The sequence below is a fragment of the Oncorhynchus nerka genome, linkage group LG11, assembly GCF_034236695.1.
Source record: "Oncorhynchus nerka isolate Pitt River linkage group LG11, Oner_Uvic_2.0, whole genome shotgun sequence".
Classification (NCBI taxonomy): Eukaryota; Metazoa; Chordata; class Actinopteri; order Salmoniformes; family Salmonidae; genus Oncorhynchus; species Oncorhynchus nerka.
The window spans coordinates 13,252,173-13,396,351 of record NC_088406.1 but is presented as its reverse complement, the minus strand read 5'-3'; the positions used below and the strand labels follow the sequence as shown (position 1 = coordinate 13,396,351).

At 44.9% G+C, this 144,179-nt stretch overlaps 5 protein-coding genes and 1 long non-coding RNA gene across 7 annotated transcripts in view; 4 read left to right on the top strand and 2 right to left on the bottom strand.

Moving 5' to 3' along the window:
- LOC115127119 (serpin peptidase inhibitor, clade I (neuroserpin), member 1) overlaps window positions 1-75 on the top strand; it is a 79,708-nt gene extending 79,633 nt beyond the window's left edge. The window contains exon 9 of the mRNA XM_065024238.1: window positions 1-75. This exon is cut by the window's left edge and continues 755 nt beyond it. The gene's annotated coding sequence lies outside the window, so the exon portion shown is untranslated.
- Window positions 76-2,970: 2,895 nt separating this feature from the next.
- Window positions 2,971-18,802, top strand: LOC115127109 (uncharacterized). Its single transcript, XM_065024237.1, has 8 exons — window positions 2,971-3,204; window positions 7,090-7,219; window positions 7,771-7,864; window positions 7,968-8,095; window positions 8,285-8,427; window positions 9,342-9,539; window positions 10,780-10,941; window positions 18,495-18,802. Exons 1-7 carry the CDS (start codon window positions 3,194-3,196, stop codon window positions 10,895-10,897), a joined length of 822 nt encoding a protein of 273 aa, XP_064880309.1. The 5' UTR covers window positions 2,971-3,193; the 3' UTR covers window positions 10,898-10,941; window positions 18,495-18,802.
- Window positions 18,803-24,985: 6,183 nt separating this feature from the next.
- Window positions 24,986-105,194, bottom strand: LOC115127108 (Golgi integral membrane protein 4-like). The gene is made up of 17 exons (XM_065024975.1): window positions 104,481-105,194; window positions 89,411-89,424; window positions 89,246-89,253; window positions 86,357-86,396; window positions 84,484-84,537; window positions 84,242-84,392; window positions 84,004-84,086; window positions 81,813-81,896; window positions 74,120-74,338; window positions 73,632-73,952; window positions 72,658-72,938; window positions 72,438-72,514; window positions 72,194-72,258; window positions 69,870-70,028; window positions 69,638-69,700; window positions 69,484-69,558; window positions 24,986-25,634 (listed from the first exon to the last, which is right to left on the bottom strand). The coding sequence occupies exons 1-17, from the start codon at window positions 104,665-104,667 to the stop codon at window positions 25,497-25,499; spliced, it is 2,019 nt and encodes a 672-aa protein (XP_064881047.1). The 5' UTR covers window positions 104,668-105,194; the 3' UTR covers window positions 24,986-25,496.
- A 455-nt stretch (window positions 105,195-105,649) lies between these two features.
- Window positions 105,650-107,604, top strand: LOC135573945 (uncharacterized). Its single transcript, XR_010465021.1, has 6 exons — window positions 105,650-106,100; window positions 106,392-106,462; window positions 106,550-106,724; window positions 106,815-106,876; window positions 106,959-107,406; window positions 107,485-107,604. It is a non-coding gene; the product is annotated as an uncharacterized LOC135573945 (long non-coding RNA).
- Window positions 107,605-107,945: 341 nt separating this feature from the next.
- LOC135573944 (putative nuclease HARBI1) lies at window positions 107,946-109,398 on the top strand. Its single transcript, XM_065024236.1, has 3 exons — window positions 107,946-108,164; window positions 108,445-108,556; window positions 108,651-109,398. Exons 1-3 carry the CDS (start codon window positions 108,096-108,098, stop codon window positions 108,830-108,832), a joined length of 363 nt encoding a protein of 120 aa, XP_064880308.1. The 5' UTR covers window positions 107,946-108,095; the 3' UTR covers window positions 108,833-109,398.
- A 5,985-nt stretch (window positions 109,399-115,383) lies between these two features.
- LOC115127114 (lysosomal amino acid transporter 1 homolog) lies at window positions 115,384-135,915 on the bottom strand. 2 transcript variants are annotated; one of them, XM_029656753.2, is made up of 8 exons: window positions 134,270-135,915; window positions 133,492-133,857; window positions 132,941-133,070; window positions 130,434-130,521; window positions 118,392-118,501; window positions 118,178-118,273; window positions 117,445-117,630; window positions 115,384-117,308 (listed from the first exon to the last, which is right to left on the bottom strand). In XM_029656753.2, the coding sequence occupies exons 2-8, from the start codon at window positions 133,689-133,691 to the stop codon at window positions 117,192-117,194; spliced, it is 927 nt and encodes a 308-aa protein (XP_029512613.1). In that variant the 5' UTR covers window positions 133,692-133,857; window positions 134,270-135,915; the 3' UTR covers window positions 115,384-117,191. The 2 variants fall into 2 exon arrangements, with proteins under 2 accessions (XP_029512613.1, XP_064880307.1); XM_065024235.1 differs by lacking the exon at window positions 134,270-135,915 and having other exon boundaries at window positions 133,414-133,569.
- Between the last annotated feature and the right edge of the window lie 8,264 nt (window positions 135,916-144,179).

The window sequence follows — 144,179 nt, the reverse complement described above, 5'->3', positions numbered from 1 at the left end:
GGCGTGCAGGTGGATTTGGAGACCAGCTATATTCACTCTTTTACTCAAATAAATAGCAATGTGTTCCAGTTACAATTGTCTGATGTCTTTTTGTATATAATTGCATTGAATTGTATTTCGTAAAACTACTTTACATGAAGTACCTGTTATACCAGTGTAGTAACGCTGTACATACAACAGTATTAGTAATAGTAATTACATCATTTCTAATGATCTTCTGAGGTAAATGGCCATATAACAGAGTATTGTCAAGTTAAGACTGGAAATGACCTTGACAAGCCCTCTGGATACATCACTATACCTCATTGAAATACCACAGTAGCAAGAACAGAGTCGGCCTAGGCCAAATCTGAGCAATATTATTTTTGGCCAGGATAGGGCCATCATTTGGCATGGAGAGGGAGAGAGATCTGATCACAGAAGTAGTCAAGGGCACAGTGGAGGACAGACAAGACTAGGGAATGAGGCTGCATCTCAGAGGCCAAACTCGTCTCCTCCCCCTCATTGCAGATGATGGAAAGGGAGCTGAAGGCAGAATAACCATATCATTACAGAACAATGTAGTGCTCCTAATACAGGACTAGTAATACAGGACTAGTAAAGGTCTGTTAATACAGGACTAGTAAAGGTCTGTTAATACAGGACTAGTATAGGTCTATTAATACAGGACTAGTAATACAGGACTAGTAATACAGGACTAGTAAAGGTCTGTTAATACAGGACTAGTAAAGGTCTGTTAATACAGGACTAGTAATACAGGACTAGTAAAGGTCTGTTAATACAGGACTAGTAAAGGTCTGTTAATACAGGACTAGTAAAGGTCTGTTAATACAGGACTAGTAAAGGTCTGTTAATACAGGACTAGTAAAGGTCTGTTAATACAGGACTAGTATAGGTATGTTAATACAGGACTAGTAAAGGTATGTTAATACAGGACTAGTAAAGGCCTGTTAATACAGGACTAGTAAAGGTCTGTTAATACAGGACTAGTAAAGGTCTGTTAATACAGGACTAGTAAAGGTCTGTTAATACAGGACTAGTAAAGGTCTGTTAATACAGGACTAGTAAAGGTCTGTTAATACAGGACTAGTATAGGTCTGTTAATACAGGACTAGTAAAGGTCTGTTAATACAGGACTAGTAAAGGCCTGTTAATACAGGACTAGTATAGGTCTGTTAATACAGGACTAGTAAAGGTATGTTAATACAGGACTAGTAAAGGTCTGCTAATACAGGACTAGTATAGGTCTGTTAATACAGGACTAGTAAAGGCCTGTTAATACAGGACTAGTATAGGTCTGTTAATACAGGACTAGTAAAGGCCTGTTAATACAGGACTAGTAAAGGTCTGTTAATACAGGACTAGTAAAGGTCTGTTAATACAGGACTAGTAAAGGTCTGTTAATACAGGACTAGTATAGGTCTATTAATACAGGACTAGTAAAGGTCTGTTAATACAGGACTAGTAAAGGTCTGTTAATACAGGACTAGTAAAGGCCTGTTAATACAGGACTAATAAAGGTCTGTTAATACAGGACTAGTAAAGGCCTGTTAATACAGGACTAGTAAAGGTCTGTTAATACAGGACTAGTAAAGGCCTGTTAATACAGGACTAGTAATACAGGACTAGTAAAGGTCTGTTAATACAGGACTAGTAAAGGTCTGTTAATATAGGACTAGTAAAGGTCTGTTAATACAGGACTAGTAAAGGCCTGTTAATACAGGACTAGTAAAGGCCTGTTAATACAGGACTAGTAAAGGTCTGTTAATACAGGACTAGTAAAGGCCTGTTAATACAGGACTAGTAATACAGGACTAGTAAAGGTCTGTTAATACAGGACTAGTAAAGGCCTGTTAATACAGGACTAGTATAGGTCTATTAATACAGGACTAGTAAAGGTCTGTTAATACAGGACTAGTAAAGGTCTGTTAATACAGGACTAGTAAAGGTCTGTTAATACAGGACTAGTAAAGGTCCAGTGCACTACTTTTGTGCTTTAAAAAAATCTGTTTATTTCAGGGGATGCTGCATCCCGCTATGGGCATCACCCTTAGAACCTCTACATCCCGCTATGGGCACACTGACGTACCTGACACCCCCTGCCTAGAGGAGGGGTTTATAGACTATCGACATTCACTATTGAGAGGTCAATGTCAGAGATGGCATAGCCAGTCTGTTCAGTCACAGGGTATCAGCGAGTGGGATACGAAACACCTTTCTTCCCAAATATCTTTTCATTTGGTATTCAGGTCCAAGAATGTGCACCACCCGGCAGCACGTACGGTGCCAGGGGATGATTGATCAGCATGCGCATGACCCAGCAGTTAATTGAATCGAAGGTTGTTGGAGGTCTTGCACCAGAACGAACGATGGAAAAACGTCATTCGCTTCACGCACAGAGACTGATTTCCTTTGCGCTCAAACTGAATAGTGTTTTGGGGAATGTAACATTAATCTCTCACTCTCTTACAGTGTATTTTATGGTATATTTCTCCTACAAAACAAAACAGCTAATTCCTGTATTCAAAGGATGCAATAACACGAAATAAGAATGATCACCTTTGTGTCTAAAATAAATCAATAACATTCTTGTTTATTTATTGAAGTAATGCTACTCAATCAAAACATGACTACGTGCCAACCCCTACGCCGAGTCACAACAAAGCGATAAGAGATTCCTGCAGTAATTGTACAGATCCCCCCAAAAATGTATTTATTTGAGTGTTAAGGGCTCCAGTTAAGTGTTAAGGTTACTCTCCATGGTAACTAGTGTAGGAAAGCTAACTGAGAATGTCCTGGTGAAATACATAACAGTCCGAATGCTTTTAACCTTGATGTATTTGATCATTTCTACCGCTGCTAGCCTGGCCTAGTCGATTCGTCTCTATGTACTGGAATCTAAATGACCCCTGTTCACTTCCCCCCTGCCTGTGAGACACGGAGATAACTATGGCACAACCTGCACGGGACTCACCGCGTTGCCAAGCAATGTGCACCTGCCCCGGTTGACCTGCCTCAGCCCGCTACACGAGTGCTACACGGAAGCTAGTCTCTGTGTGCATCCAGACACCGGAGCAGTCGTTACCTCGGGTCTAACAGGGCATTTCGCTCCCATGGGAAACCGCAGGGTTGTACGACTCCGCTCCGTTCATTACGCGCTAAAGGCCAAGGAAATTTGGTATAACTTTGGGAGATGTCAGAAAGGTAGGTAAAAGAGGTCATTTAATAGCTTTGTGATGTCATCCTTCATTGAGCAGTGCTTCAAGTTGGAAAACGTTTACAAATGTACGCTTAACAAGCCAAATGCATTATTTGGTTATTTGGTATGATTTTGAATTCTTCAGAATGTCATTAGCCTAGGCTGCATTATTTATGCCCATGGTTATTTTTCCATGCAACAAGCTTGTAGGTTATATAGTCTAGACAATGTGTATATGATAAAATAAAAATCTCACAATTATTAGTACTTTACACGAAAACAGACGATAATAATTATGAAGACATTACTATCCAGGTTCCTTTTATGCAGCTATTATTAACTAATGACACCTGGTCGGGTATCCGCTGTTATGGCGACGGCTCTAATCCGGTGCGCAAAGCAGAGTTCACGGTAACCGAAACCTGACCGCTGCGTGTCAGGGTTTCAGCAATGTGGATGGACGTGAGGAGTTCCATTTCTACAAGCGCCCTTGAAGAATGGGCGACAGAAACAGACAGACCGAGGCTTTAGGCCTATGATTTAAAAAAAACATAGGCCTGAAGAGAAGAATATGTTATGTTTATTATGTTTAGGATGATTTTAATTTGACCTTACATTATTTATTTATTTACATTACATTACATTTACATTTAAGTCATTTAGCAGACGCTCTTATCCAGAGCGACTTACAAATTGGTGCATTCACCTTATGACCTCCAGTGGAACAGTAGTGCATCTAAATCTTTTCAGGGGGAGGGGGGGTGAGAGGGATTACTTTATCCTATCCTAGGTATTCCTTAAAGAGGTGGGGTTTCAGGTGTCTCCGGAAGGTGGTGATTGACTCCGCTGTCCTGGCGTCGTGAGGGAGTTTGTTCCACCATTGGGGGGCCAGAGCAGCGAACAGTTTTGACTGGGCTGAGCGGGAACTGTACTTCCTCAGTGGTAGGGAGGCGAGCAGGCCAGAGGTGGATGAACGCAGTGCCCTTGTTTGGGTGTAGGGCCTGATCAGAGCCTGGAGGTACTGAGGTGCCGTTCCCCTCACAGCTCCGTGAGGCAAGCACCATGGTCTTGTAGCGGATGCGAGCTTCAACTGGAAGCCAGTGGAGGGAGCGGAGGAGCGGGGTGACGTGAGAGAACTTGGGAAGGTTGAACACCAGACGGGCTGCGGCGTTCTGGATGAGTTGTAGGGGTTTAATGGCACAGGCAGGGAGCCCAGCCAACAGCGAGTTGCAGTAATCCAGACGGGAGATGACAAGTGCCTGGATTAGGACCTGCGCCGCTTCCTGTGTGAGGCAGGGTCGTACTCTGCGGATGTTGTAGAGCATGAACCTACAGGAACGGGCCACCGCCTTGATGTTAGTTGAGAACGACAGGGTGTTGTCCAGGATCACGCCAAGGTTCTTAGCGCTCTGGGAGGAGGACACAATGGAGTTGTCAACCGTGATGGCGAGATCATGGAACGGGCAGTCCTTCCCCGGGAGGAAGAGCAGCTCCGTCTTGCCGAGGTTCAGCTTGAGGTGGTGATCCGTCATCCACACGGATATGTCTGCCAGACATGCAGAGATGCGATTCGCCACCTGGTCATCAGAAGGGGGAAAGGAGAAGATTAATTGTGTGTCGTCTGCATAGCAATGAAAAATTTACATTTTTCCTTTTGGCTGTGAAGCTGTTTATTTTCCCTCTCTCTTTCTCTCCCGTCTCTCTGTTTTCACACTCCTCCTACCCTCTCCCCCCTTTCCCTCCCTTTCCCTTCTCACTTTCATCCCACTCAATTCTTCCTACATCTTTCACCCTCAAACTCCCTCGTTGTCCCTCTCTCCCAGTTCCTCAGATGTGTTGTTGTCCCTCTCTCCCAGTTCCTCAGGTGTGTTGTTGTCCCTCTCTCCCAGTTCCTCAGGTGTGTTGTTGTCCCTCTCTCCCAGTTCCTCAGGTGTGTTGTTGTCCCCCTCTCCCAGTTCCTCAGGTGTGTTGTTCTCCCTCTCCCAGTTCCTCAGGTGTGTTGTTGTCCCCCTCTCCCAGTTCCTCAGGTGTGTTGTTGTCCCTCTCTCCCAGTTCCTCAGGTGTGTTGTTGTCCCTCTCTCCCAGTTCCTCAGGTGTGTTGTTGTCCCTCTCTCCCAGTTCCTCAGGTGTGTTGTTGTCCCCCTCTCCCAGTTCCTCAGGTGTGTGATTGTCCCTCTCCCAGTTCCTCAGGTGTGTTGTTGTCCCTCTCCCAGTTCCTCAGGTGTGTTGTTGTCCCCCTCTCCCAGTTCCTCAGGTGTGTTGTTGTCCCTCTCTCCCAGTTCCTCAGGTGTGTTGTTGTCCCTCTCTCTCAGTTCCTCAGGTGTGTTGTTGTCCCTCTCTCTCAGTTCCTCAGGTGTGTTGTTGTCCTTCTCTCCCAGTTCCTCAGGTGTGTTGTTGTCCCTCTCTCCCAGTTCCTCAGATGTGTTGTTGTCCCCCTCTCCCAGTTCCTCAGGTGTGTTGTTGTCCCCCTCTCCCAGTGCCTCAGGTGTGTTGTTGTCCCCCTCTCCCAGTTCCTCAGGTGTGTTGTTGTCCCTCTCTCCCAGTTCCTCAGGTGTGTTGTTGTCCCTCTCTCCCAGTTCCTCAGGTGTGTTGTTGTCCCTCTCCCAGTTCCTCAGGTGTGTTGTTGTCCCTCTCTCCCAGTTCCTCAGGTGTGTTGTTGTCCCTCTCCCAGTTCCTCAGATGTGTTGTTGTCCCCCTCTCCCAGTTCCTCAGGTGTGTGATTGTCCCTCTCTCTCAGTTCCTCAGGTGTGTTGTTGTCCCTCTCTCCCAGTTCCTCAGGTGTGTTGTTGGCCCTCTCTCCCAGTTCCTCAGGTGTGTTGTTGTCCCTCTCTCCCAGTTCCTCAGGTGTGTTGTTGTCCCCCTCTCACAGTTCCTCAGGTGTGTTGTTGTCCCCCTCTCCCAGTTCCTCAGGTGTGTTGTTGTCCCCCTCTCCCAGTTCCTCAGATGTGTTGTTGTCCCTCTCTCCCAGTTCCTCAGGTGTGTTGTTGTCCCCCTCTCCCAGTTCCTCGGGTGTGTTGTTGTCCCTCTCTCCCAGTTCCTCAGGTGTGTTGTTGTCCCTCTCTCCCAGTTCCTCAGGTGTGTTGTTGTCCCCCTCTCCCAGTTCCTCAGGTGTGTTGTTGTCCCCCTCTCCCAGTTCCTCAGATGTGTTGTTGTCCCCCTCTCCCAGTTTCTCAGGTGTGTTGTTGTCCCTCTCTCCCAGTTCCTCAGATGTGTTGTTGTCCCTCTCTCCCAGTTTCTCAGGTGTGTTGTTGTCCCCCTCTCCCAGTTCCTCAGGTGTGTTGTTGTCCCTCTCTCCCAGTTCCTCAGGTGTGTTGTTGTCCCTCTCTCCCAGTTCCTCAGATGTGTTGTTGTCCCTCTCTCCCAGTTTCTCAGGTGTGTTGTTGTCCCTCTCTCCCAGTTCCTCAGATGTGTTGTTGTCCCTCTCTCCCAGTTCCTCAGGTGTGTTGTTGTCCCTCTCCCAGTTCCTCAGGTGTGTTGTTGTCCCTCTCTCCCAGTTCCTCAGGTGTGTTGTTGTCCCTCTCTCCCAGTTCCTCAGGTGTGTTGTTGTCCCTCTCTCCCAGTTCCTCAGATGTGTTGTTGTCCCCCTCTCCCAGTTTCTCAGGTGTGTTGTTGTCCCTCTCTCCCAGTTCCTCAGATGTGTTGTTGTCCCTCTCTCCCAGTTCCTCAGGTGTGTTGTTGTCCCTCTCTCCCAGTTCCTCAGGTGTGTTGTTGTCCCTCTCTCCCAGTTCCTCAGATGTGTTGTTGTCCCTCTCTCCCAGTTCCTCAGGTGTGTTGTTGTCCCTCTCTCCCAGTTCCTCAGGTGTGTTGTTGTCCCTCTCTCCCAGTTCCTCAGATGTGTTGTTGTCCCTCTCTCCCAGTTCCTCAGGTGTGTTGTTGTCCCCCTCTCCCAGTTCCTCAGGTGTGAACACAAGCAGTGGCAGTTTTCCCAAATCCCACTCCTCCCAGTATTCTGATATCAGCGTCACACACACACCCCTCTCCGTGGACCAGAGTCCAGATTCCGGAATCGTCAAAACTCCTGTGAGTGTCACACTTTACGTCACATTCTCACCCTCCAGTCCTCCGCCCTTGCTCTTGTACCCTCCTATCTTCTGACACCCCATTACAAAGCTCCTCCCCCCACAACATGCCCCTCTCATCCTGCAACAGTATGCCTGGTCCAATACTGTCTGTTCTGAAAACAGCCTCAACCCCCTAGCCTTTCCATTTCAAACCTAGGCGCAGCCATCACTGTATTGCTCACACCTATCCAGTTCCTGGCTGCCAACACAGAGGGGTCAGGGCTCGTTTAGAATGCTATAGATGAATCACAGGCTCCAAGCCTGGCTCTGATGTCAGGGGTCACCAAGCATGGGTCTAGTCCCCCACGTGGCTAGGCTGGGGGGTGTTATGGTCACAGTCGAAGCCCAGGTGTGGAGGCAGAGACAGGGATGAGGGTCACAGAGCACCCTCAATCAAGGCTCTCATATTCAGATCCCAGTCTGCAAAACAATGCTTAAAACCCCTTGCTCTTCGTCCTCCTTCTCCTCTTATTCATCTCTCCTTCTCCTCTCTCTCCTCTCGTTTCTCAGCTGCCGTCCAGCCGGTTCAGGTTCGTGTCGTGGCAGCGGCTTGAGGAGAGTGATGTCAAAGGAGACCAGCTCTCCTGTCCCAGGGTCAGAGAAGGTCAGAGAGGTCACCACCTTGGCAACCTTTGACTTTTTAATAATTTTATTTTGCTCTCATCTCAGTTCTCATAAGTAACTGCTGTCATCATTATATCAACCAGGGCCGTCAGTGGAGGACCTCTTTCTGAGAAAGGATGACACCCCCTTGGAAAGGGGGAGGAGGAAGAGGAGAGAGGAAGAAGGGCAGAGGTGGGAGGAGAGGCTTCAAGAGAACTGGGAGAATTGTGTGGTGAGTTACAACTCAGAGACATACTGTACTATGTGTATAACAAGCATGTGTGTGAGTGCCTGTGTGTGCATGTGTGTGCATGTGTATGTTGTGTGTGTGCGTGTGTGTGTGTGCATGTGTGTGCATGTGTATGTTGTGTGTGTGTGTGTGTGTGTGTGTAACCTCTCCCTGTATTCCTGGTATTCCCAGGAGCTGAACCTGTCCTATCAGGACTTGGGAGATCCGTTCCAGCAGGAAAACTTCAGTCGGATCCTGAGGAGGCTGATCCGAGTGGAGAGACTGCAGCTGATCAATAACTCCCTCACAGACCTGAGTTCTATATGCCTGCCAAGGTACTACACTACCCACAATGCCCATCTATAAGCCTGCCATTATACTACACTACATACAAAGCATCAATATACGCTTGCAAATTACTACACTAGCCACAATACAAATCTTCACTTCATATAGTGACAACCATAGTAATGTCCTCTTTCCTCTACACAGTAAAAATAAAAGTGTGAATTGAACTCCTATATAGTTGAATTCAACACAGTTTCAGATAACATTTGGTCCCAGTCCACATGGTGTTAAAGTTACACTACAGGTAGTAGCACACTTTCAGAGTTAATTTGACTCAAAATGGTGTTAAAATTCACACATAAATGTCTTAATAATGTTTAACACTGGTTTAGTTACACTCTCCAATGTTATTTAATCACTGAATTGAATTGAATTTACAACGGCAATGACTGCATTATTTTACGATTTAATTCCGACACTAAGAGCTCATTGACTCCTCATAATGTTGAAAACACTCCTCCTGGGTTAAAATAAGTCAACACTCATTTTTTACACCCTGTCACACTCTGACCATTATTTTGCATTGTTTGTTTCTATGTTTTGTTTGGTCAGGGTGTGATATGATTGGGCATTCTATGTTGTATGTATAGTTTGTCTATTTCTATGTGTTTTGGCCTGATATGGTTCTCAATCAGAGGCAGGTGTTTGTCGTTGTCTCTGATTGGGAACCATATTTAGGTATCCTGTTTTGTATTGTGGTTGGTGGGTTATTGTCTATGTGATGTTGCATGTCAGCACTCAGATTTGGTAGCGGTCACGGTCGTTTGGTTATTTTGTTTGTTTGTTTGTTTAGTGTACTTTGTGTTTTTTCGTCTTTCATTAAAAAGATGTATTCACATCACGCTGCGCTTTGGTCTCCTCAATACGACGATCGTGACACACACCCTTTTTTACTGTGTAGGTGCCGAAGCCTGAATCTGCATCGTAACCACCTGACCTGTATACGTCAGCTGCCAAAGCTCCCGGCCCTGGAGAACCTGTGTCTTTCTGAGAACAGCATCTCCACACTGAGGGGGCTGGGGGCTCTGGGAACCAGCCCACTCCACTCCCTCACACTCAGATCTAACCCTGTCAACTACATACAGGACTACCGTGCACGGTGAGGGGGAATAGAGGGAGGGAGAGGAGGTGGGTGGGAGGGAGAGAGGAGGTGGGGGAGGGAGGGATAGGGAGGAGGTGGGAGGGAGAGGAGGTGGGGGGAGAGGAGGTGGGGGATAGAGGGATAGGAAGGAGGTGAGGGGGATAGAGGGAGAGAGAGAGGAGGTGAAGAGGGATAGAGGGAGAGAGAGGAGGTGGGGGGATAGAGGGAGAGAGAGGAGGTGGAAGGGATAGAGGGAGAGAGAGGAGGTGGAAGGGATAGAGGGAGAGAGAGGAGGTGGGAGGGAGAGAAGGTGAGGGGATAGAGGGAGGGATAGGAGGTGGGGAGGATAGAGGGAGAGAGCGGAGGTGGGAGGGAGAGAGCGGAGGTGGGAGGGAGAGAGAGGAGGTGGGAGGGGGAGAGAGGAGGTGGGAGGGAGAGAGGGAGAGAGGAGGTGGGGGATAGAGGGATAGGGAGGAGGTGGGAGGGATAGGGAGGAGGTGGGAGGGAGAGAGGTGGGGGATAGAGGGATAGGGAGGAGGTGGGAGGGATAGGGAGGAGGTGAGGGGGATAGAGGGAGAGAGAGGAGGTGAGAGGGAGAGAGGAGGTGGGGGATAGAGGGAGAGAGAGGAGGTGGGGGATAGAGGGAGAGAGAGGAGGTGGGGGATAGAGGGAGAGAGAGGAGGTGGGGGATAGAGGGAGAGAGGAGGTGAGGGGGATAGAGGGGGAGAGAGGAGGTGAGGGGGATAGAGGGAGAGAGAGGGAGAGAGAGGAGGTGGGGGGGGATAGAGGGAGAGAGAGGAGGTGGAAGGGATAGAGGGAGAGAGAGGAGGTGGGAGTGAGGGATAGGAGGTGGGGAGGATAGAGGGAGAGAGGAGGTGGGAGGGAGGGAGGGAGAGAGGAGGTGGGGGATAGAGGGATAGGAAGGAGGTGGGAGGGGTAGGGAGGAGGTGAGGGGGATAGAGGGAGAGAGAGGAGGTGGGAGGGAGAGAGGAGGTGGGGGAGAGAGAGGAGGTGGGGGATAGAGGGATAGGGAGGTGGTGGGAGGGATAGGGAGGAGGTGGGAGGGATAGGGAGGGGGTGAGGGGGATAGGGGAGAGAGGAGGTGAGGGGGATAGAGGAGGTGAGGGAGAGAGAGGAGGTGGGGGGGATAGAGGGATAGAGGAGGTGAGGGATAGAGAGTAGGTGAGGAGATTATAGAATGTCAAGAATGATTTATATTTTTTTGTCTCAACCCTTTGTTGCCCTCTCCTCTCTGCAGTGTGTTCTCTTGTTTGCCAAAACTAAGAGTTCTGGATGGAATCCCCAAGCTGCCAGAAGATTCCATGCCCCCTGGACTCCAACTCCCAGCAGCCACCAGGATGTGTAACGTTCTGTGACATCAAACTAAGGGGCTTTAGAAATTCCATAAATAATAATCAAAGTAATTCCATAAATAATACACTGACAACATTTTAGTAGGCCTACTAATACTGTATATTGTGTATATTTTATGACTGAATATAGACAATGTTTTTATACTGTTAAGAGTTGTTTTTACTTGTACCGGGTTATGTGACTGGGCTGTTAGGCATTTGGCTGATCTAGGAAGACACTGAGGCTCATGTTGGAACTTGGCTTTGAGGGAGGGGGGGGACCGGAGAGATAGATTCTATCAGGCAGCTACATGACACTGTCCTACTGACACAGAGAACAGTGGGGTCAGCAGTCAGCCTCCTCGAGCCTCACAACACATCCAACTGGATGTACAACACAGGCATCACAGACATCCCTCTGACCCTCCATATCCCTCTCTCCTTCCCTCCCTCCATCTCTCTCTCCATCTCCCTCTCTCCTTCCCTCCCTCCATCTCGTTCCCACTTTCCATCTCCCTCCCTCCCTCTCTCTCCCTCTCTCCTTCCCTCCCTCCATCTCTTTCCCACTTTCCATCTCTCTCTCTCCCTCCCTCCATCTCCTTCTCCCTCCCTCCATCTCCCTCCCTCCATCACCCTCCATCCGTCTTGGCTTCTCTTTTTCTCTTTTCGACAGTACTCCTCTTATGGTGACTGTTTAATGACCTCTGTGACTCGAGAGACAGGATACGCACGTTAACGGGTCACATTCAGAATGTCCCATCCTGTCTGTCAACAGCAGTTCATTCATTCATATCCAGTAGCGTCTGTATTATTTTTTTAATAATGGTGTTGATATCACTTCCCTGTGGTTCTGGACTCAAACAGACTCCTGCTCTCACGCACGCTCTTGATTGGTCCGCTTGGACCGTCCCCCTTCCTCCTCCTCCTCTTCGTAGTTCCCTTCCTCGTTGATCTCTCCTTCCTTTCTGCGTTCTCCCTCTTTTCCTGCTGGGACCTCCTGGTCTTTCACTTCCTCCTGCAGCAGAACAAACACATTCACCAGGTGGGTAAGACCATAGACAATCAGAAACCTACAGCATATTTACATGGTAGTGGTAGTGTCTCTACCTGACACTACCATACCCCCCTCCCCATTCTCTGTCTTTACCACACACACACACACACACACACACACACACACACACACACACACACACCTCATTAGGTAGACAAGTGTTGTTTCCCCTGTGATCCACTTAATTACCCAATAGGTCCTCTAGAACACTGAGTGTCCATTACCTTGGTCTCTCTGGACAACAACTCTAGAGCACTGAGTGTCCATTACCTTGGTCTCTCTGGACAACAACTCTAGAGCACTGAGTGTCCATTACCTTGGTCTCTCTGGACAACAACTCTAGAGCACTGAGTGTCCATTACCTTGGTCTCTCCGGACAACAACTCTAGAGCACTGAGTGTCCATGACCTTGGTCTCTCCGGACAACAACTCTAGAGCACTGAGTGTCCATTACCTTGGTCTCTCCGGACAACAACTCTAGAGCACTGAGTGTCCATTACCTTGATCTCTCCGGACAACAACTCTAGAGCACTGAGTGTCCTTTACCTTGTTCTCTCCAGACAGCAACTCTAGAGCACTGAGTGTCCATTACCTTGGTCTCTCCGGACAACAACTCTAGAGCACTGAGTGTCCATTACCTTGGTCTCTCCAGACAACAACTCTAGAGCACTGAGTGTCCATTACCTTGGTCTCTCCAGACAACAACTCTAGAACACTGAGTGTCCATTACCTTGTTCTCTTTGGACAACAACTCTAGAGCACTGAGTGTCCTTTACCTTGTTCTCTCCAGACAGCAACTCTAGAGCACTGAGTGTCCATAACCTTGGTCTCTCTGGACAACAACTCTAGAGCACTGAGTGTCCATTACCTTGGTCTCTCCAGAAAACAACTCTAGAGCACTGAGTGTCCATTACCTTGGTCTCTCCAGACAACAACTCTAGAGCACTGAGTGTCCATTACCTTGGTCTCTCTGGACAACAACTCTAGAGCACTGAGTGTCCATTACCTTGTTCTCTCTGGACAACAACTCTAGAACACTGAGTGTCCATTACCTTGTTCTCTCTGGACAACAACTCTAGAACACTGAGTGTCCATTAACTTGTTCTCTCTAGACAACAACTCTAGAACACTGAGTATCCTTTACCTTGTTCTCTCTGGACAACAACTCTAGAGCACTGAGTGTCCATTACCTTGGTCTCTCTGGACAACAACTCTAGACCACTGAGTGTCCTTTACCTTGGTCTCTCTGGACAACAACTCTAGAACACTGAGTGTCCTTTACCTTGTTCTCTCTGGACAACAACTCTAGAACACTGAGTGTCCTTTACCTTGGTCTCTCTGGACAACAACTCTAGAACACTGAGTGTCCATTACCTTGTTCTCTCTGGACAAATCAAATCAAATCAAATTGTATTTGTCACATACACATGGTTAGCAGATGTTAATGCGAGTGTAGCGAAATGCTTGTGCTTCTAGTTCCGACAATGCAGTGATAACCAACAAGTAATCTAACTAACAATTCCAAAACTACTGTCTTATACACAGTGTAAGGGGATAAGGAATATGTACATAAGGATATATGAATGAGTGATGGTACAGAGCAGCATACAGTAGATGGTATCGAGTACAGTATATACATATGAGATGAGTATGTAGACAAAGTAAACAAAGTGGCATAGTTAAAGTGGCTAGTGACATAAGAATGCAGTCGATGATCTAGAGTACAGTATATACATATGCATATGAGATGAATAATGTAGGGTAAGTAACATTATATAAGGTAGCATTGTTTAAAGTGGCTAGTGATATATTTACATCATTTCCCATCAATTCCCATTATTAAAGTGGCTGGAGTTGGGTCAGTGTCAATGACAGTGTGTTGGCAGCAGCCACTCAATGTTAGTGATTGCTGTTTAACAGTCTGATGGCCTTGAGATAGAAGCTGTTTTTCAGTCTCTCGGTCCCAGCTTTGATGCACCTGTACTGACCTCGCCTTCTGGATGATAGCGGGGTGAACAGGCAGTGGTTCGGGTGGTTGATGTCCTTGATGATCTTTATGGCCTTCCTGTAACATCGGGTGGTGTAGGTGTCCTGGAGGGCAGGTAGTTTGCCCCGGTGATGCTTTGTGCAGACCTCACTACCCTCTGGAGAGCCTTACGGTTGAGGGCGGAGCAGTTGCCGTACCAGGCGGTGATACAGCCCGCCAGGATGCTCTCGATTGTGCATCTGTAGAAGTTTGTGAGTGCTTTTGGTGACAAGCCAAATTTCTTCAGCCTCCTGAGGTTGAAGAGGCGCTGCTGCGCCTTCTTCACGACGCTGTCAGTGTGAGTGGACCAATTCAGTTTGTCTGTGATGTGTATGCCGAGGAACTTAAAACTTGCTACCCTCTCCACTACTGATCCATCGATGTGGATAGGGGGGTGTTCCCTCTGCTGTTTCCTGAAGTCCACAATCATCTCCTTAGTTTTGTTGACGTTGAGTGTGAGGTTATTTTCCTGACACCACACTCCAAGGGCCCTCACCTCCTCCCTGTAGGCCGTCTCGTCGTTGTTGGTAATCAAGCCTACCACTGTTGTGTCGTCCGCAAACTTGATGATTGAGTTGGAGGCGTGCATGGCCACGCAGTCGTGGGTGAACAGGGAGTACAGGAGAGGGCTCAGAACGCACCCTTGTGGGGCCCCCGTGTTGAGGATCAGCGGGAGGAGATGTTGTTGCCTACCCTCACCACCTGTGGGCGGCCCGTCAGGAAGTCCAGTACCCAGTTGCACAGGGCGGGGTCGAGACCCAGGGTCTCGAGCTTGATGACGAGCTTGGAGGGTACTATGGTATTGAATGCCGAGCTGTAGTCGATGAACAGCATTCTCACATAGGTATTCCTCTTGTCCAGGTGGGTTAGGGCAGTGTGCAGTGTGGTTGAGATTGCATCGTCTGTGGACCTATTTGGGCGGTAAGCAAATTGGAGTGGGTCTAGGGTGTCAGGTAGGGTGGAGGTGATATGGTCCTTGACTAGTCTCTCAAAGCACTTCATGATGACGGAAGTGAGTGCTACGGGCGGTAGTCGTTTAGCTCAGTTACCTTAGCTTTCTTGGGAACAGGAACAATGGTGGCCCTCTTGAAGCATGTGGGAACAGCAGACTGGTATAGGGATTGATTGAATATGTCCGTAAACACACCGGCCAGCTGGTCTGCGCATGCTCTGAGGGCGCGGCTGGGGATGCCGTCTGGGCCTGCAGCCTTGCGAGGGTTAACACGTTTAAATGTCTTACTCACCTCGGCTGCAGTGAAGGAGAGACCGCATGTTTTCGTTGCAGGCCGTGTCAGTGGCACTGTATTGTCCTCAAAGCGGGCAAAAAGTGATTTAGTCTGCCTGGGAGCAAGACATCCTGGTCCGTGACTGGGCTGGGTTTCTTCTTGTAGTCCGTGATTGACTGTAGACCCTGCCACATGCCTCTTGTGTCTGAGCCATTGAATTGAGATTCCACTTTGTCTCTGTACTGACGCTTAGCTTGTTTAATAGCCTTGCGGAGGGAATAGCTGCATTGTTTATATTCGGACATATTACCAGACACCTTGCCCTGATTAAAAGCAGTGGTTCGCGCTTTCAGTTTCACGCGAATGCTGCCATCAATCCACGGTTTCTGGTTTGGGAATGTTTTTATCGTTGCTATGGGAACGACATCTTCGACGCACGTTCTAATGAACTCGCACACCGAATCAGCGTATTCGTCAATATTTCCATCTGACGCAATACTGAAACATGTCCCAGTCCACGTGATGGAAGCAGTCTTGGAGTGTGGAGTCAGCTTGGTCTGACCAGCGTTGGACAGACCTCAGCGTGGGAGCCTCTTGTTTTAGTTTCTGCCTGTAGGCAGGGATCAGCAAAATGGAGTCGTGGTCAGCTTTTCCGAAAGGGGGCGGGGCAGGGCCTTATATGCGTCGCGGAAGTTAGAGTAACAATGATCCAAGGTTTTACCACCCCTGGTTGCGCAATCGATATGCTGGTAAAATTTAGGGAGTCTTGTTTTCAGATTAGCTTTGTTAAAATCCCCAGCTACAATGAATGCAGCCTCCGGATAAATGGTTTCCAGTTTGCAAAGAGTTAAATAAAGTTCGTTCAGAGCCATCGATGTGTCTGCTTGGGGGGGATATATACGGCTGTGATTATAATCGAGGAGAATTCTCTTGGAAGATAATGCGGTCTACATTTGATTGTGAGGAATTCTAAATCAGGTGAACAGAAGGATTTGAGTTCCTGTATGTTTCCTTCATCACACCATGTCTCGTTAGTCATGAGGCATACGCCCCCGCCACTCTTCTTACCAGAAAGATGTTTGTTTCTGTCGGCGCGATGCGTGGAGAAACCCGTTGGCTGCACCGCCTCGGATAGCGTCTTCCCAGTAAGCCATGTTTCTGTGAAGCAGAGAACGTTGCAGTCTCTGATGTCCCTCTGGAATGCTACCCTTGCTCGGATTTCGTCAACCTTGTTGTCAAGAGACTGGACATTGGCAAGAAGAATGCTGGGGAGTGGTGCGCGATGTGCCCTTTTTCGGAGTCTGACCAGAACACCGCCTCGTTTCCCTCTTTTTCGGAGTCGTTTCCTTGGGTCGCTGCATGCGATCCATTCCGTTGTCCTGTTTGTAAGGCAGAACACCGGATCCGCGTCGCGGAAAACATATTCTTGGTCGTACTGATGGTGAGTTGGCGCTGATCTTATATTCAGTAGTTCTTCTCGACTGTATGTAATGAAACCTAAGATGACCTGGGGTACTAATGTAAGAAATAACACGTAAAAAAACAAAAAACTGCATAGTTTCCTAGGAACGCGAAGCGAGGCGGCCATCTCAGTCGGCGCCGGAAGAACACCAAGGCTGCATGATGGTACTTGCAATACTATTAGTAATACTACATAGTTGGGACATTCCTTTTGGGCTGAATACTATTAGTAATACTACATAGTTGGGACATTCCTTTGGAGCTGAATACTATTAGTAATACTACATAGTTGGGACATTCCTTTGGGGCTGAATACTATTAGTAATACTACATAGTTGGGACATTCCTTTGGAGCTGAATACTATTAGTAATACTACATAGTTGGGACATTCCTTTGGGGCTGAATACTATTAGTAATACTACATAGTTGGGACATTCCTTTGGGGCTGAATACTATTAGTAATACTACATAGTTGGGACATTCCTTTGGGGCTGAATACTAAATTGAGGTGTATGTTTAAGTCAAACCTTCATTTAAATCATGCATCTTTGTCAAAATAAAAATAAACTTGGGGCCGCTAGGGGCACAATGTGCGACTGACGTGTTTTCCGTTTGCTCCCACAATATTCTTAAAGTTTATGTGAATTTTGCAGCAAAACCGTATTTATTTTCTAATATTAGTTTGGTGATCCCTTTCCGTAAAAGGTGGTTAGAGCGTTGGACTAGTAACCGGAAGGTTGCAAGTTCAAACCCCCGAGCTGACAAGGTACACATTTGTTGTTCTGCCCCTGAACAGGCAGTTAACCCAGTGTTCCTAGGCCGTCATTGAAAATAAGAATTTGTTCTTAACTGACTTGCCTAGTTAAATAAAGGTAAAATAAAAAACCAAGAACACTTTGCTTTCGAATGTCAGCATGGCCAAAAACATGACTTAGAGAAAACCCGGCCTACAAGATCTACTCTCATCACCGCCCTCTCCTGAGTCTGAGGGCCCAGAGACTCACACTTTACCCGGGGGTGCGGCCTGGCCTGGCGGCGCTGAAATGAACATTCTCGAGGCCATCAAACTACTACGCTCTGAGATAGTTCAAATGAACGGAGGAAGTTGCTACGATTGAGGCCTGAATACAGGAGGTTTCTGATACTTTAAAAGCAGATCTAACCATCCTGCGGAACGATACGGTGCCAATAATCACATCACTCAACACAACATCAGAGGTGCACACTACGACGATTGCAGCACTGGAGACCCCTGCTAGTGACTCCGACTTAACTACCTCCCTGGAGGCTGACGTGAAACGCCTGGCTGCAGACCTGAAATAGGTACAGGAGAGTTGTGATCATAGATCAGCAACTGTTGCTGTGGAACAGTGGATAGTAAGTTCCCCACCTGTGGTACAACTATGTTTAGTTATAACGTACTTTATAACGTACTAGTCTTGTATAGTTGGGGGAGTTGGCGAACTCACTCAGACTTATTTGATGTGGTCTAATGTTTTGATCATCTAGTGTGCTTGGCCTTACAAGCATTCAGTCATTTTAATGTCAGTGTATTAAGGGTTTACTTAACTCCTTGGTTTCCAGGCTGTCATTCACCTATTCAGTTTGTTTACATAGTGTCTCAAATATGTTTGGTTATTTGTTTACTGCATCAGTTTGTACCGACCCAGTAAACAGTAAATGTTCCCGAGGCTACACGTTTTTGGGGGGTCTTCAATTCAATGTTAAAGGTTTTGAACATAATTTATTCCCAGCAAACTTTCAACGTTGCACATACATCGTTTTTTGGTCTTGGCTATTGTGACGACCCTGTCTGCCATATTCTTTCTCTTTGCTCTTGTTTTCCTTATTAGGATCTCGGCGGGCGGAGCTGTGAGGGTCGTCAGCGACATGGGACACACCTGGGCCCGGGTGTGTCCCGGGATAAATACACCTCTTCCCCATTCATTGAGGAGACTCTCTCCATGCAGACACACTGATAGATTTTGGTTATGGCATTTTTGTGGCTGTTTTGTTTGTTTGCGTTGGCACCTTTCAACACCTCTCATTATCACATTTATGCACGCAACCACTCACTTACACTGCTGGTTACTGACTACACACACCATTGTCAATTGTATATAGTTTACTTTAGTTAATAAATATATTTTGTTATTCCTTATCTCCACTTTGTCTCCCTTTTTGTTACTTCGAGCCGGTCCGTGACAGCTAGAAGTTGTCTTATCTTCCAACTAGACAATTATTATTTATATATATATATATATTATCATCTTACTACGATTCGCTTACTTCCAATTAGGTTTTTGGTTGAGAGCCTTGATACATGTGATTTATTTTCTCTCTCAATGCCTGTTATAAGAATGGGAATATAATTATATACATCTGCAAGTGGTGCTTTCGTCATTTTGAGCACACGGGATTCATTGTTTATTTTTTTTCTCTCTTTTTGCTGCTTGATCCACTAACACAAAACATGACTTTAAAGAGCGGGACTGTGGGTTTGCATTTAACACCTCACTCTCACAGACTGTTTTCTAGTCCTCTTGTTTTGGTTTGTATTTATGCTCCCAATTGGGATGACACAAGTTTAATTTCTACCTTTTTATCTGCTATACCCAATTTAGATTCCCATTTGTTGATTTTAGGCAGGGGGGGGGGGGTTTAACTGTACAATGTCCCCAGTTCTTGACAAGTCCTCACAAAGAACTACAGGCCCATCTAAATGTGCCCTACCTATTCAATCTTTCCTTCAGAAATATGCTATGTTTGAGGCCTGGCGTTTCCTACCCCCTACAAATAGACAGTATTCCTTTTATTCTCATGTTCATCAAACATACTCCCGCATTGATTACTTCTTTTTGAGTAAAAAACACTTCTGCCTAACCTTCGGTGGTGTACTTATGAGAGTATTGTTATCTCTGACCAATCACCGTTAATGCTTGAACTAGAGGTTCCCCAGCGACCTCCTATGTGTTATCAATGGCACCTTAACCCCATTTTACTCTCAGATAAGGAGTTTGTCAATTCCATTTATTCTGAAATCACCTTATTCCTGGAAACTAATTCAACACCAGGTATGTCCTGCTCTACCATATGGGAGTCTCTCAAAGCATACCTACGTGGGCAAATTATTTCTTATACAGCCAACAAAAACAAAGCTCTCTCTCAGCGGCTTCGAGACCTGAGCGAGTCCATAGCCGCATTGGATGAGAAGTATGCTACAGATCCTTCCTCTGATCTACATAAAGAGCGCCAACTACCAAATAACAACTACTTGATGAGCTCTCTACCAGACAAGCTGAACAGTTACTCTTGCGAGCTCGGTACAGAGTGTATGAACAAGGCGACAAGGCCAGTAAACTCCTTGCACATCAGATCCGTAAATCTGAGGCCTCACGTTTAATCGCACAAATAAGGACCCTGTCTGGTGCCACAATAGTTCTGCATGAAGAGATCAAGGATCAATTCAAACAATCTCACTCTGCGCTGTACACCTCTGAATCTCCTCAAGAACCTTTGCTGATTGATTCATTCTTTAATGGTCTGAATATGCCTTCAATTGATACAGACTCCCATGACTGTCTAGAAGAAGAATTGACACCTGAGGAGATTGCATCAGCAGTGTCTGCAATGAAAACTGGTAAATCACCGGGTCCAGATGGATTTCCAACCTAATTCTAAAGGATGTGCCTTAATACATCAAAGCTACCGCCTAGATTTTTACCAGGCTTCAATTTCATTACTATGAAAGAAAAACAAAGACCCCTGGAATGTGGATCCTATCGCCCAATCTCGCTTTTAAACTGTGATTACAAAATCCTAGCCAAGTTCTTAGCCATCCGTATGGAAGGCTTGCTCAACCAAGTAATACACTCTGACCAGACTGGCTTTGTGAGAAATAAGCATTCGTTTTCTTCAATATTAGACACCTTATGAATATACTGTAGTCCCCAGTGTCGGGGGACCCGGAGGTGGTGGACTCGCTTGATGAGGAAAAAGCTTTTGACCATGTTGAGTGGGACTACCTAACAGCTGCCCTTTATAAATTTGGCTTTGGCCCCAGATTCATTGCGTGGATAAAGATTTGTTATTTTTCTCCCATGGCTTTGGTACAGACTAACATTTTGTCCTAATTTTTAGACATACTATTGGGCTGCACATTTCAGAGCCCTTCTGTACTGGCTGCAGACTGATCCTACTGGCCCTAGACCACTCTGGGTCCAGATGGAGTCTGAATGCAGACTGATCCTACTGGCCCTAGACCACTCTGGGTCCAGATGGAGTCTGAATGCAGACTGATCCTACTGGCCCTAGACCACTCTGGGTCCAGATGGAGTCTGAATGCAGACTGATCCTACTGGCCCTAGACCACTCTGGGTCCAGATGGAGTCTGAATGCAGACTGATCCTACTGGCCCTAGACCACTCTGGGTCCAGATGGAGTCTGAATGCAGACTGATCCTACTGGCCCTAGACCACTCTGGGTCCAGATGGAGTCTGAATCATGTGAACCTGCTGCACTGTCTTCTGTGTTGTGCTCGTCTCTCCCAGTGTCCCTAGGCAAAATGTGTGTTGGAAAGCAGTCTCTTAAAATGTGGAATCAGATTAGTTTAGCCTTTAACCTCCCAGGCTTTTCTCTATCAGGCCCAATCAAATCAGAACATTTTATTTCCTTCATCTTTAAATGATAGGGATTTTGGCATCTGGTACTCACTGGGCCTCTCTTCACTTGCCCAATTATTCTTTGATGAAACATTTGCCTCTTTTGCTCAGCTACAGGAAAAGTTCAAGCTTCCCCAATCCCACTTCTTCCGCTCTCTACAGACTAGGAACTTTGTCAGAGCTAGCACACCTGCATTTCCCCATAGGCCTGCGAGTGCAGCTATAGAGAGCTTCTTTGAGCTAAACAACTTTCCTAGGGGGACGCAATTGCAGACGTATATTCAATCATTGATGACTTACCGAACCCTTCTTTGGTGCCTTTAAAGACTCGATGGGAAAAGGATTTTGGGGGAGGATCTTGGGGAAGACGCCTGGGACTCTGTGCTGCACAGGGTGCACTCGTCCTCTTTTAGCACTAGACACAGCCTCATTCAATTCAAGGTGGTTCACCGTATCCACTGGTCGGGGGCCAAACTTGGAAGAATATTCTCTGATTTTGATCCTACCTGTGTCAGATGTAAAGTGGAACCAGCCACACTGTTGCATATGTTTTGGGGCTGTCATAAACTGTCAGGTTTCTGGGAATTAATATTTAAATGTTTCTCTGATATATATGACACTGTTATAGATCCGTCTCCCCTTACAGACCTTTTTGGAGTACTGCCCATGGGTACCCCCCTATCAAGAATCCAGTCGGACACTGTTGCTTATACAACTCTTTTAGCTAGACGGCTAATACTAGAGGACTGGAAGATGGCAGCACCCCCATCTTTATTGGGTGGGAGATGTGTGTTGCTCTCTGAAACTAGATACACGTGGGAACCCCAAACTGTTTTATCAGGCTTGGTTCCGGTACCACTTTAAACAGTCCATCCTCTGATGTCATCCATATTAAAACAATAATACAATCTGTATGACTCCCCTGTGACTTAGTGGTTGGATGAGCATTTCTTTGTGGGGTTTTTTTGGGGGGGGATTAAGGTTGATGATGTGCCTATTGATTCATAATGAATGTGCCTTGCGGGTGCCTTGTTCATCTTGCCCTGCCAGAGACTAAAATGCTAAAATGTGAGGTTGTTTTGCCCTGTTTTTTACATTTTGTTTGCACTTACATACCATTTTAAAGCATTGTCAACTTTATTTTTGGTACAGTGGATGGTCGGTCTGTGGCCATGACTGTCTATGAGTGTGGTTGCATTTCTCCACCCTTATCCCTTATCTGTTTACAGGAACAATGGTGAGGTGTCCTCTCTGTCCCTGTACTACAGATTGCCCTTTAACCTCTGTAGCCTTTTGCCAGGTGTGTTGAACACCTTCTTTATAGCTATTCTTTTTTACATGTATTTTTTCTAGTTGAGTATATTATTTCAATTGTTTTGTGTTGTCTTATGTGTGTAAAACTGAATAAACTGTTTTTTTTTATTGTTATGTTTTTTAAATAGAGCGGGGGAGGATATGTATTCGTCTCTCAAGTTAGGATTTGGCCTCTGGCAATAGCAGAGAAATTTAAATGATTCATACCTAGTTATTCAACCATGAAATAATGGAAGCCATCCAATAGGAGAGAACAGCCTCCATGACTTCAGATGACAGGCCTTAGCATCACTGAACACTCCTGCATGACTGTATGGTGTGTGTGTGTGTGTGTGTGTGTGTGTGTGTGTACGTGGTGTCAGCCTGCTATTAGCACAGTAATGAGTCACCTCTGAAAATGTTCCCACTCCTCTAACATCCCAGAACCCCCCTGGGGAACACAGGAGTGTGACACCACAGAGGAAGAGGAGACATGGATGATGAGATTAGCTTGGGCCTTGGGGTAAAGGTGGGAGAGAGGTGAAATGTGTGTTTCAAGTATTTTCCTCTTCCTTTTCTCTCTCGCTCTCACTTCTCTTATTTAATGTGGTTCTCTTCAGAGCAGTTTGATTTCCTGTGAGATGGACCGTATCATTTCCCCTCTCTGTAGCTGCTCAGCACGACTCAACATGTTTACTCACTATGTTTATTCCTCAGACACCATCCTCTAGGACAGCGTGTTTTAGTCCCGTACCCCTTCAAACATTCAACCTTCAGCTGCATACCAGGGTCAGCCCACTCAAATGTTGTTTCTTCTTCATCATTGTAAGCCTGCCAAACACTATATGATACATTTATTAAAGAACGAGTGTGAGGTTTTTGTCACAACCCAGCTCATGGGAAGAGCTCTTAAAGGACCAGAGCACAAATAATAATCAATCATTTTGCTCTTTATGTAACCATCTTACATATAAAACCTTATTTGTTCATCAAAACTTGTGAATAACTCACTGCAGGTTATTGAGAAGGGTGTGCTTGAAAGGATGCACATAACTTTGCAATGTTGGGTTGTATTGGAGCGAGTCTCAGTCTTAAATCATTTTCCAAACAGTCTGTGCCTGTATTTAGTTTTCATGCTAGTGAGGGCCGAGAATCCACTCTCCACGTAGGTACGTAGTTGCAAAGGGCATCAGTGTCTTAACAGCGTTATTAGCAGTACTCCCAGCAGGGCTGGTATTAGCAGTACTCCCAGCAGGGCTGGTATTAGCAGTACTCCCAGCAGGGCTGGTATTAGCAGTTCTCCCAGCAGGGCTGGTATTAGCAGTACTCCCAGCAGGGCTGGTATTAGCAGTTCTCCCAGCAGGGCTGGTATTAGCAGTACTCCCAGCAGGGCTGGTATTAGCAGTACTCCCAGCAGGGCTGGTGGTGTTAGCAGTTCTCCAGCAGGGCTGGTATTACTCCCAGCAGGGCTGGTGTTAGCAGTACTCCCAGCAGGGCTGGTGTTAGCAGTACTCCCAGCAGGGCTGGTGTTAGCAGTACTCCCAGCAGGGCTGGTATTAGCAGTACTCCCAGCAGGGCTGGTATTAGCAGTACTCCCAGCAGGGCTGGTATTAGCAGTACTCCCAGCAGGGCTGGTATGGGTTTCTATGGACGCGGGCCTTACTTTTTTTAAAAACCATTTTCGAGCAAACAGAATGAGCAGCAGCTACGTTTGGCTACATATGGACCGTTAGCGGAATTCCCGCGAGAGAGTAACAGTTAATGTGTTTGGATAAAAGTTAATGTGATTGGATAACAGTTAATGTGATTGGATAACAGTTAATGTGATTGGATAACAGTTAATGTGATTGGATAACAGTTAATGTGATTGAAGGTTAATGATTTGACTAGGTTACCGGTATATGACATTGTGTTGATATTTCTCTCTACACTAGATGGTTAAAAAAAAAATAGGGCAGGAAACCGAGGCTACTCAGGTGAGAAAACCTCACCCAAATGTACAATCCCATTGGAAAATATAAAATGGATCGTTTGAATATGTGAAAAAATAAATCAAATGTATTTGGCGTATCCCCCGACGGCGTTGAACGTAACCCAGTTTGAGAATACCTGGTCTAGGAGACGCCTTGATGCATATTCAACCACATTATCTTTTTCTTGTTACCAAATAAACATCGAGGCAGGTGGATGTATTTCTATACATTGTACAATTAGTGCTAACGGATAGGGGTGAAAGGTCAAGTGGATATTTGTGATTTAGATCCATGTCAACAGTCCGGGGTTCAAACTAAGATGATCAGAGAAACTATGAAAGGACTTTGTGATTTACTGGCAATGCTTAGCCAGTAACGTAGACAAGCAATGTAGACAAGCAAACAGAAGAATGAAGATGTTTTTTTGTTGTTTTTTTACTATTATTGGCATCAATGATCGTGTAGGTTTCTCCTGCAGTAATGACAATTACTTTCATAGAGCTTTGAGAACGTTGGAAAAAACATTTTCAACTCCACCCATAACGATCATCATATCTATAATAAATAAACAGAAGATTGGAAAGCAGGTCCTACTAAACATACATTGAGAGGAATTTGCTGTAAAAAAACGAAACAGTAAATACAACTGTGATAAAAACTAAAGCCTGACAGTCAAATAGACAAACCTCCAATCTGGGCACAAACAAATAGCATACAGTAACATGACCTTCTCATGTCTGTCTGATGTCACTGGATGGACTGACAGACTTATAGATTGTATTCCCAGTTCCAGTACAATAATTATGTTCAGAAGTTCATCAGTTCCAGTCCAACACAGAATGGAATGCCAAGTGGGTGACTTAGAGAGATCTGATTGGCTCCCAGTGATGGGGAAAGGCACTCTCATTGGTCAATGTCTCTATTCATCTCACATCTCCCTTCGATTGGGCCGCTTGTCCTGTCCAACCCCCACCTCTTCCTCGTAGTTCTCTTCCTCGTTGAGCTCTTCTTCCTTTCTGTGTTCTCCCTCTTTTCCTGCTGGGACCTCCTGGTCTTTCACTTCCTCCTGCAGCCGAACAAACACATTCACCAGGTGGGTAAGACCATAGACAGGATGTGGAGTGGAGCAATGTTCTAGACTAACTCTAGGACCTGCCACCGACCTAACACTCTAGAGCAGCCTGATACATAACTCTAGGACCTGCCACTGACCTAACACTCTAGAGCAGCCTGATACATATACATAACTCTAGGACCTGCCACTGACCTAACAGTCTAGAGCAGCCTGATACATAACTCTAGGACCTGCCACCGACCTAACAGTCTAGAGCAGCCTGATACATAACTCTAGGATCTGCCACTGACCTAACACTCTAGAGCAGCCTGATACATACATAACTCTAGGACCTAACACCTCACTCTAGAGCAGCCTGATACATATACATAACTCTAGGACCTGCCACCGACCTAACACTCTAGAGCAGCCTGATACATATACATAACTCTAGGACCTGCCACTGACCTAACAGTCTAGAGCAGCCTGATACATAACTCTAGGACCTGCCACTGACCTAACACTCTTCAGCAGCCTGATACATATACATAACTCTAGGACCTGCCACCGACCTAACACTCTAGAGCAGCCTGATACATATACATAACTCTAGGACCTGCCACTGACCTAACACTCTAGAGCAGCCTGATACATAACTCTAGGATCTGCCACCGACCTAACAGTCTAGAGCAGCCAGATACATCTACATAACTCTAGGACCTGCCACCGACCTAACACTCTAGAGCAGCCTGATACATATACATAACTCTAGGACCTGCCACTGACCTAACACTCTAGAGCAGCCTGATACATATACATAACTCTAGGACCTGCCACTGACCTAACAGTCTAGAGCAGCCTGATACATAACTCTAGGACCTGCCACTGACCTAACACTCTAGAGCAGCCTGATACATAACTCTAGGACCTGCCACTGACCTAACACTCTAGAGCAGCCTGATACATATACATAACTCTAGGACCTGCCACTGACCTAACACTCTAGAGCAGCCTGATACATAACTCTAGGACCTGCCACTGACCTAACACTCTAGAGCAGCCTGATACATAACTCTAGGACCTGCCACCGACCTAACAGTCTAGAGCAGCCTGATACATATACATAACTCTAGGACCTGCCACCGACCTAACACTCTAGAGCAGCCTGATACATATACATAACTCTAGGACCTGCCACTGACCTAACACTCTAGAGCAGCCTGATACATATACATAACTCTAGGACCTGCCACTGACCTAACACTCTAGAGCAGCCTGATACATAACTCTAGGACCTGCCACTGACCTAACACTCTAGAGCAGCCTGATACATAATAACTCTAGGACCTGCCACTGACCTAACAGTCTAGAGCAGCCTGATACATATACATAACTCTAGGACCTGCCACTGACCTAACACTCTAGAGCAGCCTGATACATATACATAACTCTAGGACCTGCCACTGACCTAACACTCTAGAGCAGCCTGATACATAACTCTAGGACCTGCCACTGACCTAACACTCTAGAGCAGCCTGATACATAACTCTAGGACCTGCCACCGACCTAACACTCTAGAGCAGCCTGATACATATACATAACTCTAGGACCTGCCACTGACCTAACACTCTAGAGCAGCCTGATACATATACATAACTCTAGGACCTGCCACTGACCTAACACTCTAGAGCAGCCTGATACATATACATAACTCTAGGACCTGCCACTGACCTAACACTCTAGAGCAGCCTGATACATAACATAACTCTAGGACCTGCCACTGACCTAACACTCTAGAGCAGCCTGATACATATACATAACTCTAGGACCTGCCACTGACCTAACAGTCTAGAGCAGCCTGATACATATACTAACTCTAGGACCTGCCACTGACCTAACCTCTAGAGCAGCCTGACATAACTCTAGACCTGCCACTGACCTAACAGCCTGATACATATACATAACTCTAGGACCTGCCACTGACCTAACACTCTAGAGCAGCCTGATACATATACATAACTCTAGGACCTGCCACTGACCTAACACTCTAGAGCAGCCTGATACATATACATAACTCTAGGACCTGCCACTGACCTAACACTCTAGAGCAGCCTGATACATATACATAACTCTAGGACCTGCCACCGACCTAACACTCTAGAGCAGCCTGATACATAACATAACTCTAGGACCTGCCACCGACCTAACACTCTAGAGCAGCCTGATACATAACTACCTGCCACTACCTAACACTCTAGAGAGCCTGATACATAACAGGACCTGCCACCTAACACTCTAGAGCAGCCTGATACATAACTCTAGGACCTGCCACTGACCTAACACTCTAGAGCAGCCTGATACATAACTCTAGGACCTGCCACTGACCTAACACTCTAGAGCAGCCTGATACATAACTCTAGGACCTGCCACCGACCTAACACTCTAGAGCAGCCTGATACATAACTCTAGGACCTGCCACTGACCTAACACTCTAGAGCAGCCTGATACATAACTCTAGGACCTGCCACCGACCTAACACTCTAGAGCAGCCTGATACATATACATAACTCTAGGACCTGCCACTGACCTAACACTCTAGAGCAGCCTGATACATATACATAACTCTAGGACCTGCCACTGACCTAACAGTCTAGAGCAGCCTGATACATAACTCTAGGACCTGCCACTGACCTAACACTCTAGAGCAGCCTGATACATATACATAACTCTAGGACCTGCCACCGACCTAACACTCTAGAGCAGCCTGATACATATACATAACTAGGACCTGCCACCGACCTAACAGTCTAGAGCAGCCTGATACATATACATAACTCTAGGACCTGCCACTGACCTAACACTCTAGAGCAGCCTGATACATAACTCTAGGACCTGCCACTGACCTAACACTCTAGAGCAGCCTGATACATATACATAACTCTAGGACCTGCCACTGACCTAACACTCTAGAGCAGCCTGATACATATACATAACTCTAGGACCTGCCACTGACCTAACAGTCTAGAGCAGCCTGATACATATACATAACTCTAGGACCTGCCACTGACCTAACAGTCTAGAGCAGCCTGATACATAACTCTAGGATCTGCCACTGACCTAACACTCTAGAGCAGCCTGATACATATACATAACTCTAGGACCTGCCACTGACCTAACACTCTAGAGCAGCCTGATACATAACATAACTCTAGGACCTGCCACTGACCAACAGTCTAGAGCAGCCTGATACATAACTCTAGGACACCGACCTAACAGTCTAGAGCAGCCTGATACATAACTATACATAACTCTAGGAGCCTGCCACCTGACCCTAACACTCTAGAGCAGCCTGATACATAACTAACTCTAGGACCTGCCACTGACCTAACACTCTAGAGCAGCCTGATACATATACATAACTCTAGGACCTGCCACTGACCTAACAGTCTAGAGCAGCCTGATACATAACTCTAGGACCTGCCACTGACCTAACAGAGCAGCCTCTAGAGCAGCCTGATACATAACATCTAACTCTAGGACCTGCCACTGACCTAACACTCTAGAGCAGCCTGATACATAACTCTAGGACCTGCCACTGACCTAACACTCTAGAGCAGCCTGATACATATACATAACTCTAGGACCTGCCACCGACCTAACACTCTAGAGCAGCCTGATACATAACTCTAGGACCTGCCACTGACCTAACACTCTAGAGCAGCCTGATACATAACATAACTCTAGGACCTGCCACTGACCTAACACTCTAGAGCAGCCTGATACATAACTCTCTAGGACCTGCCACTGACCTAACACTCTAGAGCAGCCTGATACATATACATAACTCTAGGACCTGCCACTGACCTAACAGTCTAGAGCAGCCTGATACATAACTCTAGGACCTGCCACCGACCTAACACTCTAGAGCAGCCTGATACATAACTCTAGGACCTGCCACCGACCTAACACTCTAGAGCCTGATACATAACTCTGATACACCTAACACTCTAGAGCAGCCTGATACTAACTCTAGGACCTGCCACTGACCTAACACTCTAGAGCAGCCTGATACATATACATAACTCTAGGACCTGCCACTGACCTAACACTCTAGAGCAGCCTGATACATAACTCTAGGACCTGCCACTGACCTAACACTCTAGAGCAGCCTGATACATATACATAACTCTAGGACCTGCCACTGACCTAACACTCTAGAGCAGCCTGATACATATACATAACTCTAGGACCTGCCACTGACCTAACACTCTAGAGCAGCCTGATACATATACATAACTCTAGGACCTGCCACTGACCTAACACTCTAGAGCAGCCTGATACATATACATAACTCTAGGACCTGCCACCGACCTAACACTCTAGAGCAGCCTGATACATAACTCTAGGACCTGCCACCGACCTAACACTCTAGAGCAGCCTGATACATAACTCTAGGACCTGCCACTGACCTAACACTCTAGAGCAGCCTGATACATATACATAACTCTAGGACCTGCCACTGACCTAACACTCTAGAGCAGCCTGATACATATACATAACTCTAGGACCTGCCACTGACCTAACACTCTAGCTCTAGGACCTGCCACTGACCTAACACTCTAGAGCAGCCTGATACATATACATAACTCTAGGACCTGCCACCGACCTAACACTGTCTAGAGCAGCCTGATACATAACTCTAGGACCTGCCACTGACCTAACACTCTAGAGCAGCCTGATACATAACTCTAGGACCTGCCACTGACCTAACACTCTAGAGCAGCCTGATACATATACATAACTCTAGGACCTGCCACTGACCTAACACTCTAGAGCAGCCTGATACATATACATAACTCTAGGACCTGCCACTGACCTAACACTCTAGAGCAGCCTGATACATATACATAACTCTAGGACCTGCCACCTGACCTAACACTCTAACTCTAGGACCTGCCACTGACCTAACACTCTAGCAGCCTGATACATATACATAACTCTAGGACCTGCCACTGACCTAACACTCTAGAGCAGCCTGATACATATACATAACTCTAGGACCTGCCACTGACCTAACACTCTAGAGCAGCCTGATACATAACTCTAGGACCTGCCACTGACCTAACACTCTAGAGCAGCCTGATACATATACATAACTCTAGGACCTGCCACTGACCTAACAGTCTAGAGCAGCCTGATACATATACATAACTCTAGGACCTGCCACCGACCTAACACTCTAGAGCAGCCTGATACATATACATAACTCTAGGACCTGCCACTGACCTAACACTCTAGAGCAGCCTGATACATAACTCTAGGACCTGCCACTGACCTAACACTCTAGAGCAGCCTGATACATAACTCTAGGACCTGCCACTGACCTAACACTCTAGAGCAGCCTGATACATAACTCTAGGACCTGCCACCGACCTAACTCTAGGCAGCCTGATACATAACTCTAGGACCTGACCTAACACTCTAGAGCAGCCTGATACATATACATAACTCTAGGACCTGCCACTGACCTAACACTCTAGAGCAGCCTGATACATATACATAACTCTAGGACCTGCCACTGACCTAACACTCTAGAGCAGCCTGAACATAACTCTAGGACCTGCCACTGACCTAACACTCTAGAGCAGCCTGATACATAACATAACTCTAGGACCTGCCACTGACCTAACACTCTAGAGCAGCCTGATACATAACATAACTCTAGGACCTGCCACCGACCTAACACTCTAGAGCAGCCTGATACATAACTCTAGGACCTGCCACTGACCTAACACTCTAGAGCAGCCTGATACATATACATAACTCTAGGACCTGCCACTGACCTAACACTCTAGAGCAGCCTGATACATATACATAACTCTAGGACCTGCCACTGACCTAACACTCTAGAGCAGCCTGATACATATACATAACTCTAGGACCTGCCACTGACCTAACAGTCTAGAGCAGCCTGATACATAACTCTAGGACCTGCCACTGACCTAACACTCTAGAGCAGCCTGATACATATACATAACTCTAGGACCTGCCACCGACCTAACACTCTAGAGCAGCCTGATACATAACTCTAGGACCTGCCACTGACCTAACACTCTAGAGCAGCCTGATACATAACTCTAGGACCTGCCACTGACCTAACACTCTAGAGCAGCCTGATACATATACATAACTCTAGGACCTGCCACTGACCTAACAGTCTAGAGCAGCCTGATACATATACATAACTCTAGGACCTGCCACCGACCTAACACTCTAGAGCAGCCTGATACATAACTCTAGGACCTGCCACACCTAACACTCTAGAGCAGCCTGATACATAACTCTAGGACCTGCCACCGACCTAACACTCTAGAGCAGCCTGATACATATCTACCTGCCACCGACCTAACACTCTAGAGCAGCCTGCCACTCTAGGACCTAACACCTAGAGCAGCCTGATACATATACATAACTCTAGGACCTGCCACTGACCTAACACTCTAGAGCAGCCTGATACATATACATAACTCTAGGACCTGCCACTGACCTAACACTCTAGAGCAGCCTGATACATAACTCTAGGACCTGCCACTGACCTAACACTCTAGAGCAGCCTGATACATATACATAACTCTAGGACCTGCCACTGACCTAACACTCTAGAGCAGCCTGATACATATACATAACTCTAGGACCTGCCACTGACCTAACACTCTAGAGCAGCCTGATACATATACATAACTCTAGGACCTGCCACTGACCTAACACTCTAGAGCAGCCTGATACATATACATAACTCTAGGACCTGCCACTGACCTAACAGTCTAGAGCAGCCTGATACATAACATAACTCTAGGACCTGCCACTGACCTAACACTCTAGAGCAGCCTGATACATATACATAACTCTAGGACCTGCCACCGACCTGAGCAGCCTGATACATAACTCTAGACCTAACAACACTCTAGAGCAGCCTGATACATAACTCTAGGATCTGCCACCAACCTAACAGTCTAGAGCAGCCTGATACATAACTCTAGGACCTGCCACTGACCTAACACTCTAGAGCAGCCTGATACATAACTCTAGGACCTGCCACTGACCTAACACTCTAGAGCAGCCTGATACATAACTCTAGGACCTGCCACTGACCTAACACTCTAGAGCAGCCTGATACATAACTCTAGGACCTGCCACTGACCTAACACTCTAGAGCAGCCTGATACATATACATAACTCTAGGACCTGCCACTGACCTAACACTCTAGAGCAGCCTGATACATATACATAACTCTAGGACCTGCCACCGACCTAACACTCTAGAGCAGCCTGATACATATACATAACTCTAGGACCTGCCACTGACCTAACACTCTAGAGCAGCCTGATACATAACTCTAGGACCTGCCACTGACCTAACACTCTAGAGCAGCCTGATACATATACATAACTCTAGGACCTGCCACTGACCTAACACTCTAGAGCAGCCTGATACATATACATAACTCTAGGACCTGCCACTGACCTAACACTCTAGAGCAGCCTGATACATAACTCTAGGACCTGCCACTGACCTAACACTCTAGAGCAGCCTGATACATATACATAACTCTAGGACCTGCCACCGACCTAACACTCTAGAGCAGCATAACTCTAGGACCTGCCACCGACCTAACACTCTAGAGCAGCCTGATACATAACTCTAGGACCTGCCACTGACCTAACACTCTAGAGCAGCCTGATACATAACTCTAGGACCTGCCACCGACCTAACAGTCTAGAGCAGCCTGATACATAACTCTAGGACCTGCCACCGACCTAACAGTCTAGAGCAGCCTGATACATAACTCTAGGACCTGCCACTGACCTAACACTCTAGAGCAGCCTGATACATATACATAACTCTAGGACCTGCCACTGACCTAACACTCTAGAGCAGCCTGATACATATACATAACTCTAGGACCTGCCACCGACCTAACACTCTAGAGCAGCCTGATACATAACTCTAGGACCTGCCACTGACCTAACACTCTAGAGCAGCCTGATACATATACATAACTCTAGGACCTGCCACTGACCTAACACTCTAGAGCAGCCTGATACATATACATAACTCTAGGACCTGCCACTGACCTAACAGTCTAGAGCAGCCTGATACATAACTCTAGGACCTGCCACTGACCTAACACTCTAGAGCAGCCTGATACATATACATAACTCTAGGACCTGCCACTGACCTAACAGTCTAGAGCAGCCTGATACATATACTAACTCTAGGACCTGCCACTGACCTAACACTCTAGAGCAGCCTGATACATATACATAACTCTAGGACCTGCCACTGACCTAACACTCTAGAGCAGCCTGATACATATACATAACTCTAGGACCTGCCACTGACCTAACAGTCTAGAGCAGCCTGATACATAACTCTAGGACCTGCCACTGACCTAACACTCTAGAGCAGCCTGATACATATACATAACTCTAGGACCTGCCACTGACCTAACACTCTAGAGCAGCCTGATACATATACATAACTCTAGGACCTGCCACTGACCTAACACTCTAGAGCAGCCTGATACATAACTCTAGGACCTGCCACCGACCTAACACTCTAGAGCAGCCTGATACATAACTCTAGGACCTGCCACTGACCTAACACTCTAGAGCAGCCTGATACATAACTCTAGGACCTGCCACTGACCTAACACTCTAGAGCAGCCTGATACATATACATAACTCTAGGACCTGCCACTGACCTAACACTCTAGAGCAGCCTGATACATAACTCTAGGACCTGCCACTGACCTAACACTCTAGAGCAGCCTGATACATAACTCTAGGATCTGCCACCAACCTAACAGTCTAGAGCAGCCTGATACATAACTCTAGGACCTGCCACTGACCTAACACTCTAGAGCAGCCTGATACATAACTCTAGGACCTGCCACCGACCTAACACTCTAGAGCAGCCTGATACATATACATAACTCTAGGACCTGCCACTGACCTAACACTCTAGAGCAGCCTGATACATATACATAACTCTAGGACCTGCCACTGACCTAACACTCTAGAGCAGCCTGATACATATACATAACTCTAGGACCTGCCACTGACCTACAGTCTAGAGCAGCCTGATACATAACTCTAGGACCTGCCACTGACCTAACACTCTAGAGCAGCCTGATACATATACATAACTCTAGGACCTGCCACTGACCTAACAGTCTAGAGCAGCCTGATACATATACATAACTCTAGGACCTGCCACTGACCTAACACTCTAGAGCAGCCTGATACATATACATAACTCTAGGACCTGCCACTGACCTAACACTCTAGAGCAGCCTGATACATATACATAACTCTAGGACCTGCCACTGACCTAACACTCTAGAGCAGCCTGATACATATACATAACTCTAGGACCTGCCACTGACCTAACACTCTAGAGCAGCCTGATACATAACTCTAGGACCTGCCACCGACCTAACACTCTAGGACCTGCCACCGACCTAACACTCTAGAGCAGCCTGATACATAACTCTAGGACCTGCCACTGACCTAACACTCTAGAGCAGCCTGATACATAACATAACTCTAGGACCTGCCACCGACCTAACACTCTAGAGCAGCCTGATACATAACTCTAGGACCTGCCACTGACCTAACACTCTAGAGCAGCCTGATACATATACATAACTCTAGGACCTGCCACTGACCTAACACTCTAGAGCAGCCTGATACATATACATAACTCTAGGACCTGCCACCTAACACTCTAGACCTAACACTCTAGAGCAGCCTGATACATAACTCTAGGACCTGCCACTGACCTAACACTCTAGAGCAGCCTGATACATATATAACTCTAGGACCTGCCACTGACCTAACACTCTAGAGCAGCCTGATACATAACATAACTCTAGGACCTGCCACTGACCTAACACTCTAGAGCAGCCTGATACATAACTCTAGGACCTGCCACTGACCTAACACTCTAGAGCAGCCTGATACATATACATAACTCTAGGACCTGCCACTGACCTAACACTCTAGAGCAGCCTGATACATATACATAACTCTAGGACCTGCCACCGGAGCAGCCTGATACATAACTCTAGGACCTGCCACTGACCTAACACTCTAGAGCAGCCTGATACATAACTCTAGGACCTGCCACTGACCTAACACTCTAGAGCAGCCTGATACATATACATAACTCTAGGACCTGCCACTGACCTAACAGACTAGAGCAGCCTGATACATAACTCTAGGACCTGCCACTGACCTAACACTCTAGAGCAGCCTGATACATATACATAACTCTAGGACCTGCCACTGACCTAACACTCTAGAGCAGCCTGATACATATACATAACTCTAGGACCTGCCACTGACCTAACACTCTAGAGCAGCCTGATACATATACATAACTCTAGGACCTGCCACTGACCTAACACTCTAGAGCAGCCTGATACATATACATAACTCTAGGACCTGCCACTGACCTAACACTCTAGAGCAGCCTGATACATAACTCTAGGACCTGCCACTGACCTAACACTCTAGAGCAGCCTGATACATAACATAACTAGGACCTGCCACCGACCTAACACTCTAGAGCAGCCTGATACATAACTAACACTCTAGAGCAGCCTGATACATAACTCTAGGACCTGCCACTGACCTAACACTCTAGAGCAGCCTGATACATATACATAACTCTAGGACCTGCCACTGACCTAACACTCTAGAGCAGCCTGATACATACATAACTCTAGGACCTGCCACTGACCTAACACTCTAGAGCAGCCTGATACATATACATAACTCTAGGACCTGCCACCGACCTAACACTCTAGAGCAGCCTGATACATAACTCTAGGACCTGCCACTGACCTAACTCTAGGACCTGCCACCTGACCCTAACACTCTAGAGCAGCCTGATACATATACATAACTCTAGGACCTGCCACTGACCTAACACTCTAGAGCAGCCTGATACATATACATAACTCTAGGACCTGCCACTGACCTAACACTCTAGAGCAGCCTGATACATATACATAACTCTAGGACCTGCCACTGACCTAACACTCTAGAGCAGCCTGATACATAACTCTAGGACCTGCCACTGACCTAACACTCTAGAGCAGCCTGATACATATACATAACTCTAGGACCTGCCACCGACCTAACAGTCTAGAGCAGCCTGATACATAACTCTAGGACCTGCCACTGACCTAACACTCTAGAGCAGCCTGATACATATACATAACTCTAGGACCTGCCACTGACCTAACACTCTAGAGCAGCCTGATACATATACATAACTCTAGGACCTGCCACTGACCTAACACTCTAGAGCAGCCTGATACATATACATAACTCTAGGACCTGCCACTGACCTAACACTCTAGAGCAGCCTGATACATATACATAACTCTAGGACCTGCCACTGACCTAACACTCTAGAGCAGCCTGATACATAACTCTAGGACCTGCCACTGACCTAACACTCTAGAGCAGCCTGATACATATACATAACTCTAGGACCTGCCACTGACCTAACACTCTAGAGCAGCCTGATACATATACATAACTCTAGGACCTGCCACTGACCTAACACTCTAGAGCAGCCTGATACATATACATAACTCTAGGACCTGCCACTGACCTAACACTCTAGAGCAGCCTGATACATATACATAACTCTAGGACCTGCCACTGACCTAACACTCTAGAGCAGCCTGATACATATACATAACTCTAGGACCTGCCACCGACCTAACAGTCTAGAGCAGCCAGATACATAACTCTAGGACCTGCCACCGACCTAACAGTCTAGAGCAGCCTGATACATAACTCTAGGACCTGCCACTGACCTAACACTCTAGAGCAGCCTGATACATAACTCTAGGACCTGCCACCGACCTAACACTCTAGAGCAGCCTGATACATAACTCTAGGACCTGCCACTGACCTAACACTCTAGAGCAGCCTGATACATAACTCTAGGACCTGCCACCGACCTAACAGTCTAGAGCAGCCTGATACATAACTCTAGGACCTGCCACTGACCTAACACTCTAGAGCAGCCTGATACATAACTCTAGGACCTGCCACTGACCTAACACTCTAGAGCAGCCTGATACATATACATAACTCTAGGACCTGCCACTGACCTAACACTCTAGAGCAGCCTGATACATATACATAACTCTAGGACCTGCCACTGACCTAACACTCTAGAGCAGCCTGATACATAACATAACTCTAGGACCTGCCACTGACCTAACACTCTAGAGCAGCCTGATACATATAACTCTAGGACCTGCCACTCTAGGACCTAACACTCTAGAGCAGCCTGATACATAACTCTAGGACCTGCCACTACCTAACACTCTAGAGCAGCCTGATACATATACATAACTCTAGGACCTGCCACTGACCTAACACTCTAGAGCAGCCTGATACATATACATAACTCTAGGACCTGCCACTGACCTAACACTCTAGAGCAGCCTGATACATAACTCTAGGACCTGCCACCGACCTAACACTCTAGAGCAGCAGATACATATACATAACTCTAGGACCTGCCACTGACCTAACACTCTAGAGCAGCCTGATACATAACTCTAGGACCTGCCACTGACCTAACACTCTAGAGCAGCCTGATACATAACTCTAGGACCTGCCACTGACCTAACACTCTAGAGCAGCCTGATACATATACATAACTCTAGGACCTGCCACTGACCTAACACTCTAGAGCAGCCTGATACATAACTCTAGGACCTGCCACTGACCTAACACTCTAGAGCAGCCTGATACATAACTCTAGGACCTGCCACCGACCTAACACTCTAGAGCAGCCTGATACATATACATAACTCTAGGACCTGCCACTGACCTAACACTCTAGAGCAGCCTGATACATATACATAACTCTAGGACCTGCCACACCTAACAGAGAGCAGCCTGATACATAACTCTAGGACCTGCCACTGACCTAACACTCTAGAGCAGCCTGATACATAACATAACTCTAGGACCTGCCACTGACCTAACACTCTAGAGCAGCCTGATACATATACATAACTCTAGGACCTGCCACTGACCTAACACTCTAGAGCAGCCTGATACATATACATAACTCTAGGACCTGCCACCGACCTAACACTCTAGAGCAGCCTGATACATATACATAACTCTAGGACCTGCCACTGACCTAACACTCTAGAGCAGCCTGATACATAACTCTAGGACCTGCCACTGACCTAACACTCTAGAGCAGCCTGATACATAACTCTAGGACCTGCCACCGACCTAACACTCTAGACAGCTAACAGGACCTCTAGAGCAGCCTGATACATAACTCTAGGACCTGCCACTGACCTAACACTCTAGAGCAGCCTGATACATATACATAACTCTAGGACCTGCCACTGACCTAACACTCTAGAGCAGCCTGATACATATACATAACTCTAGGACCTGCCACTGACCTAACACTCTAGAGCAGCCTGATACATATACATAACTCTAGGACCTGCCACCGACCTAACACTCTAGAGCAGCCTGATACATAACTCTAGGACCTGCCACTGACCTAACACTCTAGAGCAGCCTGATACATATACTCTAGGACCTGCCACACCTAACACTCTAGAGCAGCCTGATACATAACTCTAGGACCTGCCACTGACCTAACACTCTAGAGCAGCCTGATACATAACTCTAGGACCTGCCACTGACCTAACACTCTAGAGCAGCCTGATACATAACTCTAGGACCTGCCACCGACCTAACACTCTAGAGCAGCCTGATACATATACATAACTCTAGGACCTGCCACTGACCTAACACTCTAGAGCAGCCTGATACATATACATAACTCTAGGACCTGCCACTGACCTAACACTCTAGAGCAGCCTGATACATATACATAACTCTAGGACCTGCCACCGACCTAACACTCTAACAGTCTAGAGCAGCCTGATACATATACATAACTCTAGGACCTGCCACTGACCTAACACTCTAGAGCAGCCTGATACATAACTCTAGGACCTGCCACCGACCTAACACTCTAGAGCAGCCTGATACATATACATAACTCTAGGACCTGCCACTGACCTAACACTCTAGAGCAGCCTGATACATATACATAACTCTAGGACCTGCCACTGACCTAACACTCTAGAGCAGCCTGATACATATACATAACTCTAGGACCTGCCACTGACCTAACACTCTAGAGCAGCCTGATACATATACATAACTCTAGGACCTGCCACTGACCTAACACTCTAGAGCAGCCTGATACATAACTCTAGGACCTGCCACTGACCTAACACTCTAGAGCAGCCTGATACATATACATAACTCTAGGACCTGCCACTGACCTAACACTCTAGAGCAGCCTGATACATAACTCTAGGACCTGCCACTGACCTAACACTCTAGAGCAGCCTGATACATATACATAACTCTAGGACCTGCCACTGACCTAACACTCTAGAGCAGCCTGATACACATAACTCTAGGACCTGCCACCGACCTAACAGTCTAGAGCAGCCTGATACATATACTCTAGGACCTGCCACTGACCTAACACTCTAGAGCAGCCTGATACATATACATAACTCTAGGACCTGCCACTGACCTAACACTCTAGAGCAGCCTGATACATATACATAACTCTAGGACCTGCCACTGACCTAACAGTCTAGAGCAGCCTGATACATATACATAACTCTAGGACCTGCCACCGACCTAACACTCTAGAGCAGCCTGATACATATACATAACTCTAGGACCTGCCACTGACCTAACACTCTAGAGCAGCCTGATACATATACATAACTCTAGGACCTGCCACCGACCTAACACTCTAGAGCAGCCAGGACCTGCCACACCTAACACTCTAGAGCAGCCTGATACATAACTCTAGGACCTGCCATAACACTCTAGAGCAGCCTGATAACTAACTAGGACCTGCCACTGACCTAACACTCTAGAGCAGCCTGATACATAACTCTAGGACCTGCCACTGACCTAACACTCTAGAGCAGCCTGATACATAAACATAACTCTAGGACCTGCCACTGACCTAACACTCTAGAGCAGCCTGATACATAACTCTAGGATCTGCCACCAACCTAACAGTCTAGAGCAGCCTGATACATAACTCTAGGACCTGCCACTGACCTAACACTCTAGAGCAGCCTGATACATAACTCTAGGATCTGCCACCGACCTAACAGTCTAGAGCAGCCTGATACATAACTCTAGGACCTGCCACTGACCTAACACTCTAGAGCAGCCTGATACATAACTCTAGGACCTGCCACCGACCTAACACTCTAGAGCAGCCTGATACATATACATAACTCTAGGACCTGCCACTGACCTAACACTCTAGAGCAGCCTGATACATATACATAACTCTAGGACCTGCCACTGACCTAACACTCTAGAGCAGCCTGATACATATACATAACTCTAGGACCTGCCACCAACCTAACACTCTAGAGCAGCCTGATACATAACTCTAGGACCTGCCACTGACCTAACACTCTAGAGCAGCCTGATACATATACATAACTCTAGGACCTGCCACTGACCTAACACTCTAGAGCAGCCTGATACATATACATAACTCTAGGACCTGCCACTGACCTAACACTCTAGAGCAGCCTGATACATATACATAACTCTAGGACCTGCCACTGACCTAACACTCTAGAGCAGCCTGATACATAACTCTAGGACCTGCCACTGACCTAACACTCTAGAGCAGCCTGATACATATACATAACTCTAGGACCTGCCACTGACCTAACACTCTAGAGCAGCCTGATACATATACATAACTCTAGGACCTGCCACTGACCTAACACTCTAGAGCAGCCTGATACATATACATAACTCTAGGACCTGCCACTGACCTAACACTCTAGAGCAGCCTGATACATATACATAACTCTAGGACCTGCCACTGACCTAACACTCTAGAGCAGCCTGATACATAACTCTAGGACCTGCCACTGACCTAACACTCTAGAGCAGCCTGATACATAACTCTCTAGGACCTGCCACCGACCTAACACTCTAGAGCAGCATATACTCTAGACCTGCAGCCTGATACATAACTCTAGGACCTGCCACCGACCTAACACTCTAGAGCAGCATAACTCTAGGACCTGCCACCGACCTAACACTCTAGAGCAGCCTGATACATAACTCTAGGACCTGCCACTGACCTAACACTCTAGAGCAGCCTGATACATAACTCTAGGACCTGCCACCGACCTAACACTCTAGAGCAGCCTGATACATAACTCTAGGACCTGCCACTGACCTAACACTCTAGAGCAGCCTGATACATATACATAACTCTAGGACCTGCCACTGACCTAACACTCTAGAGCAGCCTGATACATATACATAACTCTAGGACCTGCCACTGACCTAACACTCTAGAGCAGCCTGATACATAACTAACTCTAGGACCTGCCACTGACCTAACACTCTAGAGCAGCCTGATACATAACTCTAGGACCTGCCACTGACCTAACACTCTAGAGCAGCCTGATACATATACATAACTCTAGGACCTGCCACTGACCTAACAGTCTAGAGCAGCCTGATACATATACATAACTCTAGGACCTGCCACCGACCTAACACTCTAGAGCAGCCTGACCTGCCACTGACCTACATAGAGCAGCCTGATACATAACTCTAGGACCTGCCACTGACCTAACACTCTAGAGCAGCCTGATACATAACTCTAGGACCTGCCACTGACCTAACACTCTAGAGCAGCCTGATACATATACATAACTCTAGGACCTGCCACTGACCTAACACTCTAGAGCAGCCTGATACATAACTAACTCTAGGACCTGCCACTGACCTAACACTCTAGAGCAGCCTGATACATAACTCTAGGACCTGCCACTGACCTAACACTCTAGAGCAGCCTGATACATAACTCTAGGATGCCACATACCTAACACTCTAAGCAGCCTGATACATATACATACTCTAGGACCTGCCACTGACCTAACACTCTAGAGCAGCCTGATACATATACATAACTCTAGGACCTGCCACTGACCTAACACTCTAGAGCAGCCTGATACATAACTCTAGGACCTGCCACTGACCTAACACTCTAGAGCAGCCTGATACATAACTCTAGGACCTGCCACCGACCTAACACTCTAGAGCAGCCTGATACATAACTCTAGGACCTGCCACTGACCTAACACTCTAGAGCAGCCTGATACATAACTCTAGGACCTGCCACCGACCTAACACTCTAGAGCAGCCTGATACATATACATAACTCTAGGACCTGCCACTGACCTAACACTCTAGAGCAGCCTGATACATATACATAACTCTAGGACCTGCCACTGACCTAACACTCTAGAGCAGCCTGATACATATACATAACTCTAGGACCTGCCACTGACCTAACACTCTAGAGCAGCCTGATACATATACATAACTCTAGGACCTGCCACTGACCTAACACTCTAGAGCAGCCTGATACATAACTCTAGGACCTGCCACTGACCTAACACTCTAGAGCAGCCTGATACATATACATAACTCTAGGACCTGCCACCGACCTAACAGTCTAGAGCAGCCTGATACATAACTCTAGGACCTGCCACTGACCTAACACTCTAGAGCAGCCTGATACATATACATAACTCTAGGACCTGCCACTGACCTAACACTCTAGAGCAGCCTGATACATATACATAACTCTAGGACCTGCCACTGACCTAACACTCTAGAGCAGCCTGATACATATACATAACTCTAGGACCTGCCACCGACCTAACACTCTAGAGCAGCCTGATACATATACATAACTCTAGGACCTGCCACTGACCTAACACTCTAGAGCAGCCTGATACATATACATAACTCTAGGACCTGCCACTGACCTAACACTCTAGAGCAGCCTGATACATATACATAACTCTAGGACCTGCCACCGACCTAACAGTCTAGAGCAGCCAGATACATAACTCTAGGACCTGCCACCGACCTAACAGTCTAGAGCAGCCTGATACATAACTAACTCTAGGCACATAACTGCCACCGACCTAACACTCTAGAGCAGCCTGATACATAACTACTAACTCTAGGACCTGCCACTGACCTAACACTCTAGAGCAGCCTGATACATAACTCTAGGACCTGCCACTGACCTAACACTCTAGAGCAGCCTGATACATAACTCTAGGATCTGCCACCAACCTAACAGTCTAGAGCAGCCTGATACATAACTCTAGGACCTGCCACTGACCTAACACTCTAGAGCAGCCTGATACATAACTCTAGGATAACCTCAGTCTAGAGCAGCCTGATACATAACTCTAGGACCTGCCACTGACCTAACACTCTAGAGCAGCCTGATACATAACTCTAGGACCTGCCACCGACCTAACACTCTAGAGCAGCCTGATACATATACATAACTCTAGGACCTGCCACTGACCTAACACTCTAGAGCAGCCTGATACATATACATAACTCTAGGACCTGCCACTGACCTAACACTCTAGAGCAGCCTGATACATATACATAACTCTAGGACCTGCCACCAACCTAACACTCTAGAGCAGCCTGATACATAACTCTAGGACCTGCCACTGACCTAACACTCTAGAGCAGCCTGATACATAACATAACTCTAGGACCTGCCACTGACCTAACACTCTAGAGCAGCCTGATACATATACATAACTCTAGGACCTGCCACTGACCTAACACTCTAGAGCAGCCTGATACATATACATAACTCTAGGACCTGCCACCAACCTAACACTCTAGAGCAGCCTGATACATAACTCTAGGACCTGCCACTGACCTAACACTCTAGAGCAGCCTGATACATATACATAACTCTAGGACCTGCCACTGACCTAACACTCTAGAGCAGCCTGATACATATACATAACTCTAGGACCTGCCACTGACCTAACAGTCTAGAGCAGCCTGATACATATACATAACTCTAGGACCTGCCACCGACCTAACACTCTAGAGCAGCCTGATACATATACATAACTCTAGGACCTGCCACTGACCTAACACTCTAGAGCAGCCTGATACATAACTACATACTGACCTAACTCTAGGACCTGATACATAACTCTAGGACCTGCCACCGACCTAACACTCTAGAGCAGCATAACTCTAGGACCTGCCACCGACCTAACACTCTAGAGCAGCCTGATACATAACTCTAGGACCTGCCACCGACCTAACACTCTAGAGCAGCATAACTCTAGGACCTGCCACCGACCTAACACTCTAGAGCAGCCTGATACATAACTCTAGGACCTGCCACTGACCTAACACTCTAGAGCAGCCTGATACATAACTCTAGGACCTGCCACTGACCTAACACTCCTAACACTCTAGAGCAGCCTGATACATATACATAACTCTAGGACCTGCCACTGACCTAACACTCTAGAGCAGCCTGATACATATACATAACTCTAGGACCTGCCACTGACCTAACACTCTAGAGCAGCCTGATACATATACATAACTCTAGGACCTGCCACTGACCTAACACTCTAGAGCAGCCTGATACATAACTCTAGGACCTGCCACTGACCTAACACTCTAGAGCAGCCTGATACCTAACTCTAGGACCTGCCACCCTAACACTCTAGAGCAGCCTGATACATATACATAACTCTAGGACCTGCCACTGACCTAACACTCTAGAGCAGCCTGATACATAACTCTCTAGGACCTGCCACCGACCTAACACTCTAGAGCAGCCTGATACATAACTCTAGGACCTGCCACTGACCTAACACTCTAGAGCAGCCTGATACATATACATAACTCTAGGACCTGCCACTGACCTAACACTCTAGAGCAGCCTGATACATATACATAACTCTAGGACCTGCCACCGACCTAACACTCTAGAGCAGCCTGATACATATACATAACTCTAGGACCTGCCACTGACCTAACACTCTAGAGCAGCCTGATACATATACATAACTAGGACCTGCCACTGACCTAACACTCTAGAGCAGCCTGATACATATACATAACTCTAGGACCTGCCACTGACCTAACACTCTAGAGCAGCCTGATACATAACTCTAGGACCTGCCACTGACCTAACACTCTAGAGCAGCCTGATACATAACTCTAGGACCTGCCACTGACCTAACACTCTAGAGCAGCCTGATACATAACCTGCCACCAACCTAACACTCTAGAGCAGCCTGATACATAACTCTAGGACCTGCCACTGACCTAACACTCTAGAGCAGCCTGATACATAACTCTAGGATCTGCCACCGACCTAACAGTCTAGAGCAGCCTGATACATAACTCTAGGACCTGCCACTGACCTAACACTCTAGAGCAGCCTGATACATAACTCTAGGACCTGCCACCGACCTAACACTCTAGAGCAGCCTGATACATATACATAACTCTAGGACCTGCCACTGACCTAACACTCTAGAGCAGCCTGATACATATACATAACTCTAGGACCTGCCACTGACCTAACACTCTAGAGCAGCCTGATACATATACATAACTCTAGGACCTGCCACCAACCTAACACTCTAGAGCAGCCTGATACATAACTCTCTAGGACCTGCCACTGACCTAACACTCTAGAGCAGCCTGATACATATACATAACTCTAGGACCTGCCACTGACCTAACACTCTAGAGCAGCCTGATACATATACATAACTCTAGGACCTGCCACTGACCTAACACTCTAGAGCAGCCTGATACATATACATAACTCTAGGACCTGCCACTGACCTAACACTCTAGAGCAGCCTGATACATAACTCTAGGACCTGCCACTGACCTAACACTCTAGAGCAGCCTGATACATATACATAACTCTAGGACCTGCCACTGACCTAACACTCTAGAGCAGCCTGATACATATACATAACTCTAGGACCTGCCACTGACCTAACACTCTAGAGCAGCCTGATACATATACATAACTCTAGGACCTGCCATAATACATATACATAACTCTAGGACCTGCCACTGACCTAACACTCTAGAGCAGCCTGATACATAACTAACTAGGACCTGCCACTGACCTAACACTCTAGAGCAGCCTGATACATAACTCTAGGACCTGCCACCGACCTAACACTCTAGAGCAGCCTGATAACTCTAGGACCTGCCACCGACCTAACACTCTAGAGCAGCCTGATACATAACTCTAGGACCTGCCACTGACCTAACACTCTAGAGCAGCCTGACCTACACCTAACACTCTAGAGCAGCCTGATACATAACTCTAGGACCTGCCACTGACCTAACACTCTAGAGCAGCCTGATACATATACATAACTCTAGGACCTGCCACTGACCTAACACTCTAGAGCAGCCTGATACATATACATAACTCTAGGACCTGCCACTGACCTAACACTCTAGAGCAGCCTGATACATATACATAACTCTAGGACCTGCCACTGACCTAACACTCTAGAGCAGCCTGATACATAACTCTAGGACCTGCCACTGACCTAACACTCTAGAGCAGCCTGATACATATACATAACTCTAGGACCTGCCACTGACCTAACACTCTAGAGCAGCCTGATACATATACATAACTCTAGGACCTGCCACTGACCTAACACTCTAGAGCAGCCTGATACATATACATAACTCTAGGACCTGCCACCGACCTAACACTCTAGAGCAGCCTGATACATAACTCTAGGACCTGCCACTGACCTAACACTCTAGAGCAGCCTGATACATATACATAACTCTAGGACCTGCCACTGACCTAACACTCTAGAGCAGCCTGATACATATACATAACTCTAGGACCTGCCACCGACCTAACACTCTAGAGCAGCCTGATACATATACATAACTCTAGGACCTGCCACTGACCTAACACTCTAGAGCAGCCTGATACATATACATAACTAGGACCTGCCACTGACCTAACACTCTAGAGCAGCCTGATACATATACATAACTCTAGGACCTGCCACTGACCTAACACTCTAGAGCAGCCTGATACATATACATAACTCTAGGACCTGCCACCGACCTAACACTCTAGAGCAGCCTGATACATAACTCTAGGACCTGCCACCGACCTAACAGTCTAGAGCAGCCTGATACATAACTCTAGGATCTGCCACTGACCTAACACTCTAGAGCAGCCTGATACATAACTCTAGGACCTGCCACTGACCTAACACTCTAGAGCAGCCTGATACATAACTCTAGGACCTGCCACTGACCTAACACTCTAGAGCAGCCTGATACATAACTCTAGGACCTGCCACTGACCTAACACTCTAGAGCAGCCTGATACATATACATAACTCTAGGACCTGCCACTGACCTAACACTCTAGAGCAGCCTGATACATAACATAACTCTAGGACCTGCCACCGACCTAACACTCTAGAGCAGCCTGATACATATACATAACTCTAGGACCTGCCACCACCTAACACTCTAGAGCAGCCTGATACATAACTCTAGGACCTGCCACTGACCTAACACTCTAGAGCAGCCTGATACATATACATAACTCTAGGACCTGCCACTGACCTAACACTCTAGAGCAGCCTGATACATAACTAACTCTAGGACCTGCCACTGACCTAACACTCTAGAGCAGCCTGATACATATACATAACTCTAGGACCTGCCACCAACCTAACACTCTAGAGCAGCCTGATACATAACTCTAGGACCTGCCACTGACCTAACACTCTAGAGCAGCCTGATACATATACATAACTCTAGGACCTGCCACTGACCTAACACTCTAGAGCAGCCTGATACATATACATAACTCTAGGACCTGCCACTGACCTAACAGAGCCTGATACATAAACTCTAGGACCTGCCACCGACCTAACACTCTAGAGCAGCCTGATACATATACATAACTCTAGGACCTGCCACTGACCTAACACTCTAGAGCAGCCTGATACATAACTCTAGGACCTGCCACTGACCTAACACTCTAGAGCAGCCTGATACATAACTAGGACCTGCCACCGACCTAACTAACTCTAGGACCTGCCACTGACCTAACACTCTAGAGCAGCCTGATACATAACTCTAGGACCTGCCACTGACCTAACACTCTAGAGCAGCCTGATACATAACTCTAGGACCTGCCACCGACCTAACACTCTAGAGCAGCCTGATACATAACTCTAGGACCTGCCACCCTAACACTCTAGAGCAGCCTGATACATATACATAACTCTAGGACCTGCCACTGACCTAACACTCTAGAGCAGCCTGATACATATACATAACTCTAGGACCTGCCACTGACCTAACACTCTAGAGCAGCCTGATACATATACATAACTCTAGGACCTGCCACCGACCTAACACTCTAGAGCAGCCTGATACATAACTCTAGGACCTGCCACTGACCTAACACTCTAGAGCAGCCTGATACATATACATAACTCTAGGACCTGCCACTGACCTAACACTCTAGAGCAGCCTGATACATATACATAACTCTAGGACCTGCCACCGACCTAACAGTCTAGAGCAGCCTGATACATATACATAACTCTAGGACCTGCCACCGACCTAACACTCTAGAGCAGCCTGATACATAACTCTAGGACCTGCCACTGACCTAACACTCTAGAGCAGCCTGATACATATACATAACTCTAGGACCTGCCACTGACCTAACACTCTAGAGCAGCCTGATACATATACATAACTCTAGGACCTGCCACCGACCTAACACTCTAGAGCAGCCTGATACATATACATAACTCTAGGACCTGCCACCGACCTAACACTCTAGAGCAGCCTGATACATATACATAACTCTAGGACCTGCCACTGACCTAACACTCTAGAGCAGCCTGATACATATACATAACTCTAGGACCTGCCACCGACCTAACACTCTAGAGCAGCCTGATACATAACTAACTCTAGGACCTGCCACCGACCTAACAGTCTAGAGCAGCCAGATACATAACTCTAGGACCTGCCACCGACCTAACAGTCTAGAGCAGCCTGATACATAACTCTAGGACCTGCCACTGACCTAACACTCTAGAGCAGCCTGATACATAACTCTAGGACCTGCTACTGACCTAACACTCTAGAGACCTAACACTCTAGAGCAGCCTAACACTCTAGACATGATACATAACTCTAGGACCTGCCACTGACCTAACACTCTAGAGCAGCCTGATACATATACATAACTCTAGGACCTGCCACTGACCTAACACTCTAGAGCAGCCTGATACATATACATAACTCTAGGACCTGCCACTGACCTAACACTCTAGAGCAGCCTGATACATATACATAACTCTAGGACCTGCCACTGACCTAACACTCTAGAGCAGCCTGATACATAACTCTAGGACCTGCCACTGACCTAACACTCTAGAGCAGCCTGATACATAACATAACTCTAGGACCTGCCACTGACCTAACACTCTAGAGCAGCCTGATACATATACATAACTCTAGGACCTGCCACTGACCTAACACTCTAGAGCAGCCTGATACATATACATAACTCTAGGACCTGCCACCGACCTAACACTCTAGAGCAGCCTGATACATATACATAACTCTAGGACCTGCCACTGACCTAACACTCTAGAGCAGCCTGATACATAACTCTAGGACCTGCCACTGACCTAACACTCTAGAGCAGCCTGATACATAACTCTAGGACCTGCCACCGACCTAACACTCTAGAGCAGCATAACTCTAGGACCTGCCACCGACCTAACACTCTAGAGCAGCCTGATACATAACTCTAGGACCTGCCACTGACCTAACACTCTAGAGCAGCCTGATACATAACTCTAGGACCTGCCACTGACCTAACACTCTAGAGCAGCCTGATACATATACATAACTCTAGGACCTGCCACTGACCTAACACTCTAGAGCAGCCTGATACATATACATAACTCTAGGACCTGCCACTGACCTAACACTCTAGAGCAGCCTGATACATATACATAACTCTAGGACCTGCCACTGACCTAACACTCTAGAGCAGCCTGATACATAACTCTAGGACCTGCCACTGACCTAACACTCTAGAGCAGCCTGATACATATACATAACTCTAGGACCTGCCACTGACCTAACACTCTAGAGCAGCCTGATACATATACATAACTCTAGGACCTGCCACCGACCTAACACTCTAGAGCAGCCTGATACATAACTCTAGGACCTGCCACTGACCTAACACTCTAGAGCAGCCTGATACATATACATAACTCTAGGACCTGCCACTGACCTAACACTCTAGAGCAGCCTGATACATATACATAACTCTAGGACCTGCCACCGACCTAACAGTCTAGAGCAGCCTGATACATAACTCTAGGACCTGCCACTGACCTAACACTCTAGAGCAGCCTGATACATAACTCTAGGACCTGCCACTGACCTAACACTCTAGAGCAGCCTGATACATATACATAACTCTAGGACCTGCCACTGACCTAACACTCTAGAGCAGCCTGATACATATACATAACTCTAGGACCTGCCACTGACCTAACACTCTAGAGCAGCCTGATACATAACTCTAGGACTGCCACTGACCTAACACTCTAGAGCAGCCTGATACATAACTCTAGGACCTGCCACTGACCTAACACTCTAGAGCAGCCTGATACATAACTCTAGGACCTGCCACTGACCTAACACTCTAGAGCAGCCTGATACATAACTCTAGGACCTGCCACTGACCTAACACTCTAGAGCAGCCTGATACATATACATAACTCTAGGACCTGCCACTGACCTAACACTCTAGAGCAGCCTGATACATAACTCTAGGACCTGCCACTGACCTAACACTCTAGAGCAGCCTGATACATAACTCTAGGATCTGCCACCAACCTAACAGTCTAGAGCAGCCTGATACATAACTCTAGGACCTGCCACACCTAACACTCTAGAGCAGCCTGATACATAACTCAGGACCTGCCACCGACCTAACACTCTAGAGCAGCCTGATACATATACATAACTCTAGGACCTGCCACTGACCTAACACTCTAGAGCAGCCTGATACATATACATAACTCTAGGACCTGCCACCAACCTAACACTCTAGAGCAGCCTGATACATAACTCTAGGACCTGCCACTGACCTAACACTCTAGAGCAGCCTGATACATATACATAACTCTAGGACCTGCCACCGACCTAACACTCTAGAGCAGCCTGATACATAACTCTAGGACCTGCCACCGACCTAACACTCTAGAGCAGCCTGATACATAACTCTAGGACCTGCCACTGACCTAACACTCTAGAGCAGCCTGATACATATACATAACTCTAGGACCTGCCACTGACCTAACACTCTAGAGCAGCCTGATACATAACTAACTAGGACCTGCCACTGACCTAACACTCTAGAGCAGCCTGATACATAACTCTAGGATCATAACTCTAGAGCAGCCTGATACATAACTCTACCTGCCACTGACCTAACACTCTAGAGCAGCCTGATACATATACATAACTCTAGGACCTGCCACTGACCTAACACTCTAGAGCAGCCTGATACATATACATAACTCTAGGACCTGCCACCGACCTAACACTCTAGAGCAGCCTGATACATAACTCACCTAACACTCTAGAGCAGCCTGATACATAACTCTAGGACCTGCCACTGACCTAACACTCTAGAGCAGCCTGATACATATACATAACTCTAGGACCTGCCACTGACCTAACACTCTAGAGCAGCCTGATACATATACATAACTCTAGGACCTGCCACTGACCTAACAGTCTAGAGCAGCCTGATACATAACTCTAGGACCTGCCACTGACCTAACACTCTAGAGCAGCCTGATACATATACATAACTCTAGGACCTGCCACTGACCTAACACTCTAGAGCAGCCTGATACATATACATAACTCTAGGACCTGCCACTGACCTAACACTCTAGAGCAGCCTGATACATATACATAACTCTAGGACCTGCCACTGACCTAACACTCTAGAGCAGCCTGATACATATACATAACTCTAGGACCTGCCACTGACCTAACACTCTAGAGCAGCCTGATACATATACATAACTCTAGGACCTGCCACCGACCTAACACTCTAGAGCAGCCTGATACATATACATAACTCTAGGACCTGCCACTGACCTAACACTCTAGAGCAGCCTGATACATATACATAACTCTAGGACCTGCCACTGACCTAACACTCTAGAGCAGCCTGATACATATACATAACTCTAGGACCTGCCACTGACCTAACACTCTAGAGCAGCCTATACACTCTAGGACCTGCCACTGACCTAACACTCTAGAGCAGCCTGATACATATACATAACTCTAGGACCTGCCACCGACCTAACACTCTAGAGCAGCCTGATACATAACTCTAGGACCTGCCACTGACCTAACACTCTAGAGCAGCCTGATACATATACATAACTCTAGGACCTGCCACCGACCTAACACTCTAGAGCAGCCTGATACATAACTCTAGGACCTGCCACTGACCTAACACTCTAGAGCAGCCTGATACATATACATAACTCTAGGACCTGCCACTGACCTAACACTCTAGAGCAGCCTGATACATATACATAACTCTAGGACCTGCCACTGACCTAACAGTCTAGAGCAGCCTGATACATAACTCTAGGACCTGCCACTGACCTAACACTCTAGAGCAGCCTGATACATATACATAACTCTAGGACCTGCCACTGACCTAACACTCTAGAGCAGCCTGATACATATACATAACTCTAGGACCTGCCACCGACCTAACACTCTAGAGCAGCCTGATACATATACATAACTCTAGGACCTGCCACCGACCTAACAGTCTAGAGCAGCCTGATACATAACTCTAGGACCTGCCACTAACACTCTAGAGCAGCCTGATACATAACTCTAGGACCTGCAGCTAACACTCTAGAGCAGCCTGATACATATACATAACTCTAGGACCTGCCACTGACCTAACACTCTAGAGCAGCCTGATACATATACATAACTCTAGGACCTGCCACTGACCTAACAGTCTAGAGCAGCCTGATACATAACTCTAGGACCTGCCACTGACCTAACACTCTAGAGCAGCCTGATACATATACATAACTCTAGGACCTGCCACTGACCTAACAGTCTAGAGCAGCCTGATACATAACTCTAGGACCTGCCACTGACCTAACACTCTAGAGCAGCCTGATACATATACATAACTCTAGGACCTGCCACTGACCTAACACTCTAGAGCAGCCTGATACATATACATAACTCTAGGACCTGCCACCGACCTAACACTCTAGAGCAGCCTGATACATAACTCTAGGACCTGCCACCGACCTAACACTCTAGAGCAGCCTGATACATAACTCTAGGACCTGCCACTGACCTAACACTCTAGAGCAGCCTGATACATAACTCTAGGACCTGCCACTGACCTAACACTCTAGAGCAGCCTGATACATATAACTCTAGGACCTGCCACCGACCTAACACTCTAGAGCAGCCTGATACATATACATAACTCTAGGACCTGCCACTGACCTAACACTCTAGAGCAGCCTGATACATATACATAACTCTAGGACCTGCCACTGACCTAACAGTCTAGAGCAGCCTGATACATAACTCTAGGATCTGCCACTGACCTAACACTCTAGAGCAGCCTGATACATATACATAACTCTAGGACCTGCCACTGACCTAACACTCTAGAGCAGCCTGATACATAACTCTAGGACCTGCCACCGACCTAACACTCTAGAGCAGCCTGATACATATACATAACTCTAGGACCTGCCACCGACCTAACAGTCTAGAGCAGCCTGATACATAACTCTAGGATCTGCCACTGACCTAACACTCTAGAGAGCCTGATACATATACACTCTAGGACCTGCCACTCCTAACACTCTAGAGCAGCCTGATACATATACATAACTCTAGGACCTGCCACTGACCTAACACTCTAGAGCAGCCTGATACATATACATAACTCTAGGACCTGCCACCGACCTAACAGTCTAGAGCAGCCTGATACATAACTCTAGGACCTGCCACTGACCTAACACTCTAGAGCAGCCTGATACATATACATAACTCTAGGACCTGCCACTGACCTAACACTCTAGAGCAGCCTGATACATATACATAACTCTAGGACCTGCCACTGACCTAACAGTCTAGAGCAGCCTGATACATAACTCTAGGACCTGCCACCGACCTAACAGTCTAGAGCAGCCTGATACATATACATAACTCTAGGACCTGCCACTGACCTAACACTCTAGAGCAGCCTGATACATATACATAACTCTAGGACCTGCCACCGACCTAACACTCTAGAGCAGCCTGATACATAACTCTAGGACCTGCCACCGACCTAACAGTCTAGAGCAGCCTGATACATAACTCTAGGACCTGCCACTGACCTAACACTCTAGAGCAGCCTGATACATAACTCTAGGACCTGCCACTGACCTAACACTCTAGAGCAGCCTGATACATATACATAACTCTAGGACCTGCCACCGACCTAACACTCTAGAGCAGCCTGATACATATACATAACTCTAGGACCTGCCACCGACCTAACAGTCTAGAGCAGCCAGATACATAACTCTAGGACCTGCCACCGACCTAACAGTCTAGAGCAGCCTGATACATAACTCTAGGATCTGCAACTGACCTAACACTCTAGAGCAGCCTGATACATATACGTAACTCTAGGACCTGCCACTGACCTAACACTCTAGAGCAGCCTGATACATAACTCTAGGACCTGCCACCGACCTAACACTCTAGAGCAGCCTGATACATATACATAACTCTAGGACCTGCCACCGACCTAACAGTCTAGAGCAGCCTGATACATAACTCTAGGATCTGCCACTGACCTAACACTCTAGAGCAGCCTGATACATATACATAACTCTAGGACCTGCCACTGACCTAACACTCTAGAGCAGCCTGATACATATACATAACTCTAGGACCTGCCACCGACCTAACAGTCTAGAGCAGCCTGATACATATACATAACTCTAGGACCTGCCACCGACCTAACAGTCTAGAGCAGCCTGATACATAACTCTAGGACCTGCCACTGACCTAACACTCTAGAGCAGCCTGATACATATACATAACTCTAGGACCTGCCACCGACCTAACAGTCTAGAGCAGCCTGATACATAACTCTAGGACCTGCCACTGACCTAACACTCTAGAGCAGCCTGATACATATACATAACTCTAGGACCTGCCACCGACCTAACAGTCTAGAGCAGCCTGATTACATAACTCTAGGACCTGCCACTGACCTAACACTCTAGAGCAGCCTGATACATATACATAACTCTAGGACCTGCCACTGACCTAACACTCTAGAGCAGCCTGATACATATACATAACTCTAGGACCTAACACAGACCTAACAGTCTAGAGCAGCCTGATACATAACTCTAGGACCTGCCACCGACCTAACAGTCTAGAGCAGCCAGATACATATACATAACTCTAGGATCTGCCACTGACCTAACACTCTAGAGCAGCCTGATACATATACATAACTCTAGGACCTGCCACCGACCTAACACTCTAGAGCAGCCTGATACATAACTCTAGGACCTGCCACCGACCTAACAGTCTAGAGCAGCCTGATACATAACTCTAGGACCTGCCACTGACCTAACACTCTAGAGCAGCCTGATACATAACTCTAGGACCTGCCACTGACCTAACACTCTAGAGCAGCCTGATACATATACATAACTCTAGGACCTGCCACTGACCTAACACTCTAGAGCAGCCTGATACATATACATAACTCTAGGACCTGCCACTGACCTAACACTCTAGAGCAGCCTGATACATATACATAACTCTAGGACCTGCCACCGACCTAACAGTCTAGAGCAGCCTGATACATAACTCTAGGACCTGCCACCGACCTAACAGTCTAGAGCAGCCTGATACATAACTCTAGGACCTGCCACTGACCTAACACTCTAGAGCAGCCTGATACATATACATAACTCTAGGACCTGCCACTGACCTAACACTCTAGAGCAGCCTGATACATAACTCTAGGACCTGCCACCGACCTAACACTCTAGAGCAGCCTGATACATATACATAACTCTAGGACCTGCCACCGACCTAACAGTCTAGAGCAGCCTGATACATAACTCTAGGATCTGCATCTGACCTAACACTCTAGAGCAGCCTGATACATATACAGGACCTGCCACTGACCTAACACTCTAGAGCAGCCTGATACATATACATAACTCTAGGACCTGCCACCGACCTAACACTCTAGAGCAGCCTGATACATATACATAACTCTAGGACCTGCCACTGACCTAACAGTCTAGAGCAGCCTGATACATAACTCTAGGACCTGCCACCGACCTAACACTCTAGAGCAGCCTGATACATATACATAACTCTAGGACCTGCCACCGACCTAACAGTCTAGAGCAGCCTGATACATAACTCTAGGACCTGCCACCGACCTAACACTCTAGAGCAGCCTGATACATATACATAACTCTAGGACCTGCCACTGACCTAACACTCTAGAGCAGCCTGATACATAACTCTAGGACCTGCCACTGACCTAACACTCTAGAGCAGCCTGATACATATACATAACTCTAGGACCTGCCACTGACCTAACACTCTAGAGCAGCCTGATACATATACATAACTCTAGGACCTGCCACTGACCTAACACTCTAGAGCAGCCTGATACATAACTCTAGGACCTGCCACTGACCTAACACTCTAGAGCAGCCTGATACATAACTCTAGGATCTGCCACCTAACAGTCTAGAGCAGCCTGATACATAACTACATAACTCTAGAGCAGCCTGATACATAACTCTAGGATCTGCCACCGACCTAACAGTCTAGAGCAGCCTGATACATATACATAACTCTAGGACCTGCCACTGACCTAACACTCTAGAGCAGCCTGATACATAACTCTAGGACCTGCCACCGACCTAACACTCTAGAGCAGCCTGATACATATACATAACTCTAGGACCTGCCACTGACCTAACACTCTAGAGCAGCCTGATACATATACATAACTCTAGGACCTGCCACTGACCTAACACTCTAGAGCAGCCTGATACATATACATAACTCTAGGACCTGCCACTGACCTAACACTCTAGAGCAGCCTGATACATATACATAACTCTAGGACCTGCCACTGACCTAACACTCTAGAGCAGCCTGATACATATACATAACTCTAGGACCTGCCACCGACCTAACACTCTAGAGCAGCCTGATACATAACTCTAGGACCTGCCACTGACCTAACACTCTAGAGCAGCCTGATACATATACATAACTCTAGGACCTGCCACTGACCTAACAGTCTAGAGCAGCCTGATACATAACTCTAGGACCTGCCACCGACCTAACAGTCTAGAGCAGCCTGATACATAACTCTAGGATCTGCCACCGACCTAACACTCTAGAGCAGCCTGATACATAACTCTAGGACCTGCCACTGACCTAACACTCTAGAGCAGCCTGATACATAACTCTAGGATCTGCCACCGACCTAACAGTCTAGAGCAGCCAGATACATATACATAACTCTAGGACCTGCCACCGACCTAACACTCTAGAGCAGCCTGATACATAACTCTAGGACCTGCCACAGACCTAACACTCTAGAGCAGCCTGATACATATACATAACTCTAGGACCTGCCACTGACCTAACACTCTAGAGCAGCCTGATACATATACATAACTCTAGGACCTGCCACTGACCTAACAGTCTAGAGCAGCCTGATACATAACTCTAGGACCTGCCACTGACCTAACACTCTAGAGCAGCCTGATACATAACTCTAGGACCTGCCACTGACCTAACACTCTAGAGCAGCCTGATACATATACATAACTCTAGGACCTGCCACTGACCTAACACTCTAGAGCAGCCTGATACATATACATAACTCTAGGACCTGCCACTGACCTAACACTCTAGAGCAGCCTGATACATATACATAACTCTAGGACCTGCCACCGACCTAACACTCTAGAGCAGCATAACTCTAGGACCTGCCACCGACCTAACACTCTAGACCTGCAGCCTGATACTAACACTCTAGAGCAGCCTGACTACATATACATAACTCTAGGACCTGCCACTGACCTAACACTCTAGAGCAGCCTGATACATATACATAACTCTAGGACCTGCCACTGACCTAACAGTCTAGAGCAGCCTGATACATAACTCTAGGACCTGCCACCGACCTAACAGTCTAGAGCAGCCTGATACATAACTCTAGGATCTGCCACCGACCTAACAGTCTAGAGCAGCCTGATACATAACTCTAGGACCTGCCACTGACCTAACACTCTAGAGCAGCCTGATACATAACTCTAGGATCTGCCACCGACCTAACAGTCTAGAGCAGCCTGATACATATACATAACTCTAGGACCTGCCACTGACCTAACACTCTAGAGCAGCCTGATACATATACATAACTCTAGGACCTGCCACTGACCTAACACTCTAGAGCAGCCTGATACATAACTCTAGGACCTGCCACTGACCTAACACTCTAGAGCAGCCTGATACATATACATAACTCTAGGACCTGTCACCGACCTAACACTCTAGAGCAGCCTGATACATATACATAACTCTAGGACCTGCCACTGACCTAACACTCTAGAGCAGCCTGATACATAACTCTAGGACCTGCCACTGACCTAACACTCTAGAGCAGCCTGATACATATACATAACTCTAGGACCTGCCACTGACCTAACACTCTAGAGCAGCCTGATACATATACATAACTCTAGGACCTAACACAGACCTAACAGTCTAGAGCAGCCTGATACATAACTCTAGGACCTGCCACCGACCTAACAGTCTAGAGCAGCCAGATACATATACATAACTCTAGGATCTGCCACTGACCTAACACTCTAGAGCAGCCTGATACATATACATAACTCTAGGACCTGCCACCGACCTAACACTCTAGAGCAGCCTGATACATAACTCTAGGACCTGCCACCGACCTAACAGTCTAGAGCAGCCTGATACATAACTCTAGGACCTGCCACTGACCTAACACTCTAGAGCAGCCTGATACATAACTCTAGGACCTGCCACTGACCTAACACTCTAGAGCAGCCTGATACATATACATAACTCTAGGACCTGCCACTGACCTAACACTCTAGAGCAGCCTGATACATATACATAACTCTAGGACCTGCCACCGACCTAACACTCTAGAGCAGCCTGATACATATACATAACTCTAGGACCTGCCACTGACCTAACAGTCTAGAGCAGCCTGATACATAACTCTAGGATCTGCCACTGACCTAACACTCTAGAGCAGCCTGATACATATACGTAACTCTAGGACCTGCCACTGACCTAACACTCTAGAGCAGCCTGATACATAACTCTAGGACCTGCCACCGACCTAACACTCTAGAGCAGCCTGATACATATACATAACTCTAGGACCTGCCACCGACCTAACAGTCTAGAGCAGCCTGATACATAACTCTTGGACCTGCCACCGACCTAACAGTCTAGAGCAGCCTGATACATAACTCTAGGATACTGACCTAACACTCTACAGCCTGATACATATACTAACTCTAGGACCTGCCACTGACCTAACACTCTAGAGCAGCCTGATACATATACATAACTCTAGGACCTGCCACTGACCTAACAGTCTAGAGCAGCCTGATACATATACATAACTCTAGGACCTGCCACCGACCTAACAGTCTAGAGCAGCCTGATACATAACTCTAGGACCTGCCACTGACCTAACACTCTAGAGCAGCCTGATACATATACATAACTCTAGGACCTGCCACTGACCTAACACTCTAGAGCAGCCTGATACATAACTCTAGGACCTGCCACTGACCTAACACTCTAGAGCAGCCTGATACATATACATAACTCTAGGACCTGCCACTGACCTAACACTCTAGAGCAGCCTGATACATAACTCTAGGACCTGCCACTGACCTAACACTCTAGAGCAGCCTGATACATATACATAACTCTAGGACCTGCCACTGACCTAACACTCTAGAGCAGCCTGATACATATACATAACTCTAGGATCTGCCACTGACCTAACACTCTAGAGCAGCCTGATACATAACTCTAGGACCTGCCACTGACCTAACACTCTAGAGCAGCCTGATACATAACTCTAGGATCTGCCACCGACCTAACAGTCTAGAGCAGCCTGATACATAACTCTAGGACCTGCCACTGAGCTAACAGTCTAGAGCAGCCAGATACATATACATAACTCTAGGATCTGCCACCGACCTAACACTCTAGAGCAGCCTGATACATAACTCTAGGACCTGCCACCGACCTAACACTCTAGAGCAGCCTGATACATATACATAACTCTAGGACCTGCCACTGACCTAACACTCTAGAGCAGCCTGATACATATACATAACTCTAGGACATGCCACTGACCTAACACTCTAGAGCAGCCTGATACATATACATAACTCTAGGACCTGCCACTGACCTAACACTCTAGAGCAGCCTGATACATATACATAACTCTAGGACCTGCCACCGAACACTCTAACAGCTCTAGGACCTGCAGCCTAACACTCTAGAGCAGCCTGATACATAACTCTAGGACCTGCCACTGACCTAACACTCTAGAGCAGCCTGATACATATACATAACTCTAGGACCTGCCACCGACCTAACACTCTAGAGCAGCCTGATACATATACATAACTCTAGGACCTGCCACTGACCTAACACTCTAGAGCAGCCTGATACATAACTCTAGGACCTGCCACTGACCTAACACTCTAGAGCAGCCTGATACATAACTCTAGGACCTGCCTCCGACCTAAAACTCTAGAGCAGCATAACTCTAGAGCAGCCTAACACTCTAGAGCAGCCTGATACATAACTCTAGGACCTGCCACCGACCTAACACTCTAGAGCAGCATAACTCTAGGACCTGCCACCGACCTAACACTCTAGAGCAGCCTGATACATAACTCTAGGACCTGCCACTGACCTAACACTCTAGAGCAGCCTGATACATAACTCTAGGACCTGCCACCGACCTAACAGTCTAGAGCAGCCTGATACATATACATAACTCTAGGACCTGCCACCGACCTAACACTCTAGAGCAGCCTGATACATAACTCTAGGACCTGCCACCGACCTAACACTCTAGAGCAGCCTGATACATAACTCTAGGACCTGCCACTGACCTAACACTCTAGAGCAGCCTGATACATATACATAACTCTAGGACCTGCCACTGACCTAACAGTCTAGAGCAGCCTGATACATAACTCTAGGACCTGCCACCGACCTAACAGTCTAGAGCAGCCTGATACATAACTCTAGGATCTGCCACCGACCTAACAGTCTAGAGCAGCCTGATACATAACTCTAGGACCTGCCACTGACCTAACACTCTAGAGCAGCCTGATACATAACTCTAGGATCTGCCACCGACCTAACAGTCTAGAGCAGCCAGATACATATACATAACTCTAGGACCTGCCACCGACCTAACACTCTAGAGCAGCCTGATACATAACTCTAGGACCTGCCACCGACCTAACACTCTAGAGCAGCCTGATACATATACATAACTCTAGGACCTGCCACTGACCTAACACTCTAGAGCAGCCTGATACATATACATAACTCTAGGACCTGCCACTGACCTAACAGTCTAGAGCAGCCTGATACATAACTCTAGGACCTGCCACTGACCTAACACTCTAGAGCAGCCTGATACATAACTCTAGGACCTGCCACTGACCTAACACTCTAGAGCAGCCTGATACATATACATAACTCTAGGACCTGCCACCGACCTAACACTCTAGAGCAGCATAACTCTAGGACCTGCCACCGACCTAACACTCTAGAGCAGCCTGATACATAACTCTAGGACCTGCCACCGACCTAACACTCTAGAGCAGCCTGATACATAACTCTAGGACCTGCCACTGACCTAACACTCTAGAGCAGCCTGATACATATACATAACTCTAGGACCTGCAGACCTAACAGTCTAGAGCAGCCTGATACATAACTCTAGGACCTGCCACTGACCTAACAGTCTAGAGCAGCCTGATACATAACTCTAGGATCTGCCACCGACCTAACAGTCTAGAGCAGCCTGATACATAACTCTAGGACCTGCCACTGACCTAACACTCTAGAGCAGCCTGATACATAACTCTAGGATCTGCCACCGACCTAACAGTCTAGAGCAGCCAGATACATATACATAACTCTAGGACCTGCCACCGACCTAACACTCTAGAGCAGCCTGATACATATACATAACTCTAGGACCTGCCACTGACCTAACACTCTAGAGCAGCCTGATACATATACATAACTCTAGGACCTGCCACTGACCTAACAGTCTAGAGCAGCCTGATACATAACTCTAGGACCTGCCACTGACCTAACACTCTAGAGCAGCCTGATACATATACATAACTCTAGGACCTGCCACCGACCTAACACTCTAGAGCAGCCTGATACATATACATAACTCTAGGACCTGCCACTGACCTAACACTCTAGAGCAGCCTGATACATAACTCTAGGACCTGCCACTGACCTAACACTCTAGAGCAGCCTGATACATAACTCTAGGACCTGCCACCTAACCTAACAGCTCTAGAGCAGCCTGATACATATACATAACTCTAGGACCTGCCACCGACCTAACACTCTAGAGCAGCATAACTCTAGGACCTGCCACCGACCTAACACTCTAGAGCAGCCTGATACATAACTCTAGGACCTGCCACTGACCTAACACTCTAGAGCAGCCTGATACATAACTCTAGGACCTGCCACCGACCTAACACTCTAGAGCAGCCTGATACATAACTCTAGGACCTGCCACTGACCTAACACTCTAGAGCAGCCTGATACATAACTCTAGGACCTGCCACTGACCTAACAGTCTAGAGCAGCCTGATACATAACTCTAGGACCTGCCACCGACCTAACACTCTAGAGCAGCCTGATACATAACTCTAGGACCTGCCACTGACCTAACACTCTAGAGCAGCCTGATACATATACATAACTCTAGGACCTGCCACTGACCTAACACTCTAGAGCAGCCTGATACATAACTCTAGGACCTGCCACTGACCTAACACTCTAGAGCAGCCTGATACATAACTCTAGGACCTGCCACTGACCTAACACTCTAGAGCAGCCTGATACATATACATAACTCTAGGACCTGCCACTGACCTAACACTCTAGAGCAGCCTGATACATATACATAACTCTAGGACCTGCCACTGACCTAACACTCTAGAGCAGCCTGATACATATACATAACTCTAGGACCTGCCACTGACCTAACACTCTAGAGCAGCCTGATACATATACATAACTCTAGGACCTGCCACTGACCTAACACTCTAGAGCAGCCTGATACATATACATAACTCTAGGACCTGCCACTGACCTAACACTCTAGAGCAGCCTGATACATATACATAACTCTAGGACCTGCCACTGACCTAACAGTCTAGAGCAGCCTGATACATAACTCTAGGACCTGCCACTGACCTAACACTCTAGAGCAGCCTGATACATATACATAACTCTAGGACCTGTCACCGACCTAACACTCTAGAGCAGCCTGATACATATACATAACTCTAGGACCTGCCACTGACCTAACACTCTAGAGCAGCCTGATACATAACTCTAGGACCTGCCACTGACCTAACACTCTAGAGCAGCCTGATACATAACTCTAGGACCTGCCTCCGACCTAAAACTCTAGAGCAGCATAACTCTAGGACCTGCCACCGACCTAACACTCTAGAGCAGCCTGATACATAACTCTAGGACCTGCCACCGACCTAACACTCTAGAGCAGCATAACTCTAGGACCTGCCACCGACCTAACACTCTAGAGCAGCCTGATACATAACTCTAGGACCTGCCACTGACCTAACACTCTAGAGCAGCCTGATACATATACATAACTCTAGGACCTGCCACTGACCTAACAGTCTAGAGCAGCCTGATACATAACTCTAGGACCTGCCACTGACCTAACACTCTAGAGCAGCCTGATACATAACTCTAGGACCTGCCACTGACCTAACACTCTAGAGCAGCCTGATACATATACATAACTCTAGGACCTGCCACTGACCTAACACTCTAGAGCAGCCTGATACATATACATAACTCTAGGACCTGCCACTGACCTAACACTCTAGAGCAGCCTGATACATATACATAACTCTAGGACCTGCCACCGACCTAACACTCTAGAGCAGCATAACTCTAGGACCTGCCACCGACCTAACACTCTAGAGCAGCCTGATACATAACTCTAGGACCTGCCACCGACCTAACACTCTAGAGCAGCCTGATACATAACTCTAGGACCTGCCACTGACCTAACACTCTAGAGCAGCCTGATACATATACATAACTCTAGGACCTGCCACTGACCTAACAGTCTAGAGCAGCCTGATACATAACTCTAGGACCTGCCACTGACCTAACACTCTAGAGCAGCCTGATACATATACATAACTCTAGGACCTGCCACTGACCTAACACTCTAGAGCAGCCTGATACATATACATAACTCTAGGACCTGCCACCGACCTAACACTCTAGAGCAGCCTGATACATATACATAACTCTAGGACCTGCCACTGACCTAACACTCTAGAGCAGCCTGATACATAACTCTAGGACCTGCCACTGACCTAACACTCTAGAGCAGCCTGATACATAACTCTAGGACCTGCCACCGACCTAACACTCTAGAGCAGCATAACTCTAGGACCTGCCACCGACCTAACACTCTAGAGCAGCCTGATACATAACTCTAGGACCTGCCACTGACCTAACACTCTAGAGCAGCCTGATACATAACTCTAGGACCTGCCACCGACCTAACACTCTAGAGCAGCCTGATACATAACTCTAGGACCTGCCACTGACCTAACACTCTAGAGCAGCCTGATACATATACATAACTCTAGGACCTGCCACTGACCTAACACTCAAGAGCAGCCTGATACATATACATAACTCTAGGACCTGCCACTGACCTAACACTCTAGAGCAGCCTGATACATATACATAACTCTAGGACCTGCCACCGACCTAACAGTCTAGAGCAGCCTGATACATAACTCTAGGACCTGCCACTGACCTAACACTCTAGAGCAGCCTGATACATATACATAACTCTAGGACCTGCCACTGACCTAACACTCTAGAGCAGCCTGATACATATACATAACTCTAGGACCTGCCACTGACCTAACAGTCTAGAGCAGCCTGATACATATACATAACTCTAGGACCTGCCACCGACCTAACACTCTAGAGCAGCCTGATACATAACTCTAGGACCTGCCACTGACCTAACACTCTAGAGCAGCCTGATACATATACATAACTCTAGGACCTGCCACTGACCTAACACTCTAGAGCAGCCTGATACATATACATAACTCTAGGACCTGCCACCGACCTAACAGTCTAGAGCAGCCTGATACATATACATAACTCTAGGACCTGCCACCGACCTAACACTCTAGAGCAGCCTGATACATATACATAACACTAAGGCCTGCCACTGACCTAACACTCTAGAGCAGCCTGATACATATACATAACACTAAGGCCTGCCACTGACCTAACACTCTAGAGTAGCCTGATACATATACATAACTCTAGGACCTGCCACCGACCTAACAGTCTAGAGCAGCCAGATACATAACTCTAGGACCTGCCACCGACCTAACAGTCTAGAGCAGCCTGATACATAACTCTAGGATCTGCCACTGACCTAACACTCTAGAGCAGCCTGATACATAACTCTAGGACCTGCCACCGACCTAACACTCTAGAGCAGCCTGATACATAACTCTAGGACCTGCCACTGACCTAACACTCTAGAGCAGCCTGATACATAACTCTAGGACCTGCCACCGACCTAACACTCTAGAGCAGCCTGATACATAACTCTAGGACCTGCCACTGACCTAACACTCTAGAGCAGCCTGATACATATACATAACTCTAGGACCTGCCACTGACCTAACAGTCTAGAGCAGCCTGATACATAACTCTAGGACCTGCCACCGACCTAACAGTCTAGAGCAGCCTGATACATAACTCTAGGATCTGCCACCGACCTAACAGTCTAGAGCAGCCAGATACATATACATAACTCTAGGACCTGCCACCGACCTAACACTCTAGAGCAGCCTGATACATATACATAACTCTAGGACCTGCCACTGACCTAACACTCTAGAGCAGCCTGATACATATACATAACTCTAGGACCTGCCACTGACCTAACAGTCTAGAGCAGCCTGATACATAACTCTAGGACCTGCCACTGACCTAACACTCTAGAGCAGCCTGATACATAACTCTAGGACCTGCCACTGACCTAACACTCTAGAGCAGCCTGATACATATACATAACTCTAGGACCTGCCACTGACCTAACAGTCTAGAACAGCCTGATACATATACATAACTCTAGGACCTGTCACCGACCTAACACTCTAGAGCAGCCTGATACATAACTCTAGGACCTGCCACTGACCTAACACTCTAGAGCAGCCTGATACATAACTCTAGGACCTGCCACCGACCTAAAACTCTAGAGCAGCATAACTCTAGGACCTGCCACCGACCTAACACTCTAGAGCAGCCTGATACATAACTCTAGGACCTGCCACTGACCTAACACTCTAGAGCAGCCTGATACATAACTCTAGGACCTGCCACCGACCTAACACTCTAGAGCAGCCTGATACATAACTCTAGGACCTGCCACTGACCTAACACTCTAGAGCAGCCTGATACATAACTCTAGGACCTGCCACTGACCTAACAGTCTAGAGCAGCCTGATACATGACTCTAGGACCTGCCACCGACCTAACACTCTAGAGCAGCCTGATACATAACTCTAGGACCTGCCACCGACCTAACACTCTAGAGCAGCATAACTCTAGGACCTGCCACCGACCTAACACTCTAGAGCAGCCTGATACATAACTCTAGGACCTGCCACTGACCTAACACTCTAGAGCAGCCTGATACATAACTCTAGGACCTGCCACCGACCTAACACTCTAGAGCAGCCTGATACATAACTCTAGGACCTGCCACTGACCTAACACTCTAGAGCAGCCTGATACATAACTCTAGGACCTGCCACTGACCTAACAGTCTAGAGCAGCCTGATACATGACTCTAGGACCTGCCACCGACCTAACACTCTAGAGCAGCCTGATACATAACTCTAGGACCTGCCACTGACCTAACACTCTAGAGCAGCCTGATACATATACATAACTCTAGGACCTGCCACTGACCTAACACTCTAGAGCAGCCTGATACATAACTCTTGGACCTGCCACTGACCTAACACTCTAGAGCAGCCTGATACATAACTCTAGGACCTGCCACTGACCTAACACTCTAGAGCAGCCTGATACATATACATAACTCTAGGACCTGCCACTGACCTAACACTCTAGAGCAGCCTGATACATATACATAACTCTAGGACCTGCCACTGACCTAACACTCTAGAGCAGCCTGATACATATACATAACTCTAGGACCTGCCACTGACCTAACACTCTAGAGCAGCCTGATACATATACATAACTCTAGGACCTGCCACTGACCTAACACTCTAGAGCAGCCTGATACATATACATAACTCTAGGACCTGCCACCGACCTAACACTCTAGAGCGGCAAGGTGAGAACCAGGAAAACAGGCGGATCATTCTAGAACATTGTGGTGGAACGGTGACAGACTGACCATGTTGGAGCAGTGTCAGATCATTCACTAGTGTTTAGATGGGTGAATGGAGTACACACACACACACGGGGGGGGGGGGGGTAACTAGACATGGGGCATGTGCACACACCCAACCAACACACGACTACACTGAGAGAGTCTGAAGGTTTATCTATAGGTCCCTGCTCTGGGACTATGCTGAGAGAGTGAAGGTTTATCTATAGGTCCCTGCTCTGGGACTATGCTGAGAGAGTGAAGGTTTATCTATAGGTCCCTGCTCTGGGACTATGCTGAGAGTGAAGGTTTATCTACAGGTCCCTGCTCTGGGACTATGCTGAGAGAGTCTGAAGGTTTATCTACAGGTCCCTGCTCTGGGACTACGCTGAGAGAGTGAAGGTTTATCTACAGGTCCCTGCTCTGGGACTATGCTGAGAGAGTGAAGGTTTATCTACAGGTCCCTGCTCTGGGACTATGCTGAGAGAGTGAAGGTTTATCTACAGGTCCCTGCTCTGGGACTATGCTGAGAGAGTCTGAAGGTTTATCTATAGGTCCCTGCTCTGGGACTATGCTGAGAGAGTGAAGGTTTATCTATAGGTCCCTGCTCTGGGACTATGCTGAGAGAGTGAAGGTTTATCTACAGGTCCCTGCTCTGGGACTATGCTGAGAGAGTCTGAAGGTTTATCTATAGGTCCCTGCCCTGGGACTATGCTGAGAGAGTGAAGGTTTATCTATAGGTCCCTGCTCTGGGACTATGCTGAGAGAGTGAAGGTTTATCTACAGGTCCCTGCTCTGGGACAAACCCACGGCTGTTTTCTCACTCAAGGTTCCACGTACAATATTCCATAGTGTTCCTAGACTCACGTGTTCTCCTTTCTCCTCGTTGTATGGCTCCTCCTCCTCCTCCCTCTTCTGCCCCCCGGCCAAATCCTCCTGCACCTAAAACAGGGTTAACCACCATCAGACCATGTCTTCTTCCTCCCCCTGTTTGAACCTCTGTGTGTGTGTGTGTTTGTACCTCGTCCTCCTCCGGATACTGGTCATCCAGGTTGTCTTCCTGCTGGTCGGGGTTTACCGCCATCTGCAAACACAGAAACCATGACAACTGTTACCATGGCAGTCACCGAAACAACTTTTACCTGTTGCTTGTATCAGAGCCTAAGTTTGTCATCCTGGTATATCTCTGACTACTTCTGTTGTCTCCTTACTTCCTTTCCCTCTCTTCTCTCCTCCCTCCCTCCTTCTCTCACCACCAGTTCCTCATCTATGGCTGGGTGATTGGGGTTGAGATGTATGTCTGCCTCCTCTTCCTCCCTGTGCTGAAGATGCTGCTCCTCTGCCACATCAAACTCATCCTCCCCCTGGTTATTAGGGTCATCCTCTGGGTCCACCTCCCTCTCTACTGCCCCCTGCAGGACGGGAGGGATGGAGAGCGACAGATTGTCAGTGTCTGTGAAACTGTGCATATCACAGTTCAGATTGGGGTGGGTTTCTCTGCTCTACTATCTATGAAAGCACACACACACGGAAAGAACACTAGACCAATACCCAAGAGGCTGTGGCTAGGGGTTGAGGCTGATGTTTGTGTCAGGCAGGGAAAGAGAGAGTAGGGGTTGAGCTGATGTTTGTGTCAGGCAGGGAAAGAGAGAGTAGGGGTTGAGCTGATGTTTGTGTCAGGCAGGGAGAGAGAGAGTAGGGGTTGAGGCTGATGTTTGTGTCAGGCAGGGAAGGAGAGAGTAGGGGTTGAGGCTGATGTTTGTGTCAGGCAGGGAAGGAGAGAGTAGGGGTTGAGCTGATGTTTGTGTCAGGCAGGGAAGGAGAGAGTAGGGGTTGAGCTGATGTTTGTGTCAGGCAGGGAGAGAGAGAGTAGGGGTTGAGCTGATGTTTGTGTCAGGCAGGGAGAGAGAGAGTAGGGGTTGAGGCTGATGTTTGTGTCAGGCAGGGAAGGAGAGAGTAGGGGTTGAGGCTGATGTGTCAGGCAGGGAAGGAGAGTAGGGTTGAGCTGATGTTTGTGTCAGGCAGGGAGAGAGAGAGCGAGAGAGTAGGGGTTGAGGCTGATGTTTGTGTCAGGCAGGGAGAGAGAGAGCGTAGGGGTTGAGGCTGATGTGTCAGGCAGGGAAGGAGAGAGTAGGGGTTGAGGCTGATGTGTCAGGCAGGGAAGGAGAGAGTAGGGGTTGAGGCTGATGTGTCAGGCAGGGAAGGAGAGAGTAGGGGTTGAGGCTGATGTTTGTGTCAGGCAGGGAAGGAGAGAGTAGGGGTTGATGCTGATGTTTGTGTCAGGCAGGGAAGGAGAGAGTAGGGGTTGAGGCTGATGTTTGTGTCAGGCAGGGAAGGAGAGAGTAGGGGTTGAGGCTGATGTTTGTGTCAGGCAGGGAGAGAGAGAGCGAGAGAGTAGGGGTTGAGCTGATGTTTGTGTCAGGCAGGGAAGGAGAGAGTAGGGGTTGAGGCTGATGTTTGTGTCAGGCAGGGAAGGAGAGAGTAGGGGTTGAGGCTGATGTTTGTGTCAGGCAGGGAAGGAGAGAGTAGGGGTTGAGCTGATGTTTGTGTCAGGCAGGGAAAGAGAGAGTAGGGGTTGAGCTGATGTTTGTGTCAGGCAGGGGAAGAGAGAGAGGGGTTGAGGCTGATGTGTCAGGCAGGGAAGGAGAGAGAGTAGGGGTTGAGCTGATGTTTGTGTCAGGCAGGGAAGGAGAGAGTAGGGGTTGAGCTGATGTTTGTGTCAGACAGGGAAGGAGAGAGTAGGGGTTGAGGCTGATGTTTGTGTCAGGCAGGGAGAAGGAGAGAGTAGGGGTTGAGCTGATGTTTGTGTCAGGCAGGGAAGGAGAGAGTAGGGGTTGAGCTGATGTTTGTGTCAGGCAGGGAAAGAGAGAGTAGGGGTTGAGCTGATGTTTGTGTCAGGCAGGGAAAGAGAGAGTAGGGGTTGAGGCTGATGTGTCAGGCAGGGAAGGAGAGAGTAGGGGTTGAGCTGATGTTTGTGTCAGGCAGGGAGAGAGAGACCGAGAGAGTAGGGGTTGAGCTGATGTTTGTGTCAGGCAGGGAAGGAGAGAGTAGGGGTTGAGGCTGATGTTTGTGTCAGGCAGGGAAGGAGAGAGTAGGGGTTGAGGCTGATGTTTGTGTCAGGCAGGGAAGGAGAGAGTAGGGGTTGAGGCTGATATTTGTGTCAGGCAGGGAAGGAGAGAGTAGGGGTTGAGGCTGATGTTTGTGTCAGGCAGGGAGAGAGAGAGCGAGAGAGTAGGGGTTGAGCTGATGTTTGTGTCAGGCAGGGAAGGAGAGCCCTCCAGTGCCAACAGATCCTCCATAATTCACTACATCACTAACTACAGCTTTAGGACTCCTTAGAAAGACATGTACCGAGTCAGAGTCAACTAATGTCAATTCAATCATTTAACTTTAAAGGCGTAGAACATGTTTGAACATGATAATATCAAGTTTGAATATGATTCATAAATATAATAAAAACATGTAAAATAATAAATAACAGAGTGAAAACGACTGGGGTCAGATTCACCTCAGACCATGTGACAGTCATTGAAATCAGTGGTTGATAGAGATTGGTACATTTCAATATCTGTCTGACCTGTCGCTGTGGTACTCGGTGGTCCTCTTCCTCTTGATTCTCCTTCTCCAAGTGGGTGTCCCTCTCTGTACACACAGTAAACCAACAGTGAGTCAGGGTAAGTATGTCAATACAATCACAATTACTCAGTCAAAAATGCAGAGAGGAGAAAAAAACGAATTTTGTCTAAATGTCAATAGCAGTCTCCCTCTTTAAAAATGGTTCCAGAATCCAGACAGAACATTTTGTGACTTGATTATCTCACCTTCGTCATCATCAATATGAGGTTCTTCATCACCCTGGACGATGTCATTGTTTGTGTTCTCATAGTTACTCTTCTTCCTGAACAATATAACATATTGTAACATTATTCCATATGGGGTCAAATTCTTTTCAGTAAGTAATTGATTAATTGTATTGAATTTAACTAAATACCTCTTCGTGATCTCTACATAACCTTTGACCCCTGCCCCTTGCCCTCTGACCTGAGTTGCTCCTCCTTCAGTAGCTGTTCCCGACGGGCCTCCTCTTGATGCTGGTGCTGTTCCTCTCTCTCGTGCTGAGCTCGCAGACGCATCTCTCTCTCCCTCTGCACGCTCATTTTCTGGGCCTGCAGGGCCTTCTGGCGCAGCTGGAGCTCCCTCGTCCTCTGGGCCCGCTCAGCCTCCAGGCGCTGCTGCTGCTCGTAGGCAGACTTCACACGCTCCACGTGGGCCTCCTGCTGGAGGTGGGTCTCAGGGACGAGATGGATGTCACTTTGTGGATCCTGGGGAAACCAGACAGGCAATGAGACAACATGCTGTTCTAAAGATATTGTATTAAGGAGTACATTGGTGTGAAGTACTTAAGTAAAAATACTTTAAAGTACAACTTAAGTCGTTTTTTTGGGTATCTGCACATTACAATTAATATTTGACAACTTTTACTTCACTGCATTCCAAAAGAAAATGATGTACTTTTTCCTCCATACATTTTTCCTGACACCCAAAAGTACTCGTTACATTTTGAATGCTTAGCAGGACAGAACATGGTCCACTTCACACACTTCCCTGGTCATCCCTACTGCCTCTGATCTGGTGGACTCACTAAGCACAAATGCTTCATTTGTAAATGATGTCTGAGTGTTGGAGTGTGCCCCTAGCTATCCGTACATTAAAAAATAAAAATAAAAAACACAAATTGTGTTTACTGGTTTGCTTAATGTAAGTCATTAGAAATTATTCACATTTTTGCTTTTTATTTTTGATACTTAATTACATTTACTTCTGATATTTAAGTATATTCAAAACCAAACACTTTTAGACTTTTACTCAAGTTGTATTTTACTGGGTGACTTTCACTTGAGTCATTTTCTATGAAGGTATCTTAATGGGGGTACTTTTCCCACCACTGAGCAGTACTAGCGTGGTTCTAAAGACCTTGTATTAAGCAGTTCTAAGTGTCTCTAACTAGTTCTTACCTGTTGTGGTTGGCGTCTCTGGCGGTTCAGAGCGTTGTTGTCTGGCTGGTCGTGTTCTGCCTCCAACCCCTCGTCCTCCTGTGGTTGTTCAGATTCCTCCTCCAGCTTCTGAGGCTGCCCCGCCTGCTCCATCTCTTCTTCTGCCAGCTCTCTCCTCCTCTCCGCCTCCCCCTCCGCCAGCTCTCTCCTCCTCTCTGCCTCCCCCAGCTCTCTACTCCTCTCTGCCTCCCCCTCAGTCTCTCCATATCCCTCTTTCTCCTTCTCTGCATGGTGGGACCCGGCAGGCTGAGACTGGAACTCTGGCTCCTCCTGCAGATGCAACTGGTTAGTAAAATAACAGAGCGGGTTAGAGAGGATGAGTGTGTGTGTGTGTGTGTGTGTGTGTGTGTGTGTGTGTGTGTGTGTGTGTGTGTGTGTGTGTGTGACAATGTGTCACAAAATAACATGACAGATTGAAGGATGTGGCAAAAAAGAGCAGCCTCCTCTACCCTAGACTGTGTGTCCCCATGGTCTTCCTCGTGGGTGTGTGCTTCTATGTGGGGCTCAGCCAATAAGGCAGCTGGATGTGGTAGGGGTGGGCCCTGTTCATGGGCCTTGGCCAATAGAGCAGCAGGCTGGGCCTGTTGGTGGGTGGGGTTTTGACCATGTCGAAGGCTGGGCATTCTGATCAGGGTCTCTTTGAGATGCTTAAATTCATCTACCTGGACCTGAGGAAAGACCATTAAACAACCTTAAGTCAACTATTAAATAACCATAAGGAAACAGTGAGGTCAGGACATGCAAACAAGATTAAGTCAGATTTATTGAAGGGCACTTGCATGAGCAAAGGTTAGCTGAAGGTTAGAAGAGTGTTAGGAGGCAGCCTCCTCAGAACCAGGAAGACAGCATCAAGGAAGCCAGAAGATCAGGGGTCAAAGGTTGAGAAATGAGAGGTCCTCTTGCAAGGGAGACAGGCAGCAGACATGCAGAGGGGACAGCCCACCTACAGAAGGCAAGACATCTGAGTGAAGGACCATTAGCCAGGCTACATCACCCCCCCCCCCCCCCCTCTCTTTCCTGATTTAAACGGTACAGTCCTTTCTGCCCCTTGTCCAGCAAATGGACTGGACCAGTTAAATAACCCATTTATCAAACATTGCTTTTCTGACAGAAAGCTGTAGAATTATTACATTCTTTCCCTCTCACTCTCTTTCTCTCGTCCCAAATCGACCCATTATATTTCTACCCGCTTGATTAGCTTAAAAGAACGCTTTTGATGTGCCACTCAAGCTCAGACACCCCTTAGTGAACCAACCCAACCGATGCCCGTCCTCCCGCTGCCCAGGCCCACACAGGCCCACACAGACCCACACAGGCCCACACAGGCCCACACAGGCCCACACAGGCCCACACAGACCCATCAAGAGTCAGGATAGTTCCTACATATCATGTTAGAAACCAGGATAGTCCCCAGATATCATGTTAGAAACCAACCAGGATAGTCCCCAGATATCATGTTAGAAAACAGGATAGTTCGTAGATATCATGTTATAAACCAGGATAGTCCCTAGATATCATGTTATAAACCAGGATAGTCCCTAGATATCATGTTAGAAACCAACCAGGATAGTCCCTAGATATCATGCTAGAAACCAGGATAGTCCCCAGATATCATGTTAGAAACCAACCAGGATAGTCCCTAGATATCATGTTAGAAAACAGGATAGTCCCTAGATATCATGTTAGAAACCAGGATAGTCCCTAGATATCATGCTAGAAACCAGGATAGTCCCCAGATATCATGTTAGAAACCAGGATAGTCCCCAGATATCATGTTAGAAACCAACCAGGATAGTCCCTAGATATCATGTTAGAAACCAGGATAGTCCCTAGATATCATGTTAGAAACCAACCAGGATAGTCCCTAGATATCATGTTAGAAACCAGGATAGTTCCTAGATATCATGTTAGAAACCAACCAGGATAGTTCCCAGATATCATGTTAGAAAACAGGATAGTCCCTAGATAGCATGTTAGAAACCAGGATAGTCCCTAGATATCATGTTAGAAAACAGGATAGTTACCAGATATCATGTTAGAAAACAGGATAGTCCCCAGATATCATGTTAGAAACCAACCAGGATAGTCCCTAGATATCATGTTAGAAACCAACCAGGATAGTCCCTAGATATCATGTTAGAAAACAGGATAGTCCCTAGATATCATGTTAGAAAACAGGATAGTTCCTAGATATCATGTTAGAAAACAGGATAGTCCCCAGATATCATGTTAGAAACCAGGATAGTTCCTAGATATCATGTTAGAAACCAGGATAGTTCCTAGATATCATGTTAGAAACCAGGATAGTCCCTAGATATCATGTTAAAAAACAGGATAGTTCCTAGATATCATGTTAGAAACCAGGATAGTCCCCAGATATCATGTTAGAAACCAACCAGGATAGTCCCTAGATATCATGTTAGAAACCAGGATAGTCCCCAGATATCATGTTAGAAACCAACCAGGATAGTCCCTATATATCATGTTAGAAACAAACCAGGATAGTCCCTAGATATCATGTTAGAAACCAACCAGGATAGTCCCTAGATATCATGTTAGAAACCAACCAGGATAGTCCCCAGATATCATGTTAGAAACCAGGATAGTTCCTAAATATCATGTTAGAAACCAGGATAGTTCCTAGATATCATGTTAGAAACCAGGATAGTCCCTAGATATCATGTTAGAAACCAGGATAGTCCCTAGATATCATGTTAGAAACCAGGATAGTCCCCAGATATCATGTTAGAAACCAACCAGGATAGTCCCTAGATATCATGTTAGAAACCAACCAGGATAGTCCCTAGATATCATGTTAGAAACCAACCAGGATAGTCCCCAGATATCATGTTAGAAACCAACCAGGATAGTCCCTAGATATCATGTTAGAAACCAACCAGGATAGTCCCTAGATATCATGTTAGAAACCAACCAGGATAGTCCCCAGATATCATGTTAGAAACCAGGATAGTTCCTAGATATCATGTTAGAAACCAGGATAGTCCCCAGATATCATGTTAGAAACCAACCAGGATAGTCCCTAGATATCATGTTAGAAACCAACCAGGATAGTCCCTAGATATCATGTTAGAAACCAACCAGGATAGTCCCCAGATATCATGTTAGAAACCAACCAGGATAGTCCCTAGATATCATGTTAGAAACCAACCAGGATAGTCCCCAGATATCATGTTAGAAACCAACCAGGATAGTCCCCAGATATCATGTTAGAAACCAACCAGGATAGTCCCCAGATATCATGTTAGAAACCAACCAGGATAGTCCCCAGATATCATGTTAGAAACCAAGATATCCAGGATAGTCCCCAGATATCATGTTAGAAACCAGGATAGTCCCCAGATATCATGTTAGAAACCAGGATAGTCCCCAGATATCATGTTAGAAACCAGGATAGTTCCAGGATAGTTCTAGATATCATGTTAGAAACCAGGATAGTTCCTACATATCATGTTAGAAACCAGGATAGTCCCTAGATATCATGTTAGAAACCAGGATAGTCCATATATATCATGTTAGAAACCAGGATAGTCCCCAGATATCATGTTAGAAACCAACCAGGATAGTCCCCAGATATCATGTTAGAAACCAACCAGGATAGTCCCTAGATATCATGTTAGAAACCAACCAGGATAGTCCCCAGATATCATGTTAGAAACCAACCAGGATAGTCCCCAGATATCATGTTAGAAACCAACCAGGATAGTCCCTAGATATCATGTTAGAAACCAACCAGGATAGTCCCCAGATATCATGTTAGAAACCAACCAGGATAGTCCCCAGATATCATGTTAGAAACCAGGATGGATAGTCCCCAGATATCATGTTAGAAACCAGGATAGTCCCCAGATATCATGTTAGAAACCAGGATAGTCCCCAGATATCATGTTAGAAACCAGGATAGTCCCCAGATATCATGTTAGAAACCAGGATAGTCCCCAGATATCATGTTAGAAACCAGGATAGTTCCTAGATATCATGTTAGAAACCAGGATAGTTCCTACATATCATGTTAGAAACCAGGATAGTCCCTAGATATCATGTTAGAAACCAGGATAGTCCATATATATCATGTTAGAAACCAGGATAGTCCCCAGATATCATGTTAGAAACCAACCAGGATAGTCCCCAGATATCATGTTAGAAACCAACCAGGATAGTCCCTAGATATCATGTTAGAAACCAACCAGGATAGTCCCCAGATATCATGTTAGAAACCAACCAGGATAGTCCCCAGATATCATGTTAGAAACCAACCAGGATAGTCCCTAGATATCATGTTAGAAACCAACCAGGATAGTCCCCAGATATCATGTTAGAAACCAACCAGGATAGTCCCCAGATATCATGTTAGAAACCAGGATGGATAGTCCCCAGATATCATGTTAGAAACCAGGATAGTCCCCAGATATCATGTTAGAAACCAGGATAGTCCCCAGATATCATGTTAGAAACCAGGATAGTCCCCAGATATCATGTTAGAAACCAGGATAGTCCCCAGATATCATGTTAGAAACCAGGATAGTCCCCAGATATCATGTTAGAAACCAGGATAGTCCTCAGATATCATGTTAGAAACCAGGATAGTCCCCAGATATCATGTTAGAAACCAGGATAGTTCCTACATATCATGTTAGAAACCAGGATAGTCCCTAGATATCATGTTAGAAACCAGGATAGTCCATATATATCATGTTAGAAACCAGGATAGTCCCCAGATATCATGTTAGAAACCAACCAGGATAGTCCCCAGATATCATGTTAGAAACCAACCAGGATAGTCCCTAGATATCATGTTAGAAACCAACCAGGATAGTCCCCAGATATCATGTTAGAAACCAACCAGGATAGTCCCTAGATATCATGTTAGAAACCAACCAGGATAGTCCCTAGATATCATGTTAGAAACCAACCAGGATAGTCCCCAGATATCATGTTAGAAACCAGGATAGTTCCTAGATATTATGTTAGAAACCAGGATAGTCCCCAGATATCATGTTAGAAACCAACCAGGATAGTCCCTAGATATCATGTTAGAAACCAACCAGGATAGTCCCTAGATATCATGTTAGAAACCAACCAGGATAGTCCCCAGATATCATGTTAGAAACCAGGATAGTTCCTACATATCATGTTAGAAACCAGGATAGTTCCTACATATCATGTTAGAAACCAGGATAGTCCCTAGATATCATGTTAGAAACCAGGATAGTCCATATATATCATGTTAGAAACCAGGATAGTCCCCAGATATCATGTTAGAAACCAACCAGGATAGTCCCCAGATATCATGTTAGAAACCAACCAGGATAGTCCCTAGATATCATGTTAGAAACCAACCAGGATAGTCCCCAGATATCATGTTAGAAACCAACCAGGATAGTCCCCAGATATCATGTTAGAAACCAACCAGGATAGTCCCTAGATATCATGTTAGAAACCAACCAGGATAGTCCCCAGATATCATGTTAGAAACCAGGATGGATAGTCCCCAGATATCATGTTAGAAACCAGGATGGATAGTCCCCAGATATCATGTTAGAAACCAGGATGGATAGTCCCCAGATATCATGTTAGAAACCAGGATAGTCCCCAGATATCATGTTAGAAACCAGGATAGTCCCCAGATATCATGTTAGAAACCAGGATAGTCCCCAGATATCATGTTAGAAACCAGGATAGTCCCCAGATATCATGTTAGAAACCAGGATAGTCCCCAGATATCATGTTAGAAACCAGGATAGTCCCCAGATATCATGTTAGAAACCAGGATAGTCCCCAGATATCATGTTAGAAACCAGGATAGTTCCTAGATATCATGTTAGAAACCAGGATAGTTCCTACATATCATGTTAGAAACCAAGATAGTCCCTAGATATCATGTTAGAAACCAGGATAGTCCATATATATCATGTTAGAAACCAGGATAGTCCCCAGATATCATGTTAGAAACCAACCAGGATAGTCCCCAGATATCATGTTAGAAACCAACCAGGATAGTCCCTAGATATCATGTTAGAAACCAACCAGGATAGTCCCCAGATATCATGTTAGAAACCAGGATAGTCCTCAGATATCATGTTAGAAACCAGGATAGTCCCCAGATATCATGTTAGAAACCAGGATAGTTCCTAGATATCATGTTAGAAACCAGGATAGTTCCTACATATCATGTTAGAAACCAGGATAGTCCCTAGATATCATGTTAGAAACCAGGATAGTCCATATATATCATGTTAGAAACCAGGATAGTCCCCAGATATCATGTTAGAAACCAACCAGGATAGTCCCCAGATATCATGTTAGAAACCAACCAGGATAGTCCCTAGATATCATGTTAGAAACCAACCAGGATAGTCCCCAGATATCATGTTAGAAACCAACCAGGATAGTCCCTAGATATCATGTTAGAAACCAACCAGGATAGTCCCTAGATATCATGTTAGAAACCAACCAGGATAGTCCCCAGATATCATGTTAGAAACCAGGATAGTTCCTAGATATTATGTTAGAAACCAGGATAGTCCCCAGATATCATGTTAGAAACCAACCAGGATAGTCCCTAGATATCATGTTAGAAACCAACCAGGATAGTCCCTAGATATCATGTTAGAAACCAACCAGGATAGTCCCCAGATATCATGTTAGAAACCAGGATAGTTCCTACATATCATGTTAGAAACCAGGATAGTTCCTACATATCATGTTAGAAACCAGGATAGTCCCTAGATATCATGTTAGAAACCAGGATAGTCCATATATATCATGTTAGAAACCAGGATAGTCCCCAGATATCATGTTAGAAACCAACCAGGATAGTCCCCAGATATCATGTTAGAAACCAACCAGGATAGTCCCTAGATATCATGTTAGAAACCAACCAGGATAGTCCCCAGATATCATGTTAGAAACCAACCAGGATAGTCCCCAGATATCATGTTAGAAACCAACCAGGATAGTCCCCAGATATCATGTTAGAAACCAACCAGGATAGTCCCCAGATATCATGTTAGAAACCAACCAGGATAGTCCCCAGATATCATGTTAGAAACCAGGATGGATAGTCCCCAGATATCATGTTAGAAACCAGGATAGTCCCCAGATATCATGTTAGAAACCAGGATAGTCCCCAGATATCATGTTAGAAACCAGGATAGTCCCCAGATATCATGTTAGAAACCAGGATAGTCCCCAGATATCATGTTAGAAACCAGGATAGTCCCCAGATATCATGTTAGAAACCAGGATAGTCCCCAGATATCATGTTAGAAACCAGGATAGTTCCTAGATATCATGTTAGAAACCAGGATAGTTCCTACATATCATGTTAGAAACCAGGATAGTCCCTAGATATCATGTTAGAAACCAGGATAGTCCATATATATCATGTTAGAAACCAGGATAGTCCCCAGATATCATGTTAGAAACCAACCAGGATAGTCCCCAGATATCATGTTAGAAACCAACCAGGATAGTCCCTAGATATCATGTTAGAAACCAACCAGGATAGTCCCCAGATATCATGTTAGAAACCAACCAGGATAGTCCCTAGATATCATGTTAGAAACCAACCAGGATAGTCCCCAGATATCATGTTAGAAACCAGGATGGATAGTCCCCAGATATCATGTTAGAAACCAGGATGGATAGTCCCCAGATATCATGTTAGAAACCAGGATGGATAGTCCCCAGATATCATGTTAGAAACCAGGATAGTCCCCAGATATCATGTTAGAAACCAGGATAGTCCCCAGATATCATGTTAGATATCATGTTAGAAACCAGGATAGTCCCCAGATATCATGTTAGAAACCAGGATAGTCCCCAGATATCATGTTAGAAACCAGGATAGTCCCCAGATATCATGTTAGAAACCAGGATAGTCCCCAGATATCATGTTAGAAACCAGGATAGTCCCCAGATATCATGTTAGAAACCAGGATAGTCCCCAGATATCATGTTAGAAACCAGGACAGTCCCCAGATAGCATGTTAGAAACCAGGACAGTCCCCAGATAGCATGTTAGAAAACAGGATAGTCCCCAGATATCATGTTAGAAAACAGGATAGTCCCTTGATATGTTAGAAAGAACCATCATATCCCCCCACAGTAGTATCCACCTACCTGAGCTGCAGCCAGCGCACTCTTGTGGTCCTCTAGCGTCAGTGCAAGCTGATCATGGGCAGCCTTCAAGTCCTTATGTACTATCTGTAATAATAATAATAAAATATAATACATAACATGGTCATGCATCCTCCTAGCTATCCAATGGCCTTAAGAAAACTTATTCCATATTTTATATCTATGGTTTTTTTACATAAACAATTTGAGGTTGACCAAGCTCTGTGGTTACCAGTAGGGCTGAATGACAAGTTCTTTTTGAGGTCGGTTTGGTTTAGGTTCGATTAAAAAAATAATCTGAGTTTGTGATTTTTTTTTTTAAACATTAAATACATTTTTAAATGAATGAAATAACAATAATTTGAGATTTAACAAAAATTCCAAAGCCAAAAATAGTGAACATTCAATTACCAAAACATGAAAAATATTCCATTGTCTCTGTCAGGTCCACATTTGGTAGACATTGTCATGACTGTCCTGTGAGAATCCAAATTGGTCAGATCAGGTTTGTAATGAATAACTTCAACCAGAGCCCCAGAACTAAGGGGGGGATTAACAACTCACTGCCTGTTGTAAATCAAAGACAGAACCATCAGCTCTCCTTCTCCAATGTTCACCAGAGGAATGGATTGTTTTCACGCTGAAACTCAAACACATTCTAAAGCGAATACTGGAACAATATTTTTAACATAGAAGGTGGGGAATGGTCAGAGCCAATCTATAGGACACTAATGTCATTTTGTGATGTCATTCAAAATGTTATACAGGAAATACTGTAACTTGGAAAGTATACCCACTACATGTATCAAGTGTCCATCCGATGCGTTGTGCATGTAATATGAAAAATGATGAGTGTTTTTGTTAAGAGAGGGATGTGATTTTAGGAGCCATAAGAGAGAATTGTTTTAACATAAACTTTGCACAGTGACAAGTCATGCCCGAGTGAGGTCAGAGAACGTCTCGCCTGACGGAACCGCCCTTTCGAACAAACTGTATGAAATGATGAGTTTAGAATGAACATATCATACCAGAGAGACGAAGAGCTGCAGCTGCACGTTTAAAGTGGTTTGAACTCAACACGAGGTAGAGACGATAAACTCAGCTCGCGGACAATCACTGGTACGGTTGATTAGCGGTCCTAAATAAAGTATCTAGAATATCGAATTTTAGTGGAACCACTCTACTACCCTGCTCAAACCGTTCTATTACGCTACTCTTATCACCCCACTGGGAACCATCGACACGGCTGGCTAGCCTATCTTCAAAGAAGCATCTTCGGGAGCGAACGGAAGGAAAATCAACTCTGTAGTTCTGTTCAGGACGACAAGTCACCGGATACCGGACGACTACAGAGGACAACAGTAGACGACTTGTTTAAACCATTTTTGGAGAATCAGAGCCTTACAAGCATGCGGCGAAAAGGCCCAAACCCTTTTCCAAGGCGGCCCGTCGACAGAGAGAAACCAATACATTCATGATTTCTTACTCCAAGCAGGCGGCAGTTTGTGTGCAAAGTACAGGAGTACTATAAGTGAGAGTAGTTTCTAAATGTACCAACGTTAAGTGTCTTTGTCCCTCTTTCTCTCTCCATGTCTTTTGTAACAAGCAGCTGTCGTCAGTCCACTAGGGACCTGTTTTAACGTGTTAAGTGTGTGTTTTTCCTGTGTTAACATTTAATTAGCTAGTAAATAAATAATTAAACCAATTTGTGTAGTACTGAATCATAAGGTTTTTGCAGATGCAAAGAAGTTACAACGGTTCAGAATGATGATCTGATCCGAGATAATAATTCAGAAGGACTGTTATTAGATGTGATAGGTACATATCTTTAAGAGTTACATTTGGGAGATCGTAACTCTAATGAAGCGCTCTAGTGGGGCCCCAAATCCTAGTAAGTTCATTGTTACATGATTCATTGAAATCAGCTAACAATGAAACATATTTAGATAATTAGATAAATAACAGTCTTAATGTATTAAGATAATAATGTAATGTAATTAATTAATGTTAAAGTCACGATTCTCTCGTGAATGATTTGATTTCTCTCCAGAGAAACGGCACATTTGACCCCAAGAAATTATAAATGTAATTCAAGTATTTGAACCGACGGTCAATTTCTTGTTTAGTAACACCCCACCCCCCCAAAAAATATGAAATATGGGTTAATCGCTCAGCACCAATTCCCAGTACTCACCCGTGCATCCTGCAATTGGACATGGATGTCCTGGTGAGCTTTCCTCAGCTGCCTATTCTCCTCTCGCAGATTATACACATTCTCTACAGTAATAACACAAACACATAGACACCATGTACCATACTTATTACAAATCTTATTATACCATTGTATAGTGCATCAACTCCAAAACCGCTCAAAGTCAGGAGATGGAGACAAAGGCATGCTATTATTTACTCATGTCCTTGTGTGTCTGTACCTTTGAGTTTGGAGGCTTCCATCTCTTTGGTCTGCTGTAGTTTGTCGAAGCGGTCCTTGTGTTCGTCCAAGGCCTTGCCGTGGTCCTCTCCCTGAATCTGATGCTGCTCCTGCAGCTCATAGTGCTGCTTCTTTAGGTCCTCATGCTGCTTCTAAAACAACAAGGACAAAGGATGGGTCAGTGTGTGTGTGTGTGTGTGTGTGTGTGTGTGTGTGTGTGTGTGTGTGTGTGTGTCTACTGACCTTCAGCATCTGGTGCTGCCCATGTAATGAGTTCAATCTGCTGCTGGAGTCCTGCTGTTTAACAAATGACAAACATTTACAATCCCCGTCTCCACTCCTCCTTTAATATCAACAACATTTACAATCCCTGTCTCCACTCCTCCTTTAATATCAACAACATTTACAATCCCCGTCTCCACTCCTCCTTTAATATCAACAACATTTACAATCCCTGTCTCCACTCCTCCTTTAATATCAACATTTACAATCCCCGTCTCCACTCATCCTTTAATATCAACAACATTTACAATCCCTGTCTCCACTCTCCTTTAATATCAACAACATTTACAATCCCTGTCTCCACTCCTCCTTTAATATCAACATTTACAATCCCCATCTCCACTCCTCCTTTAATATCAACATTTACAATCCCTGTCTCCACTCCTCCTTTAATATCAACAACATTTACAATCCCCGTCTCCACTCCTCCTTTAATATCAACATTTACAATCCCTGTCTCCACTCCTCCTTTAATATCAACATTTACAATCCCTGTCTCCACTCCTCCTTTAATATCAACAACATTTACAATCCCTGTATCGACTCCTTTAATATCAACATTTACAATCCCTGTCTCCACTCCTCCTTTAATATCAACATTTACAATCCCTGTCTCCACTCCTCCTTTAATATCAACATTTACAATCCCTGTCTCCACTCTTCCTTTAATATCAACATTTACAATCCCTGTCTCCACTCCTCCTTTAATATCAAAAACATTTACAATCCCCGTCTCCACTCCTCCTTTAATATCAACAACATTTACAATCCCTGTATCGACTCCTTTAATATCAACAACATTTACAATCCCTGTCTCCACTCCTCCTTTAATATCAACATTTACAATCCCCGTCTCCACTCCTCCTTTAATATCAACATTTACAATCCCCGTCTCCACTCCTCCTTTAATATCAACAACATTTACAATCCCCGTCTCCACTCCTCCTTTAATATCAACAACATTTACAATCCCCGTCTCCACTCCTCCTTTAATATCAACAACATTTACAATCCCCGTCTCCACTCCTCCTTTAATATCAACATTTACAATCCCCGTCTCCACTCCTTTAATATCAACATTTACAATCCCCGTCTCCACTCCTCCTTTAATATCAACATTTACAATCCCCGTCTCCACTCCTTTAATATCAACAACATTTACAATCCCTGTCTCCACTCCTCCTTTAATATCAACATTTACAATCCCTGTCTCCACTCCTCCTTTAATATCAACATTTACAATCCCCGTCTCCACTCCTTTAATTTCAACATTTACAATCCCTGTATCGACTCCTTTAATATCAACAACATTTACAATCCCCGTCTCCACTCCTCCTTTAATATCAACAACATTTACAATCCCCGTCTCCACTCCTCCTTTAATATCAACATTTACAATCCCCGTCTCCACTCCTCCTTTAATATCAACATTTACAATCCCCGTCTCCACTCCTCCTTTAATATCAACAACATTTACAATCCCCGTCTCCACTCCTCCTTTAATATCAACATTTACAATCCCCGTCTCCACTCCTCCTTTAATATCAACATTTTAAATCCCCGTCTCACTCCTCCTTTAATATCAACAGAGGCATTTACAATCCCCATCTCCAGAAAGTGACATTTACAGTCCCGTCTCCCTAATAAAACCATTTACAATACAACTCTCCCTCAGTCTGGAGATATCAACATTTACAATCCCTGAATCATTTAACAGACTCATTTAATATCAACATTTACAATCCCTGTCTCCACTCCTCCTTTAATATCAACATTTACAATCCCCATCTCCATCCTCCTTTAATATCAAGATTTGGGGACAATCCCTGCCTACCTTCTCCTTGTTCAGTTTACAATCCCCGTCTGGGCTCCTCCTTTAATTCAACAACATTTACAATCCCTGTTGGAGACAAAGGGGAAGACATTTACAATGGAATCAACTCCTCCTTTAATTCAAATTTAAATCCCTGTCTCCACTCCTCCTTTAATATCAAAAACATTTACAATCCCGTCTCCTCCTCCTTTAATATCAACAACATTTACAATCCCTGTATCCAGACTCCTTTAATATCAACAACATTTACAATCCCTGTCTCCACTCCTCTTTAATAAGACAGGGGGAAATCCCCGTCTCCACTCCTTTAATATCAACATTTACAATCCCCGGAGAAAGACAGGGGGAATATCAACAACATTTACAAAAGACTCCACTCTATTTAATATCAAAACATTTACAAGGGAGTCTCACTCACTCCTTTAATATCAGAGAACATTTAGAAAGACAGTATCGAAGAGAGAATAAACAAGGGGGAATCCCTGAGAAAGACCTCCTTTAATATCAGATTTACAAAGACAGGGGGAGAGAACTCCTCCTTTAATATCAACATTTACAATCCCGTCTCACTCCTCCTTTAATATCAAGAAAAGACAATCCCCGAAAGACTCCTCCTTTAATATCAAAACATTTACAATCCCGTCTCCACTCCTTTAATATCAAGAACATTTACAATCCCGTCTCCAAAGACTCCTTTAATATCAACATTTACAATCCCCGTCTCCAGGAGAATAGAAGGGGGGAATCCCCGAGAAGGGAGGGGGAATATCAAGAACAGGGGGAAATCCCCGTCTCCAGGGAGAAAATATCAACAACATTTACAATCCCGTCTCCACTCCTTTAATATCAACAACATTTACAATCCTGTCTCCACTCCTCCTTTAATATCAACATTTACAATCCCTGTCTCCACTCCTCCTTTAATATCAACATTTACAATCCCCGTCTCCCTCCTCCTTTAATATCAACAACATTTACAATCCCCGTCTCTCCTCCTCCTTTAATATCAACAAGACATTTACAATCCCTGTCTCCCAGAAAGACCTTTAATAGAGAAGATTTACAATCCCTGTCTCCAAGACAGGGGGAATATCAAGAACATTTACCATCCCTGTAGGGGACTCCTTTAATATCAACATTTACAATCCCGTCTCCTCCTCCTTTAATATCAACAACATTTACAATCCCCATCTCCACTCCTCCTTTAATATCAACATTTACAATCCCGAAAGACTCCTTTAATATCAACAACATTTACAATCCCCGTCTCCACTCCTCCTTTAATATCAACATTTACAAGACCCGGGGAAATATCAACAACATTTACAATCCCCAGGGAACTCCTCCTTTAATATCAACATTTTACAATCCCCGTCTCCACTCCTCCTTTAATATCAACAACATTTACAATCCCCATCTCCACTCCTCCTTTAATATCAACAAAGACCCGGGGGAAGAGAGAATATCAAGACAACATTTACAAGAGAGGTCTCCAGACAGGGGAAATATCAACATTTACAATCCCTGAAAGACTCCTTTAATATCAACATTTACAATCCCAGGGGGAACTCCTCCTTTAATATCAAATTTACAATCCCGTCTCCACTCCTCCTTTAATATCAACATTTAAATCCCGACAGGGGGAAAGAATATCAAGGGAGGGAGAAAGACTCCAGGGGAAAGAGAGAATATCAACATTTAAAGACAGGGGGAAGAATATCAAATTTACAATCCCCGTCTCCACTCCTCCTTTAATATCAACATTTACAATCCCGAAAGACAGGGGGAAGAATATCAACATTTACAATCCCCGTCTCACTCCTCCTTTAATATCAACATTTACAATCCCGTCTCAGACCTCCTTTAATATCAACAACATTTACAATCCCTGGGAAGAGAGAGAATATCAACATTTACAATCCCTGAAAGACACTCCTTTAATATCAACAACATTTACAATCCCGAGAGAAAGACCTTTAATAGAACATTTAAATCCCCATCTCCACTCCTCCTTTAATATCAACATTTAAATCCCTGAGAAGGGAGGGAGAAAACATTTACAATCCCTGTCTCACTCAGGGGAATATCAACAACATTTACAATCCCGACAGGGGGAAATAGAACAACATTTACAATCCCGAAAGACTCCTCCTTTAATATCAACAACATTTAAGAATCCCCGTCTCAGGGGGAAGAGAGAGAATATCAACAACATTTACAATCCCGTCTCAAGACTCCTTTAATATCAACATTTTACAAGAGACCCGGGAAAGAGAGAGAATATCAGGGGGAATCCCCGTCTCCTGAGGGAATATCAACATTTACAATCCCTGAAGGGAGGGGGATCAACATTTACAAGACTCAGGGGGAAATCAACAGAGATTTACAATCCCTGTCTCCAGACAGGGGGAAATATCAGAGAACATTTACAAGAGAGAAGAGAAAGATCAACATTTAAATCCCTGAGAAAGACAGGGGAAATAGAGAGATTTTAGAAAGACAGGGGGAAGAGAGAGAGAAATATCAAGAACATTTAGAATCCCTGACTCCTCCTCCTTTAATATCAACAACATTTACAATCCCTGTCTCCACTCCTCCTTTAATATCAACATTTAAAGACTCCAGGGGAAGATAAGAAGGGATGAATAACATCCCCAACCAAATCAGAGGCATTTCAGGGAGGGGGAAAGAGACAGAAGGGAGGGGGAAAGACCTAATAAAACCATTAGAATACAACTGCTCCTCAGTCTGGGAGAGAAAGTTGGCAGTCAGACAGAATCATTTAACAGACTAGAAATTAATGCTGAATTTAACTGGGAGAAAGAGACTACTAGAGTTGGGGAAAGAGCCTAGAAGGAGGTTCAGAAAGACTGGGGGCTTCAGATACACCTGATAATCTGTTGGAGACAAAGGGAAGACATGATGGAATCAACATGGGAAATTGAGAAATTAAAGACTTCATGGGAAGAGATAGAAAGGCAGGGGGAAGAGAGAGACCCTCTTTGGCCTTCTTGAGAGAGAAAGACTTCTGCAGAGACTTCTCTAGAGAAAGACAGGCTCATACACCACTGAGAAAGACAGGGGAAAGAGAGAGAAAAGACAGGGGGAAAGAGAGAGAGAAAGACAGGGGGAAGGAGAGAAAAGACAGGGGGAAAGAGAGAGAAGGGAGGGGAGAAAGAGAGAAAAGGAGGAGAAAGACAGGGGGAAAGAGAGAGAGACAGGGGAAAGAGAGGGAAAGGAGAGAAGGGAGGGAAGACAGGGGAAAGAGAGAGAAGGGAGGGAGAAAGACAGGGGAAAGAGAGAGAAGGGAGGGAGAAAGACAGGGGGAAGAGAGAGAGAAAGACAGGGGGAAGAGAGAGAGAAAGACAGGGGGAAGAGAGAGAGAAAGACAGGGGAAGAGAGAGAGAAAGACAGGGGAAGAAGAGAGAGAGAAAGACAGGGGAAAGAGAGAGAAAGACAGGGGGAAAGAGAGAGAAAAGACAGGGGGAAAGAGAGAGAGAAAGACAGGGGGAAAGAGAGAGAGAAGGGAGGGAGAAAGACAGGGGGAAAGAGAGAGAAGGGAGGGAGAAAGACAGGGAAAGAGAGAAGGGAGGGAGAAAGACAGGGGGAAGAGAGAGAGAAAGACAGGGGGAAGAGAGAGAAAGACAGGGGGAAGAGAGAGAAAGACAGGGGGAAGAGAGAGAGAAAGACAGGGGGAAGAGAGAGAGAAAGACAGGGGGAAGAGAAGAGAAAGACAGGGGAAGAGAGAGAGAAAGACAGGGGGAAGAGAGAGAGAAAGAAGAAAGACAGGGGGAAGAGAGAGAGAAAGACAGGGGGAAAGAGAGAGAAAGACAGGGGAAAGAGAGAGAAAGACAGGGGGAAAGACAGAAAGGGGGAAAGAGAGAGAAGGGAGGGAGAAAGACAGGGGGAAGAGAGAGAGAAGGGAGGGAGAAAGACAGGGGAAGAGAGGAGAAAGACAGGGGAAGAGAGGGAGAAAGACAGGGGGAAGAGAGAGAGAAAGACAGGGGAAAGAGGGAAAGAGAGAGAGAAAGACAGGGGGAAAGAGAGGGGAAGAGAGAGAAAGACAGGGGGAAAGAGAGAGAAAGACAGGGGGAAAGAGAGAGAAGGGAGGGAGAAAGACAGGGGAAGAGAGGGAGAAAGACAGGGGGAAGAGAGGAGAAAGACAGGGGGAAGAGAGAGAGAAAGACAGGGGGAAAGAGAGAAAGAGAGAGAGAAAGACAGGGGGAAAGAGAGGGAAAGAGAGAGAAAGACAGGGGGAAAGAGAGAGAGAAAGACAGGGGGAAAGAGAGAGAAGGGAGGGAGAAAGACAGGGGGAAAGAGAGAGAAGGGAGGGAGAAAGACAGGGGGAAAGAGAGAGAAGGGAGGGAGAAAGACAGGGGGAAGAGAGAGAAGGGAGGGAGAAAGACAGGGGGAAAGAGAGAGAAGGGAGGGAGAAAGACAGGGGGAAAGAGAGAGAAAGACAGGGGGAAGAGAGAGAGAAAGACAGGGGAAGAGAGAAGAAAGACAGGGGGAAAGAGAGAGAAAGACAGGGGGAAAGAGAGAGAAAGACAGGGGGAAAGGAGAAAGGGAGGGAGAAAGACAGGGGGAAAGAGAGAGAAGGGAAAAAGACAGGGGGAAAGAGAGAGAAGGGAGGGAGAAAGACAGGGGGAAAGAGAGAGAAGGGAGGGAGAAAGACAGGGGAAAGAGAGAAGGAGAGAGAAAGACAGGGGGAAGAGAGAGAGAAAGACAGGGGGAAGAGAGAGAGAAAGACAGGGGGAAAGAGAGAGAAAGACAGGGGGAAAGAGAGAGAAAGACAGGGGGAAAGAGAGAGAAGGGAGGGAGAAAGACAGGGGGAAAGAGAGAGAAGGGAGGGAGAAAGACAGGGGGAAAGAGAGAGAAGGGAGGGAGAAAGACAGGGGAAAGAGAGAGAGAAGGGAGGGAGAAAGACAGGGGGAAAGAGAGAAGGGAGGGAGAAAGACAGGGGGAAAGAGAGAGAAGGGGGAGGGAGAAAGACAGGGGAAAGAGAGGGAAGGGAGGGAGAAAGACAGGGGAAAGAGAGGGAAGGGAGGAGAAAGACAGGGGGAAAGAGAGGAAGGGAGGGAGAAAGACAGGGGGAAAGAGAGGGAAGGGAGGAGAAAGACAGGGGGAAAGAGAGGGAAGGGAGGAGAAAGACAGGGGGAAAGAGAGAGAAGGGAGGAGAAAGACAGGGGGAAAGAGAGAGAAAGGAGAAAGACAGAGAGAGAGAAGGAGGAGAAAGAAGGGAGGAGAGAAGGGAGACAGGGGGAAAGAGAGAGAAGGGAGGAGAAAGACAGGGGGAAACAGAGAAAACAGTGTTAATGTGCCAGGATGTTCTCCCAGAGACATCTGGAGTTGAAGCTAAACAGAAAGATGTCTATGATACAAACATTTAGATTTAAAACACACATAAATGGCTTTAGAACAAGCAAACAGATCCTTTGCTGCGTCTGAATGAGCGTGTTCAGTATTGGTTCAGAATGTGTATTCTGGCATTGCCATCGTTGATTGAAGGTCAGATGTGGTACTCCACAGTATGTCGTCACAGAGCTCTCACACACACACACACACACACACACACACACACACTCAGCAAAAAAAAGAAACTGACCTTTTCAGGACCCTGTCTTCAAAAGATGATTTGTAAAAATACAAATAACTTCACAGATCTTCATTGTAAAAGGTTTAAAACTGTTTCCCATGCTTGTTCAATGAACCATAAACAACTGATGAACATGCACATGGAACGGTCGTTAAGACACTAACAGCTTTCAGACGGTAGGCAATTAGGTCACAGTTATGAAAACTTAGGACACCTAGAGGCCTTTCTACGGACTCTGAAAAACACCAAAAGAAAGATGCCCAGGGTCCCTGCTCATCTTCGTGAATGTGCCTTAGGCATGCTGCAAGGAGGCATGAGGACTGCAGATGTGGCCAGGGATATAAATTGCAATGTCTGTACTGTGAGACGCCCAACACAGCACTACAGGGAGACAGGACGGACAGCTGATCATCCTTGCAGTGGAAGACCACGTGTAACAACACCTACACAGAATCAGTACATCCGAACATCACACCTGTGGGACAGGTACAAGATGGCAACAACAACTGCCCGAGTTACACCAGGAACGCACAATCCCTCCATCAGTGCTCAGACTGTCCTCAATAGGCTGAGAGAGGCTGGACTGAGGGCTTGTAGGCCTGTTGTAAGGCAGGTCCTCACCAGACATCACCGGCAACAACGTCGCCTATGATCACAAACCCACCATCGCTGGACCAGACAGGACTGGCAAGAAGTGCTCTTCACTGACGTGTCACGGAATTTAATGGTCGGATTCCCCTTTATCGTCAAGGGAATGAGCATTACACCAAGGCCTGTACTCTGGAGTAGAGGTCGACTGATTAATCGGAATGGCCGATTAATTAGCGCCGATTTCAAGTTTTCATAGCAATCAGAAATCGGTATTTTTGGGCACCGATTTACCGAATATTTTTTATTTTTTTACACCTTTATTTAATCTTTATTTAACTTGGCGAGTCAGTTAAGAACACATTCTTATTTTCAATGATGGCCTAGGAACGGTGGGTTAACTGCCTCGTTCGGGAGCAGAACGACCGATTTTCACCATGTCAGCTCGGGGGATCTAATCTTCCAACCTTACAGTTAACTAGTCCAACGCAATACCGACCTGCCTCTCTCTCGTTGCACTCCACAAGGAGACTGTTACACCTGTTACGCAAATGCAGTAAGCCAAGGTATGTTGCTAGCTAGCATTAAACTTATCTTATAAAAATCAATCAATCATAATCACTAGTTAACTACACATGGTTGATGATATTACTAGATATTATCTAGCGTGTCCTGCGTTGCATATAATCTGACTGAGCAAACAAGCATACAATTATCTGACTGAGCGGTAGTAGTCAGAAGCAGGCGCGTAAACATTCATTCAAACATTTTGCCAGCAGCTCTTCGTTGTGCGTCAAGCATTGCGCCGTTTATGACTTCAAGCCTATCAACTCCCGAGATGAGGCTAGTGTAACCGAAGTGAAATGGCTGGCTAGCTAGCGCACGCTGCTCGCTCTGAGCCGGTTGTTTCCCTTGCTTTGCATGGGTAACGTTGCTTCGATGTGGTGGCTGTTGTCGTTGTGTTGCTGGTTCGGAGCCCAGGGAGGAGAGGGACGGAAGCTATACTGTTATGGGCCCTTTAGTATTGCCAGTGTAAGAACATCCAATGGTCAACGGTTAATTAAATACAAATGGTATAGAGGGAAATAGTCCTATACTGGCCTAGAAGGCCAGCATCCCGGAGTCGCCTCTTCAATGTTGACGTTGAGACTGGTGCTTTGCGGGTACTATTTAATGAAGCTGCCAGTTGAGGACTTGTGAGGCATCTATTTCTCAAACTAGACACCAACGTACTTGTCCTCTTGCTCAGTGCACCGGGGCTTCCCACTCTTTCTATTATGGTTAGGGCCAGTTTGCGCTGTTCTGGCAATTTCTCGCATGGAATAGCCTTCATTTCTCAGAACAAGAATAGACTGACGAGTTTTAGAAGAAAGTCGTTGTTTCTGGCCATTTTGAGCCTGTAATCGAACCCACAAATGCTGATGCTCCAGATACTCAACTAGTCTAAAGAAGGCCCGTTTTTTTGCTTCTTTAATCAGTACAACAGTTTTCAGCTGTGCCAACATAATTGCAAAAGGGTTTTAAAATGATAATCTTGGATTAGCTAACACATTGGAACACCGGAGTTGCTGATTAATGGTCCTTTACTCCGTTGTATTCATTGTTTGTTTTTTTTATCTGCCGTTTCCAGCTACATTTACAACATTAACAATGTTTACACTGCATTTCTGATCAATTTCATGTTATTTTAATGGACAAAAAAATGCTTTTCTTTCAAAAACAAGGACATTTGTAAGTGACCCCAAACTTTTGAACAGTAGTGTGTGTGTGTGAATATAAATATACATACATACAGTGTATGTAATTTTCAACATAGGTACACTTCAGAAAATCACATTGTAGGATTTTTTTATGAATATATTTGCAAATTATGGTGGAAAATAAGTATTTGGTCACCTACAAACAAGCCAGATTTCTGGCTCTCACAGACCTGTGGCAGAATACCTGGCCATTGTGTTTCCCCAGACTTTAAAGGGTTACAGCACTTTGAGATATCAGCTGATGTACGAAGGGCTATATAAATCAATTTGATTTGATTTGATTTAGAGTGACACCATGAAAACCCAAGGAAAATATCCCACCTGTTCTCCCTGTAATACCACCTGGAAAATCTGAGCAGCAGATTCAACTTTTCCTTACAGATACTGACACATTTCAGTTGAATGCATTAAGTTGTACAACTGACTAGGTGTCCCCTTTCCTTATCAGAGCGCCTTTAATGTTATCAGAGTGCCTTTACAGTCGCTTGATTACAATAGGCACCTTAACAAAGACCTATTATACAAGCATTCAACATCACAGGTTTAAAGTGTGTACTTATTAAACAGAGCAACAGTGCTTCTAACTCCCTTTAATGCGAAGGGTTAAATTCCACAACATACACTCTGGGTAGGCTACATCTCAATACGGACACTGATCTGGACACAAGGGGAGTGGAAGCAATATGGCAGCCTACCTGTACTTGCACCTGTCCTCTTCTCAGATTAGTGTGGGTGAAGGAAATGAAGAGAGGAAGAAAGGTTAGACTATTGAGAGATACCCATAGACTGGGACCATCCTTTACCAGAGATCAAAACATGGACATGAGAGAGCTGTCTGAGCTTTACAGCTCCACTGTGTTCATTTCTCAGTGATCTCTCTTCGGTTAGGCCACGCATCTCTGTCTGTCAAGCCAGTCGGTGTTCGATAGATTGAGGGGAAGTCAGGACAGAGTCAAACTGTGAAGCAAAAACTCACACTACTGGGAGACAGAAGAGAGTAGAAGCTGACAAAGGGGGAAGAGAGGCTGGCTGACAAAGGGGGAACGAGAGGCTGACAAAGGGGGAACGAGAGGCTGACAAAGGGGGAACGAGAGGCTGACAAAGGGGGAACGAGAGGCTGACAAAGGGGGAACGAGAGGCTGACAAAGGGGGAACGAGAGGCTGACAAAGAGGGAACGAGAGGCTGACAAAGGGGAACGAGAGGCTGACAAAGGGGAACGAGAAGCTGACAAAGGGGAACGAGAGGCTGACAAAGGGGAACGAGAGGTTGACAAAGGGGGAAGAGAGAGGTTGACAAAGGGGAAGAGAGGCTGACAAAGGGGGAAGAGAGAGGCTGACAAAGGAAGAGAGGCTGACAAAGGGGAAGAGAGGCTGACAAAGGGGAAGAGAGGCTGACAAAGGGGAAGAGAGGCTGACAAAGGGGAAGAGAGGCTGACAAAGGGGAAGAGAGGCTGACAAAGGGGAAGAGAGGCTGACAAGGGGGAAGAGAGGCTGACAAGGGGGAAGAGAGGCTGACAAAGGGGAAGAGAGGCTGACAAAGGGGGAAGAGAGGCTGACAAAGGGGGAAGAGAGGCTGACAAAGGGGGAAGAGAGGCTGACAAAGGGGAAGGGGGCAAGGCGGAGAGGGAGAGGCACTGAATCAAGTATAGAACAACAGTGAGTCAAGTCAAACCCAGAGAAAGCCATGTTGTTCAAGGAACAAATCAAGTGAAAGCCCTGTTGTACCAGGAAAAAACAACCGTTTCCCAGGTCTCAATCTCAGCAGCTTCAGGACATGTCCATGTAAAAGGAGCCATGAGCACCAACATGGGTTCATAGGATGATTTCAAATTGGGTGTCAAATGAAAGCTAAGAGTCTATAATTTGGGGAAATTAAAGTTAATGTTTCTAAAACGTTCCATCTTAAAAATGAGGCATAAGTAAAGGCTTTGATTTGTGGATAAACAGATGGGAAAAGGGGTCTTTGACAACATCTACCAGAAGAAGTCTTAAAGGCTTCAGAAACACAATCATGTTGACATAAAGACCCCTGCCAACTAACAGCAACATTATTTGTTTTGGATACATTGTTTACCGTCTGAAAGTCTAAGAAATATTGCCTCTTAATCCCGTTACCAAAACACCCACATATCTGGAAGATATTTTAACATTTTCCCCCCTCGCTTCACAGTGGGGCGGCAGGGTAGCCTAGTGGTTAGAGTGGAGGGGCGGCAGGGTAGCCTAGTGGTTAGAGTGGAGGGGCGGCAGGGTAGCCGAGCTGACGAGGTACAAATCTGTCGTTCTGCCCCTGAACAGGCAGTTAACCCACTGTTCCTAGGCCGTCATTGAAAATAAGAATGTGTTCTTAACTGACATGCCTGGTTAAATAAAGGTACAAATAAAAAAAACAGAAGTAACAAGTAATGGTGAGTAGAGTACAGTGAGTAGAGCACAGTACAGTACAGTAAAGTTGGGTCACCTGCTACTGTCCTCCCTTCAGTACAGTGAGTAGAGCACAGTACAGTACAGTCCAATACAGTAGAGTACAGTCCAATACAGTAGTGTACAGTCCAATACAGTAGTGTACAGTCCAATACAGTACAGTCCAATACAGTAGTGTACAGTCCAATACAGTAGTGTACAGTCCAATACAGTAGAGTACAGTCCAATACAGTAGTGTACAGTCCAATACAGTAGAGTACAGTCCAATACAGTAGTGTACAGTCCAATACAGTAGAGTACAGTCCAATACAGTAGTGTACAGTCCAATACAGTCCAATACAGTAGAGTACAGTCCAATACAGTAGAGTACAGTCCAATACAGTAGAGTACAGTCCAATACAGTAGTGTACAGTCCAATACAGTAGTGTACAGTCCAATACAGTAGAGTACAGTCCAATACAGTAGTGTACAGTCCAATACAGTCCAATACAGTAGAGTACAGGCCAATACAGTAGTGTACAGTGTACAGTCCAATACAGTAGTGTACAGTCCAATACAGTAGTGTACAGTCCAATACAGTAGTGTACAGGCCAGTAGAGTACAGTCCAATACAGTAGTGTACAGTCCAATACAGTAGTGTACAGTCCAATACAGTAGAGTACAGTCCAATACAGTAGTGTACAGTCCAATACAGTAGTGTACAGTCCAATACAGTAGAGTACAGGCCAATACAGTAGAGTACAGTCCAATACAGTAGAGTACAGTCCAATACAGTAGAGTACAGTCCAATACAGTAGTGTACAGTCCAATACAGTCCAATACAGTAGAGTACAGTCCAATACAGTCCAATACAGTAGTGTACAGGCCAATACAGTAGAGTACAGGCCAATACAGTAGAGTACAGTCCAATACAGTAGAGTACAGTCCAATACAGTAGAGTAGTCCAATACAGTAGTGTACAGTCCAGTACAGTCCAATACAGTAGAGTACAGTCCAATACAGTAGAGTACAGTCCAATACAGTAGAGTACAGTCCAATACAGTAGAGTACAGTCCAATACAGTAGTGTACAGTCCAATACAGTAGTGTACAGTCCAATACAGTCCAATACAGTCCAATACAGTAGTGTACAGTCCAATACAGTAGAGTACAGTCCAATACAGTAGAGTACAGTCCAATACAGTAGTGTACAGTCCAATACAGTAGAGTACAGTCCAATACAGTAGAGTACAGGCCAATACAGTAGTGTACAGGCCAATACAGTAGAGTACAGTCCAATACAGTAGAGTACAGGCCAATACAGTAGTGTACAGTCCAATACAGTAGTGTACAGGCCAATAGAGTACAGTACATTGTACCCTGTACTCAGCTGTATTGTACTGCACTCTATTCAACTGTGCCGCACTGTGATGTCCAAAGTTGTGAAACATCCGTAATTATTCATTTCTGTGAGGTACAGATCAGGGACCCAAGTTGTAATTCCGTTACTGTAATTCCGTTACCGGGTGTAAATCCACTCCACAGTTTGATAAGCAAAATAGACTTTTCAAAAGTCAATGTGTCATAATCATAGCCGACACCCCGTTCTTTATGCAGACATCTTTTAATCTTAATTCGGAGCAGATATATAAAAGAGTTTTTGAAATACGTGGTTGCATAAAACCCTGAGAGAGATTTTACCGTAATCAGTCACCAAAGTTCAGGATCTGCACAGACCAATTATGCATATTTTGGCAGACTCAAAACAACATTTTGAAGATAAATACAATGGTTGATTGGATCAGTCTAAAACTTTGCACATACACTGCTGCCTTCTAGTGGCCAAAATCTAAAGTGCGCTTAGAGTCCAATGGTCTTTCTCTTGCCTTTCACGATGGGGGAAAAAAATACAAATAAATCGCATGGTTTTTTTCTTTGTATTATCTTTTACCAGATCTAATCTTTTACCAGATCTAAGGTGTTATATTCTCCTACAATTCTTCCACAAACTTCAAAGTGTTTCCTTTCAAATGGTATCAAGAATATGCACATCCTTGCTTCAGGTCCTGAGCTACATGAAGTTAGATTTGAGTATGACATTTTAAGCTAACATTTTTTTTTTATTTTTTTTTAAAAGGGGCCAATCCTGTTAAGGGTTTTGTACACCCGCTTCAAACAGCTGAAAATATTTGTGGAAAAGACGTCACAGTAGTTCAGATGGTACAATGGTTCAATACACTATACTTGATTGTTTTGTCAAACTGAAATCAAACAAACTATTAGAATTTCTTGCAAACAGGAAATGGCAGAGCGATTTCTGCATAGTGCAGCTTTAAATTCATTTAGTGGAGCTTTAAATTCATTTAGTGCAGCTTTAAATTCATTTAGTGCAGCTTTAAATTCATTTAGTGGAGCTTTAAATTCATTTAGTGGAGCTTTAAATTCATTTAGTGGAGCTTTAAATTCATTTAGTGGAGCTTTAAATTCATTCAATTCGTGTTTTGGTGAAAATTGTTAAAAGTAGTCCTTGTGCATAGAGTTGTATGGTTTGTTAAACAATGGTTTTTGTTTGGCATAGATTTTAAAGTGAAAAAAACAAAAATGAGTCAAAGAGTAATTCTGTTAACGTGGAATTTCCCATCATTTACACTATACCTTAAAAGCACCCAAAATAACAGCTCAGTGAGCATGGCATCAGAGGTCCCACAAGAGGGAGTCCCCCAATGGTTAATACAGTCCCTTATGGCAGATAAAGTGTATGGAGAGAAAGAACAGAAGGCACACTATGAAGTTGACCTTTGGAGTGAACTGGGCCCAGAGTCAGATCACACACTCTCATAGACCTCTCCCGGAACTCTTGGGCCTCGAGGGGAGGTGTGTGTGGTGGGCTGGGTTCCACCTCCATTGTAATTCTACTCACCTGAGCAACCCTATACAGGTGAGACAGACCAGTAGGGACTGGACCTCTGGTTGGTAGAGCTGGGCTCAGGCCCATCTATCCAATACTCTCTCACCTGGGCAACCCTATACAGGTGAGATCGGTCTCAATCTTCAAACAGACAGGGCTGCATTCTACAGGTGCAGATGGGACCTGTGTAGTCGGCTACAATTCCCCGTACTCCGACTACTCACCTGGCCAGGGGAGAAACCAAGTAGGTGTTGGTCTGAGAGGAAGGGCCTTTAGGACTTCTGGACACAGTGGTCTTGTCAGGGCTCCTCTTTCACCTCCCCGGGTAAGTTCACCATGATGTCTACATAATGTATAATAACAATTACATCATCTCTATGCACTATAGCCCTCCAGGGGGTCTTTAGAGTCACCTTCACCTGTCCCTCTCAGCCGCTCCTCCGGGTGACAACACCACACCTGGGTATCCAGACATGGCCACCTACCACCTCCAACACAACTGGTGAAGGCAAAGAGATGACTGAGCATGCAAGGTCTCTCTCCTCATGGCAATAATATCCTTCCCTCTCCCTTTGTATTTCCCACACACACATACAGGAGTGAGGGGTGAAAGGTTAGGACAGTTCCAGAGCCATCCTCAGAGGCCTGATTCTCTTTCAGTGGGATATAAAATTAAACACTCGTCCTTATGTTTCACTGTCTAGTGTCTCTACAACATTCACCCTTCTGCTGTTTCATAAGAAAAATATAATTTCAGATTAGGGCTCCTAATATAACAATGTATTTCTGAATGATAAAAAAAAATCCCTTTGATTGAAACTTAGCTTCCCACTTCAATGCAGTTCTTGTAAAATGTTCCACATGCATGTGTCTGCTAAATGCCTAGTAGAGAACCTTTAAATAGAGAGTAGTCTACTGAGTACAACTCGGCTACCAGAGCCGATGGCAGAGTTGAGGCCAGCAAAAACCCTAGCAGTGTTCGGCAGTTAAGAGCTGCTCTGTTGTTAAAAGGGGAAACTGTCAATCGATTTTCCCCCAAAAGCTGTGTAACAGTCCATCTCTAAATATACTGTAGGTCACATTAATGATATTAACAAGCAGAGAGTAGATATTGAATGACAGTGAAGAGAACATAATCACCCCTCCACACCAAAGTGAGGTGGCTGAAGTGAGTTACCCCTGACAGAACGTGAGTGAAGGGCTATCCAATCCATTTGAAATGGTCCATGTGTTCTTACTTCACTGTCCAACCAGGCATACAGTACATGTAAAACATGGAGGAAGAACCATGTGTGTAGCCGTACCTCAATTATACAACAAAGTATGTGGAAATTAAACAGTGTCCACGTTGAACTATCCTAGAAAGTACAACTGTACAACCAAACATCAGATTGGTGGTTTCATCATCCGAAGGCCAGGGCCTACTTAGAGAAACCGGCTGTAGAGGGAGTGACCTACGTGTTTAGAAAGCTAGCCTAGTGACCTGTCTGACGTTGAGCTGGCAAGTGAGGTTTCCAGAGGTGCAGAGCATGCCTTGGGACACTGAGGCCACCAAGTGTGTGTCCTACTATAGAGCCATTAATGCTTTATCAAGAAACTCCTCTTGACCAAACTCAAAATAACCTTTTAGGCTCCGGTACATATCTATTCTATAGATATCTATTACATATAGCTTGGGGAATGATGTGTGCTAAACTCAGCTGATGAGTTAAATGGCCGATTTTTTATTAATATATATATGTAATAAATGACAATCACAACAATACTGAAGGAACAATGAACACTTATTTTAACTTAATATAATACATAAATAAAATAAATTTAGTCTCCAATAAATTAAACGTGTTCAATTTGGTAAAAATAATGCAAAAACAGTGTTGGAGAAGAAAGTAAAAGTGCAATATGTGCCATGTAAAAAAGCTCACTTTTAAGTTCCTTGCTCAGAACATATGAAAGCTGGTGGTTCCTTTTAACATAAGTCTTCAATATTCCCAGTTAAGAAGTTTTAGGTTGTAGTTATTATAGGACTATTTCTCTCTATACCATTTGTATTTTATAGACCTTTGACTATTGGATGTTCTTATAGGCACTATAGTATTGCCAGCCTAATCTCAGGAGTTGATAGGCTTGAAGTCATAAACACTGCTGTGCTTCAAGCATTGTGAAGAGCTGCTGGCAACGGAGGAAAGTGCTGTTTGAATGAATGCTTACGAGCCTGCTGCTGCCTTCCACCGCTCAGTCAGACTGCTCTATCAAATATCAAATCATAGACTTAATTATAATATAATAACACACTGAAATACGAGCCTTAGGTCATTAATATGGTCAAATCTTGAAACTATCATTTCGAAAACAAAACATTTATTATTTCAGTGAAATATGGAACCGTACCGTATTCTATCGAACAGGTGGCAATCTTAAAACTAAATATTGCTGTTACATTGCACAACCTTCAATGTTATATCATAAATATATAAAGTTCTGGCAAATTAATTACAGTCTTTGTTAGGAAGAAGTGGTCTTCAGTGTAAGCAGAGTCAGGGTATATGCAGCAGTTTGGGCCACCAGCTCGCAAAGAGCCAGGCGGCCCAAACTGCTGCATATACCCTGACTCTGCTTACACTGATCGCAAGAGAAGTGACACAATTTCAGGCAGCACATTGATTAAATGCAACACAGGACAAGCTAGTTAAAATAGTAATATCATCAACCATGTGTAGTTAACTAGTGATTATGTTAAGATTGATTGTTTTTTATAAGATAAGTTTAATGCTAGCTCGTAACTTACCTTGGCTCCTTGCTACCTGCACTCGCGTAACAGGTGGTCAAGCTTGCCATGCAGTCTCCTCGTGGAGTGCAATATAAATTGGCCATAATCGGCATCCAAAAATGCAGATTACCGATTGTTATGAAAACTTGAAACCGGCCCTAATTAAATCGGCCATTCCGATTAATCGGTCGACCTCTACTCTCAATACAGTAAGCTGAGCCAGCCAACGCCAACTAAGTCAACAAGAAGCCACCGCTGTGACAGCGAAAAACTTTGACACTCGCAACATTGTTTTAAAAGCAACTGATACAATTGTATATTTTAGTAAAAGCACATTTCGGTAAAGAAGAACGCCAAGAAAGTAATTAAAATAAAGTCCTTGAGCTCCTCCCTCTCTCCCAGTGACGAACCATCATTCAGAGTTAGGTGGGGCAGAGACCCATCTGTTTTGAGCCCCACATTGTTAGCTAAAATAAACGTAATAAAAATATACACACTACCGTTCAAAACTTTGGGGTCAATTAGAAAATGTCCTTGTTTGAAAGAAAAGCACTTTTTGTCCATTAAAATAAAAAATTGATCAGAAATACTGTGTAAACATTGTTAATGTTGTAAATGACTATTGATGAAATTGATGATTTTTAATGGAATTTCTACATAGGTGTACAGAGGCCCATTATCAGCAACCATCACCCCTGTGTTCCAATGGCATGCTTGCTCATGTTAGCTAATCCAAGATTATCATTTTAAAAGGCTAACTGATCCTTAGAAAACCCTTTTGCTATTATGTAAGCACAGCTGAAAACTGTTGTTCTGATTAAAGAAGCAAAAAAAACCTGTCCTTCTTTAGACTAGTTGGGTATCTGGAGCATCAGCATTTGTCGGTTCAATTACAGGCTCAAAATGGCCAGAAACAAAGACTTTCTTCTGAAACTCGTCAGTCTATTCATGTTCTGAGAAATGAAGGCTATTCCATGGCGAGAAATTCCCAATTGCCATAAATTTGCCAACGAAGGACTGCTGCACCACCTTCCTGTTCAAGTGAGCACAGCATAACAAGGCGAGTCCAAAAATGTCTTGTATGCTTCTGCATAAATTATGTAATAATATGTCATTTCGCTCCCGAGTCACGCAGCGGTCTAAGGCACTGCATCTCAATGCAATAGGCATAACTACAGTCCCTGGTTAGAATCCAGGCTGTATCACATCTGGCTGTGATTGGGAGTCCTATAGGGTGGCGCACAATTGGCCCAGTGTCGTCCTGGTTTGGCCGGGGTAGGCCGTCATTGTAAATAAGAATTTGTTCTTAAATGACTTGCCTAGTTAAATAAAGGTTAAAAAAAAGTTTACAAAATTTTCCAGGGAGATATGTATACTGTAGCTAAGAAAGTAATAAGTGTATGTTGTGTAGTAAGCTGTTAGTAACCCATGTGCCTCACCCTAATAAATTGGTCTATTTTCCCCTCTTAATTTCACCTACTGTTCTGACGTGGTAGCATATAACCGGTTTTAGAGAAATGTAATAATCGAATATTGTAAGAGCTTTCAATGTCTGCTTATATGCCCTGTTTATTTATCCTATGGTTCTGACTTAGAGTACAGGGAGAACACTAAGAACGGCCCATGTTCTGAATTCTGTCACTGTACATTTCAAAAGTGCTAAACAAAGTTATGACTACATCCATCATAGCCCGCTCATCAATGTCTTAATCGAAATTACAGATTGCCCCTTATCCGCTTGTCGTCCCCGCATATGCCATATTTTGTACATCTCAATTGACATTAGAAACCACATAAATCAGCCATATATTTTTTTAAAGGCAGTAAATGAACCTGAATGAACTGTTTCGCTGCCAGACAAGGCTCCGATAGCCAGTTGTAGCAGTGGTAAGATGTTGGGAAAGCTTTATGTAGGCCCTAACAGTTTGTGGGCACCGTGTGTCACCGTTATACTACAAATTATCTATTCATCAGTGTTGCGTTTGTTAGTGGATTTGCTGGCATGCAGTTTTTGTTTTGTTTGCCTCATCAAGATTAAAAATTCTAAAATCGCCACTGCTCTCTCCTTATCGTTTTAAAACGTCGGCTGGGGAAAACGTTTACCTTGAAGCTGCGCCGAGAGCGACTCCTGATGCTGCTGGTACTTGGCAGCCATCGCCTCTGTCCTCTTCAGCTGTTTGTGCATCTCATACGATATCATCCCCCCGTAAATAATCCCGAAAACCACGGTGATTAGAAGGAGAGACTGGAAGATTCTCCGCTGCCTCCGAGAACACACTCCGTTCCCCATGGTTGAATAGCTCCTTTCCCGGCTGCCTGCACAAACAATCTCCCGGTCACTTCTATGGAAAGTTCAGCTAAACTTTTTACTACTACCTCTCAAGCCCCTTATCACTTCAGTCGTCCCCAAGCATTATTAGACAGAGGGCGAATAAACACTTTAGAGTTGGGGGAAGTTTAGTGAAGATGTTGGACTCATTTTAGCCCACAACACGGTGTAGCCACATCCACGAAGGAATCCCAGTTTGTTGTTACTTCTCCTTGGATTTTTGCTTGACTACACTACACACAGCAAACTCTCTCCGATATTTCATGAGAAGCTGACGTTGTTAATGTGGGTAATGTAGAAACAATGCGCACTACTCTATTCCGAAACAAACCCAGATATGATGTAACAGTGCAATGCGTTCAGACTTTGCCAAGCCCTGTAGCAGAAGTCAAAATCCAGATATTTCCTAGGCCTTAAAACAGCACCTTTAACTTTAGTTACGTGTCACCTAAGCAGCGAAGACACCACCCAACAGCAACTACTTAGGAAGTCATTCCCCAATGAAACCCAACTACCCGCCCTCCACGGAATGTACTTTTCTCATTGGTCACGTAGGGTTCGGTCAAACAATTTTGGGATCGTGTGGGCGGGGTGTTGGAGGATTTGAGCACAGAGTTTCTGAACCCAGAGGCGCAACATCAAGAGACTTCCGGGAACTCATGCAAAACAGACCAGGCCGGGGTTTGGGGATTGATAAATCAATAAGATAAGTGAAAAAATCTTACTTAACTATTTATTTTCTCGAAATCTAAAGCCACAACTTAGATTCGAGCAAACCTCTTACGTATTTGAACATGTTATAGTACTCCAACCTCGTGAAAGTGACAAACTGATACGTTTTAATAGGACTTTATTTAGGAGTTGCCTTTGAGTTGACGGGCTGCACATGCGCAGTTCGGCGCGAGACGACCGTTAGACCCGCCACGGCACAATCATTTTTAATTTTATTTTTATTCCACCTTTATTTGAGTAAGCTAGTTGAGAACAAGTTCTCATTTACAACTGCGACCAGGGGCCTGTTGCACAAAAGTAGAATTAAGACATCCGGGATAAATGACTCAGCTGAGCTCAATGAAGCCAAAACATGTGCGTCCAGGCTTAATTGGTTGCACAAAGACCAAGCCAGGATGAGCAGACACGGATTCATTAAGCCAGGTGAAACCAATCCTGGATAGGTGCGCGCTCACGGCTCACTCAAATAGACCCCGCCACAGATCACAGATTAATTGATTTACCATGGCAACTAGAGCCGCGTACTTTTCCCCGTCGGAAGCACAAATCCTCATGGAGGCATACGAGGAGGTAAAATATATAATTAAGAAGAAAGGCAACACCGCCACAGTGATAAAGCAAAGAGAAAAAGCGTGGCAAAGTATTGCAGACCGCCTGAATGCGTAAGTAGTGCACAATTACACACTCACCGCTCCGCTGAAACATCACAATTACAATTCAAATATTTAATTCACATCTCCAAAAATGCAGTTGTACTGTAATTATGAAACGGTTAAATTTTTAATTGAAATGCACTGCAGATATGAGTGAAATTGTGTAAAGTAACTCCATCACACTGTATAAAGCTATGATACATTTTTTGATATTTTTACTGAAAACAAGACAAAAATACCAAGTAATTTTTTGCAGTGTGACTCCATTAAATGTGTGTGTGTGTGTGTGTGTGTGTGTAGATTAAACATGAACGGGCCAAAACGGACATGGCAGCAGGTCAAAATCAAATACAAGAACATTCTGCAGAATGGTATGGTCCCTGACTAATATTTAACAAAGCACAAGCATATATTGTACCCAGAAGGTGCCTGCTCACACATTGTCTGTACTGTTTTAGCAGTGAAAAAGAATACCCACAGACAAGGCACGGGTGGTGGGTCACCAAAGGCTGACCTTACCCCAGCAGAGGACATGGCCTTGGAGCTAAATAAAGGCAGGCCCGTCTTAGAGGGGATCCTGGGGGAAAGAGACGAGCATAGGTTCCTCCCAAGATGCCACCCGCTTCATTCAAGGTATGTCCTTCCATCTCTACATGGGATACAACCACATTCATATTGAATCAATTTGGACTGTCTGACTTTGGTTTACCTATTGCCTTGCAGTGCCTGGCAGCACTGTGTTCCTGTTAGAGCCACCAGCACAAGCACCAGACGATGCTGATCCAGTGAGTACTCCATCAAAGGCATACTGTAGGCCTGGCATGTCTTGTCTACTAGCTTCAATATGAATCCGATTAAATGTGATAGGGTGAAGGCCCCAGTGCAGCAGCAACAGCACATGATGGAGACGATGATGAGGAGGAGACCATCTCTCTGGATTCCAGAAGGCATGAGGTATCATGTTAAGACTGTGAAAGTACTATTTACTCTACAATGGTGAGGAGTCCTCATCAAAATCTAATTTCTTTTACAGGACCCAGATGCTATACAGTGGGAAAACCAGCCTGGCAACATAGTGCGTATTAATAAAAGGACACCACATCCTGCCAAATTCCAGCTGCGCTAATTGTATTGTGTTCACAGAGCTCACAAGCTATCAGAAAGTTGTATGGCAACCACCTCCGGCGCCAAATAGAACTGGCAGACATAGACATTCAGTACAAGAAGAAAAAGATGGAAAATCTTGCACTGGAGTCCGAAATAAAAAAGAGGACAATTAGGAAACTGGACCTTGAAATAAAAAAACTTGAGGGAGGTGAGATATGCCTTCAATGTACACTGTATGCTAACTGTAACACAAATGTATTAATCATTATTTTCTTTCCTCCCCCAGCTCCAAGAAGATGACACAGCTCAAAATAAAAATTAGGTATATTCTCGTAAAGTCAAGTGAGCCATGACATATGAGCTCTTATTGTGAGCACACAGGACGGTGGCATCTTTCTAAGGTTTTTTATTTTCCCAGCAATCAGTACAACCAAGTCATCGTTATAAGGCATCGCCCTCTTTGCCCACCCCCCAGCACCAGGTGTGGCCACTAGCCTATATGAAGGCCCAAAATTGTGTGTTCCTTTCTGCTCTGACAATGGCATGCCCATTCGTGCGAGATGTGGTGGATGAAGAAGCACTTGTGCTGAGGAGAGCCTTCAGGCGAGAAAGGGTCTTCAGGGACCGGTTGGACCCACTGGCCTTCCCTGATGACCATCTATATGAAAGATACAGGTTTTCTGCAGATGGCATCAGGTATCTATGCAGACTACTGGGTCCCAGGATTAAGCACCGCACTGCACGGAGCCATGCACTGAGTGTGGAGCAAATGGTTTGTGTGGCCTTGCGCTTTTTTTTTGCTAGTGGAGCCTTCCTGTACTCAGTGGGGGATGCTGAACAAGGCCACAATTTGCCGCACAATAAGGAGTGTGTGTCTGGCTATCAAAGCATTAGCAGATGTCTTCATCTCCTTCCCTGGCCACAGAAGACTCTGTGACATCAAAGAGGAGTTCTATAGGATTGCAGGTAAGAGGATCTACAAATTACAGGACAACTGTTAACACATAGTAGGATACTCATTACTTTGTGTGACAGGTTTCCCCAATGTCATTGGTGCAGTGGACTGCACACACATAAGGATAAAAGCCCCCTCAGGTGCCCATGAGGCCGATTTTGTGAATAGGAAATCCTTTCACAGCATTAATGTTCAGGTGAACATAACTTTTGATATTGTCCATTGACGAACACTCTGCATTGCCAGTGATGTGCATTGATTGGTGTAATATTCCTCATCTTATGATTTCAGATGGTCTGCAATGCTGACTGTGTGATCAGCAATGTTGTGGCAAAATGGCCTGGCTCAGTCCATGACTCCAGAATCTTTCGGGCCTCTGAAATCTATCAGTGCCTATCACAAGGTAAGCCACACAACCCCTATTTATAACCATCATGGCTGTGTCAAGAATATCACTGTGTTTATGAGGTAGTAATGATGAGATTTTGTGTTGACAGGTGAATTCTCTGGTGTGTTGCTGGGAGACAGGGGGTATGGCTGCCAGCCTTTTCTCCTGACACCTTTCACAGACCCCCAGGAAGCACAGCAGGCCTACAACCATGCCCATGCCAGGACCAGGGCCAGAGTTGAAATGACCTTTGGCCTCCTGAAGGCACGCTTCACTGCCTTCACAAATTAAGGGTCAGCCCTGTTAGGGCATGTGATATTACTGTGGCTTGTGCTGTCCTCCACAATGTGGCCTGCCTGAGGAAGGAGAGGGCCCCCAGAGTGCCACCAGCCATGGACTGGGACAATCCGGCAATCTTCCCTGATGACGACAGTGGTCGGCTGCTGAGGGACCAATATGTGTTGAATTATTTTAGTATGTGTGCTTTCAATTTTGGTTAAATATGTCCTGCGGTGGCAGAGGAATTTGGGGTTTTTTGGGTTCGTTTTTTTGACGAATTTGGCCTCTTATGATGTTTGTGCGGTATACTGTGTGTAATACAAGGCTGCAGGGAGGCTACTGCATCCATTCATTTGTCTGTTCAGTTGATGTGTATGGATTTGTCCTGCATTTATTTTAGTGTGCAGACATGCAGGGTGTGTTATATACAGACCTTTGAATGTGTATGTATCATTTTGTATAATATGCTTGGATTCTGTGCTTTCCATCTTGTAGAGTCACTGTGACTTCAGTTTCGAAAGGAGCTGATGGTTTACCTGCTTTGTTTTGTCCTTATTCAATAAAGGAACATAATGTTACACATTGTGTTTTTATATTCATATGGAATGTGTATTTGTTTATATGACAGAGTACTAGGGCCACACTGAAGAAAAAGGATAAAGTCATAAATTTATGAGGCTGGTTCTTTCTGCAGAAAAGCTACATATTGTTTTTACAGTTTTGATACTTATGACAATGTGATACTTAATATTCTGGCACATCAGCATGTCTTTGTTTATGAAACCATACTGAAGTACAATTTCACGAAATGCCCCACATCTGTCATTTTAACAACTGTCCTCCTTTAAAACAACTGGTTACAATATTATGACTTGTGTTTTTTCCCTCTGTGGCCCTAATATTCTATCATTTTATATATAGCCTTATAGTCTATGGGAAACTGTAAATTATCTAATGATAGCAACATCATCTAAAAATCATTTTTTATCCAAAATCATTGAAATTAATGATCACAAACGTTTAAATAATAACAGTGGGTCTAGTTATATGTGATAACAATGTATAGTGAGCAGTGAAATAACTATTGGTTTCCATTTGTGGTGACTGCTGACTGACATTAGGGATGAGATTAAATAGATCCTGGAATTTAGCCTGGTCTGGAGCAGGCTAGCTCCACAGAATAAATCTCCATGGTAATTTATACCATAACATATCCTCCTGCCCCCTATCCATCTTTAGTGCAACCGGATTACGGATCAATTGAGCCAGGATCACCAAGATATCCTGGCTTAATCCCTTATCCTAGTTTTGTGCAACAGGCCCCTGGCCAAGATAAAGCAAAGCAGTGCGACAGAAACAACAACACAGAGTTACACCTGGAATAAACAAGCGTACAGTCAATAACAATAGAAAATAAAAGAAAGTCTATATACAGTGTGTGCAAATGGCGTGAGGAGGTAAGGCAATAAGTAGGCCATTGCCGCCATTCACAAAAAATAAGGAACATGACAAAAATATTTCTGCCTAGAGGCACTTTGATGCTAGAACAGCCCACAATTAGTTTTCCTTTGAAAATGAGTAATGCATAGAAAAATCAGACAACCCCCATAGTAGAATAGTTGATATATTTATCTTATCGGCTTGTTGTGTTTCTATGCGATATAAATCATTTTCGAGGCATATTAAAGTTAGGAGTGCCATCGGGATTGAAACATGCATTCTGACAAGCAGTCAATGCACAACAATTCTTGCAATCCCGAAAACAGCAGTTTTAATGGCATTTATTGAAAAGAAGGGGCTCCCAGCTTTCCATTCCTAATTGATTTATTTCTCAACTCCTAAATTTGCACATGCTGGGGCAACAGGGTAGCCTAGTGGTTAGAGCGTTGGACTAGTAACCGGAAGGTTGTAAGTTGCAAGTTCAAATCCCCGAGCTGACAAGGTACAAATCTGTCGTTCTGCCCCTGAACAGGCAGTTAACCCACTGTTCCTAGGCCGACTTGCCTAGTTAAATAAAAAAAATAAAACATTGTAAACCTGGATGTGTAGCAGTGGCATGGTTCAGCCAGTTACTGCTCTGCAATTCATCAATTCATAAATGGGAGAGTGGGGATAAATGTAATGCGTATCAATTTGGGGTAAAATGCCACCCTACCTCAAAATTATTTTTGGGGAGTGACTTAAAAAATTGTGATGAGACAGATGAGTAGTTTTTAGTTCAGAAAGAGTAGTGGCAACCAGGGGAAGTATTGGGAGGGGGAATAGCGACAAAGTCGTTTCTGTGAGATGTACAGATGGATTACCCCACGTACAGATGGATTACCTCACGTACAGATGGATACCCTCACGTACAGATGGATTACCTCACGTACAGATGGATTACCCCACGTACAGATGGATTACCCCACGTACAGATGGATTACCTCACGTACAGATGGATTACCCCACGTACAGATGGATTACCCCACGCACAGATGGATTACCTCACGTACAGATGGATTACCCCACGTACAGATGGATTACCTCACGTACAGATGGCTTACCTCACGTACAGATGGATTACCTCACGTACAGATGGATTACCCCACGTACAGATGGATTACCTCACGTACAGATGGCTTACCTCACGTACCGATGGATTACCTCACGCACAGATGGATTACCTCACGTACAGATGGCTTACCTCACGTACAAATGGATTACCTCACGTACAGATGGATTACCTCACGTACAGATGGCTTACCTCACGTACCGATGGATTACCTCACGTACAGATGGATTACCTCACGTACAGATGGCTTACCTCACGTACAGATGGATTACCTCACGTACAGATTGATTACCCCATGTACAGATGGATTACCTCACATACAGATGGATTACCCCACGTACAGATTGATTACCTCACGTACAGATGGATTACCCCACGTACAGATGGATTACCCCACGTACAGATGGATTACCCCGCGTACAGATGGATTATCCCACGTACAGATGGATTACCTCACGGGCTGCGGGGCTAACAAGTTGGCCTACATTATAAATGGCCCAATGTAAAAATCATTTTAACAAATACTTTTACCAATATGTTATTGGGCTAATTTCTGGAGGTGGAATTTATATTTTAGCATAATTTTATTTTCATTCATTTTGGAGTAGAATGTCAGTCAGCAAAGTCACCAGAACTGAGCTTCTCAGTCCTTCACCCCCCCCAAACCTTTTTGCCCCCACTGCTACACATTTTTCCAGAGGAAACACTGCTCCCAATGAAATCAGTTCGCTCCCTTGGGTCTAAAGGTGTGGTTGCCCTCATCTTCTCGACCCAAACAACGCCAATCTCAACCCATCAAACACCTCATAGCATTGGGACATACTGTATGATGTTGAATATTTCAATTACAAAATGCACATGATATGTTGCAGAGACTGTGCATCCCATTTAAGGGTTAACCACCAACTTATCAAAGGCTACTATAGAAGGTAGATGGTATAGGATGACTTAACCATATATTTATAGTTTGTAGATATTGTAATTAAAATATATCTGTAATACATATTTGCTGAAACTGTGTGCCTGCCAAATATTACACAAAATACTAAATTGTGTGTGTTATCTTGCCTCAAAAGAAAAAAAAACTACACACACATTTGATATATTGCACTTTATTGAGATGTTTGTTTGTTACATAAACATCATATTGGAATGCTTAACTTGTGTACAATGAGCTCCAAAGCTGAGATACTGGGACATATCTTTCATTAAATCAATATTGCAAGTAACATAGGCTAAAGCATAAAGAAAAGAAAATACCATGTTATCTTAAAAGAGCAATACAGTGTCATTATTCAAGTAAAAAAACTTTCAGACATTTTCCTTGTTCTTGAGACTGTAAATAAATAAATATCTCACTATTCCATTTTCTGATTTGGAAGATATCTATAGGAAAAACTTTGAAGAAAAGCCTTTGAGCTAACCATAATTAAAACTTAATTTATCAAGAGAAAGGAAAATGATACAACCAATAATTACCCTTTAAAATAATGTAAAAATAAGAAACTAAATCTTCAACTATCTACGGGGTTTATCACAGAGAAAATAAGTGTCATCATAATTTCTCTTCGTTCATGGATTTCCTGCTGTTTCATGGCCACATTCATTTGCTGGTCAGCCATATTGCAAAAGCCAATTTTTCCAAAGCCTAAATGTTGAGCTTTTTCAATAGTAGTACTCATTTATTGCTTCATATTGTGGTTGGCTGAAAGTTTACATGGAAAGTCCACCAATCACAACTGTGCTTTTTAAAGCCCAGCTGTAACTCTAGACTATCTCTAGCAATAAATACTGTACTTTGTCACATCATGTTTAATCACATTTCACTCCTAAAACACAAGCACTCCTTTATATTTCCTTCCAACGCTTAACTAGTCTGGACTACAGGAAAAGGAGGGCCGAGCACGTCGCCATTCACATCGACGGGGCTGTAGTGGAGCGGGTTGAGAGCTTCAAGCTCTTTGGTGTCCACATCAACAACAAACTATCATGGTCCAAACACACCAAGACAGTAGTGAAGAGGGCACGACAACTCTTATTCCCCCTCAGGAGACTGAAAATATTTGGCATGGGTACTCAGATCCTCAAAACGTTATACAGCTGCACCATTGAGAGCATCCTGACTGGTTACATCACCGCCTGGTATGGCAACTGCTTGGCATCCGACCGCTAGGCGCTACAGAGGGTAGTGCATACGGCCCAGTCCATCACTTGGGCCAAGACTCCTGCCATCCAGAACCACCATACCAGGCGGTGTCAGAGGAAGGCCCTAAAAATGGTCAAAGACTCCAGTCACCCAAGTCATAGACTGTTCTCTCTGTTACTGCACGGCAAACGGTACCGGAGCACCAAGTCTAGGTCCAAAAGGCTTCTTAACAGCTTCTACCCCCAAGTCATAAGACTGCTGAACAGTTAATCAAATAGCTACCTGGACTATTTGCATTGACCCCCTACCTGGTTAAATAAAGGTGAAATATCTATGCATAGTTACTTTACCCCTACCTACATGTACACTACTGTTCCAAAGTTTGGGGTCACTTAGAAATGTCCTTGTTTTTTTGTCCATTAAAATATCATAAATTGATCAGAAATACAGTGTATACATTGTTAATGTTGTAAATGACAATTGTAGCTGGAAACGGCTGATGTTTTATGGAATATCTACATAGGCGTACAGAGACACATTATCAGCAACCATCACTCCTGTGTTCCAAATGGCACGTTGTGTTAGTTAATCCAAGTTTATCATTTTAAAAGGCTAATTGATCATTAACAATTATGTTAGCACAGCTGAAAACTGTTGTACTGATTAAAGAAGCAATAAAACTGGCCTTCTTTAGACTAGTTGAGTATCTGGAACATCAGCATTTGTGGGTTCAATTACAGGTTCGAAATGGACAGAAACAAAGAACTTTCTTCTGAAACTCGTCAATCTTTTCTTGTTCTGAGAAATGAAGGCTATTCCATGTGAGAAATTACCAAGAAACTGAAGATGTGTGTACTACTCCCTTCACAGAACAGCGCAAACTGGCTCTAACCAGAATAGAAAGAGGAGTGGGAGGCCCCAGTGCACAACTGAGCAAGAGAACAAGTACGTTTGGGTGTCTAGTTTGAGAAACAGACAAGTCATCAACTGTCAGCTTCATTAAGAAACTAGTCTCAACGTCAACGGTGAAGAGGCGACTCCGGGATACTAGTCTTATCTCAACTAACCCGTAGCCCTGCACATTGTCTTGGTGCTGGTACCCCCATATATAGCCTCGTTATTGTTATTTTGTGTTACTTTTTCAACTTTGGTTTATTAAGCAAATATTTTCTTACTCTGCATTGTTGGTTAAGGGCTCGTAAGTAAGCATTTCACGGTAAGGTCTACACTGTTGGTTAAGGGCTCGTAAGTAAGCATTTCACGGTAAGGTCTACACTGTTGGTTAAGGGCTCGTAAGTAAGCATTTCACGGTAAGGTCTACACTGTTGGTTAAGGGCTCGTAAGTAAGCATTTCACGGTAAGGTCGACACCTGTTGTATTCGGATCATGCAACAATTGTTTTTTGATTTGCTTTGATTTACATTTTCACCAGGCATGACTCCTATGTCACTGGGGGAGTTCTATTACACTGGCCTGGGTTGAACCGGGCAATGGCCTGTCACGTCATCAGGCGAAAGTGGAGAGGGAGGAGTGCATTTCTCAAATCAAACAGTAATCTGCGCCGCTCAATCACGTTGTCAACAAGGCAAATAAAATGTTAGAATTTTCAAACTAGTTTTTATTGGGAAGGCAGATAAAGGATTTTTTTATCAATAATAATCACTTTAGCATTTGAAAACGCATAACCCTGCTTAATTACGTCACTTTTGTTTTGTGCCGACTTCGCCGCCGGCCAGAGCGGGGCACCTGGCTCACACCCGGGAGGCAGCCTGGTTCCAAAAGGAATACAATCACTTTTCACCCGGTTCAAACAAGATGGGGTAACCCGGGTCAGATAAACAACAACCCCCCCCCCCCCCCCCACTGAAAGACGAGGTAGAGAAATCTGTGGTGTCAATCAAACAATCACATCCATGACAGACTAATAAAGTGCTGTGACCATCGGTAATCAGTAGCTCTATTCTCTCATCATGACTCCATGTTACCAAGTTATGGCACATCAACTTATAAAACAGTTCCTGGACACAACCCCACAATAAGGGGTGAGAAGGGGTGAGAACACAATGCTCAAGGCTGTGACTGAATGCTGCCAAAAACCCTCCCTCTTTCCTTCCATTATTTGTGGCCACTGAAAGGTAAAATTACTGGGCCATAATGTAAGGAAAGGAGGATGTTTATCTAAAGGTTAGATTTCAGCCAAAGAACTGTCTGTTTTAAAAGCACCAGTGTGAAGACGTCAAACAGCCCTCCGACCTCCACTGCAACATACTACTCAAACTCATACTACTCAAACTCATACTACTCAACGATGCACCAAAAAAAGAGCCTATTAGTTTCCTCAAAAGCAAACAAAGAAAAGCTCCATAATCATATAAATAAAATACCCTACACACATCATCAGTTCAACAGTGTTATGTAGATGCAAGGCACAGGATATCAGGCTTAACCCACTGCATATTCACAATCTAAACACTGTGTAACACTCCAAGCAATTTACCAACTACAACTTATATAGGGATTCAATTACAACGGAATCTGCTCCTACAACAAACCAAGGTAAACTATAACAAATTCACCACAAGTGAAAAATAGATTACTGTTGGTGCAGCCCACTACTTTGTGGCACATCAATAGTCAATTTGATACACTACCATTGGTGCAATGTATGATCTTTTTAAACCTACATACAGGAACAATCCCTGTTATGATTCCTTCTTGTACTGTTTACCTAGACGACAATGCTGTGTGAACAGTTCAGAGTGTATTGCCGATCTTATCCTGGAAAACACAGGACCTCTAACCATTGACAAACATAGACTAGAGGCATGTGACACTGAGACACACCCTATAGGCCTTTAGTGTAATAAGAAAAACATAGGGAATAGATCATTTGAGCCCCCTTACAAAGAAATAGAGAATGGTTCTACTGAGATTACATTTCTCAAACATAAGACACCCCCTTTAATTCACCTGGATTTAAATGGAGGGAACATTGGTGTACGATCACATTTGTTGGATTATTCTAGGTACTCAGCATTATGGAGACGATTTCTGGAAATCTCTTACTGTTCTCACTCTAGAATTTCAATCATGTATTCTCACTCTAGAACTTCAATCATGTGTTCTCACTCTAGAACTTCAATCATGTGTTCTCACTCTAGAACTTCAATCATGTGTTCTCACTCTAGAACTTTAATAATGTATTCTCACTCTAGAACTTCAATCATGTGTTCTCACTCTAGAACATTTTTTTTTTTTTTTACCTTTATTTAACCAGGCAAGTCAGTTAAGAACATATTCTTATTTTCAATGACGGCCTGGGAACAGTGGGTTAACTGCCTGTTCAGGGGCAGAACGACAGATTTGTACCTTGTCAGCTCGGGGGTTTGAACTCGCAACCTTCCGGTTACTAGTCCAGCGCTCTAACCACTAGGCTACATGCTTCAATCATGTATTCTCACTCTAGAACTTTAATAATGTATTCTCACTCTAGAACTTCAATCATGTGTTCTCACTCTAGAACTTCAATCATGTGTTCTCACTCTAGAACTTTAATCATGTATTCTCACTCTAGAACTTTAATCATGTGTTCTAACGATACACCTTCATTCATGTGTTCTCACTCTAGAACTTTAATCATGTATTCTAACGATACACCTTCATTCATGTGTTTTCTAGAATGTGGACAGTTCCTCCTCTTCACAGAGCAGAGGTTCTACTTCAGGAACGTTCATCTTCTTGCTGGTTTTAGCGGACTGGTTCTTCCTATAGATGATGAACTGGGCAGTGACCTGGGAGAGTTAAGGCTCATTCACAAACACACCACAACAAGTCAACAATATTCCAGAGACAAAAATAACACTTTCACTTCATTATCCTTATCCCTTTTTTAGTGAAATGATGATCTCGGAGAAAAAGAAAAGATACAAAGAAGTCTAGGAGGAGGACTCCCAGGCTGCCGATGAGCCAGGCCAGATGTTTGAGAATGAAGGCCTGTTTGGAGCCGGCCAGAGCTGGTAGAACCACAATGACACTGAGCCCGTAGGTCCCGTTGCCCATCATGGCCAGGGCAAACAGCATGTACGACGTGCCCTCTGTAGACTGTCGCTTAAACTGGAAACAACAGGGAGATGTTACCTTTTAGTCTTCAAAACATGTTATGTAGTTAATCATTTAACCCCATTCTATTACTTCTTCATTTTAAATACTTTTTTGTTAAATTCCAAAATAATATTAGTTCCGAACATATTTTCACAATGTTTGACAATGTGTTAGTATGCATGATTTGTTGTTGGTAAGTCATGCATGCTCACAAAGACACTCAATATATAAAAATGTGTGTGTGTGTGTGTGTGTACTGTGCTCTCCCCATTCCTAGGAATTATTATCACATTGGGAGTGACAGTGAGTTCTCTGCAGGAGCCACCAGTCCACATGCTATGACATCACTCAGTACAAAACACCAGTCTCTCACGCCTGGTTCTCATTTTTTTAAATCAAACAACAGCATTCCTTTTTCTCTTCTGGCCCCAACTACATTCAGTCTTCCTTTATCACCCCTTCCTTCCCCTCCTGTCACCCTCTTCCCTCCTCATGTCCCCTAACCCTGCTATCCTGTCACATCTTACCTCCATAATCACACCCATAGACTGTCACTTACATTTTTGTAGAGCTGTGGAAAACGAGAGGAGAGGTAGAATATGGAGGCCACGTATCCACAGGCATAACCAGAAATCTCCACGCTGTTAGAGGCACTCTGAAGAGAGAGTCAGAGAGAGAGAGATATATAGGATGAGATACAACTCACATGGGGTGATATCGCCTTCACACACACACACACACACACACACGCACACACACACGCACGCACACACCTCAGTGTTGGCAGAGGTGTTGTTGTCAGTGATGAACTTGGGGAGAATCAGGAGGGCCACAGTGGAAGCCCCACACCACAGGAAACACAACCACTTCAACATGGGGCGCTCTGGGAAAGAGAGACACACATGGGTCATACACACAGACGCACCCACAGTGTTGCTGTACCTCCTGGTTTTTAAAAATATATTTTTTTTATTTCACCTTTATTTAACCAGGTAGGCAAGTTGAGAACAAGTTCTCATTTACAATTGCGACCTGGCATAGATAAAGCAAAGCAGTTCGACACATACAAGGACACAGAGTTACACATGGAGCAAAGTGGCTATTCTTAGCAAACAAGTAGTGAATTTACATAAGCTACTGAGGAGTCCTACACCAGCTACTGGGGAGTCCTACACCAGCTACTGGGGAGTCCTACACCAGCTACTGGAGAGTCATACACCAGCTACTGGAGAGTCATACACCAGCTACTGGAGAGTCATACACCAGCTACTGGAGAGTCATACACCAGCTACTGGAGAGTCATACACCAGCTACTGGAGAGTCATACACCAGCTACTGGAGAGTCATACACCAGCTACTGGAGAGTCATACACCAGCTACTGGAGAGTCATACACCAGCTACTGGGGAGTCATACACCAGCTACTGGGGAGTCATACACCAGCTACTGGAGAGTCTTACACCAGCTACTGGAGAGTCTTACACCAGCTACTGGGGAGTCCTACACCAGCTACTGGGGAGTCCTACACACGCTACTGGGGAGTCCTACACACGCTACTGGGGAGTCCTACACACGCTACTGGGGAGTCCTACACACGCTACTGGGGAGTCCTACACACTCCACTGGGGAATCCTACACACGCTACTGGAGAATACTAAACCAGCTACTGGGGAATACTAAACCAGCTACTGGGGAGTCCTACACACTCCACTGGAGAGTCCTACACACTCCACTGGGGAGTCCTACACACTCCACTGGGGAGTCCTACACACTCCACTGGGGAGTCCTACACCAGCTACTGGGGAATCCTACACCAGCTACTGGGGAGTCCTACACCAGCTACTGGGGAGTCCTACACACTCCACTGGGGAGTCCTACACACGCTACTGGAGAATACTAAACCAGCTACTGGGGAATACTAAACCAGCTACTGGGGTGTCCTACACACTCCACTGGGGAATCCTACATCAGCTACTGGGGATTTCCTACACCAGCTACTGGGGAATCCTACACCAGCTACTGGGGAATCCTACACCAGCTACTGGGGAATCCTACACCAGCTACTGGGGAATCCTACACCAGCTACTGGGGAATCCTACACCAGCTACTGGGGAATCCTACACCAGCTACTGGGGAATACTACACCAGCTACTGGGGAATACTACACCAGCTACTGGGGAATCCTACACCAGCTACTGGGGAATACTACACCAGCTACTGGGGAATACTACACCAGCTACTGGGGAATCCACGCCTGCCTCCTTTTTCTTTCTTTTTCTTTCTCTCAGTAGCCGGGCGTCACTCTGGCCTGGTGGAAGTGTCTCCGCCCAGACGGCTCTCCACAGCCAATTGGCCGGTGCTCGGCAGGGATCCCTCACTGAAGGTGTCTGCCTCTTCCCTGGAAAATAGAGTCAGTAAGCTGCCTCTGGATGACTTGGTGGATGTTCCTGTTCTTGATCTTATCAACCAGCCATGGCGATATGTCACTCGCTGTGGAAGTCAAAAGCAGCGGCATCTGGCAATGGGGGCCTCCTTGGTGACGGGAAGCCCGGACTGGACACAGACTTCAAACAGTTTCTTCGCCCTGGATCCAGAGGTTCCGGCACCTTCATCCCTGGGGGCTTCTGCTTCATGATCGGATCCAAAGGTACCTGCGCCTTCGCCCTCTGTTCGGTCTCCTTCTCCTGTGGTTTCTAACTCAGTTTCAGATCTTCAGAGCTCCCCCTCATCAGACTGTGAGGGTGTCTGAGACACCAGCCCTCCATCAGCCATGATTGATTCTACAGCTGGGTAGGTCCATCATGGCCTCACTGCCCATCGATCCTCGGGGGGTATGCGAGGCCGCTCGAGGCGTAAGAGCGGCCGCACCTCCTCAGCCTATGTACCAGCTGTCATCATCAGCAGCTCTATGGTAAGAAACATCTCGGTTCTCAGGGCAAAAACCTTGTGTTACCCTAGAGCACGAGTACAGGACATTACAACGCTGCTTCCCACCATTCTATGACAAATGCCGGGGCCTGACGCTGTGGTAGTCCATGTGGGGTCAAATGACATTAGCAGGGCTAACCGGGAATGCTGAAAATGTATTTTAAAATAACTGATTCTAGCTTCTTAAAGTTTCCAAAAAGCGGCCAATTATTTTAGGCCCGGTACCATCGTTGGGTCACGGCTGTGAGAGATTCAGCAGGCTACTGGCATTACACATCTGGCTAAAAGACTACTGTAGCTCTGTTGGCATAACTTATATAAATAAGATGCTCTACAAGAATGACAGTCCATCCAAATAATCTTGGCTCCTGGACTCTGTCCACGCATTTCAAGGCTGCATTGAGAAAATGACTTATCAATGACCCAAGCCCTGCTCAGATAATCACTACCATTGTGTCACTGAGTTGTTGTAGTGCTGTAGAACAAAATGTACAATGTCCCAGGAGCGTTGGAAGTCATAGTGTATGTAACCTAATTTATGTCCCTCTAAGTCCCCCGAATGCCTCTGTCGATCCTATAGCTATTGTATGCAATAATCATATGTCTATGAACCAGAGTTATACTGTTAGCACTGAGGCGTGTGTCCTAGTAGGAAGTCCACTGTGTGCAGCTCATTCTGTACTATCAGCTCCAACATACTGTAAATATCACTGGCATGTCAACTTCTGATAAGCCGATCATGTAAAAGAATCAAGCATCTCAGAAAGGTGCTAAAAAATAGCCCACATTAACGTACAAGTATTTGGACACCCCTTCAAATGAGTGGATTTGGCTATTTCAGCCACACCCATTGCTGACAGGTGTATAAAATCGAGCACACCGCCATGCAATTGCCATAGACAAACATTGGCAGTAGAATGGCCTTACTGAAGAGCTCAGTGACTGTCAACGTGGCACAGTCATAGGATGCCACCATTCCTACAAGTCCGTTCGTCAAATGTCTGCCCTGCTAGAGCTGCCCCAGTCAACTGTAAGTGCTGTTGTTGTGAAGTGGAAATGTCCAGGTGCAACAACAGCTCAGCCGCAAAGTGGTAGTCCACACAAGCTCACAGAACAGGACCGCCAAATTCTGAAGCGCATAGCGCAGAAAATTGTCTGTCTTCGGTTGCAACGCTCACTACCGAGTTCCAAACTGCCTCTGGAAGCAACATAAGCACAAAAACTGTTCATCGGGAGCTTCATAAAATTGGTTTCCATGGCCGAGCAGCCACATACAAGTCTTAGATCACCATACGCAATGCCAAGCATCGTCTAGAGTGGTGTTAAGCCCGCCGCCATTGGACTCTGGAGCAGTGGAAACGTGTTCTCTGGAGTGATGACGCACGGACAACTCTACCTGCCTGAATGCATAGTGCCCACTGTAAAGTTTGGTGGAGGAGGAATAATGGTCTGGAGTTGTTTTTTATGGTTTGGGCTAGGCCCCTTAGTTCCAGTGAAGGGAAATCTTAAGGCTACAGCATACATTCAGTTTGACATTCTAGATGATTCTGTGCTTCCAACTTTGTGGTAACAGAGCTTGACTGGCCTGCACAGAGCCCTGACCTCAACCCCATCAAACACCTTTGGGATGAATTGGAACGCCGACTGCGAGCCAGGCCTAATCGCCCAACATGAGTACCTGACCTCACTAATACTCATGGCTGAATGGAAGCAAGTTCCTGCAGCAATGTTCCAACATCTAGTGGAAAGCCTTCCCAGAGGAATGGAGGCTGTTATAGCAGCAAAGGGGGGACCAACTCCATATTAATACCCATCATTTTCGATTGAGATGTTTGATGAACACGTGTCCACATACTTTGGTCATGTAGTGTATATAGCCTAAGGAACAAATCTAATCTAATTTAATTTGTCACATGCGCCGAATACAACAGGTGTAGACCTTACAGTGAAATGCTTACTTACAAGCTCTTAACCAAAAATATAGTTAGGGAAAAAAATCAAAATCAAATTCAAATTTAACAAATAATTAAGGAGCAACAATAACAATAAGGAACACGTTTCATGAAATCGATAACTTGCTATTAACCATTGACACTCAAATATACTGACCATCTCTGAAACTCACTTAGATAATACCTTTGATGATACAGTGGTTGCAATACATGGTTATAACATCTACAGAAAATACAGAAATGCCAACGGGGGTGGTGTTGTGGTCTATATTCAGAGCCACATTCTAGTAAAGCTTAGAGAGGATCTCATGTCAAGTAATGTTGAAGTAATATGGCTACAGGTTCATCTGCCTCACCTAAACCCCATTCTTGTAGAAAGCTGCTATAAACCACCAAGTGCTAACAGTCAGTATTCGTTAAAAGTCAACCTACCAGCGTGTTTACGAACAGCACAGGAATGAAATCCACATGTATCGATTACGTCTTTACTAATGCTGCAGAAATCTGCTGTAAAGCAGTTTCCAAATCCATCTGATGTAGTGATCACAAAATGGTATCCATAGCTAGGAAAACCAAAGTTCCAAAGGCTGGACCAAATATTGTGTATAAGAGGTCCTACAAGAGGTTTTGTAGTAATTCCTATGTTGATGATGTAAATAATATTTGCTGGTCTGTGGTGTGTAATGAGGAGCAACCAGACGCCGCACTTGAAATATTTAAGAAATTGCGTACACCAGTTACTAGTAAGCATGCACTATAAAAACTGTTACATCCCAAAGGTTTGATGAGGATTTGAAAAATGTTATAGTTGAGGGGGATGAGGCAAAACGAATGACAAATAAGTCTGACTGCATAACTGATTGACAAAACTACTGCAAATTGAGAAATCAAGTGACTAAACAGAACAAAATAAAAAATGTAAAAAGCTATACTATGAAACAAAGATAAATTATATAAAGAAGTATAGTAAAAAGCTTTGGAGCACCTTAAATAAAAATGTTGTACAAAAGGCAAAAAGCTCCATCATTCATTGAATCAGATGGCTCATTCACTGTAAAACCCACAAATATTGCCAACTACTTAAATAATTTTTTTAATTGGCAAGATTAGCAAATTAAGGCATGATATGCCAGCAGCAAACGCTGAATCTACACATCCAAGTATATCTGACCAAGTTATGAAATACAAGCATTGTAATTTAGAATGCTGTAAAGTGAGTGTGGAAAAGATTTTTTTAAATGTTGCATATCAACAATGACAAGCCACCTGCGTCGGACAACTTGGATGGAAAATTACTGAGGATGATAGACAATATTGCCAATCCTATTTGCCAGCTCTTCCACCTAAGCTTACAAAAAAGTGTGCCCCCTCAAGCCTGGAGGGAAGCAAAAGTCATTCCGCTACCCAAGACTAGCCGACCAATCAGCCTGTTACCAACCCTTGGAGCGAGCGGTCGCATCCGCACTCGGCGGTGGCAACCGCACTCGGTCCGCAGGTAGTATTACATTTCATTACATTTCATTATAGTACAACGGTTTGATTTGTCTAATCTTAGCAATTTCTTCTTAGCTAGCTACATAGCCGTCTTTGTATCATAGATAATTGCGTAATTATCGTATTTCGTCGTCCTAACGCAGTCTACACTGCTATCTGCCCTGCAGCTAGCCAGCTAGCTAACGTCCACCGTCTACCGATTAGCAGCACAACTATTACACTCAACTGAACGACTTGATTAGTGTAGTGTTAGCTAGCTACATAGTTGTCTTTGCTGTCTTCGTATCCAAGATAATTGTGTAGTTTAGAGTGTGTAGTTTTAGAGTGATTATCTTAATTTACCGAGGTTAGCTAGCCAGCTATTTGTCGTCCTTAACGTAGGAGACACTGCTAGCTAGCCAACAGCTAGCCAACGTCTACCGAACAGAACTTCCGCACTCAACAACCCGTTCGCATTTCGCTTCGCTCCACAGGAAGTATCACATTTTTCAATTCATTTCATTACAGTACAACGGCTTGATTTGTTTGATCGTAGCTAGCTACATAGCTAGCTACATAGCCGTCTTTGTATCAAAGATAATTGTGTAGTCTAGAGCGATTTCCTAGGTTAGCTAGCCAGCTATTGTCGTTCTTTTAACGCAACGTAACGTAATCAACACTGCTAGCTAGCCAGCTAGCCCCGAATAGCAGCACAGTAGAAACTATTACACTCAACGGAACGACTTGATTAGTGTAGTGTCAACAACGCAGCCACTGCCAGCTAGTCTACATAGTCAACAACGCAGCCTCTGCCAGCTAGCCTACTTCAGCAGTACTGTATCATTTTAATCATTTTAGTCAATAAGATTCTTGCTAAATAAGCTTAACTTTCTGAACACTCGAGACGTGTAGTCCACTTGTCATTCCAATCTCCTTTGCATTAGCGTAGCCTCTTGTGTAGCCTGTCAACTATGTGTCTGTCTATCCCTGTTCTCTCCTCTCTGCACAGACCATACAAACGCTCCACACCGCGTGGCGCGCCACCCTAATCTGGTGGTCCCAGCGCACGACCCACGTGGAGTTCCAGGTCTCCGGTAGCCTCTGGAACTGCCGATCTGCGGCCAACAAGGCAGAGTTCATCTCAGCCTATGCCTCCCTCCAGTCCCTCGACTTCTTGGCACTGACGGAAACATGGATCACCACAGACAACACTGCTACTCCTACTGCTCTCTCTTCGTCTGCCCACGTGTTCTCGCACACCCCGAGAGCTTCTGGTCAGCGGGTGGTGGCACCGGGATCCTCATCTCTCCCAAGTGGTCATTCTCTCTTTCTCCCCTTACCCATCTGTCTATCGCCTCCTTTGAATTCCATGCTGTCACAGTTACCAGCCCTTTCAAGCTTAACATCCTTATCATGTATCGCCCCTCCAGGTTCCCTCGGAGAGTTCATCAATGAGCTTGATGCCTTGATAAGCTCCTTTCCTGAGGACGGCTCACCTCTCACAGTTCTGGGCGACTTTAACCTCCCCACGTCTACCTTTGACTCATTCCTCTGCCTCCTTCTTTCCACTCCTCTCCTCTTTTGACCTCACCCTCTCACCTTCCCCCTACTCACAAGGCAGGAAATACGCTCGACCTCATCTTTACTAGATGCTGTTCTTCCACTAACCTCATTGCAACTCCCCTCCAAGTCTCCGACCACTACCTTGTATCCTTTTCCCTCTCGCTCTCATCCAACACTTCCCACACTGCCCCTACTCGGATGGTATCGCGCCGTCCCAACCTTCGCTCTCTCTCCCCCCGCTACTCTCTCCTCTTCCATCCTATCATCTCTTCCCTCTGCTCAAACCTTCTCCAACCTATCTCCTGATTCTGCCTCCTCAACCCTCCTCTCCTCCCTTTCTGCATCCTTTGACTCTCTATGTCCCCTATCCTCCAGGCCGGCTCGGTCCTCCCCTCCCGCTCCGTGGCTCGACGACTCATTGCGAGCTCACAGAACAGGGCTCCGGGCAGCCGAGCGGAAATGGAGGAAAACTCGCCTCCCTGCGGACCTGACATCCTTTCACTCCCTCCTCTCTACATTTTCCTCTTCTCTCTCTGCTGCTAAAGCCACTTTCTACCACTCTAAATTCCAAGCATCTGCCTCTAACCCTAGGAAGCTCTTTGCAACCTTCTCCTCCCTCCTGAATCCTCCTCCCTCTCTGCAGATGACTTCGTCAACCATTTTGAAAAGAAGGTCGACGACATCCGATCCTCGTTTGCTAAGTCAAACGACACCGCTGGTTCTGCTCACACTGCCCTACCCTGTGCTCTGACCTCTTTCTCCCCTCTCTCCAGATGAAATCTCGCGTCTTGTGACGGCCGGCCGCCAACAACCTGCCCGCTTGACCCTATCCCCTCCTCTCTTCTCCAGACCATTTCCGGAGACCTTCTCCCTTACCTCACCTCGCTCATCAACTCATCCCTGACCGCTGGCTACGTCCCTTCCGTCTTCAAGAGAGCGAGAGTTGCACCCCTTCTGAAAAAACCTACACTCGATCCCTCCGATGTCAACAACTACAGACCAGTATCCCTTCTTTCTTTTCTCTCCAAAACTCTTGAACGTGCCGTCCTTGGCCAGCTCTCCCGCTATCTCTCTCAGAATGACCTTCTTGATCCATATCAGTCAGGTTTCAAGACTAGTCATTCAACTGAGACTGCTCTTCTCTGTATCACGGAGGCGCTCCGCACTGCTAAAGCTAACTCTCTCTCTCTGCTCTCATCCTTCTAGACCTATCGGCTGCCTTCGATACTGTGAACCATCAGATCCTCCTCTCCACCCTCTCCGAGTTGGGCATCTCCGGCGCGGCCCACGCTTGGATTGCGTCCTACCTGACAGGTCGCTCCTACCAGGTGGCGTGGCGAGAATCCGTCTCCACACCACGTGCTCTCACCACTGGTGTCCCCCAGGGCTCTGTTCTAGGCCCTCTCCTATTCTCGCTATACACCAAGTCACTTGGCTCTGTCATAACCTCACATGGTCTCTCCTATCATTGCTATGCAGACGACACACAATTAATCTTCTCCTTTCCCCTTCTGATGACCAGGTGGCGAATCGCATCTCTGCATGTCTGGCAGACATATCAGTGTGGATGACGGATCACCACCTCAAGCTGAACCTCGGCAAGACGGAGCTGCTCTTCCTCCCGGGAAGGACTGCCCGTTCCATGATCTCGCCATCACGGTTGACAACTCCATTGTGTCCTCCTCCCAGAGCGCTAAGAACCTTGGCGTGATCCTGGACAACACCCTTTCGTTCTCAACTAACATCAAGGCGGTGGCCCGTTCCTGTAGGTTCATGCTCTACAACATCCGCAGAGTACGACCCTGCCTCACACAGGAAGCGGCGCAGGTCCTAATCCAGGCACTTGTCATCTCCTGTCTGGATTACTGCAACTCGCTGTTGGCTGGGCTCCCTGCCTGTGCCATTAAACCCCTACAACTCATCCAGAACGCCGCAGCCCGTCTGGTGTTCAACCTTCCCAAGTTCTCTCACGTCACCCCGCTCCTCCGCTCTCTCCACTGGCTTCCAGTTGAAGCTCGCATCCGCTACAAGACCATGGTGCTTGCCTACGGAGCTGTGAGGGGAACGGCACCTCAGTACCTCCAGGCTCTGATCAGGCCCTACACCCAAACAAGGGCACTGCGTTCATCCACCTCTGGCCTGCTCGCCTCCCTACCACTGAGGAAGTACAGTTCCCGCTCAGCCCAGTCAAAACTGTTCGCTGCTCTGGCCCCCCAATGGTGGAACAAACTCCCTCACGACGCCAGGACAGCGGAGTCAATCACCACCTTCCGGAGACACCTGAAACCCCACCTCTTTAAGGAATACCTAGGATAGGATAAAGTAATCCCTCTCACCCCCCTTAAAAGATTTAGATGCACTACTGTTCCACTGGATGTCATAAGGTGAATGCACCAATTTGTAAGTCGCTCTGGATAAGAGCGTCTGCTAAATGACTTAAATGTAAATGTAAATGTAAACTTTTTGAAAAAATTGTGTTTGACTGGATACAATGCTATTTTACAGTAAATAAATTAACAACAGACTTTCAGCACGCGTATAGTGAAGGGCATTCAACATGCATGGCACTTATACAAATGACGGATGATTGGCTGAGAGAAATTGATAATACAAATATTTTGGGAGCCGTTTTGTTTGTCTTCAGTGCAGCTGTTGACATTATCAATCATAGTATGCTGCTGGAAAAACTTAGGATTTAATGGCTTTACGACCCCTACTATATTGTGAATTGAGAGTTACCTGTCTAGAACACAGAGGGGTTTTCTTTCATCTTTAATGGTAGCCTTTCCAACATAATCCAGGTAGAATCAGGAATTCCCCAGGGCAGCTGTCTAGGTCCCTTACTTTTTTCAATCTTTACTAATAACATGTCTCTGAGTAAAGCCTGTGTGTCTATGTATGTGAATGACTCGACACTATACACGTCAGATATTACAGCGAGTGAAATCACTGCACCACTTAACAAAGAGCTGCAGTCAGTTTCAGAATGGGTGGCAATAAATAAGCTGGTCCTAAATATTTCAAAAACTAAAATAATTGTATTTGGGACAAATCACTCACTAAACCCTAAGCCTCAGCTGAATCTTGTAATTAATGTGGAAATGTATTGTAAATTGTCATTGTTAAAACATATTGATGCAACATTAGCTAAGATGGGGAGAGGTCTGTCCATAATAAAGCGTAGCTCTACCTTCTTAACAACAATATCAGCAAGTCAGGTCCTATAGGCCACAGTTTTGTTACAATAAAGAGGGACTTGGTCAAATTACAACTGGCCCAGAACAAGGCAGCACAGCTGGCCCTTAAATGTACACAGAGCTAACATGAATAATATGCATGTCCATCTCTCATGGCTTAATGTAGAGGAGAGATTGACTTCATCACTACTTATTGACATGTTCAATAGAGCGAGCTGTCTGTTTAAACTACTAGCACACTCGGACACCCATGCATACCCCACAAGACATGCCACCAGAGGTCTCTTCACAGTCCCCAAGTCCAGAACAGACTATGGGAGGCACACAGTACTATATAGAGCCATGACTACATGGAACTCTATTCCATATCAAGTAACTCACGCAGCACGCACTCCTCTTCCCTGTAACTATTACCCAGGTCATTGCTGTATATGAGAATGTGTCCTCAGTCAACTTACCTGGTAAAACAAAAGGTTTAATAAAAAAATAATTTTAAAGCAGTAACATACATTTTTTAAACGATACAAATACACCTTATGGAAAAGCGAGGACTGTGAAGAGTCACACACACAGGTACAAACACACATAACATACACACTACTATACACACACCGGTACAAACACACACTACTATACACACACAGGTACAAACACACACAGGTACAAACACACACAACATACACACAGGTACAAATACACACAACATACACACTACTATACACACACAGGTACAAACACACATAACATACACACTATACACACACAGGTACAAACACACATAACATACACACTACTATACACACACCGGTACAAACACACTATACACACACAGGTACAAACACACACTACTATACACACACAGGTACAAACACACACTACTATACACACACAGGTACAAACACACACAACATACACACACAGGTACAAACACACACAACATATACACTACTATACACACACAGGTACAAACACACATAACATACACACTATACACACACAGGTACAAACACACATAACATACACACATACATAACATACACACACTATACCCTGGATTGTGTGTTGTAGTAGTGTAGTGGCCGGAGGGCACACACTTAATGTATTGTGAAATCTGTTGTAAAATGTATTTAACATGTTTATGATAATGTATACTACTGCCTTAATATTTGCTGGACCCCAGGAAGAGTAGCTGCTGCCTTGGCAGGAACTAATGGGGATCCATAATAAATGCAAATACCTGTGAGATACCGGAGTTATGGAGAAAGTGGGGAAGGACCTCCCTCTCTCGGTTTTTATTGACCCACATAGCCACACACAAACACACGCACTCGTACTGTTAAGTAATCCAATATGTCTTCCAGCCCTCAGCTGCAAACTGGACTGACAAAGGAGCTTTACAATGTGAGAATTTGTCAGTCATCAACTTTTAGTGGGAACTATTTTACTTGAAAACACACACACACACATTAGGCATGGATAACTTGGCATAGCTGTTAGCATTGTCAATAAGGTATACATGTAACACAGAATGTGAGTACACAGACTGCACCCTCAGAATTACACTTACAATGGAAATATGAACCTACAGCACTCTCACTACAATGCAAGGAACAATGCTGATTCTCACACATACACAACCATGGCATTCTATTGTGTTTCCATGTTGGGTGGACAGTGTAATATCGTGATCCGGCAGGCCTTACTTTTAGATGAGTTGTTCTTTATCTTGTAGTAGAGGAACTGGGAGATGAGCAGGAGATCCGTGAAGATGTAGAACACTACTGTCACAATCTGAGAGAGAGAGAGAGAAATTAGGTGGAAACTGAGCCACTTCCTAGCCTCCTGCCCAATGTATGACCATATTAGAGACATATTTCCCTCAGATTACACAGATCCACAAAGAATTCGAAAACAAATCCAATTTTGATCAACTCCCATATCTACTGGGTGAAATTCCACAGTGTGCCATCACAGCAGCAATATTTGTGACCTGTTGCCACAAGAAAAGGGCAACCAGTGAAGAACAAACACCATTGTAAATACAACCCATATTTATGCTTATTTATTTTCCTTAACCATTTGTACATTGTTACAACACTGTATATACAGTGGGGCAAAAAAGTATTTAGTCAGCCACCAATTGTGCAAGTTCTCCCACTTAAAAATATGAGAGAGGCCTGTAATTTTCATCATAGGTACACTTCAACTATGACAGACAAAATGAGAAAAAAAATCAAGAAAATCACATTGTAGGAATTTTAATGCATTTATTTGCAAATGATGGTGGAAAATAAGTATTTGGTCAATAACAAAAGTTTATCTCAATACTTTGTTAAATACCCTTTGTTGGCAATGACAGAGGTCAAACGTTTTCTGTAAGTCTTCACAAGGTTTTCACACACTGTTTCTGGTATTTTGGCCCATTCCTCCATGCAGATCTCCTCTAGAGCAGTGATGTTTTGGGGCTGTTGCTGGGCAACACGGACTTTCAACTCCCTTCAAAGATTTTCTATGAGATTGAGATCTGGAGACTGGCTAGGCCACTCCAGGACCTTGAAATGCTTCTTACGAAGCCACTCCTTCGTTGCCCGGGCGGTGTGTTTAGGATGATTGTCATGCTGAAAGACCCAGCCACGTTTCATCTTCAATGCCCTTGCTGATGGAAGGAGGTTTTCACTCAAAATCTCATGATACTTGGCCCCATTCATTCTTTCCTTTACATGGATCAGTTGTCCTGGTCCCTTTGCAGAAAAACAGCCCCAAAGCATGATGTTTCCACCCCCATGCTTCACAGTAGGTATGGTGTTCTTTGGATGCAACTCAGCATTCTTTGTCCTCCAAACACGATGAGTTGAGTTTTTACCCAAAAGTTATATTTTGGTTTCATCTGACCATATCACATTCTTCCAATCTTCTTCTGGATCATCCAAATGCTCTCTATCAAACTTCAGACGGGCCTGGACATGTACTGGCTTAAGCAGGGGGACACGTCTGGCACTGCAGGATTTGAGTCCCTGGCGGTGTAGTGTGTTACTGATGGTAGGCTTTGTTACTTTGGTCCCAGCTCTCTGCAGGTCATTCACAAGGTCCCCCCGTGTGGTTCTGGGATTTTTGCTCACTGTTCTTGTGACCATTTTGACCCCACGGGGTGAGATCTTGCGTGGAGTCCCAGATCGAGGGAGATTATCAGTGATCTTGTATGTCTTCCATTTCCTAATAATTGATCCCACAGTTGATTTCTTCAAACCAAGCTGCTTACCTATTGCAGATTCAGTCTTCCCAGCCTGGTGCAGGTCTACAATTTCGTTTCTGGTGTCCTTTGACAGCTCTTTGGTCTTGGCCATAGTGGAGTTTGGAGTGTGACTGTTTGAGGTTGTGGACAGGTGTCTTTTATACTGATAACAAGTTCAAACAGATGCCATTAATACAGGTAACGAGTGGAGGACAGAGGAGCCTCTTAAAGAAGAAGTTACAGGTCTGTGAGAGCCAGAAATCTTGCTTGTTTGTAGGTGACCAAATACTTATTTTCCACCATAATTTGCAAATAAATTCATTAAAAATCCCACAATGTGATTTTCTGGATTTTTTTCCCTCATTTTGTCTGTCATAATTGAAGTGTACCTATGTTGAAAATTACAGGCCTCTCATCTTTTTAAGTGGGAGAACTTGCACAATTGGTGGCTGACTAAATACTTTTTTGCCCCACTGTATAATATGACATTTGTAATGTCTTTATTGTTTTGAAACTTCTGTATGTGTAATGTTTACTGTTAATTTTCATTGTTTATTTCACTTTTGTATATTATCTACCTCACTTGCTTTGGCAATGTTAACACATGTTTCCCATGCCAATAAAGCCCCTTGAATTGAATAGAGAGAGAGAGAGAGAGAGAGAGAGAGAGAGAGAGAGAGAGAGAGAGAGAGAACAATAAAATATGATTGACAGTGGCACCCTCTGCTGGTAAGCATAGGCAAGGGTCAGGGAAAAGTTAAAAGGAAAACATGTCTTTGGGATAGAATGTAAATGCAGTGACACCAACTCCATTGTGCTTCAATGCAGCAGCTATTCAATGCAGCAGCTATACAATGCACCAGGGCATGCCTGGGCAGAAAGTGTTATAGTAATCAAAACAATAATTCCCTTATGCCTCTGCCAATACTCATACTTTGCAGATAAAACCAAGTTGAAGTTGTGCCTTTTGTTAGATACCTGGATGGGCAGCTGGCTGGTCAGGACGCAGCCTATTAGACTGCTGAGGTCCCCACTGAAGAGGAAGAGCAGAAAGCCAAACGACATGGCCTCCTCCACTTTACCATTGCGATAAGCCTCATAGATTTGTCTGGGGGGGAGACAACAAGATATCAAATGGAGGCAGAGAAGGGGTAAGAAAAGGAGAGTGATGTGGCATGTAAACATATACTTGGATTAGATCTCTTGGATTAGAAGTCTCGTAAACTGGTTTTGCAGAGCCACACAGACTCTCTCTCATTGCTATGGTAATACATCGATAATGGGCTAATTCATCCGTCATTGGAGGTCAGAGAAACGTGATCACAACATTTGTGATAATTTATTTTAATTAGTATTACAAAGACAATATACTTTTTCCTTATATAACGCCTTCCTACTGCAGTAGTGGAAAATTTACGGTAGACAGCAAGAAACAGAACATTGAAATTTACGGTAGAGTAGACAGCAAGAAACAGAACATTGAAATTTACGGTAGAGTAGACAGCAAGAAACAGAACATTGAAACTTACGGTAGAGTAGACAGCAAGAAACAGAACATTGAGATCAGCCCGATGACTACGCTCCAGTATTCCCACACATTATCCACGCATTGCTCGAACAGATAGAGGATCCAGGGCGTCCCATTAGAGCACAGTGGTCGACCCAGCACCGGGGAAGTCAGGTTAGCAGCCACGTTTGCAGTCCTTCCCGGGAAGCGGGCGTGGGCCATGGGGGCGTCCCACCTTCAGTCCCTCTGCCTCCGTGGAAGAATCCGAGCGCGATGATGTGGAACTTTTCGTTTGTTGACACAAAACACCCTCGAGCCCACCATCGGATGCACCACACCTAGGCTACAGGCGTGTGGCGCTTTCCGAAATAGATATAATTTTATCAATCTGCAAGGCAATATACATGACCATGGATAGAATTACGAATTGGCAGTGGAGATTAGGAGGAGTGGTGTCGGGAGAAGTAAGAAATTAAATGCATTGTTACTACTGCGCTCTTGGTTTCAGCAACAAAATGCAACTCTGATACAATGTTGATACTTTCTATATATATATATATATATATATAAAAAAGTAAGACAATTTATGCATATTGGTCATAACCGTTTGTTGCGGTTGCATATGCCTGCAATGTTGCAATTTGATAGACCAGAAGGCAATCCATCGCTTCTCATCAAATTAATGTTGGTCTGGCGGCCTCATAATAAGACAGACAATGGGGATGGATGGCAAATCCATAACAGCGACAGTCACAGACCAACCAACGTTGTCAACAAAGCAAATGCAGCTCATCTCTCACCTGGTGTGTTGATTTCTCGACCTTCGTGTTACTGTGCGACGGCTCTCCATCTCAACACGGCTGTCGTGATGATTTGATTGAGCGATATATTCCGCTTGTCTATTTAATTTCCTATTAATTTTATTGTATTGTAATATATAAATTAATGTTGCCTATTCCTGTCCTCCGGAATGGCATCAAATTCCATTATTTCACTTCCGCATTTTCTGGCAAAAACACAGAACTGAGAACCACAAGAATAAGGATTTAGCACCATCTGTTGGGTGTTATACAGTGGTGTGATAAGCACCCTACAGAGAGCCAACGTCCAGCCCATAACTAATTGAGTTGAAGTCTTATCATTATCATTAACTTGGATACATTTAGGGTAGCCTACAACCTATTATAGTTTGGAGAACGTTATTTGTCATTTTACATATTTTGTTGGTTTGTCTAATAGGCTATATGCATATCATTATAGTCAATAGGCTATATGCATATCATTATAGTCAATAGGCTATATGCATATCATTATAGTCAATAGGCTATATGCATATCATTATAGTCAATAGGCTATATGCATATCCTTATAGTCAATAGGCTATATGCATGTCATTAATTCTTTCCTTCGCTCCTTCCTTCATTGTTTAGACAGTCCAACCTCAACAGTTGCTTTGCTCTTGCCCACCTCTAGTCCACCAGATTCCTTTAAAAAAAAACATTTTTTTACCCCTTTTTCTCCCCAATTTCATGGTATCCAATTGTTAGTACAGTTTTGTCTCATCGCTGCAACTCCGTACAGACTCGGGAGAGGCGAAGGTCGAGAGCCGTGCTTCCTCCATAACACAACCCAACCAAACCCGCACTGCTTCTTGACACAATGCCCACTTAACCCTTAATCCAGCCGCACCAATGTGTCAGAGGAAACACCATACACCTGGTGACCATGTCAGCTTGCACTGCGCTCGACCTGCCACAGGAGTCGCTAACCCGGACGACGATGAGCCAATTGTGCCCCGCCACATGGGTCTCCCGGTCGCAGCAGGCTACGATAGAGCCTGGACTCAAAACCAGAATCTCTGGTGTCACAGCTAGCACTGCGATGCAGAGCCTTAGACCACTGCGCCATTCGGGAGGCCTGTTGTCCACCAGATTCCTGAAGACCACGCAAGACCCATGCCCCAGCAGACACTACCACAAGAAAACCCAAGGATTCATCTGACGCTCTTCTTCTCCTGGTGGGAAGCAATACCTCACTCACTCATGTTTCAGTGCCAGCTGGTGGAGGGAGAGATGGGGAGGATGTGTTAAAAACCTGGTCTAAAGTCCCAGATAGATACGCGTTTCGACTGAATCCGACTCATTGGACTCACCTGGACTCACCTGGACTCACCTGGACTCCTTCACTTTGTTGATTTCCCCTTCTTTATCTGTCTGTTCCTCAGTTTGTTCCCCTTGTCAGCATTGATGTCATTACGTTTTCCCCTGTCCAGACGTTGTCCTTGTTTGTTTCTTGTCTGTTATCCATTAAATGTTCACTCCCTGTACTTGCTTCTCCTCTCGCAGCGCCGGTCCTTACAGAGAAATCTAGTTAATGAGTTGCAAAGGGGTTTGTCATCAAAGGTAAACAGTTCTCTCTAATTGTCACCTCTGTTACCTGTGATACTCCAGCTAGAGTTATCATCAAGACGATTAAGTCCCACACTGGGTATTCAGGTTGGGATAAATGCATCCAAGGAGATGTCTATGTTGCCATTTTCATTCTCTCATATGTGCAGCACTTTAGTCAATTGTATGGTCCTCCAGTATGTGGTTTACAACATTCATGGCCTAACCCATGTTTGTGAGGATGTCAAGTTAATTAAAAGCATTGAATTTAATGAAAATGTGCAAAAATAGGTGAAGTTACCATATCAACGCAATGTTGATGCTGTTCCTCTCCCTCACATGAAGTAGAAAAGTGTCACATAGGCTAGAGCAGCGGTTCCCAATCTAGGGGTCGCGACCCATTTGGGTCACCCAATGTGAAAATGGGGTTGTAAATCTCAAAATTATTGTAATGTGGTTAACCGTAAAAACCTTTAAAAAAAAGATAAAAGATTAGATTCAACCGGAGAGCGCCCATAGATCATGGGAAAGGAGAGCGCCCATAGATCATGGGAAAGGAGAGCGCCCATAGATCATGGGAAAGGGCCGCACTTGACCGTTGCACTTGAATAATTCCCACAGTGAATGGCTAAGCCTGCAACACTATAAAACCACCCACTATTGAAGAGACTTTGATATTACTGTCCGCAATTGATATGGTGAAAACAATGTGTGGGGAGGCAGAGGGACAGAAACTCACAACAATACCTTTGTCAGATAACACTGTTCAACGAAGAATGTATGCTCTGACTGAATGACTCAAAAACTTCCCAGCTTATGCTCTCCAAATGGACGATAGCTGTGAAGGCCGAGATGACCATGCATTGACATTTGTCGGGGGATTCTAGTCATGAGGACATATTGTTCTGTCTCACGATTCCCGAGTATGAAACGGCACAGGGGATGTTCCATGTGCTGCGGGGCTATTTTGACGAACAACAGATTCCATATGGCATCGAATGATGGGCTTTTGCACAGATAGGGCTCCATCTATGGTGGGACGGCGGGCATTCCTCTGCACTCTTGTTATGAATGTATCTCCCTCTGCCATATGGAAGAGAGAAACTGGCAGCAAAAGAGCTGAGCACAGAACTCTGAGATATACTGCAGTATGTAACTTCAATTGTAAACTACATCAAACCACATCTACAGCGCTCAATTCTCACATTTTGTAATTCACAATGGATGTAAAAAAAAACAGACTTGGTTGACTTTCTGTGTAAGGAAAAGAAAATAACAGAAAACAGCATCAGTAAGTGTCCAAAAATAGTGATGACTGCTCACCTCCAATGCTTGAAAGAGCACTTTGGGTCAGAGTTTTGGTTCCTGACTCAAAGGGAATATACCCTGCGGGGAACTGGGAACTCTGACAACTCCGACTTCCGTGTTTAATGTGTTCAAGAAAACTGGGAACTTGTAAAGAAACGAGCTCCGACTGGGAAAAATAGTTTTGAATAGTCATCCAACTCCGAATTCCAACTCGGGAACTCAGACCAATTTCTTGAGCTCCGATTTCCGACCTAAAGATCACTGATGTCATGATTTGACCTCGTATTTTTCAGAGTTCCCAGTTGCCTTGAAAGCACCATAAAACTCATGGTAGGCTACCAGTTGCCTGTGTGAAGCTAGACTCAGTGCACTCGTCTGCATTAAAACCAAATATCGATCCAGGTTGGATGTGACAGCAGAGATGAGATGCGCACTGTTGACCACGCCCCTTGACTTTGAGGAGCTTGGACACGACATGCGTCAAGCCACACCCATCTCATAAACGGTGGTGACTAATTTTCAATGGACTGTCATAGCTCCACATTAAAATGATGTGATGGTGAGTTGTGAAGACAATCAGAAATACTTTTAGACTGTTTTTCAATTGCCTGCCATATCCCCAAATAAAAAAGTCAACATTGGCTGTTAATTATATATTTGTTTTCATTTTACCAGGCAAGTCAGTTAAGAACAAATTCTTATTTTCAATGACAGCCTAGGAACAGTGGGTTAACTGTCTGTTCAGGGGCAGAATGACAGATTTGTACATTGTCAGCTCGGGGGTTTGAACTCGCAACCTTCCGGTTACTAGTCACACACTCTAACCACTAGGCTACCCTGCAGCCCCATATGGTTGTGGTCGCCAGAATCTTTATATATCAAAATGGGGTCGTGGGCCGAAAAAGTTTGCGAACCCCTGGGGTAGAGTGTTGTAGAATTAGGATTATCTTTAAACATTTATTCATAATTTTCCCCAAAAGCCATTTACAAAGTTGTTGAATTTATGAAGAGAAATGAGAATGGAGATGTAGAGGTGGAGTCGGTGACAGGAGTGTGGGTGATGAATGGCGTGTGCATGTGGCCATCCTTTAACGGAAGATACTGGAATCAGCTCTGAAGCTTTGAGACAACTGCAGTAGTTAAGATTAGCGACGGCATCGCTTTGGTAATGAACATCCTTCTGTCTCAGGACAAGGCTTATGTTAATTATTGGGAGTATGAACACAAATAGTATTTCTTTAACTACCCTATTCACTCTTGTGAGCTTGGAATATATGTGGTAACCAACCACTATCCAAATCTAAAAAGCATTGAACTTAATGAAAATGTACGGAAGTATCTCAAGTGAGGGAGACAACTGCTGCGAGAGGGGTATATTTTAGGGCGGAGAATGGTATGTGCCACCTGGTGGAGGGAGAGATGGGGAGGATGTGTTCATTTGACACTGAGGATAGACACATCTTCCCTTTCAACACACAGGTAGACTTCTCAGGGATTGTTATTATAAATATAATATATATATATATATATATTTTACCTTTATTTAACCAGGCAAGTCAGTTAAGAACAAATTCTTATTTACAATGACGGCCTGGGAACAGTGGGTTAACTGCCTGTTCATATATTGTTCTTACTTGAATAACTGATGGTGTGCTTTGTAAAAATGTTGAAATAGAATGTTCCCGAATAGCAGACACAGAATTGTATCAGAGTATCTGAAAAGTGTGAGTAGAGTTGTTTTAATGCTGGTTTAGCTGGTTTAATTCTGGTTTAATGCTGGTTTAGCTGGCTTAATGTAGCCTGCATCTTGTCCATATTTGGACTGGGGACCTAGGCGGGAAGTCAGCCATACCTTTGTGCAGTATGTGGGCCAGACCTGGGGCCCATCTTTCTGTTTTACAATAATTTGTTTCAGATCTGGGCCATACCTTCAACAATTAATCATTCCATAATGTGTGGGTCAGAGCGGGGTCACACCATTCTAATTTGATGGTTTACAGTGTGTGGGCCAGATCTGTGCCTGACATTTGAAATCTGATGGTAATGCAGTATGTATGCCAGTTTTGGCCTGGGAACACAGGCATATACCTGGCCCAGAAAATAACACAAAGTATGTAGCCCACAGTTGTCGGAATCATTTAGCTAACATAGTCTAAAGGCCTATAGGCAAGTGCACTTTTAGTCACTGATAATGTCTAACGTGTAATGGATTTATAAACCGTTTATAAACTAGTTTTACCATATAATATAATCTGGTACAAATTGTCCAAATTCCCTGGGAATGGATGAACAAATCCACCTGTTGCCCCGAGCGCGAATCTTTACCACCGGATGGCGCGCTTTTCACAGCGCACGAGGACTGTAGTAGTGAGGAGAAACCGTCTCGTGGGACCGCGCGTGAAGTCTATACGTTTAGTCGGTTTTTAACGGATTTTAAAAGGCTTCTTTCTTTCCCCCACAAAACTGACTTACTCCTACAGAATAAAGGGTGAGCGATTTAAAATGTTATTACCGGCATTTGTGCCGTTGTTGTTTAGTAATGCCCGGTTAAACACGATAGTATACCATGGAAATGTGTGACATCTCTTGCTATGTCGGAAAAGTTTAAATACACCGAGTGTGTGTCATCAAATGGATATTATAGAGGTCAAGAAATCATACATAAAGGTCTGTAAATGTGGAATTGTTGTATGATAATGTAACAAAACTCCTGTAACGAAACATGCTGGTCCATATGGAGGGAAACAAGTACATCCAGACAGAGGATTTTAAACGGCGCATTAAACGACGCATTTGTATACTAGGCCATTTGAGAGAACGTCGATATAATGGTGTAATTGGTATGACCTACCATTTCTATTGTATATATATAATGTTTTAAGTGTTTTTAAAAATATATTTTTAATGCGGAATGATGCTTGCGTTTCCATAGGTGGTATTTGCACCCCCCCCCTCTCTTTTGCTGTCACTGCTGCCTGAGTGTCCCATTCATTTTCATTTTTCTAGTGAGACCTAAAGGGCTCCATGCCATAGCTATGGAATGCCTCTCAGCCTCTCAGACATGGGGAATGAACCTTCCTGTGTTGTGTCATGCAGAGTTTCTGCATCCCCTCCTGAGTGGCTGGCTCACATTCCAGTCTCTGCTCCTCAAGGTCATGGAGTTCTGAGCAGTGGAGTGGAGAGGGACACATTGCAGAGTGCACTCTACATTAGAGCACCAGCAGTGCTCAAAACTGTCTAGGTTTACCATACATACTTCTGCTTTTAGGCTAAGCTGCAGCCTGGACTATAATAGCCAACTGTCGAATCCAGAGGCTTAAATAATTCATGTGTGTGTTTGTGTGTGTTTTTGTGTGGATATATAGGCAGTTGCTCTACCACCCCCAAAACACCAGATCTCTCTCTCTCTCTATTGTTATTTCTCTCTGTCACACTCTCTCTTTCTCTCTCTCTCTCTCTTTCTCTTTTCGTCTCTCTCTTTCTCTCACCCACCCCCCCCTCTCTCTCGCTCTCTCTCTCTCTCTCTCTCTCTCTCTCTCGCTCTCTCTTTTCGTCTCTCTCTTTCTCTCACCCCCCCTCTCTCTCTCTCTCTCTCAATTAAATTCAATTCAAGGGACAGATGATGTAACCCTCACTGCCTGCTTGACTTATGATGAAACGGGCTGCTGGTATCAAATAGTATGTGTGAGAGACATGGTGGCTTGTGAATGTGGAATGTTGTTTTATCTCTGTGTGTGTATGTTAGGGATTCTGGGACCCCTCAGTTGTCTCTGTTGTGACTGAGGTGGATAAATGGGGTTTGGGGGAGCATCTTCAAACGAGATTTGCTTAGAATTCCGTGGCATTATTATATAGTATGAAGAATACAATCAAAGGATATTTCTCCAAATGATTTGAGGGAGTGCGCACGTGGCTATTCTGTGTTGAGCGGTTACCAAAGAAACAGGTACAACTATATGTTTAATTTAGAGTTATTTATGTAACTTTAGTTGTGATACAAATGTTGGGCAAATGTACATGTTTTGATTTTAGTACATTTTAAGGCTGCATGATGGGACTCAAATGATGTTTTGAAAAAAGTTGCATGAAAGGCATGAGCTCTACTGTATTTTTTTGCGCAGGCTGTACACAGTTCACTAATCTCTCATTAACAATTTGACAAGCACTTGATAATGCCTCGAATTTCCCGGCTGCATCCCCATTGTGTGGCCGTAATGCCCTCTAAAAATATCCATGCATTTTGCGGGCAGTGGTTGTTTTGCCCTTGGGCTAAATGTACTAATTATAATTCCCTTCTCCCGGCTGCGTGCCGAAGCACCTCTGACTCACATGGCTCTCCGTCATGTGATTGGGTCTTTCTCACAGGCTACAAGTGAAGACTGACACATCGGGGATGCAACTTCGTGGCGCATATTGAAGATATTGGAAGAACTGTCATTTACTTTTCGTCAGCCAACAAGATGAGTATGTCTAACAAACAACAAAAGCACTAGCCTATGTCAATCTACTATCCCCCATAGTACAAAAGTTGATCTATTCTATTCTGTGCTAGAAATAAATATTCTAAACATAGTCTGGGACAGTTGTGGGATGCGATAGATCCCAAAATAATACAACCACTAGCATAAAAAACAGTTTTAAGCAATGAGCCTGACGCAATAGATCAGAGCGTTTAGCTTAAAATGTTGATAAACTATTAGGCTATTTCTTAACATAAGCGCAGCAATCCACACACGGCAGTAGGCTATAAGCATGAATATACCATTAGCTGGAAAACATCATTCTCAGAAGTGACCGCAAATGCGATTATGCACAAAATGCTTTTAATATAAAGGTGCATTTTTATGGTGAAAATTATCTTCCCCAAACTTGAAACTCACGCGCTGCTTATGTATGCCAGTTAAGCTCTACTGTCATGACTTCTGCCGAAGCCTCTCCTTGTTCGGGCGGTGCTCGGCAGTCGCATTCACCGGTCTTCTAGCCATCATTGATCCATTTTTTATTTTCCATTGGTTTTGTCTTGTCTTCCTACACACCTGGTTTCAATCCCATTCATTACCTGTTGTGTATTTAACCCTCTGTTTCCCCTCATGTCTTTGTCAGAGATTGTTTTATTGTTCAGATTGTTCATTTCATGTTTTGTATTTGGTGTGCGACGGGTCCTTGTACCCACTTTGTCTCATTGTATTTCATGTTTTTGGAGTTATGTGTTTTAAGTTATTAAACTACTCCATTCCACCAAGTTTTGATTCTCCTGCGCCTGACTTCCCTGCCACCTATACACACGACTGTGACATCTACACCCGATGTAAAGCGGATTAATGTGCTTAATTTTAAGAAATTATTTGGCCACTTTAGTTGTGATACAAACCTTATCAAAACATATAGGTCTATGGGCTAGGCTAAATGAGGTGTGTGACTATGATTTGAAAAAGTTGCACAAAAAGTATGGAGAACTCAAAAATCCTTTGTATGTAGAGAGAGAATCTGCCCGCCAAAACTCCAAACATCCAAAACTGGATAATGAAACAATATTTATTCATAAAGCATGTGGGAAATGGTTGGTGGGGCTCCAAACAATAATCATGTCAAATCACTTGTTGTTTTGTGATATCATTAAGGACGGTATAACTAAATAACTGTATCTCTGAAAGTGTATGCATTCAAAGGCTCTTCTAAATGTTGTAAAAGTTATATGATTAAATATGAAACTATTTTTTAAATTTTTATTATTATTTATTGAATACAGTGAAGCCGCTCAATAACTACATCATACCAGTCATTCAACAGATTCCCATTAGCTGTCCCTCAACCATTCGAGACCCTTCCCACAGTCTCCGCCAGGAAGAAAAATAAATAAAAAATACAATGAATTCCATTCCCCCCCAAGAACCCCCCCAATGCACCAACAACCAAGCGAATGAACTAAAGAGAAAAAAGGAAAAGACAGAAGAAAACAGCAAACAACAATGCAAAACAAATTTTACAAAATAAAACAACATAATACATTTAAAACAAAGGACATCAAGGACAACTAAAATCATAACAGCAATGCCAACTGTATATGTTTGTGTGCATGGCAGTATCACATGTGTGTGTGTGTTCTTGTATGTGTTTATTTGAATAAGAGTGTGTGTATATGCATGTGTACAAACACCTGCACGGCATCAGCCTCAGGCAAACCGGCATTAGTTGTAAAAACACTGCCACCTAGTGTCATTCAAATGTAATTTTTATTATGTTTTATTTGGACTTTTTTTCTTTTTTACTTATATCTATGGCCAATATCAATGTACTCTTGAATTGAGCAGACGTTTCCGTACAATTCTGATAACTTCATGAAGGACATAACTCTACCATTCCAATTTACAATATAATTTAAGAACAAAATACCCTTTCCCATAAATACAGGTATTTTATCAACCAGCACATTTGAGTTCAGCCATAATATTTGTTGTAATTTTTGTTCTATCTTTTCAGGGGGATGACATTGAAATTGTAGCCAGCTCTGCAATGCTTGTTTGAAAAAGAGAGATACTTTGAAAAAACTATAATTTTCAGTTAATCGAAAATGAGACTTGGCAATCTGCACAAAGGCAAAAAGGCCATTTTTAAACAATGGATGAGCTTTTCTTAGTAATCTACTTGAGAACCATTTAGGGTTCAAATAGAATAAAGTGAAATATTTTTGCTCATATGATTTGAAAAACGATTTTCCACCATCATTTGCAAATAAATTCATTAAAAATCCTACAATGTGATTTTCTGGATTTTTTTTCTCATTTTGTCTGGCATAGTTGAAGTTTACCTATGATGAAAATTGCAGGAATCTCTCATCTTTTTAAGTGGGAGAACTTGCACAATTGGTGGCTGACTAAATACGTTTTTGCCCCACTGTATGTATTGTATAGAGCAGAGGGAACAGTCACTAAGGTGAAGTGCTGTTCCATTCAACTCCGGCCATTGTTGTGGGCCTGCCCTCCCCTGAACAGCACCCAATGGCTATTTCATATAT

Bases quoted from the DNA above. Each gene is read 5' to 3' on its own strand.
- LOC115127109 (XM_065024237.1), top strand. The intron at 7,220-7,770 runs GTGAGTGTCACA...CTCGTTTCTCAG, and splicing joins CCGGAATCGTCAAAACTCCT to CTGCCGTCCAGCCGGTTCAG. The intron at 7,865-7,967 runs GTCAGAGAGGTC...TATATCAACCAG, and splicing joins CTGTCCCAGGGTCAGAGAAG to GGCCGTCAGTGGAGGACCTC.
- LOC115127108 (XM_065024975.1), bottom strand. From the start codon at position 104,667: ATGGGGAACGGAGTGTGTTCTCGGAGGCAGCGGAGAATCTTCCAGTCT. The intron at 84,538-86,356 runs GTAGGCAGGGAT...TTTGTTAAACAG, and splicing joins GTAAACTGAACAAGGAGAAG to CAGGACTCCAGCAGCAGATT. The intron at 84,393-84,483 runs GTCAGTAGACAC...TTGTTGTTTTAG, and splicing joins GGCAGCACCAGATGCTGAAG to AAGCAGCATGAGGACCTAAA.
- LOC135573944 (XM_065024236.1), top strand. From the start codon at position 108,096: ATGTCTTCATCTCCTTCCCTGGCCACAGAAGACTCTGTGACATCAAAG. The intron at 108,165-108,444 runs GTAAGAGGATCT...TTATGATTTCAG, and splicing joins GGAGTTCTATAGGATTGCAG to ATGGTCTGCAATGCTGACTG. The intron at 108,557-108,650 runs GTAAGCCACACA...TTGTGTTGACAG, and splicing joins CTATCAGTGCCTATCACAAG to GTGAATTCTCTGGTGTGTTG.
- LOC115127114 (XM_029656753.2), bottom strand. From the start codon at position 133,691: ATGGCCCACGCCCGCTTCCCGGGAAGGACTGCAAACGTGGCTGCTAAC. The intron at 118,502-130,433 runs GTAAGGCCTGCC...TCTCTTTCCCAG, and splicing joins AAAGAACAACTCATCTAAAA to AGCGCCCCATGTTGAAGTGG. The intron at 117,309-117,444 runs GTATCTTTTCTT...TAACTCTCCCAG, and splicing joins TCCTCCTCCTAGACTTCTTT to GTCACTGCCCAGTTCATCAT.